This window comes from Euprymna scolopes, chromosome 5 (genome assembly GCF_053919585.1).
Source record: "Euprymna scolopes isolate OS-2025 chromosome 5, ASM5391958v1, whole genome shotgun sequence".
NCBI classification, from domain to species: Eukaryota; Metazoa; Mollusca; class Cephalopoda; order Sepiida; family Sepiolidae; genus Euprymna; species Euprymna scolopes.
In genome coordinates this window covers 83,519,950-83,658,636 of record NC_136486.1, presented here as the reverse complement: position 1 = coordinate 83,658,636, position 138,687 = coordinate 83,519,950, and the positions used below count along the sequence as shown (strand labels likewise).

General features: G+C 33.5%; 2 protein-coding genes across 2 annotated transcripts in view; both read right to left on the bottom strand.

Annotated features, from left to right (window-relative positions):
• LOC145276901 (MOB kinase activator 3B-like) overlaps positions 1-36,971 on the bottom strand; it is a 71,312-nt gene extending 34,341 nt beyond the window's left edge. Inside the window, exons 1-2 of the mRNA XM_080128347.1 lie at positions 36,749-36,971; positions 36,543-36,626 (exon numbers count right to left, since the gene is read on the bottom strand). Of these exons, the coding sequence (XP_079984473.1) occupies positions 36,543-36,626; positions 36,749-36,769 (105 nt within the window). The 5' untranslated portion in view covers positions 36,770-36,971. The remainder of the gene's footprint in view (positions 1-36,542; positions 36,627-36,748) is intronic.
• A 45,670-nt stretch (positions 36,972-82,641) lies between these two features.
• LOC145276900 (CUE domain-containing protein 2-B-like) lies at positions 82,642-135,829 on the bottom strand. The gene is made up of 9 exons (XM_080128346.1): positions 135,669-135,829; positions 128,548-128,634; positions 118,277-118,417; positions 117,778-117,857; positions 112,768-112,895; positions 98,791-98,976; positions 94,299-94,363; positions 85,333-85,393; positions 82,642-85,178 (listed from the first exon to the last, which is right to left on the bottom strand). Exons 2-9 carry the CDS (start codon positions 128,622-128,624, stop codon positions 85,029-85,031), a joined length of 888 nt encoding a protein of 295 aa, XP_079984472.1. The 5' UTR covers positions 128,625-128,634; positions 135,669-135,829; the 3' UTR covers positions 82,642-85,028.
• Positions 135,830-138,687: the final 2,858 nt, after the last annotated feature.

Here is a 138,687-nt window from a genome sequence, read left to right as displayed (position 1 = left end):
AATGATGCATCTTTGCTTCTACCACACATCTATGACAAGGGTTGTTTTCTTAAGAGTCTCACACTGTCAATATCTGCAACAGAAAGATGAAACTTTCAGGACATGAATGCATAAGTCGTCATAACAATGCAATTTGCAATCCCCCTCCAATCCATTCACGCAGAATAAAAAAAAGGTATTACTTTTGGAACATCCCCAGTATATATGGAAATTTTATCTCGACATAGATCTTACCAGATTTAACATTGAAGTAATTAAAGGAAAAATAAAAGCAATTGTAAGTTCAGTTTGTTAATTAAAAAAAAAAGTTAAAACTAAAATTATGTAAATAACTTACCGCCAGTTTAGCTTGGTATAATATTGCAGTATATTTAATAAATATCAACTTAAAGGGAAATATAGAATTGATAGAAATATGCTACAAAGGGACAGATGTATTACTAATATCCATTAGGTTAGAACTAGTAATTTAAAATTCATATTCAAATGTTAAATTACTAGTTGTAAAGTCATATTTTAAAATTGGATAGCTTTATTTCTAAAAAAAAAAAAAAAAAAAAAAATTCAATTGGCAATTTTTTTTTATTTAGTCATATGTTCAAATTTTTTTTTTATTTAGTCATATGTTCAAATTCTTTACCAGTACGAACACATTGTTAATGAAGATAATATTGTTACAATTTAATTTGCAGTGAACTCCATTGGAGAAATATGAGAAATTCCATTATAGGAAAAAGAAAAATGTAGGCAAACAGATTTTTTTGTAGTGCATTGAAATATAAAAATCTGTTAACAAGTATGAAGTAATTGTGGTAATTTATCTATAAACCTGATTTTTTTCTATTTATTTTTCTTGGTTTAAAAACTATTCAGTTAAATGGGATTTAAGCTGGTTCCAATCTTCAGAAACTTTCAGTGAAAGTTTTTGTAATTGATTTGCTCTTCAATCTTTTCTTGTCAAATCTATCATAAATTTTCAATAAATATTATTGACTTGCACAAAGAAATGGAAAAGTTTTGTAGTAGAAAACCGAGATTCTCAAATCTATTAAATAAAGGGAAAATAAATTCAGTAGAGTCTATTTTTATCATAAGTTTTTTTTTTTTTTTTTTTTCTTAAAGAATTTTGTCTGGTGTTTTTTCTTAGTGGTGTTAGTGGAGATTTGGTAGATTCTTTCAAATTCCTTCTAATATTTTACTTTAAATTATTTTATTCTTCAGTATTTTTTAATATCTGGTCATTTACACTTGTAAGTATTTAAGTACTAAAACATTTTGCGCAGTTCAATTTGTGAATTATAAAAACTTTTTAGTAGTTATAATTCTTCCAGAAACTAACTATAGGTGAATTATTACTCTGGCTTAATCACTTAATAGGTTTAAATTACTTTATCTATATGGACATAATTGGGAGGGGGATTGTTCCGAGAGTGTAAGGTAATGTATATAAAATTTATCCTATGGGTCGTAAAATATCACTGGGGTTTATACAGGTAAGACACAACTATAGTATAACTACTATGAATCTTTTCATTTGTTCTTTTTATATTTTTTGGATTCTAGAAAATATTTCCTACTCTCTCTCTGATATGTTATCAGTATTACCATCAATTATTATTCTAAATATTAACATTTATTTTTTTTTTTTAAATATAATCGTTCTTTAGTATCTTTGAAAGAATGCTTATATTTCTTCTGCATTTATCCTATTAAAGTGGAGTGCATTGAATTTTTTCCCCCAAATTTGTTGGATTACAAGTTTTTAAGGAGTTACACCATCTGTTGCAAATATATAATACAGTTAGTTCAATTTCATTTTTTATATTAGAGATCTAACTAATAAAACCTTTCCAGAATTCAGGAAAAATAAAATTGTATATAATATGAAATGAAATTTAAACAAAATATCAAATACTTAAACATGACAAAACAAAAATCTTTTGTTTTCTGTAAAAATATAAATATTTCCATAAATCAATAAATAGTAAAATTTCACAATTATGTGAAATTATAGACATTCGCAAATGAATAGTAAAGAGTTAGAAATCATGAAAAATCCATAACAAAAAGAAAAAAAGTGCAAACAAAGTAAAGAAAAAATGCATAATTCACAAATGTAATCTTCCTTTGGAGCTAATAATCATTGTAAATTTAAACATCTTATAAGTTAACCTTCAAAATTTTTGTTTGTTAAACACTGATAAAAATGCTAAAATTTGTGAATTAATGCATTTTTGAAAGTGAGGGAGCAAACAAGGGGATAGAAAAAGATATCAGATCATTCAATATGAAATTGAAAATTCATAACAAAAATAGAAAAGAAAAAATAAAATGTTTGCCTTTGCCAACAAATTATAATTAAGAATTTGAATTAAAAGCAAATAAATTCATTGAATTATTCTTTAATATAATCCTGAAATTTTTATCTCTAAGGAAACTACTTAATTTGATGTTTTTTTAATAAATAATGCAAAAATGTGTTTATAGTTAATATACAAGCGAAGAGAGATACACTCACTATTCTTAACTGATTTAACTTTAATAGGATCATTTGTGTAGGCATGATATCAGGTGATAGTATTATAAAGTTTTTGCTCAATAACTTATTTTCCCCAACCATGCACTAAGTTAATTTTGGTTTATCCATCTACTTTTTCTGTTTAGCAGTCATTTTAAAAGTTATATTTAATTAAATCAATTTCTGTTCCAAGAATTCACCTTTCAAAGGAATTGTTTTCAGTCTAGGACTTTATTTCTTTTATCAGCCTTTGTGATAATTTTCTATGTCACGAAAACAAAATTTATTTGCCATAATGAATGTTAAAATTGGATCAGCCTCATACATTTAGATATCAGGAATAATGCAAACTTTCATATATTTGGTTCTTGTTTTGTTAACTATTTAAATAATACATTCAATTTTATTCTCAAATTCATGATATTTTAGAACCTTTCTCATCAACAGAAATGTCCATAAATGCAGATTTTTTTTCATAAAACTTTCAGCTATTTGAACTTATATAACATTTAATTAAACTAATTTTTTTTTTAATTTAACAAAAAATAAACTTAAAGAAAAATGATTACGATAAATTAATTGTTAAATAATTTTTCTTACAAATAAAATGTCAGTAAAAAAAAAAAAACACATTAATAGAACATCCTTAAAAGAAAATGCATATTGCATAACTAAATTAAAGAAACAATAAATTTGAAAGCTTATATACAATAGTATGTAAACATTTAAACATCTTCAGAGAAACTTAACAAAAATTCTTATTTACAAGGGAATATCTCTCAAAGCCCTCAATTTGAGACATAAAATATCAATTCCCTTATCTTATACTGCTATAAGAAAATATAGTAGTTTTTCCCTCTGCCTTCAGATAATAACAAAATACTCAAACCCTTTATATGCTAATCTGTTCCATACTCTAACTTCAACATTCATGCATATTTTGAAAAATTATGCGTTCATTTCTTCCTTTTTATATTTTCTTCAACAGAACAGATAATGTATAGTCTAAGCAAAGATTACATATTTTATACACACTTATGAAAAACAACTGTTATGTATATATTTCTCCTGTTACATCCTCACTAAACTAGGAAATAACATTATAGCAATATTAAATTTGAACTTCTTTCAGCGAGTTATACAACTATTTTATTCAAAAATTTAAATATATTTACATCATTTGTTATGCAGAAGTTAGAAACTCAGTTTTTGTGAAACATGGATTTTTCTTTTTCAATTGTCTCAGTTCAGAAGGATTTCTCCTTTCCCGACCAAGATCAGAACAGATGACATATAGCATCAGAACAGATTCAATGTTTTTATTAATATAAATAGGTCACAATTATTTATGTTTTTTTTTTTTAACATCAACTATGTTTTACGCTCTGCCTAAATTAGGAAATAACATAAATGTCGATATAAATTAAATTTGGAGTTGAAAGTATTTCAGCATTCTATACAAATATTTTATTTAAAATATTAATCAAAATATATATATTGACAGTAATTTTCTCTTTCATTCTTTTTAGGTGTGGGGTACAAACAATTTTTCTTTTTTGCAATTTTCTATATTCAATAGCGCATGGTTATGCAGTTTACTTTTTAGTATGTTTATGCAAGAAGTTCATGTGGCAAAAAAACAATACAAAAAAACATTTGAGTTTAAGTCAGTATGGCAAAAGCTCTGCATGAATACAATTTTATCCACAAATTTCATAAAACAAATTAGTGTTACCGACAAATTATTTTGAAGTCAATACACTTGGGAATTTGTTGAATCTGTGAGCTATTTGTGTTAACACAATTTGCAAACCATTTGACAAATATCCCAAATGTATTTGCTTCAAAAAAATTATGTCGGTAATGCTAATTTGTTTTATGAAATTTGTGGATTACATTGTATTCATGCAGAGGTAGTTTTTTTTAGGCTTAGGTTGTTTAAAATAAATCATTCTTCTCAATTTCACCCAAGCAATGTTAGGACTCAGGTCCTGCTAAAAATAAAAACGAAAATAATTGCAGAGTGAGATTTTCCCCATTTCAATAACTGGAATAGACTAACAAACAAAAACTATGTACAAAAATCTCTTTCGGTATTGCTATTTATTTGTTTATGTTAAAAAAAAAAATAAATAAAAAAAGATTTTCATTTCTAATCGTTTTAAAGTTTTTATATTTAATCCTATCACTAAAATATCGGATGAGATCCCCCTCCCCACTCACACCTAAAGTCACAAATTCACCGGGTTCAAATATTTTGTAAGCTACATAAATTCTAAATTACAAATATCCAAATATGTAATAATCATCATTCATATTTTCTTACATTAAAGCTTATGTTTTAAATCAAAGCAAACAGTGAATATAAATTAGTTGTATTTTACTTTATCAGATTGGTAAAATATTACAAACACATAAAACAAAAAACTACATTAGATACATTCATACAACAGTTACTGCTTTTAATATGCTTATGTACATGCATATTAAAAGCAGTAACTGTTGATGATGAAATATGCGAACTTAATAAAAGCTGTTTTACTTACATTAAGCCATTCTTATATTACCAACAATACAGCCCAAACTTCTATATATCTTATTTATTATTCAATTACAATTTCATTTGTTAAATCGACGTCAATAAACAGTTATTCTGCTAATTATCCTTAACATTTCTTCACTTTTTTTTTATACATACTAACTTTAAGTTAATGTTATAGATGCCTTCCATTTCAAGAACTACTACTATGACTAATATTCAAAAATAATCATACTTTCACACATTAAAATAAAAACATTGAAAACTTTCTATACTAAAATTACTTTTTGTTTGTTTATGACACTAATAAAAATCATAATGATACTATGCTCCAGTAATCTATATATTAATACAATAGCGTGCGTGTTCTTTTGTGTGTCACGCTTTCTGGCAAATTTGATTGGTTGAGATTTTATTCTGGAATAGACATTTCATTTTGGAATACACATTTATGAACGCTCTGAGTTCTATTCGAATAGCATGTTCGCACAGATATATTTGCTTTTAATTTTACAAAATTTAGGGTTTATCTTACAAAAGTTGTTAAGAAATAATTGATTTTAAGTCATTACGTAATAAAATCAATACCAAATTTCTCTGCTGGCAGAAATAAAAAAATTGAGCAATTATTTATTTATTTTTTTTTTTTACATTTGTTTATTGAGAGAGAGAGAGAGAGAGAGAGAGAGAGAGAGAGAGAGAGAGAGACGCTGATATCTTTGTTAATTAAAATATTATCGGTACTACTACTAATTGTTGTAACATGTAAACAAAGCCCAGATGTATATGTTATGGCAGGTCTGTAGTTTAGGTAGAAAAATAATCTCGAACCCTAATAAAAGGAACTAATTTCTCTAATCACCGGTACGTTACCATGACAATATTATATAAGCTTTTTGCTTATTTATTTTAAAATGTTTCACAATCTTTTTTTAACGATATCTTTTTTCTCTCACTTTTTACTTATTTATTTTAAACAACATGTCTTTAATTTTAAACAGAACGTTTCACGATATCTTAAACAGTAAGCACCTTTTTTTTAAATAAATTATTAGGTGGAAGTACATAATTGTTACAAAACGCCCTCCTATTCCCATGTTAAGAATGGCTTTCAACATATTATTTCAGCATGGTAACAAAAATACATAAGTACCAAACGTTTCATAATTTTAAATGATAATTTGATAATAATAATTTTTTTTACTTGGTTTCCACCTGAACATTTTCCTTTGAAATGTCGACTTCTATGGGTTTGAAAGAGTCCACTGTGGAATTTCCACAAGTCCTGCTAGTAAAGTAGAATTGTGATTATGATAATTATCACTTATAGAAAGTTATATACTTCAAATAAAAATATTAATATGGAATTCAGGGATGGGATCAAAAAATTCTGCATTTCTTCAATTTTCCCAGGCAACACTAGGACAAAGTAGTATACTATATATTTTTCTTTATCTTGAACCATCTTATGAAGTTAAAATTCATAAACCAGAAATATATTAAAACCAAGAAATTTTTGTTCATATAGACTGCAACGTATTTGTTTTCACCATAGACAATTTCAGCAATTTTTATCTTCCTTTGCTTAAATCAAGAACATTCACCTTTGCTTATCCAGATTGCCAGCATGTAGTGTGCTGAGACACCTTTTTAAGTAAGGTTTATAATTGTTTATTTATGAGGTACGTCTCAGGTAATAGAAGCCACAGAAAGCACACCTACACAGAGGTAGGATTTACAGTATTACTCTTTTGTTCAAATCTATTGCGTACTAAAGGCAGTTTTGCAGATCTAAATTATTTTTAGTTTGTTTTTATTTCAACATCGTGCCACTCAAAATTAAAAAGGTTCTATGTGCACGTTTTGTTTTTTGTTTTTTTTTTGGTAGTTTTAAGTTTGACATGCCATCAATTTTCTCAAAGACATTTCTTTACAAACTGAGGTGGTGAGGGATGCAAAATGTGTATCTCGATTGCTAAAAGACATTATTATTATTGTTATTATTATTGATGCTCTACACATTCCAGATTTCCAGAGGGAAAGTTTACTCCAAAACATTGTTTGTTCAGATTAAATAAAGATGTTCATCTCAAGCTGAGATGGTCATAGACATTTGCAGCTGAAGCAAGTTACAGATCAGAATGCAAAATTGCAGATAGCACCTTTCTAATATGAGATGATAATTTATTAAAGCCATGCAAAAAAAGAAAAGAAAAAGAAAAACTTGTCTCTAAATTACCTAAAAGTTATAATTTGACAAAGGAATATCTATTAAAGGGCTAGCCATGTGCAATTTTCAGATTATATAAAATATAGGTATCATTGTTATACAAAGTTTGTCTTTTAGAGAATTAACAAATAAATTATTATATTTTAATTACCATAAAAAGAATTGACCATAAAATACCTTTAGAATTTATTCAAATAAAACTTTCAAAGTAAATCATTTTGATATGAAAAATAATTGTAGAATGAACGTTTTCATTATTAACTTATTTCATTCAATTTTACTATTAATAAAACCATTTATTACCAAGAAGACATAAGCTGTCATTTAAGTTACTCTTTATTTGTATCTGTAACAAAAAATGTTACAAATGCAAATTCATTATCAAAGAACTCAATTGGAATCAGTCAATTCTTAATGTGAAAAACAAATTTGCAAAGTTTGTAATGAAAATTTTGATTTTTTTTCTATTTAATTTATTAAAATCAGTTTTAGATTTATAATATTGTATCATTTAAAAATATATAAATTTATGTTAACTGCTTGTGTACAAATCATCATACAAACAGATATTCAAAATAATTAAATGTAAAGTTAGCATTTAAATATTAACTCATCCTTTGTAATTCAATTTTATTTACATATATATTAAATAGACTATTATATATTCACTCAAGATTTCTGAACAAACCAATGTTAGTAAAAGCACAAATGTTATTCTGATTTTCAAAATAAAAAAAAAATAAAAATAAAAAAAAACACTTTCTATTTTTTTTTTTTTTTAAGTATGAAAAATATATAACATTTTGAGTAATTATGCTATATATAAATCTTACCTGATGCTGAAGGTACCGGAAATAAAAAGAAAAAAAAAAGTCAGAATTAAATAATACATGAAAATGATTTGAATGTTAAATATTAGAGTTTATACTTCAATGATTTTCATTATTAACTTCTAAATAAAAATTTATAAAACTAGAATGGTGGTAAAATTAAACAGTAAAAAAAAAAAAAAATCTAAATTGTGGCTAAAATATATTTATACAAAATTAATATATTGATTCAATATTTCAAACAGATAAGATTTGTGGTAGTATCTGATAGTGAACATTTAGGATATGATAAATTTATTTTCAAAAAGCTTTCTTTTAAGGAGATATTTTATCATAAATATTGCAAGAAATAGTTTTTTTTTATTATTAAACTTTACTTAAAAAAAAAAAGAAAAAATTGCTTTCGTTAGTCTGTTTTACAACATATCAAGCCTTTTTTTAGTTAAGTAATGCTGAAACAATACATATTGTAACTGATTAATTGAATAAAAATTGCTATTTTATTTATAGTTAAAGAAAAGGTGTTCCTACGTTTCTAATGCATAAGTGAATGAATCTAATTGGCATTTAACTCAGCCGATTCCATAGAGTATCCATTTCATTATTCATGATCTTCCTCAACATAAAATAAGTGTAGTAAAACTGCATTACTCCAAAACAACTCAATAGTATTTAAAATCTATTCATCTTCATAAATAAAAAAATTACACAAACTCAACAATTGAAAGTCTTAAATCTTTAAACAAAAGAAATTGAAGTAAATGAGTAAAAAATATCTGAAGACAGTTGCTATTTTATGTATATTTTAGAATTTAATCTATGTTTACAAATCTATAAATACATTAATTCTTCTTTTTTGAAAACTTACAAAATAAATTGCTTGCTTCTTTTGTTTTATGGTTTTGTTTTTTATGCAGAATCCAGTCATTTTGTAAAGTTCTTAATATCTTCAAAGTATTTATTCCTGATGTTTGCTTTAACTAGTTTTTTATGCATGATGTAAATGTATGTGTATTGCACCATCGGGTACAGTTTCATGTCATGCTTAGGACACTCATAAACTATTTTTTTCTCTGAAAATTTATGGGATATTTCTGTGAACGATACTAAAAACTGATTTAATTGATTTTTTTAAGTATCAAATTTGGATCGACCAAATTTTAATAACTGCTTTGAAGACATTGTTGTAAGCTCAATGTTTTCTCTTTGTAAGGTTTGTTTGTTCTATTGTTTGTTTTTTTTAAAGCTAAGTAGTTATAATTGAGAAGGAAATAAGATCCTAGTATTAATAATGAATAAATAATATTGTTTGATTAGAAACCAAGGTTTAGTTGTCTTTAAATGACAATTAAATCTCCAACTTTTTATTGTTAAATTATGATTGACCAATAAGAAAACAGATAAAATAAATTTCTATTAGTCAACATTTAAGTATGTTGTGTAACAAATATCTAAAGTAGTGCAGAGAGAAACGTTACTGGTGCTTTTGATGCCTGTTATAATTGCAGTTTGAGTTTTGTAATTAAAAGCGGGCAATATGTTGACATTAATTCATAGAATTGGTGATTAGTTTACGCCATGCCAGATTGTCTATGTTGATAATTGTCTGTGTACATGTAGACTTGATAGCAAATCAAATATACCAATCCAAAATAACTAGATTTTTAAGAGAGAAATTTCAGTGAACACATCCATAAATTCAAGAAAGTTTTTTTTACATCAACTTGTGGCTGCAACAATATATATATGTTTTTTTTTTTCAATTTTCACATCAAACAAAGCACAGTGCTACTTTGAAGTAGGGGGCTACTATTGGGGGCATAAGTTGCAGGGATATTATGAAGGGAGATAAGTAGAAAGATGTCAGTTCATATTACACTTGAACTTCTGCATATCAGTATAGTTGGGAAAGCAGAATCCCAGGAGGGAGTTCCAAAGTTTAGCAGTTCTGGGGGAAGAAACTATTGGAGTAGAAGGTTTTCTTACCCCTAGAGATCTCTATTGTGAAGGGGTGGGATTTAGCTGCTTGTCGGTTTTGTTGGGAGTATTCACGTTGAGGGGATACAAGTGCTTGCAGTTCGTCAGAGCATTCACCATTAAAGTACTTGTAGAACAGGCAGAGGGATGCAACATTTCGTCAATGGGACAGAGGCTGAAGCCTAGATGACAGTTCAGGACCTATCAGGTTGGCAACTTTCTTTTGAACCCTGTCCAGAAGTGAGAGACAAGCAGTAGATGCACCAGCTCAAATGTGACAACAGTATTCCATACATGGGCAAATGGTGGCCTTATAAAGGTACAGGATACTTTCAAGTATAAGTAGTTTTCTAGCATGGTAGAGAGAGCCCACCTTCGCAGCAGCAGCCTTAGCAATGCTCTCAATATATCTATTCCAGTTCATGTTCCCTGTAAACGTTAGGCTGAGGACTTTCTTTCAGGTAATGTGTTCTTAGCCATTGCTATTGGTGGTAGAGAAGGTTTTTTTTGTAATTATTGAAGGAAACAAGCTTAGTCTTGGCAGCATTGAATGTGACCATCCATTTTTGTCCCCATTCCACTACAGATTGGAGGTCTTTCTCTAGTGTTTCTGCCATTTCCTTAGATATGTGTTCATTTGTTTTCCTGTCATGTCTGTTATAGAGTGTGGTGTCATCAGCATATATACCCATCTCACAAACAATTTTGTCAGGGAGGTCATTTATGAATATTAGGAATAACAGAGGTCAAGGATAGACCCCTGAGGCACTCCCGCATTTATATCATATTGTTTAGATGTATGACCGTCGAGGACAAACTGGGGTTTTCTCTTAAGAAAGATTTAATTACATTATGTATTCTCCCAGTGATACCATATGATCTAATTTTCCTTAGAAAAAAATTGAGGTGAATAATTACAAGTTAATGTGTTAACCCTCTAGGGCCGTCTGTGTCATATATGGCACACTCCCAATCAGGAAGATTAGAGCCCAAGGTGACAGATATGGCAGATTTCATAACTTTCAAGTTTTTAAATCAATTCACTTTTTTGGTTCAGATTCATGATCCAATAAAATCTATAATTTCAAATTTCAGAATTTTTGTTCAAGTATTAATATGTTCAGTACCTAGAGGGTTAAGTAAAAATAGTATTTTACATTCTCTCCTTTGCTTTCAACCACAGATGCAACAAGAAATATTAAAATAAATTTTAGCAGTTGTCAACAGATTTCTTTTGTTCATGCATATTTATGGTCCTTTTCATATGCTTCAGCACTTGAAGGCTGCTTTTCTAAAACATTTATTCTTGACTATTCAAAATAAATGTTTTTAGATAGGATTAAGCTATGAACATTTTATAGAGTACTTTATCTTTGAACAAACATTCCATATAGCCTTTTGAGTTGTGACATGTAGTACAGATGTGCATGAAAATAAAGCACACTGATGCAGATTTCCAGAAGTTCACATACTTAATAATTATTTTCTTTAATTTCTGGGGGTAATAAAACGAGTCCAACCATTCATTTAACATTGAGTTTGATGATTGGAATCATAGTGTTCATTAATTATTTTTCCAGGAGACACTCAGATTTTTTTGTATTATTATATTAGCATACAAAACGAGATATTGCTCCAATCTTTCAGTTTTCATGCTCTACTGTACTAAGTGCTTGAATTTCATAACCATTGTTATCTAATGTTTTCAAACTAGTTCAAATGATCCAAGACCAAACTCCAAGTTTATGTAGCATAAAAACTGTTGTACAAAACTAAAATGGAGCTGCAAGAAAGTTTGTCAGCAGATCTTTAATCAAATGGTTATATAGCACCGATGTTTCATAAAAATTCCCTCCTTTCCCTTGTGTTTTTTTTTTGACAGTGTGCACAACTGTTTTGTTATAAACTGAATTTTCTTTTTGCTAATTGCACACGTAAATAGCTTTAATTGTATAGAGCCACAATTTAAACCTCATTTGAGTCTTTCGAATGGAAAGATTTTATTCATTTTCTAAATTTCACTGGTTCTTAAATTAAAACCGACAAAACTTTATGCCTGATATAATTCATTGCTTCATGCAAAATCTTATGATGCAATATCTTTCAAAAAAATTTACCCAAGTGATTTTTAATTTTGATTAGAAAAGAATAAGCAAACTCAAAATTTTTGGTACTTCTAGAATGATCTCTTATGTTTAAATAAGTGTAAATTTTCAAAGATATTCTGATAACTGTTCATTTTAAATATTTAACAATCAATTTTATATTACATCCAAAAATCTAAAATGGAATACATAGTTGAAAAAAATACTTTTTTTTATTAAAATCAAAGATTTTAAGTTAAAAACATTATGCCAAATTTACAAAATAATTTAAAAAAAAACAAAAAAACTATTGTTCATTCGGAAAGATTATAGAAATATCGAGAAGCAAATGAGTAACAATACATGTTAAAACATTTTATGATAAAAAATGTGAATGATAAAATAGAACAAATGATAGAAATTATTCACACAGTAAATAAAGTACATGTATGTAAATTTTAAGAATAATTTAAAAATTAGAATCGTCAAAATGATGTATCATTTTCATTTAATAAATTATCTTGCTAGCTTTTAAGTGTCATCAATAACAATTGATCTAATAAATTAATATTTCATTCTGACTAGCCAACTTCCCCCCTTCTCTGTACATTAAGAGACAAAAAATAAAATTATTTCAGTTTAAATGAACATGAAACCATTTTCCAACTTCACAGTATCGGCTGCTAACTTTATTAAAAGACACATTCTTTATTTAGACTGTTGTCTTAATCAAATGCCCTTGTACTTATCGCCTAATTGTTATCGATTCACTATTCACTACATACATTTTTTTTTTACATTTATTTGAAATTTTCACATAAACTTCAGCAGAGTTATAGGTTTTGTTCATACATTTTTTCAATGTGTGAGTGTCCATTATATATTTTTTTAGTGATTAATTCACCTTCAAAATTTATTTTTAACCCAGTCCCCGTTCTGGCTGTTTTGCAAGATTTTAATATCTTAGGTTTATTTAATCTTTTCGAAGTATGCAAATTAATGATTGATAAATTTGATCCTGAATCTAACTAGAACTTTGTTTTTATTTAATATTTGCACCAGTATATATTTACATAAATTTTTACCATCTTTTTCATTTGTTCTAGTGTTTTGTATCAGATTTTTAATTTTGTCCTTTGCTCTACAACACCAACTTTTATGTCCAATTCTGTCACAAGTTAGACAAGTTTTTGTTTGCCATTTTCTATGTGGGGGTGGGTGGGTTATACAGTCCTTTCTTTTTTCATTTTCTCTGGAGAATAGGGTTTTTAACTTTTTATGTATCCTTCTTACATACATGAGGCAAGATTGTTCAATGTTCTTTGAATCGTTTTTAACACTAATCATTCATTGGCAGTCTTCTTCCAACTTTTGTAGTGTCAGGTTTGGTTCACTTTCTAATTTGATTAAAATTCTGTGTCAAATTTCAGAGTCTTCGGCAAATACCAATCCTTGTACAAATATCAGACATTTGAAATCATCAGCACTGTTCAGCTAATTTAAAATCGTTGCAATGTTTATTGACTATTGATGCAAATGTTAAATAGTATTAATCTTTCTTGGTTAAATTCAGGCATTTTCATCTCTTGTTAAAAAATGACATTTTCAGGCTGAACAATTACGTTAAGAGTTTTATGGTTTCAGAAAAAAGTCATACGTTTTTTATAGTAAAATGTAATCCACGGATTTGTTGTGTTCTATGGATACCAGTTTTTGAAGCAATAAGTGGACCTTTTTAGAGTTTATACAGGTCCTCATACCTTCTAAAATATGATGCAAAAGTCTCGTCTTCATCTAAGGCATGAATGAAATTGTCAATAGTATTCCTGACTGCGTTTTGTGAAAATGCTATGTTACTTTCTGTAACTTAGTTTTTATTTGTTAAAGTTTGTAGTAATAGGTCTGTTTTCTCTTGTTATTCTAGAAGCAGTTTTTGAAATCTGTCTTCCATTTTCTGTGGCTCAAGAAAAGCCAGATGATATATTTTTTTATCTTACATGCCATGCTGATGCTACCGTTTTGCACGTCCACAGGTATTAGGATCAAGGTTTTACATGTCTGATTCAATGTGTAAGCATCGGTTACACTAAAACGTATTAAAATAATAGAATTTTTAAATGCAACTATAAACCTAGGAACGTGTCAAAAATATGCAAGAGCTCCCGGCCTCAGCAAAAACAGCATTAAAGCTACTGGCCAGAGTTAAATTTAACTGCAAACGTGCAGTGGTGTGTGTTTAGTAGGTTGCATATTTGCAATGGATGCCGACCACAGTACTGCAATAGGAGAAATATTTGGCTAAAAGAGAAATCATCCAAGAAAGGGGTTCATGTCTTTGAAACAGATGGTCTTCTTGGATATGAGATTCCATGCCATTATTGTGAGCCACTTGAGTCTACATAAAAAAATTTTATCTGGAGGGAGATTACAGTCTGGCCAGGAATTTTTTTTATGCCAGAGATAGATAACTTATCCTTTTCAAGTGGGCTGACTATGTGGTTTATTCTAAATAACACCAGTATCTATATTACAACAGAGTGGCCAGGGAAGTTTGTTGGGTTTTTGTGGTCTCAGCTAAAAATAGGCCTTTGGGTCTTAAATTGATGGATTGTTTGGGTTTGGTTGTACTTATGTCAGGATTAAGTCAGGTTCAAAGAATCATCATAATGTCTCAAAATAAAATATTGTAACTTGTTTTAAACTGAAGTTGTTTTGTTTGAGAACTATCATTACAGTAGAGACAAAGATCACATCATTGACACTGTAACCAGTGTTGAAATCAAGCATCAAGTAAATAAAAAAATTAGAAAAAAAAATATATCGCAATGAAAAAAAAAAAAAAGAAAAGAAACAGTTTCTGTGATTTTCTTTAAAAGAGTTAATGATCTTGCTTTATTTATAAAACCATGTACAGGGTGAGGCAGAGCAACTTGCTTATTTAAATTTGATCCCCGGTAGTCGATTGTTTCATAGGTAAACAACTTCAAGGAAATGGGTGATGTAAAGAAAATGAAACCTGGCCTCCCACGAACAGCAAGGTCACCCCAATGGTCTACCCGCAAACACACATCTGCTCTTGGGTTGTCTACTCGTTCTCTGAGACGAATCCTCCATGAAGAATTGAAATTTCATCCCTACAAATTCGTTATGATGCAGGAACTTAATCCACGCGATTTTATTGCTCATGAAAATGCATTTAAGGCGCCTTTGGGCTTGCCTCACAACATACTTGTTTTCTTTGGTGATGAGGCTCACTTAAACATTCGGGATCTGTAAATAAACAAAACATGTGCTATTGGAGTCCTGAAAACCCCAGAGAACTTCATCAACATCCTCTATACACACTATGTGTAACTATTTGGTGTGCACTATCAAAAGTTGGCTTAATTGGACCATGGTTTTTTTAAGAAAACGAACAGGCAATATCAGTGACATCTGACAATTATGTCAACATGATCAACGAGTGTTTCCTGCAAACACTGAACCATTTGGGTGTGGAAAATGTGTGGTTCCAGCAGGACAGTGCCATGACACACACACATAACGCGTCAATAACTGTTTTGCGACAGAACTTTCCAGGACACCTCATCTCCTTGAGGCCAGCATGATCCACTGATTTATCACCATGTGACTATTTTTTATTAGGATATCTGAAATCAATTATTTACAACAATCGTCCTAGCACCTTGATTCACCTGAAAAACAACATTCATCGAGCTGTTGCCAACATATATGCTGGAAAGAGTTGACTGAAACTTCAGAGTCTGATTAACTCAGTGTATAGAGAAGAATGGACGTCATCGTACTGATATTGTCTTTAAAACTGGTAAAAAGTAAAATCTAAATGTTGTACTAGTTGCAGTTCAAAGAATTACATGTATATCTGCATTACTTGTGTTTTAATTGATATTACAAATAAGCAAGTTGCTCTGCCCCACTTTGTATATTTAGATAATAGCTGTCATTTCATAAAAGAAAGATTGCTTGTCCTCATTCTACTCAAATAAAGTGATTAGAGATCAAAAAGGGGGCAGTAAGATCCTAATTATTTTTCCTTCTCAAACCGAGCACAAAAAAAATATTTCAAAATCACTCAATGTAAATCAGTAATAATACTGTAAATAAATTGTATTATTTTTTTCTGTAATTTTGCCAATGTTGGATTGATTCGTACAAAAAATTCTCACACTCTAACTATATACTATCTACTCTATCAATGTAAGGCATATCTATTCAGCATAGCAAAGTGACTCCATTAAAGAAATCTGTGCAAATACATATCTATCTATCTATCTATCTTCTATATATCTATAAAAACAGAGATGTGTGTGCCACAGACGATTTCTGATTGGTTAATCCAATAATCACATCTCCTAAAAATCTATGGTTCGTAGGCTTTTAACGATACCATAAAATATTATGGCTTTATTTATTGTCCATCTTGGAAGGGTTTAATTTTTTCCTAACTTGCGATTTACAAATTACAAAGATACGAAACTAACTTACAATCTAACAATCGAACCTCCGACATCACGGCCGTCATTATGAAACTAAACTAAAAAAAAAAAACCCGCGTTCACTCGTGGTCTTTACATTTCGGGTTTGGGTACGTGTGCAGTTTTCCATTGACATTAAAAAATGGAAATATTTTTAAAAAAAATATATTGTACGTACTCGTCATGGGATAAAGTTTTCCTACAGAAAAAAATCACGTAATTTCATCAAGTAGTTATTTTTTTATAGCGAAAAAAGAAAAAAATCAACGCTACAAGCGAAATTAAACAGAAAGTTCAAGTAGGGGGATTTCCCCCTTTTTTTTTATAGCGAGGCCAAATTTCGCGAATTTGGCCATTTTTTAAAGCAGTTTGGCCTTCAAAATTTCTGTTTGGCCATTTTCTTCACCGATGAAATAAAAGAAGCAAATAAAAACAATGCAATAAAACTTTTAAAAATACGGCACACTTTTGTTGTTCTTGTTTGTTTTTTTTGGTAATTTTCCTTATTTTTTATTTTTTCAAGATAATACTATTAAATGGACACTATTATGCCAAATTAGCCCCCCCTCCAAAAAAAAAAAAAAATGCACAAAAATTCGAGATTTAAGGTTTTGACGAGATAATTTAGCGAATTGTCCGGACTATTGCGAGATAACCATCTATTAGTTTTTCCTGAAATTTTGCCACAAATTGTATTTCATTACATAGATGTGCATAGTAACAACATTTTTTTGCCGAAAATTCCCGTTGCGTCTCCAGATTTCATCGGTGAAGAAAAAGGCCAAACAGAAATTTTGAAGGCCAAACTGCTTTAAAAAATAATATTTAATATATTCAACGATTTGACCTTTGAGAACTCTACCAAACTCCTCCTACAATTTTGGGTCTAAACAGTAAACACGTGATATTTTAGATATTGATTCCTTGGACATGGATCTAACTTATTAACTTTACTTGATCCCTAAACAATAAATGTTAAAAGGTCATAATAGGGGTCAAAGTTTTAAAAAATTGACCCTTTTTTTTTTTCTCAGCATTAACCTCAAAACACCTGGGCAACGCCGGGCACCGATTGCTAGTACAGAAATAAAACTACAATATTATCAATTTATTCATGATTTAACAATTGCAAAATTTGCCACTTATTTTTAATATAGTAAAGGATTCAAGTAAAAAAGAGAATATAGATTAAAATCAGGGTTTTTTTTTAAAGTAAAATCAGGTTACAGCATTAAATAATTTTCCAAACATTTAATATTTGCATTAACTGGATAATATTTCCAATCACCAGTCATTTATTTGAATTGGAAAAGTTTTTATCAATTTAGAGATGAAGCAATGAGATATTTTTTGCTTTATGAAACAGAAAATGCAATAATCATAATAAATGAATAATTACTGTAATTTTATCTTGCATATAATATCTACCTATATAAGAGCCAAGTATGTCCAGGGATGGAGTATTGTTGCCACATCTGGGAAGGAGCTGCTAGAAAGACTTTATTCTGCCTTGACAGACTTCAAAATAGACTTAGTAGTCTAGTAAAGGCTCTTTTCTCTTCCCTGCAACCTCTTTCTCACAGAAGAGACATTACAAGTCTGTCTCTGTTTTATCATTATTTTTATGGCAAGTGCTCGTCTGAGGTCCAATCTATGCCCCCTCCTTGCCAAACATTCATGAAAACACTCCTCTAGCTGAAAACACTATCAATAATTTCCCCCACTCTTTATCTGTGCCTAAACCTAAACATAGATTCCATGAACAAAGCTGTTCTTAGAACTGCACACCTGTGGAACTCTCTTCCATTTGCCTGCTTTCTAGCTGACTACAATATGGTTGTCTTCAAGTCCAACGTAAACAAGTTCTTGATGAGCAGTTCCCCTTAAGTAATCAAATTTTCCAAATTTACACTACTAACAATTACTATGATATTGTCCCATTGACTACTATACATTCTTCAACCCTTATCCTCGAGTGGCTTCTGGGCCTCGATGGGTGGGGGGACTTCTTTGTAAAAATTTTTTTAAAAAATAAAATAATGTAAACCTACTTTTTTCTAAAATATTAGCAAGCAAATTTATTAAGTAACTACAGTTCAATTTTAATACATGCAGAAAACTACTAAAATAAAAATAAATGCAAGCAAATTTTTAAAACATTTAATTTGTAATCATTTAAAATATAATTCATCAAGTGAATTAAGACAGAATAATATTGGGTGAGAGTGATGGAAGGATTTAAGATACATGTTAACACATTCAATCATTATACTTAGTCTTGATTATGAATGTGTTATAAAAAAAGACTGATACAGCTTACTTCTATGAAAGTTGAATTCTCATAGAAATAAGTTTGATCTCTGTGTTATATGGTACAGTTTTCTAGAATCATAGAATTCATGGTTAAAGAATATCAAAATTCCATTGGATGGGAGGAAGGAAACTGGCAAGTAAAAGCATAAAAAAAAACAAGTGAATCTTTTCAACATTCTCAGGTAAGAAAATGTGGTAAATACCTGAAGAAAACCAGGAGAAAAAACTATTTAATAAAAAGATGAAACTGGCCCAAAAGAAACAAATTCTTAATGCCTTAAAGTAAAAATAAAATATAATAAAGAGTATCTAACCTGATATTAGAAGAAACTTTAATAATAGTAAAAAAATATTAACCAAACTTTAGCTTCCTGTCTGGAAATGTAAAGCTAATTGAAGTTAATAATTCAAAAATGTTAGGGAGATAGAAAAGAGAAAATACAAAATTGATCAGTTTTTACAGATGAATTAATTTAAATCATTTCCATAAAATAAATAAGTGAAGCATGCATGGTCCCCCGTGAGTGCACAGTGAACGAGGCATAAAAAAAATGACTCACCACCACCACCATTTAGCCCCAAAAGTTCCCAGGGGACATCAAATCCTGATGAAAATGAACAAACAGTGCAGTTTTAGGCCTTAACATATGTAAATTTGAGTTCTGCACCATGCAAAAAAAGAAATGACAAAATCCATCATTTACCTCCCCCCCCCACCTCATTTTAATCCCAAAGTCCCCAAGGCCTTAACATATTTAAATTTTAGTTCAGCACCATGCAAAACTGCTAAATAGACATACACAGAAAAGTTTGGATAAATATGATAAAATAGTCCCAAAAAATGGAGTGTTTTTATTAGCCCTAAAAGAACCCCTGGGGCACACCCAAGAGTTATTGCGAAGTATAGGCAAAACAAAATTATATAGAAATCGGTTAGTTACAACTTTTCAGAAAGTTTTATAAAAATCCAAGGCACGGATTTTTTTTAATAAGCACAAAAGTGTCAATTTTAGCTATTTTAACCCGAAAGGCATCCGGGGGGGGGGGGGGGGGGTCCTGGAAAATTTATTCTGTTACTTTTTTACTAATATCATGTTTAATGTTTGTGCAAAATTTCAAAAAATTCCAAGGCGTAGTTGTTGAGAAAAGTGCGAACAGACAAGGGTGAATTTACAGGTCTACCCTGCTTTTGTCAGGGGATCAAAAATGACGTTTTTGTTCTCAATGTGTGAAAACAAGATTAATAAAATTGGAGAACAAAAAAAGAAATGACTGTAAGAAAAAAGTTTAAGAAGATTAAGTAGATAAGAGAACAATTTCAATTAGTTGCTTTAATATTGGCTTTGGACTTGATGAGTCATTTTGCCAACACCAGTCATTATGACAGTTGCTAGGATACATGGCATAATGACCGGTCACACAAAGACTCAGAGTTTTTCTTAGATGACCCTTTATTTCATTACACAATAAAAAAAGAAAAGAATCATTTGAAGAATCAAACTTAATATTTTGTATTTTCACTTTTGAAGAATAGACAAAAATAAATCTTTTAGATATTTTTTGTTAGCTGTTAACAGTATTTTTTCTTACTATAACTAAAAAATATTTTTCAAATTTTTACCTTTAATAAAGTACTATTTCAATTATATATATATATATATATATATATATATATATATATATATACTAGCAAAGGTACCCGTCATTGACTGGGTTCAAAAACAGCCTACAGAAAATGGACTCTGATTTATGAAAGTATGATAGGTTATGAAAAGGAAATTTGGGTTGAATTTGGGGGTATCAAAACCAAAGCAAAATATGATGAAAGTAAAAATAAAATAGATAAACCCCATAATTTATTATACCATACCTGTTCACATTGAAACACTTATCACAATATTCTATGGATCTATATTAAAAAACCTGTACCTATTTCCATCCTATGGAGGCCAGGCGCGAACGCAGACCCCACAATTTTATTATACCATCCCTATTTAAGTTAAAACATACTTATCAAAGTATTCTTATGTACATCTATATCAAAAACACTTGTAAACGTTTTTTTTTTTTAATTTTAAATTTTTTTATTTCCATACTTTGTGGACCAGGCGTGAACGCAGACCCCACAATTTTAATGAACCACTGTTCTGCCAGATCAAACATACCCATTCTTGTGTCTCGATACATCTTCTATCATTATATGTAATCAGTTTTTTAAAATAGTCAACCATATAGGAGCTTATTTGCGACCAGACACAGACACACATTCAGCTTTATATTATATATATATGGTGGATTCTCTCATCGAAGACGATGAATGAAGGTTCAGTATGCAATCTTCAGCAGCTCCCAAGCTCTGTGACACCACATGCATCATTGCAATCCTGTAGACGTCCGGCACACTCCTCCGCAGATGGTGAACTTTTATATGCTCGTAGGTCAAAGATGCCTTCTCGAATGAACAGATAACCCTGCTTTGCTGCGTGCTCTGAAACCACAATGGCATACATATTCATTTTTAGGTGGATGTTTCTTGTGTTTTGCCTTCATATTTGCACGAAGGGTGTCCCTATGACAAAGGCGGTTATGTTCAAATTCTTTGCTCCCCAGGAAACACGTCTTCCTCCATTTTCTGCGATCTCCTGCTGCACTCTCCCAGGAACTCAGAGAAATTCCACAACGTTTTAGGTTGTCTTTTAGTTTATCTTTGTAACGAAGCAGGGGACGCCCTATTGGACGGACAGAATTTGTCAGTTGCCCATAAAATAGTTTCTTAGGAACTCTTGAGTCATCCATTCTTACAAGATGACCCAACCACCGCATTTGTATCCTGATCAAAAATGATTCAATACCAGTGATTTCACATCTCTCCAGTAATTCACTATTCGGAACACAATCCTGCCATCCAACATTGCAGATAAAACGCAGACATCTCATATGGAAGGAGTCAAGCTGATTTATATGCTTGCGATACAAGGTCCACGTTTCAGCACCATACAGAAGAGTAGGCAGAACAAAAGATTTGTAGACTGCCACCTTTACTTTTAGAGACACATCGTGGCTGTTCCAGAGTCTGTGTCGCAACCTACCAAATGCCTCACTAGCTTTATTAATTCTACATTGGATGTCTTTTTCAAATTTAGCATCATCAGACACAATAGAGCCGAGGTATGTAAAAGAAGATACTGTTTTCAAAGCTTTACCATCAACATATACCACTGGTTGTGAAGTGGACGTAGTGTTTGGTTTTGGCTGGTGAATAATTCAGTCTTTTTTATGCTAATTGTAAGACCGAAGGCCTTACATGCACCAGAAAAGCTGTTGAGGATGTTCTGCATTTTATCAAGACTATGGGTGACAAGAGCACAGTCATCAGCATAAAGGAGGTCAAGAACAGTCTGCACAGAGTCTTGGTTTTGGCCTTGAACCGTTGCTGGTTAAATAATCCTCCACTTGATCGATACTCAACACCTATGCCTCCTGAGGTGTTCCTGAAAGCTGCCTCAAGCATCACCAAAAAGAAAAGAGCAAATAGGATCGGAGCGAGGACACATCCTTGCTTAGTTCCATTTGACACTTCAAATGGTTCACTTTGTTCACAGCCAGATCATACTGTCGCCACCATTCCCCAGTGAAAGGAGACAATCACATTTAACATCTTGTCCGGAATACCAAGCCTCCTCAAAACAGTCCACAGGGCATCCCTACAGACGGTATCAAATGCCTTTGTGAGGTCAACGAATGTGACAAACAAGTCCTTATTCTGCTCCCTCGTTTTCTCCTGTAGTTGCCGAAGGCTGAAGATCATGTCCATAGTACCTCTTCCTGCCCTAAAACCACACTGGGTTTCTGGGAGCACAATTTTACAGATTGAACCATTGAGTCTGTTTAGGATTACACGAGCTAGAATCTTACCAGCAACAGACAAAAGAGAGATTCCTCTATGGTTATCACACTCACACTTATTTCCTTTGTGCTTAAACAGGTGAATAATTGATGCATCTTTGAACTGTTGTGGCACAGTACCAAGTTCCCATATTAATGAAAACAGGGCATTTAGTTTCCTGATTAACCAGTTGGCTTCCACATTTGTATATTTCTGCAAGTATGCCGTCATCACCTGGAGCCTTACCATTTGAAAGTTGCTTCACAGCCCATTCAATCTCCGACATGGATGGAGTATCAGCAAGCAAGCAAGATGGTTGGCCTCTGAGGAATACCGTCAATCATTCCTCGATCCACTGTCGATTCTTTGTTCAAAACATTTGAAAAGTGTTCAGCCCAACGCTTAGTAATTTGTTTCTTATCAGTGAGGAGAATGGCATCCGACGAAAATATTAGAGATGTCCCCCTTAAAATGGGACCAAACACCCCTTGAGGTTTTGGTAGAATGATTTAAAATCATACCTATCTGCCGCATCTTGTAAGGCCTCAGCTTTCTGCTCCCACCAGTTTTGTTTCATTTTCTGGAGCCGAGATTGTGCCAACCTTTTGGCCATTCTGAAAGCCTTGTGTTTCACTGAAGAATTTTTGTCAGTAATCCATACTTGATGGGTTTGATGCATGTTATTGAGCAGTGGGACGATAGTTGGATCATTTTCATCAAACCAATCTTGGTTTTTCCTTCGAACATATCCTAATGACTCTTTAGCAGAGTCATACACTGCAGTTTTAAACTCTCTCCAAGATGGCTCAATATCATTCCCACATACAACGGAGGACAGCTTTTCATCAGTAGCCTTTTGAAATGAGTGCATTATCTCCTTAACTTTCAACTTGCCTACATCAATTCTCTTGATGGAAGAATTACGTTGGTTTTGAATAGGGCGCTTGGTTTTCATCCTGACTGTGGAGCAGATCAATTTATGGTCTGACCAACATTCCCCGATGCTGTAAGAACGTGTAAGATTTATATCTTGTCTATCAGAATAGCGTACAATGACATAATTAATGAGATGATAATGATTAGACCGGGGATGTTTCCAACTGGCTTTCTTGCAATTAGGCAGCTGAAACACTGTATTAGTGAGCAAAAGATCGAATTCACTGCAAAGAGACAATAAGAGAACACCATTTGAGTTGACTTTACCAATTCCATGTGAACCAATGACATTTCTCCAAAATTGTGTATCACTACCCACACGAGCATTGAAGTCACCCAAGACAAACAGCTTATCCTGTATACAGACTTTGTTGATTTGTTCGGGTAAGGAGGAGTAAAACCTCTCCTTTAGCTCATCAGATGAATTAAGTGCAGGTGCATAGCAACTCAAAAATGTGGCATATTTGTCCTTTCCTACTGCAATGCGCAAGGACATAAGTCTGTCATTTATACCAACGGGCAGGGACTCAAGATTTTTGGCAATATCAGTCCTGATGGCAAAACCAACACCAGATTCACGTTTCTCAGAACTTGGTTTTCCAATCCAATATAAAGTGTATCCACCTTCAACTTCCTCTAGCTGTCCTGTATCAGCAAACCTAGTTTCAGAAAGAGCTGCAACAGAAATTCTATGATGCCTTAACACACATGCTATGACAGCGGTTTTTCGATCAGGGTTCTTTTTGTTATCCTGGAGTGTTCTTACATTCCAAGTCGCAATGAACATATTCGTTCCATGTATTTTGTTTCTATTCTTGATTTGGGTGCAAATATTGGATGCCCAGACATCTGCCCCTGATGACAGGGACATGAGCAAGTAAACAATTTTTAGGTCACCTTTTATAGACCCCTCCCCATGAAGAGGAAAGCAGTGCCATCCTATAAAGGGCTGCTTTGTTATGAAAGGAGAACACGAGTCACACAATTACTTGCGGGTGTTGTGAAAAACGGCCATCTACCTTCCACCACCTATGTACAATGTTCATGTTAGGAACTACCAGTGACATCCTTCACCTGTTCCCGTCACAATCCCATCAGGGTTTTATTAATTTATTATTAGTTTAAAAAAAAAAAAAAAGAAAAAAAAAGGAAAAAAAAAAGGAAAAAAAAAAAAGAAAGCACATATTGATGTACCAAACCTTAGGCTTAAATGAGTGAAAATTGTTCATTGAACAACCGGCACTTTGATTTGTTTTAAGTGGTCATTGCTTGTGCTGAACAAAGCACACTCTCTCCATCGGATTAACATGGTCTGTACAGGTGCACACGTGTGCCACACGTCAGATGATAAAACGATCGCAGCATTTTATTGTAAGAGTGTTCCATCTCCTAGATCAGTTGTGAGTCAACACTAAAGGGCCTGATCCACCCTGGTAAGCTTTCTGTACAGCTGGATACCATATATATATATATATATATATATATATATATATATATACATACATACACAGCTTCTAAAAGTTAAAAGATCATTATCCATAGATAGCAGAAAAGTTTCAATAATAAGCAGTAACCTGTGGTCTTGACTTCTAACCTAGGTTAAAGTAAAATCATTTCACATGATAAAAACATTTTCCACTCAATGTCCATCGGTCTCCTTAACAAGCATCTCATTTATCACAAATTAATAATTAAGGATCACCTTAAATTATGCTTTAAGTAATGTAGATTTTGAAAATTTTAAAAAACTTTAATAAAACTTCTGTATACTTTCCAATCCAAATATTCACTTTTACTTATTTTCATTCTTGTTTGATAACTTTGTTCATATTTCCTTCAAGTTTATCTATTTTAGCAACTTCTCAAAACTCAATGAATTAAATTGATTAAAAGATTCATATGAGAAAGTAAATGGTTAATTTAGTCTATTGAAAAATTTTATTTTTAAATTTCTAACCTAAATTTTTTAGAACATATATTTAGTTTATTTTCCACTTAAAAAAAATTTTATTTCATTTTTCCAAAGTGTTTAAGGTTTCAAATTGCAAAACTTATTACTTATGATCTTTTGCAATCTCTTAAGGGTTTGAAATTTCTTACAAGCACAATAAATAATAATCAATAAGTAAAATTAAATGTGGTAAATTAAGAACTTCCCAAGTTATCTTTGTTTCAATTTGATCATAAACGAGTGAAGCATGCATGGTCCCCCATTTCGCCCCAAAAGTCCCCAGGGGATGTCAAATCCTGGTGAAAATGAACAAATGGTACAGTTTTAAGCATTAACATATAGAAACAATGCAAAAAAAGAAATGACTAAGTCCATCATTTGCTCCCCCCTCATTTAGCTCCAAAAGTCCCCAAGGCCTTAACATATTTAAATTTGAGTTCAGCACTATGCAAAACTGCTAAATAGACACCCATAGAAAATTTTGGACAAATATGGTAAAATAGTCCTAAAAATGGAGTGTTTTTATTAGTTCTAAAAGAGCCCCTGGGGCACACCCAAAAGTTATCACAAAATATAAACAAACAAAATTATATAGAAATCAGTTAGTTATAACTTTTCAGAAAGTTTTATAAAAATCCAAGGCATCAATTTTTTTTAATAAGCACAAAAGTGTCAATTTTAGCGATTTTAACCTGAAAGGCACTCCTAGCAGGGCAACCAGAGTATTCCTGGAAAATCTGTTCTGTTACTTTTTTACTCATATCATATTTAATGTTTGTGCAAATTTTTAAAAAATTAAATTGTTGAGAAAAGTGCGGACAGACGAATGGACGAGGGTGAATTTACAGGTCCACTCTCCTTTTGTGGAGGGACCAAAAAACAATTCTAATCTATCTTGATGAAATATTACATTTCCTATAACTTATTCTATACAAGTTTTATCAAATGCAGATTTCTTTTTCTTTTTTCTGAGACAATTACTTTGAATCAATTAGTTCTCTGAAACTATCCCAGGATTATCAATTATCTGCCAATTTATTTTGAGCTTTTGCAGAACATCATTAGCATTAAACATTTTAAACTACTTTTAATAGAGATGATCATTCAGGATACCATTTAAGCTGCAGGTATCTTTTTTTAATTTTAATTTTTTAAATAATTTAAAGATATAAAAATGTTACTTTTGTGTTGATGATTTCTTTTATATTTAAATATATTTTTACATTTCAAAAATAAAAAGATCTAAAGATAAATTTTAACAAACTAATACATTTTTATTATCTAAACTGTATAAGGAAAAAACGAAACCAAATTATGTTTTCTCCAGTAAATGTAGTGCTTGCAGCTGCATATTTTGTATGCACTTATGATGAATGAAAATAATTACTTTGAAAATTGTTTAAACTATTGTGAAATGGTTTGAAGAGCATTTTTGTTTAACTTGTATGGGAATAATCTTTCATGGATATGTTCAAATGCTAAGAAATTGCCATCAATAGATATAAAAAATATAATGCTTCAAATTAAAAGAATTTTTAAAATTCATCATTCAAAATTAAAAACTATTTGTCTCTTTCAATATAGTTTTACATAATAATTTTACTTGTGTTTTTTAATAAACAAAAGTTAAATTTCGATTAATTTTGTATTTAACTAATATATAATAGGATATGAATAATAGTATTTTTTAAAACTCTGAAACTGCTGAAAAACTATTGTTAATAAATTAAAATAAACTTTAAGAACAATCCAATTTCTGTTTTAGACTTATTTTCAAATGAAATCTTAAAATATGTAATAATTAGCAAATATATGCTCCCTCTGGTCACATTTTTTGCTAGCCGGAGAGGATAATATGGTGAATGAACAAATACTACACTGACATCCTCTCACAGGAGGGGGTAATGACTGAGAGAATGTTTTCATGACAACCCCCCCTCCCCATACACACACAAAAAGAGGAAGTGTGAAGATAATTATTGAATGATGGTATCATGATCAAAAAAAAGAAACATAATGCATCCCACGACAAAAAAAAAAAAATAAACAGGAGGTAATACCTGGGAGGATCACCCCATAAACAGAAGAAGTAATATGTGAAGGGATCGCCCCATAAACAGAAATGATAAGACTTGTGAGCATAGAATAACAAAACAGATATTACTCTCCCTTTCCTAAAAAAAAATAAAGAAAATAAAAATAAAGAAAGATGTTACCCACCCACCCCACCTCCAAAGAAAACAGGAGGTAATTCCTGGGAGAATGGTTTTATAACAATAGAACCGATACTACACTACTCATTCATATTAAAAAGATAACACAATAACAGATTAAATCATTTTTTTAATCCAATTATAAATCTATAACCATAAGACCATTTTTTATGGTTCTTTAGCTTTTTGGCTACTATCTGCTGAGATGATTCTAGTTAAGAGTAGAATAGACCTTTTATCATTTTTGATCAAGGATGACCAACAACTCCCATTTTCCCCACACTTTTGGTCTTGTGTCTAATTTGTTCCAAATATAATTTTTTATATTTTGTGCAAATCAATACTTCAAAGTGTATCATATGTTCACAGCATCTTAATGGCATCAAATATTTTCAAAATCTGCAAAAATATTGCACATATAAGAAAGTATAATAATGAAAAATTACAACTGTATGTTGCAGAATATTAATACATTACAAGCTATTTATAAAAATAAATGTACAAACTAAGAACTAAAAGGGGTATTTATCAGTATTTGCAGTTTACTATATATATGGTATTTCAAAATCTTATATTGAATTTCACCTGTTGGAACAATTATTTAAAGATTGTAAACATGACCAAAGAAATGGCAAACAAATTAACTTTCTTAAATGAACAATCAGGAATGGAACTGAAATAAAAGATCTGAAGAGAAGTAGAGATGAGAGCTTTGTTTTTATAAAATCTGAATGTTAAATATTACAATGGAAGAATTAGTAAATTATTGAAAATTAACTATTATATTACTGCAACCTGAAATCAGACAAATAACATTTACTCTTTGTGAAAAAAAAATGAATAAAAACAGTTTAACTGTTTAGAACGATATAATTTTATATTGTATAATCGTTTTAGAATTTTATGAATGTAAAATTTTGTTATTCATTTTGTATTTTAATTATACTTTTTGTTAACCCCCAAACAAGGTATATTACCACTAAAGTATAAAGGACTACTGTGTTAGAAGCTCAGATTTATAGGAAGGGGGTGGAGAATCCAAATAGAAAGTTTGAAAGCAAAATGCTCACATTACATTTAGATTTCAGCATGTTGGTATAGTTCGGGAAACAGCAAGAGAATTCAGCCTAAGGAAAGAAGCTATTAAAGTAGAAAATTTTCCAGTATCTAGAGACTTCTTTAATGAAGGGGTGAGATTTCGCTGCTAGTTGAGTGGTACAGGTGCAGTAAGTTTATTGGGGCAAATTTCAATGAGTACTTGTAAAACAAGTATGAATGCAAAACTGTAATAGGAGATGAAATGGAGCTTGGCAAACAGGATGAAATCTATTAGGTTAGAGACACTCTTTTGCACCCTGTGAATGAGAGAGGGAGAGAGAGAAACTAATCGTTGGTGCACCAGTCCAGATATGGCAATATTCCATGCATGAGCGAATGGTGGCTTTATAGAGGTATAAGATACTGGCAGGTGTGAAGTTTTCTAGCCTAGTAGAAGGAGCCCACTTTCTTTGCAGCAGACTCAGTATCTTTCTATGTATTTATTTCAATTCATGTTACCTGTGAATGTTATGCTGAAGTGCTTAAATGTTGAAGAAGGGAACTGTAGCTATGGCAATCGGAAGTTGAAAGGGTTTCTTATAATTGTTAAAGGAAAAGAACTTAGTAGGAAACAATGTGACCATCCATTTTTTGGCTCCATTCTACTACAAACTGGAGGTAATTTTCTAAGGATTAAGCCATTGTGTTGGATATGTATGCATTAGATTTGCCTGCATGTTGACAATAAAGCATGGTGTCATCAGCAAATAAACCCATCTTAGGTGTGATTGCATCAGGGAAGTTGTTTATCAAGATCAAAAATAATGATTCAAGTATTGATCCCTAAGGCACATGATGTTGTCTGGACGTACAACCATTGAAAACAGTTTGGATTTTTCTTTTAGCTAAGAAATATCTTAATGCTAAATCTTAATATAGTAATACAAGTTGATTATTCTGAGAAAACCTTCATACTAGACCTTAAAAGTATCAAGTGCTACGTACCTAGCTTCACCTGCTTTATGCAGTGTGTAATATATATGTTGATGACCATTAGGATATTCCATAGTAGAACAAGATTGCTTAAATCCATTGTTGGTCAGAAAAAGTTTTTAATTTTCAAGGTGATGAATCATCACTAGATTGATTAACAATTTAAAGATCTTAGTGAAGAACAAAATGAAATTTATGAGATGACAACTTGCAGGTTAGTTCTTTCACCAGAATTCTTGAAAACTGGTACGACAGATGAAAAATTTCCAGCTATTAGAGAAGCAAGAATTCATAAGGCATTTGCAATAGAGTTTAGAGAAGACAGAGGCCAGCTCAGCATAGCATTTCTTTAAGATTATAGCAAATTCATATGCTGTGAGGTGTCAAAGTTTTTTATGATATCCAAAAGAAGGTGATGATCTAATCATCAAGCACGGTTTCCATCCGTAGTAGAAAATCAAGGAGGAAGTGCTTTGTAGTTTTCAGTAAGCTACTGGGCAAACAGTTCAGCCTTATCAGTTTCCATGCGTAAAAAAGAGGCAATTGTTTACTCAAATCATTATTGTTCAACATTTCGATTTCTTATAAAAAAACTTTTTTGTGTATAAATAAAAAATAATTTTTTTTTTCAAAAATAAGTCATATCTAAAAATTGTGCAACAAGTTAAAAAAAAAAAAAAGCTGTGTATCTCTCTCCCACAGCGACAAAATTAAACACAAGGTCAGTGGTAATCCACCTTCCCCCAAAATGAGCAGTTTACAAAACTACAAAAAAATAGGTATGTTTGCCATGATCAAGGCCCCATTAGGCAATGGACAATAAACTTATACCCTTTAGGACAAAGCAATACCTGGGAAAATGGCATAATACATATATAAAAGTTGTTGCCCAACTTTACTTGGTTGGTTTCTCACAAAATTCCAGAGATAAACCTTCTGTAACCAAATTATGTAGAGCTTTTGGATAAGTACATTTCATTTTGATTAAAAGAGGTACAAGGTACTTTTGACATCTATAAAATTATTTTTATGCAATGATGCTTATTTTATTTATAATTTGAAACATAGAAACTTACAAATAATATAAATATTAATAAGTGATTTGAGGCTTGGGAGCACAAGTTCACAAGGGTCCTAAGTGGGGGAGGTACAGTTTAGTAGAATTTTTACGGATACCTACTGGAAAAGAATACTTTCTGGTTCAAAATGAACACTGAATCCATCACTTTTTCTTTCTTTTTTTTTTATCGAATTTATTTCCAAGGTAAAATTAATTCGAACAGTAAAATAAAAAATAATTTCTATCTGAAATAGAAAAAAATGGCTTAGGGAATATTATTTTACCGATATTGTTATTTTAACAGAACATAAATATGTTTTGCATGAGTAGGCCTACTCATAATTCAAACTACTCTTCTCATCTTGGTTATAATTTTTTTTTTTCAGAACGTTTTAACCGATGTAACAGACCTTTAGGTATTTTTTATCTTGGGAATTTTTCTGTTAAACTTTAAAATACATCGAATCTTAAAACGAACTACTGAGCAGATTGTTCTCGTTCCGTCAGCCATGATCGGGCAAAAGTGCTAATTATGTTAATTGTAGTTATCGCTGGTGGAAAGGATTGAGCCTTCATCCTATAGAAAGTCCACCACTGCAGTGCAGTGGCACTACAGTGCAGTGCCACTGCACTGCAGTGGTGGACGAAAATGCCATATTCCAAAAATCACGTAAATTGATCAAGTTTTCTTTTTATACAGAAAATCATTTTGGTAAATTTTTACGTGCACCACTGCACCAGTGCACACTGCACTGCACTACTGCAGTGCAGTGGCACTGCACCAGCACCACCCCAACCTCCCCATGTTAAGAACGGCTTTCAGAATAAACAACCTCCCCCAACCTCAAAAGCCGTTCTTAACTTGGGGAGGGGTGTTTATTCCGAAAACCGTTCTTAATATCGGGTGTGTTTATACTACGCTGGGACAGGTCGTAAAAAATATCAAAATTTGTTTACAATTTTAAGAGTAAATTTTATTCATTACAAACTGATGTTGATCTCGATAGTTCGAATTGAGTTGTCTTCCTATTTATAAACGATGGCGGATCAAAAACTAGCAGTTCATGATACTTGATCAATTTACGTGATTTTTTTTTTTTTTTTTTTTTTGAATATGACATCTTCGTTCCGTGACAGATACGTACATAAGAAAGATTTGATTGTATTTTTTTTTTTTAAGTCGGGTGAAAATGCACTAGGCGTGGGGCCGGGGGACCACCCGAAGATTTATTTATAAATACCGTAGATTGATTTATGGTTCATGGTGGACAACTACATTATTAACCCGAGAAGTTCGGACGTTAGATCGACCAAAACGAAACGTAGTAAAAAATAAATAATAATAAAAATAGTAATCTGAATAATCCAAATGAATATTTCTCTAATGAATTCAATATTTTTAATATTTATGTATTGCATTCAATGCATTGCATTACCACTTTGTTATAAACCATAAACCACGAAGTCGTCTGTAATGGAAAACTTAAGTCCGCCTGTAGATAAATTTATTGAACAGCAAGTGTTATTTTAAAAAAAATGCTTAGACTTTCTTTTATTAGCTAATTTATATTCTCTTAAATAAAAATTGTCTTTTCGATTCACTATTACTGGAGATAAATTCGATTTAATTAAACTTTGTTTGGGTATTATTTTCTCTCTCTTTCGTGTTGATTTCCATGTCCTCAAAGAGAATAATGTACACACACACACGGAACCATTTTTTTTTCTTTCCAGATTATATTTCAAACTTTAGTTTGATTTTGTTTTTCAAATAGTAACGTCGTTAGCAATAAGTTTTCGTTTACTTAAGAAAATAATTTATACGAATTAAAAATATTCAAATAGCTTACAACAAAAAATAAATAAATAAATAAACTTGCATCCACAAAAATCGGCGGATGCTAATGATGATGATGCTCTTTGTTTGCATCGGCGAAAGCAAAAACAGTGGTTTCCTGTTGTTATTGGGGGGACATTAAAAAAAAAGAAAAACAAGACCATTGTTTAATGAATTGCTTATGACGTCTTTGGAAAAAAACGCATTTAAAAAAGAAATCAAAAGGACATAAGGTGTGTTGTTGCGGTTGTAGTCACTGTCGTTAGTTTGTGTAATTCCTGAAATTTTATCATCTAAATCACTTTCAAAATTCATCTATGAAAGACACTCCTAAGTCAATCCTATGAGGAAATGACAATATTGTTGAAGAAAATATGTTAAAGAATAAGCAAAATATCGAAAACTAAAATACACTCATTAGCATTTGATTTCGGGGTTTATTGATTGGAATCAGTCATACACATTTGAGAGAGAGACACGGTAAAATTACAGGAAATTAATTCCTGATAACATTAGACTCAAGTCTGGGTCACGGATGATTAGTAAATACATTTTCATTATTAATATAATCATGACTGGACATTATTATTGTGAAATTATCACTCATTTATTCTTTGTAAGTGAAACATTTTTACAAGAAAATGTTAATGTGAAATAAAAAAGTACTTTCGTGTTAAAAATAAATAAACGAGGAAAAATTGCTGTCATTCGAATCAAATGATTATTTTATTTTATTAATAAAATGCAATTTCAATTTTGACAATTCAATGTGCACTTGCTACTTTTGAGTTCGGTGAAAAATGTCAACTTTTTTTTTTTATTATTCATCAAATGAACCATAAATCAATCTACGGTATTTATAAATAAATCTTCGGGTGGTCCCCCACGCCCAGTGCATTTTCACCCGACTTACTAAAAAAAAAAAAAAAAAAAAAAAAATACAGACAAATCTTTCTTATGTACGTATCTGTCACGGAACGAAGATGTCATATTCAAAAAAAAAAAAAAAAAAAAAAATCACGTAAATTGATCAAGTATCATGAACTGCTAATTTTTGATCTGCCATCGTTTATAAATAGGAAGACAACTCAATTCGAACTATCGAGATCAACATCAGTTTGTAATGAATAAAATTTACTCTTAAAATTGTAAACAAATTTTGATATTTTTTACGACCTGTCCCAGAAACACACCCAACCACCCGATATTAAGAACGGTTTTCGGAATAAACACCCCTCCCCAAGTTAAGAACGGCTTTTGAGGTTGGGGGAGGTTGTTTATTCTGAAAGCCGTTCTTAACATGGGGAGGTTGGGGTGGTGCAGTGTGCAGTGGTGCTGGTGCACGTAAAAATTTACCAAAATGATTTTCTGTATAAAAAGAAAACTTGATCAATTTACGTGATTTTTGGAATATGGCATTTTCGTTCCATAACGAGTATGTACAACGATTTTTCTGCATTTTTTTTTTAATACAGTCGAATTCTAAATTAAAAAAAAAACAAAAAACTTTCGTTATTGGGAGCGAGGAGACAACTGGTTTGGGGACTAGGGTTTATTTTCACGATCCGATTCCACTTAATTTGCTCTGTCAACAATCATAAAATGGGGTGATTGTGTTTAAATTAATCGCCATTTGAACGATCCTTAAAGGAAAATGTTTTTCTATTTTTTTAAATAGTTTACTTAAGAAATTTAACTATTGCTCGTAAAAAAAAAAAAAAAAATAATAATAAAGAAAAAATATCCTTAGAAGATGCGTTTTTTAATTTAGTAAAAAAAAAATATTTTTATTTTTAAACGTCATAAGAGAAATTTGGCATTTTATCAGAAAATAAAAGAACCAAAAAATTAAATCGTGGATCGTCAATGTTGTTATTTATTTGGATGTTAATAATAATATATATATATATATATATATATATATATATATATATATATATATATATATATGAGGATTGACATATAGACGATAATGCTAACAGGATTAATGAACATTCAACAATGCAGGTTTAATAGGTGTGTCTAACTTAGAGTTTAAAGTCGGTTTAGATTATTTCCTAAAAAAAAAAAAAAAAGGAAAAACTAATTGTAATTAATTCTATTGAAAATTGTTATTGTTGTAAACTGTTGTAGTTTTAATTCAATTTGTTCACTGACAGGTCAACAAAGTATTAAGTAATGACTTATGATTCATCATCACATAAAACACTGACATTTCGAATAAAAATGTTTGGTAAAGAAATTAAAATTTCATTATTCAATATAAAAAATTACGAAAATATTGCTGAAGAAAAAAAATGAAATGTATCATCTAACTTCGAGGCAAATATTGATTTTTCTGATTTCAAATATTCAAATCAAAAGAGAAATAATTAACAAGGTAGTGTTAGTGTTCAGATAAAAAGGAGGAGTGCTGAAAAAGAAATAATGTAAGTATAAACTACAACCAGTCTACAAATCAAAAAGGGAAATTTTAATCCAACTACACTATTTTAAACATACACGATGAATTAAGTCATTCTTGAAAAAAATATATTGAAATGGAGAAAAATAGTCGAATATAGAAACAAGCAGTGTGTGTGTGTGTTCATCTTAGACTGCATCGACAGAAGAGAAAAAGGGACTCAAATTAACCCAAACAATAAACATAAAGACGACACGACACAAAAGAGAAGTGGAAAAGCACACTTCTTTTACTACAGGGAGTGACATTTTGGTTGTGACAGATGGTTGTGGAGATAAGGAGTCGTTTTAGAGAGGCGACATCCTGTGAGAAAAACGACAGACAGAAGAAATAATAATAATAATAATAATAATAATAATAACTTTCAATGAGTTCATATAAATTCGATTTATCTTATTGGAATTATTTAATACAGATTTACTTTAGTTTTCATATACCCATAGTCCCAACGACGGTTGTTATATATATATATATATATATATATATATATATATATATATATATATAAAGAAAAGTTTAGTTTCAAGTGTGAATTAATCAATAATAAGTGATAAGTATTTATCTTCCTTCCATGCGCGATATTACACTAAAATGATACATCTTTTTCTTTTAAATCAACAACTTTTTCTTTTCTTCATTTGAACTTGTTATTCAGAGTAGAAAACACGCTAAATCGAGGGGAAATCTTTGAAAATAAAGTTCCTACATATTAACAACCATGACTATTAATAGCAGATAGACTTTTATTTATCTATAATCCAGCGGATGGAGAGCAGGAGGGCATACACTCAGTTTCGTAACATGTGAAAAACGCAGAATAATGAGATTATTTTTCTTAATTTTTATATCGCAATCTAAAAGACAAAAATATAAGAAGGATATAAGTCAAATTGATCAGTTTATTATAATAACAAAAGTTGACAAAATGAATTGTCAATATTAAAAGCGAGAGAAAAAAAAACGCCAGTCAAAAAGAAAACAGTATTTCTTTCATCATCATTTATGATGAGAGTAGTAACTGCATGCATCATTCATGGCATTTCATGACGAGAGAAAATTCACTCCAACTTCGACTACTAATCATAAGAAGTGCTTTATGGGAATAAAGTCTCATTTTAGCATTTCTATAAATATTGTTTTAGAGGTTTTGACAAGGAAATAAAATGCGAAAACTAACCTTGTCTTTGGAAAAAAACTGCATGAATGCAACTCGTCCCCTCGCCATTTTGAATCTGCGCACCGACCTTTGACCCGGTACTTCCTGAAGTAGAGAAGAAAAAAAAACAATGAAGAAAGACTTTTAACATTGGCCACTTCTTCTACTCAAAGTATTTTAGAGTGGGGGTAAAAGTATTTTGGATAGGAACAGCTTAGTAAACTTACGTATTCTTTACAGTCTGCCATAGAAAACTGCTAGTTTTCCTCTCGCTTGTTTTTGGTTGTTTTATGTTAGGAGTTATCAATTTACACCATCTTGCTGGGTGAAAATCAGCGTTTACGGTGTAAACGGAGTTGAGGTTTATTTTTTTGAGTTAAATCAGCACGACTTGTCTTTTCTTGTTTTGCTTTGCGACATCATTCTCTCCTCCGTCGCCGCTTTGTAAAGGAGTTGGGTTATTAAAACACCAACGAAAATATTTTTAGTATACGTGGGTCAATTAAAATGAAATATTTAAAAAGATATCAAAAAAAAAAAAAAAAAAAACATTTTCCATTTTCTTATGTGTAATCTGAACATATAAAAAAAGTTATAGTTGTAAAACTATTAAAACGTGTATTTTTTTTTTTTTTACATTTTAAAATTTTTTTCTAAAACAATAAAACATAAAAACGGCAGTGAAAATCTTAAGTAAAAACTTTTTAAAATGAATAAATAAAGGGAAAAATTTTGTTTTTAATGAATTTTCAGAATATTTTATTTTCCTCCTAATCTTCGTAAAATTGATTTTTAACGAAACTGTCAAACTTTTTTCCTTTGTATTATTATTTTAGACGCTTAGGGTTAACTGTTTGGCTTAATTGAAGGACATGTTTTATTTGTTTTTGTTTTGTTGTTTAAAAAAATCAACAACAAAATACCAATCGCAATTACACTTTGTTTATCTTATAGAAATATTTGAGATAAGATTGTTAGACATTTCTGAATAGTACAAATTGTCTCATTGATTGTCTCATTGTTTGATCAAGAGCATTACATTTTAAAAGTAAATGTTACCCATCTTTATTGAACGTAGCATGAGAACGTTTCAACAACCAATAACTTTTTTGGTACATTTTGAAGTAGACAATATATATATATTGTCACAGTGGTGACAAATAAATATTACAAAAGGCAAGATAAATTATTATTCTACCTAAGTTTTAACTTATTTTTAAAACACAAGTAATGTTACGTTAGGACAAGTAATGTTACATTAGGACAATAAAAAGTGGCGGACATGAGACGGCCATCTTTGGAGTTTCATTAATCACTTAAAACTTGAAAATAAAAAAAATACGAATAGAAAACTACCCACTAAATGCCACGATCAGAATAGAGCACAAAGCGACTGGAGTTCTGGATCAAAGAGTTGTTACACAATCTTTCTCTGGGATCACGAGTCAGGATAGCAGGTTGGATTTCCAGTTTGTCAGATGAGAATGACAATGGTATTTTATCAATGAGATGAGTTGGCAGGTTCTGCAATTATTCCGATAATTCAAATTGATTTATTTTTTCTCATTCTTTCCATTTTTTATCATTTTCTTTTTGCTAGAGATGGTTATCAGATGCAATATATTCACGTGCTATTTTAGACACTTTATCTGAGAGATCTTTTTAAGATTCTAACCATTCCTTTAAGTGAAATTTTTTGTATTTCTTTTGCACTTGGTTCAGGGGCATATTTGACAGGTAGATTGTGAAATTCTTTTTCATGGGTTGCTTCTACAATTATTGAATGATGGAGATCTTTCCAAGATTTCAGTTTCTTTTCATGTCAAACTTTGTTATCTTCTCTGTGTGAGCTCTGTTTGTGACACTGGTTTCAACTAGGATTGCTACTTTTCCCCTTTTGTTTCACATCGTTATGTTAATAGCTCTGTTTTCTAACAAACCAGAAGCAAATGTGCTGAAAGCAATACAAATCCTTGCGGTTAAAGAGGAGAACACCATCATGTCACATGTTACTCTACACAACGTGCACCAGGATCGTGACGAAACAATCTGCTCCTTTGGTGCTCATCTCCGGGGACAAGCTAGAGTGTGCAAATTTGTCATCAATCAATTGCGATGAAGAGGTGAACTACACAGAAATCATTCTTTGAGATGTACTTATTTGTGGTCTTGAGGACATAGAAATTCATCTGGATCACCTTATTGACAAAACCCAAAACATGATGCTGGAGCAGGTTTTTCAATTCGGCAAGGCCAAAGAAGCCAGAAAACACTCAGCATCCCGACTTCATGATTCTCATGGTGCTGCAGCTGCTTACTGATGACAGAAAAGTGCAGCCACCCATAACACTAATATGACAGACAGCTCCGAAACATGCCATTACTATAGAAAAACTGAACATGGCAAAAAGTCCTTCGCAAGTGTCCAAAAAAAGGAATGTCCTGCCTACGGTCATGTATGCAAAGGATGCGATCATGAAAATCACTACAAAAGTGTGTGCAGCAACAAAAATAGAAAGAAACGGCAACCAGAAACATCGCCAAAAATCATGCACTGAACATGAACGAGTTGTTTTTGACCGCCTGTGTGCAACATTCAGCTATGTCAGACACCACAACGCATGCAAATTGACTCTGGACCACTATCTCTACAACCAGCTGTCTGACGTGTGCACTAAACAAACCTCATGATCACAACCATTTATCAACGTCACAACAAAAATCACCCGTGAAGACTATGAATAACTTGGCTTTACCCCAACCCTCATATCAGCGTAAAATGACTGTTGTTGCTATGATGGCTGATACTGGTTGTCAAAGTTGCCTAACCAGTATCAAGGTGATCCATTGATTGGAACTGAGAAAGCATGACGTCATTCCTGTCACCATGTGGATGCATGCCGCCAACAATAAAGGTATCAACATCCTTGGGGCAACAGTTCTCTGACTATTCAGAAAAGACCTTGAAGGCAACAGGGTAGAAACACGTCAGATGGTGTATGTTACTGACAGTGCAAACAAATTCTTTATTAGCAGGGAAGCTTGTGTTGCACTTGGCCTGATTACCAAGAACTTTCCCACAATTGGTGAGGTGATACACAACAGAAATGATGCTGTCAGCGCTACAGATGCTACTTGCATACTGAGAACCCCAATGATGTTGGGTGTAACTGTCCCAAATGCATACTGCCACCATCAGTTCCTTCAAGTCTACCCTACTCCGCAACTGAAGAAAATTGTGGAAAACTGGAGGAGTATTTGCACGCTCTATACAGTGTGAATACGTTCAACACATGCGAGCACCAACTCCTCACCCTCATGAAGGGCCCACCCATGAAGCTTATAGTTGACCCTGATGCTACATCCGTGGCCCGCACACACCTGTCCCCATCCCACTGCACTGGCAAGATGAGGTAAAGGCAAGTCTGCATCAAGACGTGAGACTACAAGTCATTGAACCAGTGCCAATTCGTGATCCAGTAGTGGTGTCATAGAATAGTCATCTGTGCAAAAAAGAATGGAAAACCTCATCATCCTGTCAACTTCAAACCTCTCAATGCTCATGCGGCAAGAGAGACTCACCACACCCAATCACCATTCTACCAAGCCAGGTCTGTGCCCCATGGTAAAAAAAAAGACAGTGTTTGATGCCTGGAACAGTTACCACAGTGTGCCAAACCACAACGAAGATAAACCCATCACAACTCTCATTACTCCTTGGGAGAGATATAGATATCGATATGCCCCACAGGGGTACATTGCCTATGGGGATGGCTACACACAGCATTTCAATGAGATTTTTTGCTGATGTGCCACATAAGATAAAGTACGTTGATGATACACTCCTGAAGTCAGACAATATCAAAGACAGCTTCTTCCAAGCATGCCAATGGCTTGACACTTGTAGCAGAAATGGCATTATTCTCAACCCTAAAAAATTTGTCTTTGCCCAGAATATAGTGGACTTTGTTGGGTTTGAGATCACACTCAACAGCGTTCAGCCATGCAAGAAATACCTGCACGCTATCTTGAACTTCCCAGCGCTGAAGAACATCACGAACATGCACTCATGGTTTGGTCTGATGAACCAGGTGTCTTATGCATTCAACATAGTGGACAGAATGCAACCATTTCACCAGCTCCTGAAGCTGGAAACGCCATTTGCATGGAATGCCCACCTTGACAACCTGTTCCTGGAGTCCAAGGCAATCATACTCAGTGAGATTGAGGAGAGCATCTGTATCTTTAACAAGTCTAAGCCCATTTGCCTTTCCATCGATTGGTTAAAGAATAGTCTTGGATTTTGGCTCTCCAGAAGCACTGTCAGTGTTCCAAAGCAAAACACTTCTGCTGTTATCAGGGTTGGAAGGCATTTCACACACTCAGCCAAGTCACGTTATGCTCCAATAGAAGGCAAGGTACTAGCAGTGGCTGATGTATTGGAGAAAGCCAGGTACTTTGTTCTCAGTTGTGATGACCTTACAATAGCTGTGGACAAAAAACTACTACTGAAAGTGTTTGACAACAGATCGTTTGAGGACATATCCAATACTTGGTTGTGCAACCTGAATAAAAAAAAAGACCTTGTGTTACAGGTTTCACATGATTCACATTCTGGGTGCCAAACACCATGCAGCAGATGCTATCTCTCACCACCCAACTAGTACTCTCAAACCCAAAAAGATGCTGTTGGTGGACGACACCACATCTGTCTTTGGTCATGAAGAACACATTCCACATCTGCTACCATTCTCTGACCTCAGCCACACTCTCTCCTGCACCACAGCAATGAGTGTGACACCGATGGGGAAGAGTCTCTCCAGAACTGTGCTTTATCATCCATCAACTTGATACAGTCGATCACTTGGGACAGAGTTTGGGTCGCCACTAACAGTAATGAAAACATGGTAAAGCTTGTTGAGATTACCAAATCAGGAATGCCAGAATCCCACAGTGTGTTGCTTGTGTCCTTGTGATAGTACCACCAGCTTCACGAGGACCTTTACTCGGTTGACAGTGTTGTCGTATACAAGCAGCATCAACTCTGACAATCTCCAACCAACAGCAGCCAGAGTGCCAGAGCCTGCTAGCAGAATTGTGACACCAAGGCACTCGAATCGAAAGAAAATGAAGCTTCTATGGTTGAAAGACTATGTTCAAACAGCTGGAACAGAATAATCCCCGGTCTAGAGGGCAATCTACCCAGTGAAGGCCCATGGTGTGTTTTTGTTTCTTTTTCACTATTTCTCCACCAGACAGTATGAAACTTTTTGTGTGTTCACTTACGTACATTGAGAGTCATCTACAATTAGTTCTTGTTCCATCCATCGGAGGATGTACCAATGACTTGAGGGGGGGGGAGATAGAGAAATATGTACCAGAACTTGTTATGTTATGTAGCTGTAACTATTCCATTCACTTAGTTCTACCAATCTGTGTATTTCAGATCTTCATCATTTGTGATGTCATCCTGAAATGGTATCAAAATAGTGTATACTTATCTATTTAACATACAACTCAGGCTCTTTCAATCTCCTGGTAAAAACAAGAAAAGTTTTGATGACAAAATCCCTCTTCTCGTGGAGAAGGACATTGCAAAATGCCTAGTATTTTACCATATAGATAAGAGCACTGGCTGCCAGAATCCAACGTATAATAAAAGATGTTTTCTGTGCTATCATTCTTGCAATTTCCACGATGTACACAAGGATTTGCATTCACTTATGATTTCATCAAGACATAGATATGTAGCAACGGTAGCGATTACATACAACCACAGCAGCGACAGCTTGCAGTTTACAATTTTTAATCTATGAAAGAGAAAAATTTTGAAGACCATCTTAAAAAAGAACATTTTTAAAAAAACCTTTTTGTATGTTTCTATACTTTCAGGGTTTTACATATCAAGTAAGATTGTTTTTTGTATCATTATTTTAAAAGGAACAACATATATTTTAATTTATTTCTATTGTTTGAATGATAAATTTAACTTTGTTGTTCCATTCAATAGAATTAGTCTCTAAATTAGAAACCCCTTTTTTGTATGTTCTATTCTTAAAAAATCTTTTTGCAATTGGTAATTAAGGTTAATTTGTTGCGGTTTCAAAATTACCACCTCCATTTTTTCTTCTTTCTTTCTTCCCTTACCGGCTAAACACGAGTGAAACGTTTGACCAAACACGAGTGAAACGTTCGGCCAAACACAAGTGAAATGTTCAGCCAAATACGAGTGAAACGTTCGGCCAAACACAAGTGAAACATTCGGCCAAACCCGAGTGAAACGTTCGGCCAAACACGAGTGAAACATTCGGCCAAACACGAGTGAAACGTTCGGTCAAACACGAGTGAAACGTTCGGCCAAACACGAGTGAAACGTTTGGCCAAACACGAGTGAAACATTCGGCCAAACACAAGTGAAACATTCGGCCAAACACGAGTGAAACATTCGGCCAAACACGAGTGAAACGTTTGGCCAAACACGAGTGAAACATTCGGCCAAACACGAGTGAAGCGTTCGGCCAAACACGAGTGAAACATTCGGCCAAACACGAGTGAAACGTTTGGCCAAACACGAGTGAAACGTTTGGCCAAACACGAGTGAAACATTCGGCCAAACACAAGTGAAACATTCGGCCAAACACGAGTGAAACATTCGGCCAAACACGAGTGAAACGTTTGGCCAAACACGAGTGAAACATTCGGTCAAACACGAGTGAAACGTTCGGCCAAACACGAGTGAAACGCATGCACATATATCAACAAAACACCAATGAAACAGGCGATTGATTTTTTACCCTTTAGATGAAATTAATTTAAATGGAATCAACGAACTCACAATCTACTTCTGATTGCATGAATTTCGTTCTAGAATTAATTAGAGTCGTTTGTTTATTTCATTGGGACCAACCTCACTAATATCACGCTGCCCAAATGAATGCAGCTCATTTTGGCCAAGTCAGGTGACTCGCCCGGGGAGCAATAACTGACGCTACCAGTCACGTCGACCAAATCCACCAGCGCCAAAGGATTCTAGCAGCAGTTCAAACTGCACTTGCCTCCTGAGACCCACCAGCAGCGAACTTCCCTTCCAGTCTCCAGCACTTCCAGCGCCTCCAGCTCACTCCTGCAGCTTTCCAGCCCTTGATGCCTCCAGCTTCCTTCTGCAGCTTTCCTGCACCTCGTTCCTCCGGCCTGCAACCTCACTCGCACCTGGCTCCCTACTGACCATCCGTTCCTTAACACTGATCCTCTGTTCTCAGTGTCATCCGTTCCTTAACACTAATCTTCCATTCTCAGTGTCGTCCATTCCTTAACACTGATCCCTCCATTCTCAGTGTAGTCTGTTCCTTAACACTGACCACCTCATTCTCAGTGTCCACCGTCCGTTCTGGATCGCCTTGATGTCCAGCTGATCGTTCCAGACCCAGCGAGCAACCCTAAACCATGCTACATCTAGAGTACCTCTTCCAGACCTCCAGACCTTTGCCTCCAGTGATGTGCGACCTTCCCGCAACCAGCGTCCAGGTCATTTGATTTTTCGTTTCCTTTGCAAATAAAAGGCAAACACTCATCTTTAACCAAACAACCTGTGTCTGTTATCCTTCTTTGCCTCTTTGCTGTTTACTTTTTGCCTGTGTCTACCTTGTTGGTTGTTGGGTCGATTGTCCCTGGACGACCGGCTCCGCAACAAATTTTTAATCTTTTCTTTGGGAAATAAAAGCAACTAGCTCTTTATTTCTGTTACTAAAACTTGACATAGGTGATATACTTTTCGAATCTGGTTCTCATTTGCTCCTTTTTTTTTTATATTTTGCTTCCCTTTTGTTTATTGTTACCTTGCTTTTATTCACAAGATTGCTTCCCCCCCCCATTTTTTTTTTTATATTTGTTACACCAAAAACGTATTTTGGTAATGACGACTATAAAATACATCAAAGGTTAACACACAGTTTACTTTCTTTTTTCCAGCTAGGAGACCAAAGCGAGTTGACTTATCCCACGACACTTCTTCCAATTCTTATTTTCTCTCTTAGGGGTCCAACCAAAACCAAAAGCTGTCCGGCACTGGGGTTCAACAAGAAACACCATGGACTCAACACGGTTACTATAGCCACACATATGTTGACTTACTATAACGCACACACACCCGCACACACATAAATGAATCTGACTTTGACACCAGTGTACAGTACACATTTTTCATAAATGAGCACTTTCTTTTCTTACAGACAGGACGTTCATCCTTTCTTCAGAAATGAACACTTTTCTCTTCCTGACTAACAATGCTTACAATATATTTCCTAAAAACTTGTAACAAGATTACTACTGGAGAGTCAGAGAAAGCAATAATAATACTAATTGTGGTGGTATTCATTCATAATTCATAATTTTACAATGAGAAAACCTAGGTTACAAAAGTGAGTTAATAAAATTTAGATTAAGATTAATATTTCATTCAAAATGCACTTTTGAATTTCAGCTGCTGCTTTGACAGATTCTGAGTAGGAGATGAATTGAACAAATAAAAATTTTCATTTGCTATTTGGAGAAGTGTGGCAGAGTGGACTGCCTGAGAAAAGAGCATTACAGAATTTATAGGCCACTAGTAAGAGTAGAAGATTGAAATTGTCATTTCATTTTTAAAGAAATAATTGTTTATTTTAACAATATTAAATCTGCAATATTGTGAGATGTATCATGCGTTTGGAAAGGTTATGTCAACTGTTTTAACAGATGAGTGTGTTGATGGTTAAGAGTTGACTACTATTCAACATCTGCAAAATGGTAAAGCTAAAAATATTCTGACAACAGAAATATGTGTCCTAGTCACATGAGAGGAAGATGCATCCATCTCTGAAAGAGAGGGAGGCGAGGAATAATGGATGAGTAGAACCAATGAGAAAATACCACAAATGATGTTTTTTAGCCAGATAATGCCAATGATCCTTCTTTAATTTATCAATCAAAGAAAATTATGGTAGAACAGAGAAGACCACAGAAGGGCAGAGATTGTCAAAGGATTGAGGTTGGTTGTAAATTGCTCAGTCTTTGAAAAAATTGCTTATGATTAATTCTATTAGCACAACGAGAAATAATAGAAAATGCTAGTCCAAATCCAGGGTGTTAACCTTGCACAAACAATATTGTGCTTATAACACCATCTCCTTTTGTTTTTGATAATATCTTCTTCTTTTTTTTAATTTTAAGGATATATTCTTCTGATCTTTTTACTTTTCTTTGTTGTGTTCCATGCATTCTCATCTAAAGTCGATGCTGATCTTCTGAAATACACGTGGAATCTCGACTTTTGATAAAAAAAAAAATAACATGTGAAAAAGCCAGGGCCGATCAACTAAGATGCTTCAACCATCTTTAACCTTTGTCAGGAGAGCAGAATTCATTTAACGATTTTGACACACAGAGAACCATACCAAACTTGGAGGTGGTCATCAACCACAACAAAATGAAAACAGATAACCTACAGGTGTGGGTGACCAAGTCTTATTTGTTTGTTATTAAGGTTGGTAATAGAAGCTGCAATGAAGAGGGGAGTTCATCATGTGGTACTTGTGGAAGTTGTTCACATATGAAATGGGAAAGAGAAATGTTAATGAAGAATGCATGACAACATAAATAATTTTGATAAATACTATTTGCAATCAAAAACTATGAGTACGCCCTGTGCACTCACCACTTTGGTGTACTCACTCATGGTACATAAAGAAACTAGTGTGAGATTAAGCAAGGTAATTTCAACATACACCAGTAATTAAAGGAAGCAATGAAAAATTCTTTTCGTGTCTTTAAGTTTTTATTTGCAGATAAGATGCTTTAAAAAGATAGAAAAATTCACCAAAACAAGAAAATGTCTTTAATATATTGTGGCATACTCAATGAAGATATTGCCTTTGTGACACATAATTATAGGAAGCAATGTCAAGCATAACTATTCGATGAACTTTATAAACTTTCACATATGGTTTCATGTAAAATTGGAACCAGTCTGTTCCAGGATCTCGATAACCTTTGGAATATTCTTTTCATTTTTTTGACTCTCGGGTATATATCCAACACAGTTAGACACAGTTAATCAACCGAGAACCACATCACTCTATATAAAAGTATATAAGATATCAATGGATACACACTCGAGAGTCAAAACAATGAAAAGAATATGCTGTTGTCCTAGCCCTAATTATTATTAATGCTTACTACATAGTTCTCTAATTTCTTACAGGAGTTGAAGTAATGAGTTTTCCTTTTCTGCATCATACACCAGGCATGTCAACTTTGGAGCAACATAATAATAAGAAAATTTTAACTTTTCTCCAGCAAGGGGATTGGACTCTCATTTATTCATATTTCATCATCATCATATTTCAGCATCAGAATCAGAATCATTACTAGTATGTCATTGAGATTATTCAAATTTTAGAGAAGTTCTAAGACTATAATAACCTTGTGTTCTTATTCTTTAACTGTCAGATTTAAAAAACCAAAGAATTGACACATTCATTCCTCATTGTCAACTTCAAACCAAACCTCATTCTCCTCTCTGGTTTCATCTGTTTATGCTTCTGCCATTGCCCATCATAAGCATTATTTCAATCAGTATCGTCAGGATGATTCTGTGGCTTCTAGACAATCCTACAGAAGAGCTCGTAATGCCTGCAAGAGAGCAATTTGTGAAACTAAGTCTAATTTTAAAGGATTCGTGACTTTCTCATCTCAAAAGGTTGGCTCTCATCGTTTTTGGAGAATCTATAATCGAGTTATTAATAATTGCAAGTCTGCTATTCCTCCTCTTTTTACTGGTCTCCAGATAATTTCATCTTTTAAGGATAAAGTTGATCTCTTTGCTCAATTTTTACTGACAATTCTTCTATCAATCATTCTGGTGCAGTTCGTCCAGATTTATCTTGTCTCAGAACATTTATAGAACAAATATGAAAATTATGCATCATGTGTTCATCCAATTAAGCTGAAGATATTTTTAATACACAGTGCCAGCAAAAAGAAAGTCTGTACTTGTAATTTTTTTTAAACTGCAAATTTAAGCTAAATTTAATGTAATCATTTAAACAACCTACACCTCATTTGATTCACCTTTTATTCCTTTATAATTTTACCTGTTCATATTTGAATTTTAATTGAAATATTCTAGTGTTCACGTCAATTTTTAAAAATAACTTCAAATTGAGGAGGCAAAAAGAAAGTCAGCAGCAACAAATTCGCTTAAAACAAGCTTAAATTATCGCCCCTAAATTAGTTTAAAATATCCACCAACAGGCAACAAAGCATCTCTAATCGTAATCATTGTTGTTCTAAGTTATACAATGTAACATTTAGTCCATATGCCAAGACTTTCTCTTAGTGATCGTCAGGAGCTCATTAATCTCCACCTTTTTGGTTTATCTAATCGAGAAATCGGCCGCAGATTGAAATGTGATAAGAAAATGGTACGATACCCTGTGCAAAAGCATCAAAACACAGGCAGTGTTCGTGATGCTCCTAAATCTGGTCGTACTAGGGTAACTCCTAACAGGGAAGACAGTGCTATCAAGATCAGCAGCCTAAGAAACAGATTTGAAATGACTCCTCAAATTCAACTTGATTTCAGTTATGCAACTGGCCCTGACGGCATCCCAATTATAGTGTTAAAAAAGCTTCAACCAGAACTTACTCCCATACTTACGAAACTGTTTAAGCGTTGCCTTAAGGAGAAGTGCTTTCCAACACCCTGGAAAACCTCATCAGTATGCCCTGTATTTAAGAATTCAGGTGATAAGTCATCTCCCTCTCAGTACAGACCAATAAGTCTCCTGTGTGTTATGAGAAAGGAATCCATATTAAATAGAGAAATAGTCAACCACCTCAGCAGAAATAACCTTCTTAGTGACACACAATATGGTTTCCATTCTGCAAGATCTACCGTAGATGTGCTAACGGTCATATCTCATAGGATTAGTGAATCTCTTGACAAAGGCTTCCTTTCTAGGGCAATTGCTCTTGACATATCAAAGGCCTTCGACAAGGTATGGCATAAGGGTCTACTTCACAAGATTTCCAGCTACGGTATAACTGGAAATGTTTTCTCTATTATTAAATCATTTCTCTCTGATAGGCTCATAAGAGTAGTGGTCGATGGACAAAAATCAGAGGCCTGCAGTATTAATGCTGGAGTCCCTCAAGGGTCCATTCTAGGCCCAACTCTCTTCCTGATCTACATCAATGATCTCCCTAAACACATACTTAAATCATTTGTTGACATCTATGCTGATGACACGACCATCTACGGCAACACATCAAAGGCTGTAAATGACAAAGTTCTCTCTGATTCTCTCTCCTCTGATCTCGAGCGAGTGGTTCAGTGGGGGAAGACGTGGCTAGTTACCTTTAATACATCTAAAACCAAGCTTCTATCTTTGCATCATCAACGCTCTGATCCCCATCTGGCATCAATTGAAATGGATGGCTCTTGTCTAGGAGAAGCCCCATGTTTTGACAAGCTTCTAGGCTTGACGTTTACTCCTGATCTGAAATGGAACACGTACATCAAGTCTGTTGCCAAGGTCGCTGGAAAGATGGTGGGATCCTTCTACCGTTCCAGAAGATTAACTACTGATGCAATTCTCTATCTATATAAAAGCCAAGTGTGTCCAAGGATGGAATACTGTTGCCATATCTGGGCAGGAGCTGCTAAAAACAGCCTATTCTGCCTTGACAGAGTACAAAATAGACTTCGTGGCTTAGTGGGGGATGCCCTTTTTTCTACCCTGCAACCTCTCTCCCACAGAAGAGACGTTGCGAGCCTATCTTTGTTTTATAATTATTTCCATGGCAGGTGCTCGTCTGAACTCCAATCTCTGGTCCCCCCTCGCCAATCTTTTAGGAAAACACCCGTCTAGCTGAAACCACTGTCAAAAATTTTCCCCACTCTTTATCTGTGCCTAAATCAAAACGTAGATTCCATGAACAAAGCTTCTTTCTTAGAACTGCATGCTTATGGAACTCTATTCCATCTGCCTGCTTCCCTCCTGACTACAACCTGGATGTCTTCAAGTCCAACGTAAACAAATTCCTGATTAACCGCCCCCTTAAGTAGACACTTCATTAAATCTCCACACTGACGTACTGTACTTGCAATAACCCTTATGTGGCTTCCAGGCCTTGATAAGTGGTGACCACTGTGTAAAAAAAAAATAAAAAATAAACAACAGTGCAATCTTATTAAAAAGTGATCTCTTTCTACTGTTAAGAACAGATTAAAGGAATTTAATTTGCGAGGATATGTTGCAAGATGCAAGTCAATGATTTCTGTAAAGAATAGAAAGCACTGTCTGGACTTCGTCAGATGCAATGAAGATCATGACTGCGTGAGCCTTTTCTAGTTTCACACAAAAACACGCGTTCACATTTCAAGCTATATTACTTGTCATATACATATGCGCACACAAACATACGCGCCCACATCCACACACATACATATATTCACGTTCGCGTACATACACTCACATTCACGTGTATACACACACACGCTAACACGCACAGATGGACGACGTCACTTTCCCTTTCAAAGGAAATCCACACATGCGCAAAAGACCAGCGGAAACACCTATAAAAGAAAGAGCAATAAGCGGGTTCTCCCTTTTAGGACTAGCTTTCGAGCTGTACGGTCTACGGACCGACAGCGTGCCTTTTCGGCATGCGCGTACCTCACACCACTTGCTACTATGTGGGACAAAAAGCTATCAGACTGTACGTACACTTTATACGCTTTCTATCTCCAAATAGGATTGACATTCTCACTCTATCTCACTCTATCTCCTCTTCGTTTTGGTCCATCAACACAGACATGTGCGTGACTCTCTACTGAGCTTAACCCTCTCTTTCTACAGGCCAGCTTGCCACTTCGCGTTTCTCTATCGCATTCCCCTTTCCTTCCACGCACGTAGCTGTCAAGGGCCGAATGAACACATGTACACCCAAGACTTTCATTTCTCAACAGAAAATAAACGACATGTTTATTTTATTCCAGCATTTGAGTTTTTTGTTTTCTTTCATTCAATTCGTTTCATTATTTTTTCTTGTAGCGAGTTTGGGGTATTTATATCCTAGTCTTCTACATGACTCTTCATATTGGTCAAAAGTACTTTTTAGCGATGAAAGTGAGTTCAATAGGTCAGGCAGTACGTGCGTCGGAGGAAAGACAAAGAATTTAATCCTAGGTGCTCAGTTTCAACTCTGCAAGATGGTGGAGGTTCAGTTTTTGTGTGGGACATTATTAGTACCAATGATCCAGGGTTTATAGTTCGCTTACAAGTTCGAATTAACTCGACCAAGTACATTAATATGTTGACTGAGCATTTTCTACCCTACTTTGGTTGGAATTTGGATGATAATCCCATCTTCATGCAGGATAATGCTCCCATTCACACAGCTGACAATGTCAAGAGGTTCCTGGAAGAGCATGATATTCTGTGTTTGGATTGGCCTGCACAATCTCCAGACCTCAATCCTATCGAAAATGTATGGCATTACATCAAGCAACATTTACACAATGATGAAATTTGAAATTTGGAAGAACTTTGAACAAAATTAAAGAAAAGTGGGATACCCGAAAGATTGCAGGCTGTCAAATTGCAGAAGGGCTATTCTACTAAATATTGACTAGTTCATTGTGTTTCTGTTGTATTAGTGTCTCATTACTGTCCTAAAGTTACATTTAAATAACAATTTTCCATTGTGCGGATTTTCTTTTTGCCTCCTCAATTTGAAGTTATTTTTTTAAATTGACGTGATCACTAGAATATTTCAATTAAAAGTCAAATATGAACAGCTAAAATTATAGAAGAATAAAAGGGCAATCAAATGAGGTATAGTTTGTTTACACAATTACATTAAATTTAGCTTAAATTTGCAGTTTTTGAAAAAATTACAAGTGCGGACTTTCTTTTTGCCACCTCTGTACATTTATCAAAAAAGTACTGTTCAAATGTAAATGGAATTTTCTTGTTCAAATTCTGACGTTATTTCTCTAATGAATATTAATTGAAAGAAGATTTCCTCAGGGGAGACAATTTACTCAAATGAACCCATTGTCATTAGGTATGTTTTTTTTTGTCTTTTACAGTTTTTGAATATGTTTGGAAATGAATAAAAATAGAAAATATTTTTTAACTTTTGTAATAAATTTGTAATATTATTGGTCTTGTATTAATAAGATTATTCAAACTACTATTCAAATCTAGGTTGTTATTTTCACATTTGTAACATTCTTCAGGTGTATATTTTCAAACTTGGGAATTTTATATTGAACTCATGAACTAGGATTTCAAATTGAATAAGCCACTGGGGTAGATTGTTCTAGTTCTACCAACCATGAGTAGTAGAAGTGTTAATTATTATGTTATTCTTAGTTTTATTGCATGTAGGGATTCATGAAGAAAGTAATAAAATCCCAACCGGATGTTTACATGTCGGCTGTCACAGACAAAGTGTGTAAATGCATCACTACGCATACTCGATGCACCCATCCAGTCAAAAAGAGAAAAATAATAAAAATTAATTAGCCAATGGGAATAGGGCCCAATAAAAATAAATTTAACAACCAACAGATAAAAAGAGATAAAAGCCCAGAATTTTTGCAAACGAGAGAAAAGGGAACCAAACACTGAGGAGACAACTCACAGGTGCAGTCAGGTGATGTCGTTAGCTTATGTTTGTTGTTATAAGTAATTGACAACCAAGTTGTGGTTTTATTTAATATAGAACTTTATTGACATATTTACATAAGAAGAGAGATTGAATGTACGTGTGTAGAGGTCTACGCCATGTTGTCGAATACGTATGTATTAGGCGGTTGACATCAATATTCATACGCCATGATTTACTTGTTACGCGTATGAAAGTAGTTCTATGATAACACTACATCCCCCTTACCAGAAGGAAGAAAAGTAGTACACATTGTTCAGATGTTTATTGTTTAAATCTGTTTGGCCAATGGATTTCACGACCATGTCTTGTTATATTTGGTGCGTGTTTCTTAGTGTTTATTTGGTTTGAGATGCTTGTGTTAAGGGAGTCCAGATTGAGATTGGGTTTGGTCACTGAAGTGAACATGTTTATGGGTTGCTTTTCCATCTGCTCTAATATGGACTCTGTTACGTCTTTTTGATGATCCATCTAGCAATTTGAGGATGTACGATCTAGGTTCTGTACATTTGCTGAGAATTGTTGCTGGTTTCCATTTTCCAGTTTGGTTATCCCACATATGTACGTGTTGTCCAGGGACAAGTGCTGGTAAGTCATGGGCTGTTTTGTCGTGATAGGTTTTTTGTATATCCTGTCTGTGCTTTAGTTCTTCGTGGATATGGTCACGGTTGGGAAATCTGTGATTCGTGATTTTTGTAATCAGGTTCGATTTTATGATGCGACTGTTTAGAAGTTCAGCTGGGCTTGGAAGTTTGTGGCTGATAGGCGTTGTTCTTAAACACAGCATTGCAAGGTTAACATCTCTTCTTGCTTGCTTTGCTTTGACTATTGTTCTTTTAATGGTTTGAATCTGTCGTTCAATAAAACCATTTGATTTAGGAAACCTTGGAGATGATGTGATATGATCGAATTGCCATTGTTGAGCAAATTCTTTAAATGCTTCACTGGAGTACTGTGGTCCGTTATCACTAATAACTCTGGTGGGAATACCATGTTCTGAAAATATCTGCTTCATTGTTGATATGACCATGTTGCTTGTGGCCATGCCATTCATTTTCCGTATAATTTGGAATTTACTATAATAATCGGCAATTATGAGGTATTCCTGGTCGTTGCAGTGGAACAAGTCAGTGCCAACAACTTCCCATGCTCTGCTAGGGATGTCATGTGGTTGTAAAATTTCCTTCGGTTGTGCTGGGTGGTTTCTGCAGTATCATGACCAAGGGTTTATGATCGGTGTGTACCTTGAACTTCCGTCCATATAGGTAGACATGATATCTGTGGACACCAAATACAATTGCTAGAAGTTCCCTTTTTATGCATGCATACCGTTGCTTGGCGTCTGTTAGAGACTTTGATGCATATGCAATAGGTTTTTTGTTTTGCATAAATGCTGCTCCAAGTCCTTTTAAACTCGCATCAGTTTGCAGTATTGGTACTTCATTCGTGTCGAAGTACGTTAATGTGGAGTCTTTGGTGATTATTGTTTTAAGTGTTTCAAAGCATACCTTGTGATACTCTTCCCAGAGAAAAGGTACTAACTAAACCAAAGGGGGGAGAGGCCTCTCCAGTCTTGGACGACAACCTTCCTTGGACGACAACCTTCTTAAATTGCTTAAGGAGTAGATAGGCGCTGTCTATCGCCAGTTCCATACTCCTTCTTTGCCTATTAGTCAGGTGCAGAGACACTATCACAGGTGAATCCACAAAACACTTAGTGGTAGATCTTGTTTCTTGTCTAGGGCATTGAATGCCGTTCCCCCACTCCCGACACATCCCACCCCTCATAATTGGGCACTTGGGAGTGCTTGAGTACCACGCATGCCTGTGCAATTAGATTGGGGTGATCTTCTTCTGATGGGCTGAGGGTACCGGATTGACAGTTCCTGGCTGCTGTTTCCGACTGGTAGTACAGGATCCTAACTCTTTGGTAGCACTTAGAGCGGCTGCTCCATCAACAGTTGTATAATATTGGGTTGTTTGTAGTGCCATGTCACACATGGAAAGGGACCCTGCACTCATCCCCGATGGGCTTTCCCGAGGCCACAGTCCTAGTTGAAGAAAGGTCAGCTAATGGTCTGATTGTGTTGCATGTCTGATATTCTGCATAACCTCTTGTTCAGCTCCCCCTCACCTAACTGAAACTCTTTAAAAACATGATGACATTACAATAAAAAAATAAGCTTAAACCAGGCCTAGGGACAAACAAATTCAACTTGCCTCCTCCCTTGAGGTTTGCATTCACTAACATCCGTGGGCTTAGAACTAATTTAGCTGATGTTGAAGCATTTCTCCTAACAAATACCCCGGATATCTTAACACTAAGCGAGACTAACCTACACTCCTCCATCCCCTCTAACTACTTTAACATGCCTGGCTATCTCTCACTCTGCCGTAAGGACTCTAACAGACATATGCACGGACTTGGAGTCTACATTCGTAACACCCTCCCCCTGACTAGAGAAACAAACCTAGAAACGGACGATCAAGCCTTTATGTGCTTTAGACTAAACATACAACACAACATTAGCTACTTTTATTTTCTGTACCGCTCTCCCTCGACCCAGGACTGCACCATAATAAACAAAGTCTCTGACAGTATAGAGACAGCACTCTCCCTCGACACTAGCGCACAAGTACATGTATTTGGTGACTTTAATGTTCACCACAAAAACTGGCTTGGATTCTCTACTCACACAGATGCAGCGGGCAGCACAACACATAGTTTTGCTATATCTCACTCCCTATCACAAATGGTTACGTTTCCAACCCGTTTCCCTGGCCAGCAAGAACAACAAGCATCACTTCTAGATCTGTTTCTGACTACAGTTCCCGAGGATTGTACAACAAATGCTGACAGCCCACTCGGGAACGCTGACCATGCAGTGATAATGGTAGAAATCACCGTAAATTCTAGACCCAAAACTGGAGAGGCAGTGCTCAAAACAACGAGATATTATAAAAAGGCTGACTGGGAAGCCATCAGAGATCTTATCAGAGATGCCCCATGGAGAAATATTTTTTCTCTTCCTGTTGAACAGTGCGCAAATGAGACCACTGAATGGTTCAAAACAGCAATGGAAGCACATGTTCCCATGCGGAAATTTTATAGCAAGCTCCACTCTCCCCAATGGTTTACTTCTACTTGCGTAACTGCCATTGCTCAAAGGCAGCATGCATACCACAGATTTAACCGACATAAGTCCAGTTCAAACAAACAGAAGTACATAGAAGCTAGAAATAACGTTAAGAAAGAAATAGCGACAGCCAAGAGAGAATTTACTGAAACCACTAAAAAACGCATTGAAGCACAAAAATTAGGAAATCGTGACTTCTGGAATATCTACAATGGTGTAGTAAATAATGGGCAATCAATAATTCCCCCGCTAACCAACAATCATGAGGTTGTTTGCTCAGCAACCGACAAAGCTAATATGCTTGCCAGCCGGTTTGCCTCGAACTCCACACTGGACCCTTCCAACCACACCCTGCCTGACTTTCCTTTGCGGACAGACGCCACGCTAGACGATCTAAAAATCACCCCTGCTCAGGTACATGCTATCATAAAAAATCTTGACACATCAAAAGCATGTGGACCTGATCTCATCCCAGCTGTGCTATTAAAAAAGTGCTCAGCCGAAGTAGCTCCAGTTCTCTCCAAACTCTATAACAAATGCCTTAATGAATCATGCTTTCCGGGCTGTTGGAAAATTGCTTCTGTGGTACCAATATTCAAGAATTCTGGCGAAAGAACTGACCCATCAAATTATCGCCCCATTAGCCTCCTCCCACTTTTCGCCAAAATATTTGAGACCATAATTAACCATGCTCTAGTCCGGCACCTTACAGATGCTAAACTTCTGACTGACAAACAATATGGATTTAGACAAGCCCGTTCCACAGCAGACATCCTCACTGTAATCTCTGAACGTATATACCATTCACTGGACAAAGCAGGGAAGGGCAGAGCGGTAGCTCTAGATATATCTAAGGCTTTTGACAGGGTATGGCACAAGGGTCTCCTCAGGAAAATTAAATCATACGGTATCACTAGTAGAATACTTAGCATAATTAAATCCTTCTTAGATAAGAGAAAAATCCAGGTTGTCCTCGACGGTCGAACATCTAAACAGTGTGATATAAATGCGGGAGTGCCTCAGGGGTCTATTCTTGGACCTCTATTGTTCCTAATATTTATTAATGACCTCCCCGACAAAACTGCCTCTGAGATGGGTATATATGCTGATGACACTACACTCTATAACAGGCATGACAGGAAAACAAATGAACACATATCTAAAGAAATGGCAAAAACACTAGAGGATGACCTCCAATCTGTAGTGGAATGGGGACATAAATGGATGGTCACATTCAATGCTGCCAAGACTAAACTGGTTTCCTTCAATAACTACAAGAAACTTTCTCTGCCACCAATAGCAATGGCCAATGACTCCCTGTCTGAGAGTACATCTTTCAAACTGCTTGGCCTAACGTTCACAGAAAACATGAGCTGGAACAATTATATTGAAAACATTGCCAGGGCCGCTGCAAAAAAGGTAGGCTCTCTCTACCGTGCTAGAAAACTACTGACACCTGAAAGTATCCTGTATCTCTATAAGGCCACCATTCGCCCATGTATGGAGTATTGTTGTCACATCTGGGCTGGTGCGTCTACTACTAGTCTCTCGCTCCTAGACAAGGTTAAAAAAAGAGTCGCCAATCTGATAGGCCCTGAACTGGCATCTAAGCTTCAGCCTCTGTCCCATCGACGAAACCTTGCATGCCTCTGCTTGTTCTACAAGTATTTTAATGGTGAATGCTCTGACGAACTGCAGACACTTGTGCCCCCACGACGCAGACACCCTCGACAAACCCGACAGGCAGCTAAATCCCACCCTCACACAGTAGAGATCCCTAGATGTAAAAGATCTTTCTTCTCCAGTAGTTTCTTCCCCAGAACCGCTAGACTCTGGAATTCCATTCCAGGATCCTGCTTCCCTAACTGTACTGACATGCAGAAGTTCAAGTGCAACGTGAACCGACATCTTGCTGCCCAAATCCCTACATAGTGCCCCAGTAGTTGCTGACCCTGATAGTAGCCCCCTACACCAAAGTGGCAATGTGCCTTGTTTGGGGTGAAAATGTAATAAAAAAAAAATTAAAAAAAGGTACGTCTTTCTTCAACAAGCCTCTTAATGTATGTGTCTAGTCAGCCAAATTTGGGATGAATGGTGATAAATATGTGACAAGGCCTAAGAATTCTTGTAGTTCTTTTTTGCATGTTGGATATGGCATGTCTTGTAAGTCTTTAAGTTTTTCACTATATATCATTCCAAAGAAAGATATATTTTTTTATTTTATTTTGCATTTTGCTAAATTAAACACAAGACCATTTTTTGCAGCTACTTGCATGAGCCTGTACAAGATCTTATCATGCTTTTTGTCCATTTTACTATAGACAACAATGTCGTCTGTAATTCCAATTGCTCCGTCAACTTGTTCGAGTATCTGGTCCATTTTCATTTGAACAATGTCCTGGGATACACTTAACCCAAATGATAATCTCTGGAAACAGTATCTGCCAAAAGGGGATTGGAATGTTGTTAGCAGCTGAGATTCCTGATCCAAATATATGGACCAATAACCAGCTTTGGTATCAAGTTTAGAGAACAGCTTGGCACCTGCAAAGTGGTGTGTTAGCTCTGCCACTGTAAGGGTTGCATGGTGTGGTCTTTTTAGCGCAATGTTAAGACGTCTTGGGTCTAGACAGATTCTCAGGCTTCCATCTTTCTTGTGTGAATAAGCTAGGCTGGAAACCCAGTCTGTTGGCTCTGTGACTTTTCTAATGATCTTGTTGCTGACCATTTTGTCTAGTTCCTGTTTTATGTTGTCCTTTAGGGCAATTGGGGTTTTTCTTGGTGGGTCAATGTGAGGTTGTACGTTTTTGCTCGTTGTTAACTTGACATGTCCAGGCATAGAGCCTATTTTGTCGAATTGATCTGGATAGATCTGTACCAAGTCTTCGATTTTGTTGATTGGTTTGACTATATTTTGTTCTTTCACCATGCAGTGAAGAGTGACCATTTTCAGTATTTTCAGTGATGGTAGTCCTAGAATTGCTGGTCCATTTATATCTACTATATAGAAGGTGCTTTTGTGCCAATCAGAGGTTTGGTAGTTGCATGGTATACTAATATTGCCATAGCACTTTATCGGTGTTCCATTGTAGGCTATTAGTTTTTTGTCCTTACTTTGTTTTTTCAGTTTTGGGAAGCCATCAGTGATAATTTCTCAGGAAACATTCTACGGAATGTAGAAATTGGTAATGTATTACCTTGGGCTCCAGTATCGACTTTAATTCGTAGTCTGTGAGTCCCATTTCGATTAGGTAATTTTATACTTATATAAGCGAAGGCTTCATCTCTTTGTGTTTGAGAGGGTGTGTTGATGGTGGAAAAAGTTAAATTTTCGAATTGTTCATTTAGTTCCTGGCTGTTGTTCCTGGATAATATATCAGTTTGGATGAAGTGTTTTTTCTTGGTCTGGTTCATGTTTAATGGTTTTTGTTTTCCACGGTCTCTGTTTTGCGACCTTGACCTTGATCTTCTGTTATATAAAACATACTGTTGCCCAGTGGTTATATTTTCCACACGTTTTGCATTTGGAACCAAATGCTGGGCATGCTTCACGTCGACGTTCGTGACTTTTTCCGCAATTAAGGCAGTTGTTTGTCTTTCTATTTTGTTTATATTTTGTAATTGCTTGTATGTCAGTATTGGTGCTATTGTCCTCCTCGTTATTGGTGTTTAACATCTCTCTAAGCTGTTTAATATGTGCGTTCGTTGCTTCGTACGTTTTACCAATTCGGATGGTTTCATCCAGTGTTAGCGTATTATCTTTTCGTAGTAGTTCTTTCTGGAATTCGACAATTGGGGTACTTGCAATAATTAGTTCTATAATTCGCTGTTCTTGTTCAGTGTCGGTTAGTGATCATTTTAACGTAAGTTGACGATATCTATTGACGAAGTCGTCTAATGTCACATTTTGTTTTTGTTTATAAGACATTAGTTTTAGTCTATTAATCCTAAAGTTTTCTTTAGGTTCTAAATGCTCCAAGAATTTATTAAAAATGGTGTCAGGAGAACGTTTTTCCTCATCTGTTAATTTCCAAGTGTTAAATCTTTTGAGACCTTCGTTGCCGGTCTTTAGCAGTATGTAATTCACTTGTTGGTCTGTTTTTATTTTGTTTATAGTAAAATATAGTTCTAGCCTCTGTTTAAAAAGTTTAAATGTTTCCGCTGGATTTGGCATTTCCCAGTCCATAAACAGAATAATGTCATTATTGGTAGACATTATTATTAACGGCTATGTATTTTTTCGATAAACAGAAAATTCAATATGTCTGCCGGTGTGCGAAAATCCACACGTGTTTACGGGGACATATACGATAACAACAGTTGACAAAAATTCAAAATGTCTGCTATTGTGCAAAACTTCACACGTGTTTATAGCATATACGAGAATGACAGCAAAATTTTATAAAATGCACAGTTGGGTAAATTAATGAAAATTGGTTTACATGCCTTGTTTTGTCTTTTGTAAACGTATTTTTCCTCTCATGTCTGTTGCTGAAGTTTTCTCTTTTGTGAAACAAATGTTTTTCCTTTCTGGTCTGTTGCCGAATTTTTTTTTTTTTGTTTTTTCTGGTGTCGGTTGCGACTAGTCAATCCAACTGAGCGAGTTCTTTTTTTTTTTTTTTTAACTGTTATAAATGTTCAGTATTCATTTCGCTGCCACCATGTCGTTGGTTTATGTTTGTTGTTATAAGTAATTGACAACCAAGTTGTGGTTTTATTTAGTATAGAACTTTATTGACGTATTTACATAAGAAGAGAGATTGAATGTACGTGGGTAGAGGTCTACGCCATGTTGTCGAATACGTATGTATTAGGCGGTTGACATCAATATTCATACGCCATGATTTACTTGTTACGCGTATGAAAGTAGTTCTATGGTAACACTACAGGTGAGAAGTCAGCTGCTTTCACTGTTGAAGCCAACAAGCACTCCTCTTTCTGATCGCTACTCGATCAACAAAAAGAAACAAGGAATAAGTATTTATCCATTTATTTATTGCAGACTATTATTCTCATGTTCTGGTTGTTGTTTTACGATGTTTCCACTAACTGTGTCTCTGTCAGGTGGTAAACCATGATGGGATAGGATTACTGAATCTCCTAACTGTATCCTCAGCAATTACTGCCTTCCATAGTTGTGGTCGTTACACCACGTTTTGGCCAACTAAGCCTCTGACCAGCTTTGGGTAGGATTTAAACCGCTATCTTCAGACCATGCTCACCTGGAACCATAGAGATTCAACGTCTCTCTCCACTTCTCCACGGGTCCTGAAGGGCGATCAAGGTTGGATTTTTTGGGTCTTATAAATCCATGTTTATTTGTTATGTGATCTTCCATTGTCAGGTCCGTACCAAATAGCATATATTATTTAATTAATTGGAATACTTTTTGAGATGAGTAATTTGTATTATTTATCCATTTATTTATTTGTGGACTATTATCATAATCTTCTAGTTGTTGTTTCACAATGTTTTGGCCAACTATTCCTCTGGCTTTCGTCATAGGATAGGAATGCTAAATCTCCTAACTGTATCTTCAGCAATTACTGCCTTCCATAGTCGTTGTCTTTTCACCTGTGGTACAGTGGATAGAGACATTGAATCTTTATGGTTCCAGGTGAGCATTGTCTGAAGATAGCGGTTTCAATCCTACCCAAAGCCGGCCAGAGGCTTAGTTAGATAAAACGTGGTGAGACGACAGCAATTATGGAAGGCAGTAAATGCTGAGGATAAAGTTAGGAGATTCAGCACTCCTATCCCGTCGCGATTAATCACCTGACGAAGGTCAGAGGAATAGTAGGCCAAAACGTCGTGAAACAGCAACTAGAAAATGAGGATAATAGTCCACAAATTAATAAATGGATAAATAATATCAATTACTCATCTAAAAAAAAATTCCAATAAAATAAGGAATAAATATCTTTTACGAACATTCTCCCTCTTTTTCTCTGTTTATTCTAACACTTTTGAAAGCTGATGCCACGTCAAAATGAACTTTTTGAACATGTACATTCAATCTGTTGTTGATGATAAAGTTATTCAAACTTTAAATGATCATAGTTTGTCTAGTGTTAAATGGAGTTTCTATTTCATTCTTTTTTTTTTTTTTTTAAAGCTATCAGTAATAATTGAATTTTCAGCCTTCAGAAGACTACTATTTAGAATTTATTGCTAATCAACACCTTTAACCATTGCACCAATCTGGCTTATAAAGTGAATTTTTTGTCTAGCAGAAAAGTTGTAACATTAAACTTCATCCAAAATTGTTATCTGACACCATTTGATGTTTGATTTAAAATTCTGTAATCGAGTAAAAACATGCAAATATTTTTCAAAAACTATTTCTTCCTTTTTGCTTTGAGTAAAGTGTCTGGTTTCATTGTATTTTTCTGTTCATTTGCCAAATAATTTTGCTAGCATGGCTTATTTTTGAAAAGGAAGGCATGAAATATGAAGAGTCTACACTTTCCATATATCCAGGATTTATAATGCGAATGATATCTTCCCACGTATTAGGGTGAAGGAAATATCTAAGAAGATGAAAAAGAAAAATGACATTTTATTTATTTGTTTTATAGCATATACACCTCTTTGGGTTATTTAATGCCAAAAACAGTAGATTTATAGAATGACTTATCCAAAGGTTTGAAAATAGATGCAGAATTCATACGATTTTTTTTTTTTTGTCAGCTGTGAAATGTTTTCAGCCTTTAATACAAAATTATTTAAAGTTGAAAAAAAAATAGTTCAGTACTGTGGCATCAGTTATATTTTGTGAAACAAATAAACCTAACTGATTAGCTTATTGATCAAAGAAATCAATTTGTATAGAGATACATTTAGGTAAGGTATTGCTAACTACTTGAGACGCTCTGAACAAGGAATGCTGACAGGGCTGCGCGGACAATTTTTATTAGGCCAGAGTAACTCTTCTTTTGGGGAACTGGTATATTCTCCACACCTTGCAGCCTTGTGCCTCATCATACTTATGTGGAAAGTATGTAAATGTCGAGTCTGGGCGAGGAGAAAGGTTTAAGAGTTCATAATATGTAGAATTAATGCCCTGTTTGTAGAAAATGGAGAAACGTTCATATTGTTGTTGTTAGGAAGTAAGCCTATGCAGTGAGTAGTACTGGGAGTAATTCTATATACAACAAGTCAGTCCACAGGCAACAGATCGCTATCTTGGATACTGAAATCTTCTCATTGATGTCAGTCGTCTATAGTTAACAGCAAGTTTGGTTTGCATCCCAAGAGAGAAGTTTTGTGATTAAACTCAGTAATATGGTTGAGTTAGGTAGTTGTGTCTTCTTACAGTTAAAGAAGGCGAACCATCTTGGTGCACTCCTTAAATAATTTTCATGAACTAGTTCTCTGTTTACATAAGAGATTGCTTATGATTGGTTAAACTAAAATCATAATTATATGTTTTCTCCAAACAGCACCAAGCTTACAAGTCAAACAGATATTTTAAGCATTGTAAATGGTGACTGTTTCTGCTTATTGCAGTAGTCATTATAACTGCAACAGATTCATACTTTCCCTGTTAACCGCTGAATGTCAAATTATCTATCAATTATGAAATTATGTCTCTGAAATAATTTGTAGTGAAAAAGATTTAGATTGTAATCATAAGTTTGATTCAAATATATTTACTACAAGTATTTATTTACGAAAATCAATTTTTTTAATGGAAATTGCTTCAGACGAAGTGTGAAGCCACTTGATATAAAGAGTTAACAAAAATGAAAAACGATTATCACAAAGACAGGAGAATCTTAAAAAGAAAAGGGACACACATACAATTAATACACAGCTGCTGAATCCTAACAGGATTAAATGAAATAAGCCATTTCATATCCCAATGCATAACTGAACTGCATATTTCAACTGATCTACAGGAAATACAACACCAGAGTAGAGAATCGTATCATCAGCATGGATGTTAATTTTCAGAACAATATCCTTCAGAAGATGATTTATATAGAGAAAAAACGATGTTGAGCACTGTGGAATACCGGTATTGATAGGAAGAGGGAATGAAGAAACACCACCCAGAGTTACTTGCAAGCTTTGATCAGAGAGAAAAAAACTTAATGTCAAAAACCTTACTACCAATATCATAAGAGATGAGGAGACTAACAAGAGACTAGGTAGTTGGGTCAGATCCATCACCAGTATTTTTAAAGACAACAGAGGGCTTCTTCCAACAAGAAGGAAAACAGGATTGAGACAAACAGAAATTAAATGATTTTGAGAGGATAGAAAAAAGTTCAAGAGCACAATGTTTGAGAATGACAACAGGAATTGAATCAAGACCAGAAGGCTTAGACTGGTCAAGACAGAAAAATCCTAGCAACCATATAGGCATGATAATTACAAAATCAAGAGACTGAATTATTTTTAAAGGAAAATCAAGAAGAACAGCACCAGAATCGTCAAGAGAAGAATTAAAAAAAATAATAAAATAAATAAAATAAAATGAAATAAAATAAATAAATAAAAAACAAAAAACAGTAAAGACATTAGCTTTATCCTTAGAAGATGAAATAACCTGAAAAACATTTCAAAGAGTAAAAATAGCAAACTTGCTACTATTAATAATAGATGAGATGATAAAGTCTAGACTCCTTTGAGAATAGCTGGATTTAGCCTCAGAGATTGCTTTCTTGCAGTCATTGCTAGCTCTTCATCAGAGTGTCTAGAAGCCTAAATCCAAATGTAGATTCCATGAACAGAGCTTCTTTCTCAGAAGTGCACGACTGTGGAACTCTCTTCCGTTTGCCTGTTTCCCACCTGACTACAACTTGGATGTCTTCAAGTCCAACATAAACAAATTCCTGACAAACCGCCCTCTTAAGTAAGACACCCTATCAAATCTCCAATACTAATGATTACTACAATACTATCTCATTGATTACTGTACATGCAATGACCCTTATCCCTGAGTGGCCTCTGGGCCTTGATACGTGGTGACCTCCATGTAAAAAAAAAAAAAAAAAGGTTCATAACGGAATTTTGGGGTTATCACCAAAATCCGCTTCTTAAGGTACCAAATTAAAGGAAAAAAAAAAGGGGAAAATGAAACAAGCAAAGAGAAATGAGCAAAAGAAATACAGATCCGAAATGAATTTAAAATGATCCGAATTTATTTAAAGAAAATAGTTATGGTTGCTTATATTTTCCTAAGCTCAGGTTTTAAAAACCTGTAAGTAACATGGAATAAAAATAAAACAAATACAAAACACAATTCTTACTTGACAGAAAGGCTGAAATAAAAGGCACATTTTTTTTCTTTAGTCTTTAAATTCAGTCTTTTAAAAGTTCTTTTCGCTTTTTTTCCTGGAAAGAAAAACATGCAGGTTGCAAGGTTGTTTCAAAGTTCTTTTCTTTTTCTCTCTTCTTCTCTGTCTCTATTTTTTTTAAACAAACAAAACCTTCAAAAGGTTTAAAAATAAAGCTCTCTGAAAAAGGGGTTTCTTATTCTTTCTTTCCCTCTCTCTGAAAGGGTTTATATCTCTTTCTTTTCTTCCGAAAAAGTGTGGTCTTGCTATTTCTTCCTCCGTTAGAAGGGGGACAAAGAAATAATCACTGTTGATGAGCCTCTCGTCAACAGCTTGTAATAATTATAGTGAAAGGCTCTGTCACTTCTTCTTACGTCGGTCTCCTTTCTCTGAAAGGGGTTAACATCTTCAATAAATGGTGTTTTTTTAAACACCAGTTTCAACCTCTCAATAAAGGCCTTCCACCCTTAAGGACAGTTGAGTTTTTTTTTGTTTTTTTTACAAGATGGTCACCACTTATCAAGGCCCGGAAGCCACCCAGGGATAAGGGTTATTGTAAGTACAGTGTGTTAGTGTGGATATTTAAAGTGTCTACTTAAGGGGGCGGTTCATCAGGAATTTGTTTACGTTGGACTTGAAGACATCCAAGTTGTAGTCAGGAGGGAAGCAGGCAGATGGAACAGAGTTTCACAGGCATGCAGTTCTAAGAAAAAAGCTTTGTTCATGGAATCTATGTTTTGATTTAGGCATAGATAAAGAGTGGGGAAAGTTTTTGACAGTGGATTTAGCTAGACGGGTGTTTTTTGTAAAAGATTGACGAGGGGGGACCAGAGATTGGAGTTCAGACGAGCACCTGCCATGGAAATAACAATAAAACAAGGAAAGGCTCGCAATGTCTCTTCTGTGGGAGAGAGGTTGCAAGGTAGAGAAAAGGGCATCCCCCACTAAGCCACAAAGTCTATTTTGTACTCTATCAAGGCAGGGTAGGCTGTTTTTAGCAGCTCCTGCCCAGATATGGCAACAGTATTCCATCCTTGGGCGTACTTGGCTTTTATATAGATAGAGAATTGCATCAGTAGTGAGATATCTTCTGGAGCGGTAGAAGGATCCCACCATCTTTCCAGCGACCTTGGCAACAGACTTGATGTACGTGTTCCTTTCAGATCAGGAGTGAAGGTCAATCCCAGAAGCTTGTCAAAACATGGGGCTTCTCCTAGACGAGAGCCATCCATTTCAATTGATGTCAGATGGGGATCAGAGCATTGATGATGTAAAGATAGGAGTTTGGGTTTAGATGCATTAAAGGTAACCAGCCACGTCTTCCCCCACTGAACCACTTGTTCGAGATCAGAGGAGAGAGAATCAGAGAGAGTTTTGTCATTTACGGCCTTTGATGTGTTGCTGTAGATGGTCGTGTCGTCAGCATAGATGTCAATGAATGATTTAAGTATGTGTTTAGGGAGATCATTGATGTATATTAGGAAGAGAGTTGGGCCCAAGATTGACCCTTGAGGGACTCCAGCATTAATACTGCAGGCCTCTGATTTTTATCCATCAACCACTACTCTTATGAGCCTATCAGAGAGAAATGATTTAATCATAGAGAGAATATTTCCAGTTTTACCGTAGCTGGAGATCTTGTGAAGTAGACCTTTATGCCATACTTTGTCGAAGGCCTTTGATATGTCAAGAGCAATTGCGTTGGAAAGGAAGCCTTTGTCAAAAGATTCACTAATCCGATGAGATATAACCATTAGCACATCTGCGGTAGATCTTGCAGAACAGAAACCATATTGCTTGTCACTAAGAAGGTTATTTCTGCTGAGGTGGTTGACTATTTCTCTATTTAATATGGATTCCAGCAACTTACTCATGACACACAGGAGACTTATTGGTCTGTACTGAGAGGGAGATGACTTATCACCTGAATTCTTAAATACAGGGCAAACTGATGGGGTTTTCCAAGGTGTTGGAAAGCACTTCTCCTTAAGGCAACGCTTAAACAGTTCCATAAGTATGGGAGTAAGTTCTGGTTGAAGCTTTTTTAACACTATAATTGGGATGCCGTCAGGGCCAGTAGCTTTACTGGAATCAAGGTTCTTGATTAGCTTGGTGACCTCATGCACAGATATTTGTATCTTACCTAGCGTGTTTTGTGTTATAGGAGGAAATATGGGGAGTTGATGGCCTTCGTCGCATAGGGTAGAATTAGCTGCAAACTTCTTGGAAAATAGTTTGGCCTTGTCTGAAGCTGAGGAGATGACCTCTGGTCCGTTGATAATGGTTGGGATAGAACGCACACTTCTGTTCAGGATCCTATTTGTTATTTGCCAAAACTTGTGGGAACCAAGCCGCTGATCAGCTACTTTGGATTTAACAGACTGGGCATTTAGCTCTCTTGCATTTTTTGAATGTTTTACGTCGCTCACTGGGCCCGACGGAATTCCAAAAAACAGGACTTCACTGTCCGATGTCTTTTTTAGAATTGATTTGAAAATGGTGGAAGAAAGTTTTCTGGAATTGTCTTCACAGCCCAACTAATCAGCTTTAAGCAATGCTGATGGCTACCAAGAAAAAAGAAAAGGCATTAACAGAGAGAGAGAGAGATGTACGCACATATTCACCAGCTGAAAGGTCCTTCAGTTCAACGACTGCTAAACGCGGTCAAGATGAGGACGGGGGAGGGGTTAAGTGAATTTTACAAGTTGGTTAAAATGCTGACACCCCACTACTTGCCTTCTGCACTGTTGATGGCGACGTCCATAAAAAAAAATAAAATAAAATTTCGACACTCAGAACCATCCTGATGAAACTGATTGAAGTAATGATTACAATGGGCAATGACAGAAGCACAAACAGAAGAAAACCAGGAAGGAGAATGCGGTTTGGTTTGAAACTTATGATGAGGAATGAAAGTGTCAATTCCAACAAGAAACCAGTCAGTAACTTCCTTAGCAACATCATTTGAAGACATACCAAAGATTAGGTCCCATGGAACGTCACATAGGAAGCTGTGAAACCAGCTAATCAAGGCTCCTGTACTTAAACATTTTTTAATGGAAGAGATGATCATTAGAATATTTCACACAAAAATTAACCTCAAAATTGTTATATTGTTGAGTGGACTACAATACACAGATGTAAGATATAGAATCAATCTATTCTGTAAAGTAAATTACTGAAGTGCATATCAGGAAGTAACAATTGGTAAGCAAGTTTACAAGGAAAGCACAAAGTGTTTGCCTTCCAAATCTTAATGGTGACTCAACTCCAACTGGAAGAAGGGTTTTTATGAACTGATGGAGATTTAGTTACATTAAATATATCATACATTATATCCATATCCATCTCTTTCAGTTATCTCTGGTGTAAATCTATTTTTAATTTGGTTGACGTGCCTTCTGACCTTCCAATCTCGATGTTTAATTTTATACACCATCCTTCCTGTCCTATTTTCAATTATGCCTCCTAGTCAGGTTGCCTTACCTAAGTGATAATTACAAAAGTAAATTTTATCACCTTATCTTATTTGTCAGCATTTTTTAAGATGTCATTATTCTCCTTGATATTCTCTTTTAATGGGATTGACTTGTTGAACATCAAACGTATCTTTCTCATGAACATTAATTCATTAGCATTCAGGTTGGGTGTAATTCTATAGATTGTCAGGAATTTTTAAAGTTCTTTGCTTTCAATTTCAATCCTCTTTGCATTCTGTATTGCTCTTTTAAACATATCTATCTTTCCTACAATCTGTTTTACCTAGGATGATCTGATGCAGTTCTTAAAAGGTCCATTGCAAATACTTTGTAGAAATTTTCAAATTCTTTAGAAGAGAATTATTTTCTGCCATTGTCTAAAATGATTGTTTCTAGCATCCTGAATCTTGCAAATATGTCTTGTAAACTTTGTCATCAAAGTTTTGTATTTTACTACTTCAGGCGATTTTGTGAAACTGTTTACCATCACGAAATAGTGCATTTCTCTTATTGGCCCAGCATAATCAATGTGTAACAGAGACCATGGTTTAAATTTCATAGTGTTTTTGCTACTAAAGCACAATTATTGCATGCACTTTCTATTTCCATGTCTATACCTGGCCAGTATATGTAACTTCTCATAACTCTTTTAGGACTTTTTTTTTTTGTATAGTGCAGGAGCTATGATGACCTTATCTCCATACATTAATATTCTGCTGCATATCTTAAATATATTGTGTACTTTACTTTTTTTCATATATTAGATCCCTTTTTAGTGTGGGTAATAAATTTGTTGCATTTAGCTTTGAATCTAATCTCTTCCAGTGTGACTGATAATTCTTTTATCATATTGTATAATACATATTTGATATCCATTTCAGACATTAACGATGCAATGGCCATTTCTTTTAATAGTTCTTTGGCTTTGAGCATTAGTTTAGATAAGCCGTCCGCATGTTTTGAAACTAAATAATCCATTTTAAACGAGTAGTTCAACAATATGGTTAACCATCTTTGTAATTTATTTGCAGAATGTTTTTAGAATTCACTTTTTGACACCGAATATTATCAGCAATTTTTTTTTTTTCTTTTAATTAATATGTCATCGAGGCATACTGTAGCAAACTCAAAATCTGATAGCATCATATCCATGACTTGTTGAAAGATTGTTGGTATAACAATTGAATAGCCTGTACATAATCTAATTTTGTTATTTTTTTTCTTAATGTTTACTGTTGGTGCAGTCCATGGATTATAGTCAATCTTTTTTTTTTATGATTATTATACCTTATCTTTCTAGTCTTTCAAGTTTGTTGTCAATAATCTATATTGATGTATATGGAACTTGTCTTTTTGGACACAAAAATTGGGCTAGCATTTTCTTTCAATTCAAACTGTGCTTTAATTTTCGTACATAAATCAAAGCCTTCAAAATAATTTCTGTGTATATACATTTTAGTACTTATGATTTCTCAGAGTTTGTACTGTTTGTGTTAATTTTGTTGCAAACTAAATTTAAAAGCATGTTAATGTACTGATTAAATTTTGTGCATTTTTCATAGCGTATGTTTTTCAAATTCTTTCCTATTCCATTAAAGCAAACATTTTAAAAAGTTGCCCCCATGAATTTTAATTCTTTTCCTTTAACCTCCATTTGCTATTTTTTTTTTTTTTTTTTTTTGTATTAATTAAGATTAGACATTTAAATTTTTTCCGAGTATTGGCATTAATAATTGTTAAATTGCTTCTGGTAACAATGTGTAATCTTATTTGCATATGTCCAGATATTTTCTTTAACTATCAGTTGTTGCTTTTTTATTAGTGCATTGAACCACTTTTCTTTTTTTTTTTTTTTTCGCTTTACACCTGCAATGTGAAGACTTAGTCCCTTTTTTTTCATAGGCAAAACATAATCTGTGCTGGAACAGCCAATCTTTTTTTAATGTAATTCTTCACACCTATAATAAAATTTTATTTGAAATGAAAATTATTTTTCTTGACTTCCCTTTTCTTTTTAGTCACATAAATATAATAAAATGTCTTATGTTTCAATTTTACTTATATCTGCTCTTAAATGTAAAATTTGTTTCCACACCTTTGTTAAATTTTGTAACATAATTTTTTAGTTCTGTTCAAGTTTAGCTTACAATCTTATTCAGATTTTTTGTCCAACAGTTAGTCCTTGAATAAAGATTAAGCATTCAATAAACATATCTGGAGATATTTTGTTTAACTGAAAATTCTTGCAGTATTTGTTTACTATATTAGCAAAAATAATATACCCTGTTTTCCGAATATTTCAGTCAATATTTGTATCCTAGAATAATATTGCATTTGGTTAACTTGGCAGAATGCTATTTGCATATTTTTTGTGTTCTGCTGCCTCAAATTTCCCTAATAGAAGTCAAACCTTATTTTCATTGAACCAGCTTTTACAATCTTTTATAAAATTTCTTTGTACTTTTGAAAATAAGCTTTGAAAGTTACTTCTTCCAGTTTGTAAATAAATTTTCCTATTGAATTTCTTATTCAGACTGGAGGGAATATGTTCAAATTGCCTGCAGTACTTTCTATTTTAATCATCCACTCCAATAATTTTTCGAATCACTCTTGGTCGTCTTGTTATTGAATTTCCTATTATTAAAAAATTTTCAACATACAGCTTCTGAGATCTTACATATTTCTTTTCAATGCCACTGAAATGAGTTTTACTCTTTGACATTTTGTAGTCGAATCTGTTCTCACTTTATTGTCGATTCTAATTTGTTGGGAATCTGTAGTACAATTTAGATCACATCACTTCTCATTTGGTCTGCAGAAGGTTTAGAACGAATTACTCCTCAGAAAATCTATTGGAAATCTGTAATGAGTTAAAATCGTAAGATACAGAATCGATTTATTCCATAAAATACTGAAATGCGTATTGAGTAGCATCAACTGGTAAATAAGTTGACAAGTGAACAACAAGGTGTTCACCTTCTAATGCTCAACATCAACAGTCAGTTTTGCTCTCATTAAATACATGTGAACCACTGTCATATGTATTAGCCACATCCTAATAAAAATCAACAACAGCTTGATTATAAGAACTCAATGGAAGAAAAGAGAAAATAGAACATAAGTCAGTAAGAGAAGTGAAAAAAAATGATCAAATAAGGATGATTAATGACGGTCATTACCAGAAAAGCATGTAAGGAAGGTGACAATTTGAGACAAGTCATGAGACAGAGAAAGGTTAAGAGAGATTTTACTAACAATCTGTGTGTGATTCGAGTGGAGGAGCCAGTCAGAATGAAAAGCATTGTAATCATCAAAAACAAAGATAGAATTTGATGAATGTTGCAGTGTGTCAGGACAATAGAACCCCAATCAAGGAGAGTTAACACCTTTTCTGTTTCAGGCGAAATTACTTCATCCATTTTACATATGTTATGTGAGTTCTCACATGGAGATGCGAGAACAGGATGAGATAGATGCTGACAGACATCACCAAGGAAATGACTTTGAATTAGCATAAATGAAGATGAGATATATATTACTTCAGTTTGTGATAGCTGTAACACACAAACTCAGTAATTTGTATCATTCTATAAAACTTTCAACAGTATTATTCATATATTTTGTAGAGAACTTTAGTTTTCCATGTGAGAACGTAGCAAACGTTTAATCTCAACCATAGGTGGTTTAACTTGTTCATTCCTTTCTTTTAAATTTATTAAATTCCATTAAAATTTAATTTTGTATAAAAAGAATGTTTCAATTTTATTATTTCTGTGAAAAAGCTTTTTGTGTATAATAATATTTAAAAAAAAAAGTTTATTCTTGTAAATATGTAAACTAAAACCGTTTATTTATTCCCAAATAATTTTGGATTTTTCATCAACAAGTTTTATAGCACTTACAAAACTCGGTTTTTATGTAGAATTTGGCTTAATTTTAAAAAAATATTTGTCATTGAATGAAGATGTCATATTCCAAAAATTACGTAAATTGATCAACTAGCTTTTTTTTTAAACTAAAAAAATTAAAATTCACAATTTAAAACGAAACAAAAAGTTTTAATTATTTTGAATAAACAAAATTTTGGTAGTCGAATTGAGTTGTCTTCTTTTGGATTTTAACAAATTAAAAAAAACATAGCAGATTCCGGCTTGCTTTTCATAAAATGTTATTTTCTTATTTAAAAAAAAAATAACTTGATCAATTTACATGATTTTTGAAATATGAAAATTTTGTTCCATCATGGGTATGTACACCCTAAAGATTTGTCTGCACTTTTGCTTTTTTTTTATGAAGTTGAATTCTAAGAACCCAAAATTTATTAATTAATCAGTTTTTGGTATTTCTGCAGAATACAGCTTATGCTGAAACGTAATGAAACAATAGACATGTATGTAGCAGCTGTGACATCTCACATGTGCAAATGATGAAGCTGTGGCACATGAGGTGACGTCACAGTGGAAGAAGAGGAAGGAAAGAAAACAGATATCTTTAAACCATGTAGCTGCAACAATAATCAGGAAGCCCTTGCCAGATAGTCGTGTAACCCTATGGCGGCATGAGAGAATAGACGTGTCAAGACGACAGAGTTTTGTTAATCAAATGGCAGACAAAAGGAACTGTAAAAAACAAGATGTGGTCATCGTTTGAAATGTATCGTTCATAAATGTCTTTTGTTAAAACTGGATAAAAGATGAGTCAAATTTGTTTCCTTTGTAACTGTCTTTACATACATGTTGGGTCCAAGTAAAAATGTAACCACCACGTTACAGAAATAATAATATTATTATTTAGAAACTCATTTTTAACTAAATTAGCCAATAGATTTTTCTATAAGCTGGACTTAAAAAGATATATTTCTCCACTAGTAACTTTGCACTTAGATTATTTCTTTGCATTTAGATCATTTTCCTTATAAAAATTATTTATTGTTCGATTTTAATTTATTTATTTATTTGTTTATTTCCTAAATTCATAATTCAGTTTTTGCAGTATTTGAGTGTCTCTTACTTCAAATATACATAATTTTACATCCATAATTCTTGTTTTTGCTTTTTAATTCATATTGAATAAAGCTCAGTTTCAGTATAAATTGAATTGTATTCTTTTATGTTCTTTGTTTTGATTGAAATTTTTTTAAGTAAATAATAAACAAATTTTAGTTTTTTTAAATCCATGAGACAACAAAATGTTATTTACAGAATGTTGTTTTTGTTAAACAACACACAGCTTTTCCCTTTCGAATTAATTTTCATTTTTCTTTTCTTTTTTTCTTTTTAACTAGCAAGGCTACCCGGCGTTGCCCAGGTATTGGGCATTTTTTATTGAGTAATGTTTACAACACAATAACAAAAGACAAAGTAATTATTTCTTCCAGGACACACTGCGCTTAAACACACCTGCTCTATCTAGGATATTGAGCACTTTGATAATCTCAAGTTGTCCCACACTTCCTACAATAATCTGATGAAGAATGACGCCATAACTGGAAGTAACCTGCACTCCTGCCCCCTACTCAAATAAAAAGGTGGAGATGAAGTCTGGGAGGATTGTCTAATGAAAACAGTCGCCTATCCATGTGATGATAATCTTAAGTCGTCCCGCACTTAACACCATAATTTTAAGAGGAATAACGTCAATACCGGAAGTAACACCTCAGCCTTTCACCCTCCTACTCGAAAAAAAAGAGGAGATAATGTTTGGGATGATTGTCTTATTTAAACACTCGCCAATCCATGTGATGATAATCTGGAGTTGTTCCCCACACACCACCATAATTTGAAGAGAAAATATGTTATTATCGGAAGTTACACTCCCCTCTGCCTATGATTCTCTCCTTATTTGAATAAAAAGGAGAAGATAATGTTTTATCAAAACTGTCGACAATGCATGCAATAATAATCTCATGTCATCCTCATCACCATAATTTAAAGAGAAATGATATCTGAATGACTCTGCAGTTTTTCCTGATTACTACATAAATACAAAGGCTTTACTATTAGTAAACAACTTGAATGAACGAATTGAAGCTGAGCATGTGCACAAATACAAACACATCAGCTAGTTTGAATGAACAATTTGCACGTCAATTTGCTGATGTCTGTAAGCGTTATTCATGCATTTAAACAAAGAATTTACTTGCTATAAATCATCCTTGGTGCATGAATATTATTTCCTGAGAATTCAAGTGTTATGTGACCAGTAGTTAAAAAGTATACCTGTTAGATATTTACACACACATACATATGTCTACTGTTTTATTTATATAGAAAAAGAAGATTAATATTGAATAAGTTCAGTTATAATATAAATTGTGTTTCTTATTTTTCTCTTTTCCAATGTAAGTTTTTAAATGTTTTGTAAAAAACTCTCATTCATTATCAATAGTCTAACCATTTGACAGATTTTGCTTGCTAGGATCTCAGGCATGACAGCAATTTTTCAGTGATCAGGCCTACTATTTACGAAGATCATGGCTGCATACATATTTATCTTAGGGCAATTATAGTTATGATATACCATCACCCCCATTTATAACAAACCAGTGATGAGGAATTGGACTTAAAATTAGTCCTCGCGCAAAAGCGCAGGACACAAAATGTTTTAAATAACAAAGTCTTTCACTAGCGAGGACTACTATTGAGCATAACCAGTTATACACGCCTTTTGAAATTTTCATCTCTATTTTTTTCGTTATCTACTGAATATTTTTGATGAAACCTATATGAAATATGTTCTTTATTAAATTGTAAAGATTTTCCATTCTGAAAGAAGTTTTAAAAAAATTAATCTAAAAAAGTTATTTTAAAGTTTTTGTTAAAAAAATTCAGATTTTCTTATTATTCAGACATGTATGACAAAGAGAGAGTTGCAAAAAAGAGTTGTGGAGTGAGAAGAATTACAAACTGAAACAGAGAGAATATTCAGACCTGTAATAATACAAAGAGGGGGTTGCAAAAATGAATTGTGGTGTGAGGAGAAATACAATCTGAAATAGAGAGTAGGAGAGTTTTTATAAATACATACAAAATCACATTCATCTTTTTTTAAATCCAAATTAATAAATTGAATAAAATATAATCTTAAAAAGATAGGATACAAGTTAGAAAAGCATTTCATCCAAGGCATGAAAATTGTTAAACAAAATGTTTTTACTATAGGCTTTAAAAATAAAGATACAAGATTCAATTTGAAATTTATTTATCTTCAAAGTGCACTTAAGGTATTAAATTTGCATACCTTACTTTGTAAAATTTATAAAAGTACACTTTGAAGATAAATAAATTTCAAATTGAATCTTGTATCTTTATTTTTAAAGCCTATAGTAAAAACATTTTGTTTAACAATTTTCATGCCTTGGATGAAATGCTTTTCTAACTTGTAATAATAATAATGCCACTTAAATTCCAGTGAAGACCAATAGCAGCTGCCAACTGAAATCAATGGCAAGCAGCTGTTGCGATAATGCAAATTTATTTGTAAATACTACCGACAGAGGTGGAGATTACTGAAAATCTGAGGAGAATTGCTGTCACTCAGCTTCCAGGGAACACCACAGGCTGTTTTCAAGGAGAGACCCTTGATAACTTTTTTTTATTTATTTTACTTCAGTAAGTATTAAGAGATCAAGGGGCTCCCTCCTGGAGCTAACACTTGATTCTGTTATGATTTAAATTTATATCCGAGGGCTCTTTTAAGAATAGATGTTGTTCCCTTTATGGCTGCTATTTGTATTTCGTTACAGCTTGGTCTTCCAGGGATTGCTTCTAAGTATTTAGGAAGATTCTTTTTTATTAACCCAGTTGCTCCTATCACAACCGGTATAATGTTTATTTCTTTCAGAGACCATGTCGTTTTTAAATCATTTTTTAGGTCCTGATATTTTGTTATTTTTTCCCGTTCAGCTTTGTTAAGGCCAAAATCATTTGGGACTGTAACATCGATAATGAGCGCAGTTCTTTCAGGCTTGTTCTATATTACAATATCTGGCTTGATGGCCTTGTCTTTTATGTATCTCCCCGCCTGTATGTCTTTGTCATAGAACACGGTCACGTGAAACTCCTTGTGAACCAATAATAATAATAAATGAAAAAAAAATAAAATAAAAATGTTTATTTCTACAGAAGTTCTTAAACCAATTTTTTCACAACAGTAAAAATTTGAATTGATGAGACTATGAATGCTATGCTCACAAGTATAATGGGAGCCACAGCATTTCTTGACATCATCTCAAGCAAATCCCAAGATGAACTTCTACAACAGCTAATCTCCACATTTAAATGTATCCAACAATATGGTTTTCATGTACATTCAGAAAAATGACATGCATATCAAACATACATAAAATATGGATTTATTTTTGATAAAACAGGCAGACATATGAACCCTGAGAACATTTCAGTCTCTCACATTTTCCCTGACAGCAGTCAGATGCTCATGCATCTAGGTTGCAAAAATGAACTATGGCCAAATCAAGAATTTGGCAATAATATATGCCATATAGAAATTCTGGCAAATGATTTATGGATGCCATTTCACATTAGTCACAAATCATAAACCTCTAGAACACATTTTTGGATCCAAGAACGGTATTCTCATGTATACCGTCAATCAATTCTAATTATGGGCTACTACTATTAGATTATGATTTCTCAATAAAGTACCTTTCAACCAATTCAATTGGACATGCAGATACCTTAATGAGACCAAAAACTACTGGAAGATTCAGTTGTTGCAGTATATCCTTGGAACCAGAAATCTATTCCATACTCACAGCAACAATAAGGGAACTACCAGTTACTTCACATATGATTAAAGAAGCCACAGCTTCTGACCTTCTACTACAGAAAGTCATCAGCTATCACATTACCAAGTGGCCAACACTATCCCTGAATAAACAGAAATATTCCATCTCTGAGGTTAATGGTGCAATTCTTTTTGCTAAGCAGGTTATTATTCCTTCATCCTTACAAAACAGGATCCTCAAACAATTTCATTTTGGAAAGTAAGGAGTGGTGGTCACACCTATTGGCCAAATATGGATAAGTAACTAGAAGACCTTGCACATGTTTGCACCAAATTCCAACTAGCAGCTAAATCACCTTGCAAATCTGCACTTTCTTCATGGCCTGTTCCAGATTCCCCTTGGTCATGTTTTCACATAGATTTTGCAGGACCCACTCATTATTGTAGATGCTTACAGCAAATGGCCCCAGATCTTTCCAACTGCATACATTACTTTCGAAGAAAACAATTTCCAAACTTAAAAAAATTTTAGCAGATTTGGCATTCCTGAGACCTTGGACCAATGGCTTTACATTTTGTTCAGCAAAATTTTCCGTGTTTTGTCAACAAAATTGTATCAACCACATTCGTATACTACCATTCCATCCACAGTCAAATGGTTAGGTTGAACATCTGAATATTTTCAAAAGAGTCCTTTTAAAACTCGGAGGAGAAGAAACAATGTCATAAATACTGAAAATATTTTTAGGCCAATTTTCTGTTAACAACAGGAATGGTGCCCGAATCTTGGGAAAATTTCATCCAACAACAAATGCACCACCATTTCTGCCTTCTTATTAGGGATCGCAAAAGCCTCTGGCCAACCACTATACATACCGATGAACGTTACTATGTGTTGGTTACCCGAAAGCGTCTTTGGGTTGGGCCTGAAAATATCCAATGCCAGTTTTTGAAAAGGAAAAGGAGGCAAATCGCATTCCTGAATTCAAGGTTGTTGCTTCCTCAGATTTCTGGTTTGGCACAGAATACATTTACCTATGTATCATTCACCTCCTTAAATAAAGACAGCCAGAAATATTTTTGCTTAATGGCATGAAATGTCTTTTCCACACCTATGTGACCATTATTGTCATGCTACTGCACGAGCACTCTTTTTCTAAGATGTGGCAGTACATATAACCTAATCAATGGTTCATCATCGGGTTGCAACAAGTAATACACTATCTCGTCCATCACTATGAACTTTTTGTTCCATTTTGGACGATTTACTATTCTTCGTCTGCATGTTTAAATATAAAATTTCCTTATCTGCCTCTTGTTAAATTGAAGCACAATAATGCAGGACGTTTGTGCAATACTAATTATTATATAACACAAACTCTTTTGGCTCAAAACAATTTGAGTTTATTGCACTTATCTAGTAATTTCTACAATCTATTTCTACCAGGGGATCATCATTGTCTCAGCTCGAATCTACAGTACATGACAAGAAATTCGCACAAACATTGTCCTTTCCCTTCAGGTACTGTATGGTGCAGTTATAGCCAGCCATACTCAAAGGCCAAATCAGTATTTTTCTATTCTGTATAAGTGAGTTTCATGAATATTCTAGGGGTCTGTGATCAGTATAGATGGTGAACTTCACACTATGCAAGTACTGATTCAACTTATTAAGGACATAGTGTATCGCGTATATTACTAAATTTATGGGCTAAGAAGTAAATTAGTTTTCCCACCTCTTTACCCTCCCTCTGATCATAGACCATTTCCACAAACTTGCCCCAATCACATGATCAGAAACATCTATGTACAGTTCGTAGTCCTTCTCAGGATCGTGATAAGCCAATACAATCATATCTGCAAGCTTCGTTTTTAGGCTATCAAAGGCTGACACATGTCCCATAGATCACTTGCATATTACTCATCTTGGCGATCTCAAAACAATTTTTTTATAAATCGCTGGTAATATGACGTCATAACGATGAAAGCTCTAACTTGCCTCACAGTAGTTGGAGTTGAAACCGATTTTATTGATTTGACGTTGTCTAGGTCTGGTTGTATACCCTGTTCACTTACTCTGAATCACAGATACTGAACTTTTTTCCTAAAAAAAAACTCACACTTTGTGGCTTTCAATCTGATATTGTGCTTATGTAAACTGAATATGTGATCTAAGTGGTTTTCCATTGTATTTGAGAATAACATGTCATCCAAATATGGTAATACATAATCTTCCTGTTCCTGTAGAACTATGGAATTAAATTCCTGGAAGACTCTGGGGGGCATTCATGAGTCCAAACAGCATCACATGTTAAAGTGAAATAAACCCTGGTGGCAAGTGAACACAGTTTTCTCTTTATCATCCTTATTTGATTTAACTTGCCAGTACCCTGACTTTAGATCTAATTTTGAGAAGCATTTTGCCGACCCGATTGAGGCTAATATATCATCAATGATCAGTAATGCTTAGGCATACTTCTTCATAACTTTATTTAAAGCCCTTAAATCTACGCAAAATCTTTTACTACTGTCCTTTTTTACTAACACTACCGAGAAACTCAAAAGGCTATTCAATCTCTCGATTAGACCTGCCCGCATCATTTCAACAATAGTCTACCAAGTTTCTTTGCTTTAGCAGTGTTTGATACTGGCATCTCTGTATGGGCTCATGCGTTCCAGTATCAATATGCATCTTCACAATATCGGTTTGGCCAAAGCCCTTATCTTCAATAACGAATAAATCTCTATACTGCTTCAGCAACCTATCAACCTCCAACTTGAATTCTTCAGGTACTTTTATTTGTTTCAAACTATTCTCAGAGCTCTCATTCTTTTGTTCATCCGGCATGGTAATCTTGGTAATGTTACCAGCCGCACTACACCTAGCTATTTGGCAATCCCTTCCCAAGGTGACTGTTTGGTTGGTATTGTTCATTATAAGCAGTGGAAACTTACAACCTTTACCACTGCATTAGCTACTGATATCCCGTTAAGATTGTTAACAAATTCACTGCTTATTTGCTCTATCTCATATTCTAATCTTTGACCATTTCTAAAACCCATGTCATGCATGTATGCAGATGCTGGCTTTTAAGATAATTTTCTGTGCTAACTTAACTATTGATGAAATACTGGCATCATCTTCCAAAGCTATATATTCTTCACCCTATTTTTCTTAAGCCAGTCATGGGCTAGTATCAAACTTCTGTCGAGATTCTCTGCAACAAAGAAGTTCTGGTGGTTACTATCTTTCTATCTCTACTCTTAATCGAGCGAGCCCTTCTACAATTAATGGGGATCCATTAGCTGTTCTTAAACTAATGTTTTTATCACATAGTTCAAGTCCCTGTCTAAGTGCTTTAAAAACACTCTTTATTACTGACACTTCTGCTCCTATATCCACCAGAGCTCTATAATTCTTTCCCACAATTCTAATCAAAATGGAATTTGATGCACCATGTTGCATTGGTATGCTCTTGTTCCGTCCATCAGGTATCCCTGGATACGCTTCTGACAGAATTTCTGTATGTGGCCCACCTCACCACAACAGTAACACCTAATTACCTGCCTAGCTCTAGTTTTAAATACTGGTCCCCTACAATCTACTTGGTTCCCTTTTTATGTCTATCTCTATATTTTGAGGGACTGGCTGGACCCATAATCTTACTGGAATTCATGTGACAAATCTCCACGGGTTCATTTTCATACTCCTGGCTTGCATCAAGCCTGGTCTTCCATTTAACTTCTGCTAGGGCTTTCTGATAACCCACTTGAAGATCCTGTGGCTCGTGTCTCATTACAGCCATCTTCACATCCCTATCCCTCAGACCCTCTATAAAGAATCCCAGTACCTGTTTTCTAATTAGTTCACTTCCTGGGTCTATCCCATTATAAGCACCTTCTGTTAGTCTAACTATCCTTTGCACATAATCCTGTATCGCTTCTAAGCTACCCTGTTTCACATTTGCTAATTAAACTATGTGTTTGTTAAGGTTTGTGACAATTCCATACTAGTCTTCTAAGGACCTCTTCAATTTCGCCCATGTTAAACTTTCATTGCTTAACAGGAGTCTATTTATGAATTGCCCAACCAGGCCTCTTGTGGTTAGGAGAGCTATCTGACATTTTCCTCATCCACTGCTCCGGTCATTCTAAAGTACCACTCTACATCATCCACCGTTCCCTGTATTTTCCAACAACACTATTTTCCTTACAAGGGATTCCCCTCTTATCGATCGTGTAACTTACCTCACTACCTTTTTCAATTCTGAGGTCAGAGCCTGGAAAAATTTGAAAATAGTTGCTGCTTTATTATGACAATTGTATGCTACTGACAAAAGTAGATAATACAACTCAAAATCAAATTTTGTAACAAAATATGAAAGAGAAAAAAATAAGCATTAAAGAAAAAAATTTTGAGCTGTTTTTTTTTTTGTTATATATATATATATTTTTTTTTTTTTTTTTTCTTTCGGATAGAAACACGAGGGTAGAAAAAAAATTCGAATGTCACCTACCTTGTCTTGTTTTGGTTTTTCACGACTGAAAGGACCCTTCTTATTCACGCTTCTCTTCCTCCAAGCTCCTTCATTCTTTGTTAGAATAACTGGTCATATACGAGCACTAAATTAACATACTTGATGAGTGAGCACTAGTAGTTTCTCGTCAGCAAAGAAAAACAAATTCGCAACACAAATTCGTTTGTTAAAATGTATAAAATTATTTTATTTCTTGCTTCAGGTGCGCACTTCAAAGTGGTAGATGGAGGAGGAAGCAGGAGGGGGTAGATTAAGCAGCAGCTCGTGCTATTGTCACTTTTTGACTGATTGACTCTTGTGCTTTGCCTGCTCATATAAATTGACCTGTTCTCTAGCAGGTGTTTCAATCCAGACAGCTTGGAGGGTCAATTATTTAACCTATTCACCTCCAGCGACATCAGTTTTGACAGCTTCATCCCATCACGTTTTAGCTACAGACCGTCATGCGTGTGTGTACATACAGTTTCAACACGCGACAAAAGGACATTTATTTAACTATGATTTAGTACTGTTAACCGGCCCAGTTGGAATAATGGTAAGAGTGTTTGCTAATGGGACGAGAGACTGGGGTTCAATCCTACTTAAAAAATAGTATTGACGTCTCCTTGTTAAAAATAAGGGTTACATCAAGGGCAAATGGAGTAATCCTGACAATAGAATGGCATCCTAACTCTAACACCTTGATGTAGTAGCTAATGAAAAAAGGAGCCTAACATCACCCTTGACTATAGTCGGTACTTACTTTAACCTAGCTTGTTATTGGTTTTTGATTTGATATTTTAATATAACAAATAGTTCTCTTCTGCAATATTTGTTTTATTTCCTGCATAAATATTTAGTCTTCAAATGTTCCTGTCTTTAGAGGAACTGATCTAATTTTAAATAAAAAGGAACATTGATTTCTTCTTTCTTTTCATTCCTTTACAGTCATATTTCAAAGATAAATAAGTATTATCAAAATGTTAATGTATCTATATGAAGAAATGAGAAAGATTTTATTTCCTGTTTAAAACAAAGTTATGAATGAAATGTTTATAATTTTAAATTAATGTTTCAAATATTTTAACTCGTGATAGAAACTGAAGGGAATATTAACATCCACTCTTTTTACAACCACCGTCCAGTCCTCCAATAAAAAAATTATAGAAATAGAACAAAACGTGTCATTTTAATATTCAAAGGGATTACAATGAAATATTTTATAGAAAAAAACAAAACAAGAATAACAATTTCTATAAATTGAGTTTATTCATTTGGATTGTGTTGATAAAAGGTGAAAGGTGAATCCAATAGGTTATTCAATAACAAAAACAACCATTTTACAAATGGATCAAGAAAATTTTATACAGAATACGCTTAAAAATTGGGATAACAAAAGGTTGAACCAGAATCATCTCCCTTTGTATGAGTTACATTCAAACAAAACTGAATGTTGGTATTAAAAAATACTCTTTCATTCATTCTGCACATATTGTATTAAGATAATAAAAAAAAATGCAAAGATGAACATATTTGAAAATCCAATCTAAATGGAACATGTTTATTGTTTTCATACTTGAGAGTAGGTTTAAGAAAAAAATGTTCTAAAAGCATTCAAGTGTTTAGATTATATGTTTATTTATTAAAGAATATAGTTAATATTGATACTCAACTAGTTTGTCTATAATTCATGTTTTTCTTTTAGACAAAATGTATAAAATGGTGAATTCTAGATTAAACCAGTGTTTATATTTATGTTTCGTATTTATTTATTTTTTATTCCAACAAATGTAACACGATTAGGATTTGTAATCATTTGTTATTCGGAACGTGTTAGATTGCTTTTACAGCTTGATATAGTGCTACTAGTTAAGAGTATAAGCCTTTTATTATATACGTTATAAAAGGAAATTTTACTATTTTTTAAATAATAATATTAACAGAAAATAAATTACAGAATTAATAATATTGGAGAATGTAAAAGAAGGAGAGTGTGTGTTGTTTACCTTTCATTATGTAAGGAGATGGTGACATCCTCAGGAGTAAAGGGACTTCTTTTCCAGTTTGCTTATTCTTTTAAATCAGGATTTTGGCAGCATTAAACGTGTCAGTCAGCGGCTTGTGTCTAGACATCACCCTCTACTTAACTCTAACCACAATTCATTGAGATTAGCTTTTGAAGAACCAATAACCTAGTGAATGTTTTTTGTACTGTCTTTAGTTTTATTGAGGACAATTTTCTTTGTAGCATGAACAACAAAAACCCTTCAAATTAAAGATAATGGACTGAGTGACTATTACCATCACCATCATCGTCATCAGTCGAGGCATGGTTGAGGCATAAGGACAAATTGGTGACTGGCTCCTATTCAACAAATTGAATAAATTTATATTAAAAGTAAAAATGGTTTAATTTGTATAAGTTTTACATTATGATAATTATGTAAATTAATTTCAGACTCATTCCTATGGAGACATTATAGAAAATATTTCATTGTTATCCAATTCTTTGGCTATTTTTTGTTCTCATGCTCTTTGACGAGCTGGATTTTTCTGACTTACCTCACAAACCAACTGAATACTTAACTTTACCCTTGTAGAGAAGGCTAAGTAAAAAGAAACTTAAGAAATCTTAAATAAATCATAATGGAGCACGTAGGAAAAAACATCATAAAACAGGTTGATCCATTTCCCTGAATTTGATCAACAAAGAGGTTATGTTAAAATGAATTTGAAACATACACATCATTCATTAGTAGAGCTTGCTAGTCTCATTGACATTCGACACCATATGTATATATAAACCTTATACTTGAAAGTTAAAAAATAGTTAAAAAAAAAAAAAAAACATTGGAAATAATTCCAAAATTTTTTTATATATAGATTAAGATAATACAAAACTGTTGATTTAATATTATTTTTAACAAATTTTAACCCATATTTTTAAAATGTAGATAGCTGAAAAAGGTTTACGCTTTATTCAAATAAAATAATTGCTTTTCACGATTAAAAAAAGTTAAATTACAGTAAAATTTTCATTTGAACCTGCTTATAAAAACGATATTTTTGTAATTTTAGTGAATATTTTCCTATTAAAGTGTGAAGCTTTTTCCTCTTTAAAACTAAAAAATAAAACATATTTTAATATTCTATTTTACTTAATCATTACCATTGAACATTTTTTACTGAAAAAATTAGCTTTAAATATTTATGATATGACTGACATTATTTCACGTCTTATGATTTCACTTACTAAATTGATCCATTATATAAGAGGATTAAAGTACGAATTTGGAAAATTTATAAAGAAAAACAAACATTTACAAATCAAATTTACCCAGTAAAATGTCCAACTCTTTCCATTTTTTAAATAAGTTTAAGATAACATAATTATTAACATTATAGATAACATGGTTAAGTATTAATAACTTAAAGAAAATGAAAAATGACAAAGCATATAATCCATAATTCACTTACTAAAAGAGGTGGGTGGGGACAGAAGATCATGTGAAAGTTTTAAGTGCCAGAGCTAAAGAAAATCTTGGAAGTTAAAATATGTAATTGAAGCCAGAAAAAAAAATAACTTGTTTGAAAAATGAAAGAAGTCCTTGAAAACTAAGTTCCAAAAACCTCAATGGAACCTGTACTTTTTGGAAGGTTTTAAGTTTATGAAAGTTTTCTTTAAAGAATCCTCATCGTCATCTTTGTTGAACAGAGTAAAACGTTCTCCTTTGGTGCTGACCACTTTGTTATCTAAATAACGCACAAGTTTTTTCGGTACCTGGAGGAAAATAAAATTTTTTACAAGGTATCACCAATGAAATATAAAAATTGATTATAATTTTGTTAAAATAATTAAAAGAAAAAAGAAGAGAACAAATTTTGAACTTAACACATTTAAATTATTATGCTAATTAAAATGTTATATAACTTACACTTTTTGGTGCTGCTGGTCGGTAACTCTTTTTATCTTCTTCTTCATCAATGTACGCATATCTTGAAAAACAAGAAAATGATATGCATGTATTAAAAATGAAATGTGGATACAGAAAACTTGAGAATATTTTCTGTTCTTAATAATTCTGAATATTTTTAGAGTTGCAATATATTTTTGTTTAAATCATTACTAAATTGAAAGGATAAAAGTTTTCAAAATAAAAAAGTTTATTTGGTTTTACTGAAAAAGACAGTTCTTTTAGATGGTGGAATTAGTAGTTGGACCAAAAGATAATGGAACAAAAGTATAATATACAGTGTTTGAAGAAGGTAATATAAAGATTTCTTATTTTACTACATTAGACTTGAATCTGGAAGCTTTAAGAAATGTAGCTAACCTTTGTTATCATTATGCATAGGTCCATTCTCATCTGGCGAAGACTACAATCTACTAGTAAAAAAACATTTTCAGTGGTATGACATGACACTTCATATGTATAGCATGAATAAAACCATTTGAATATATAAGAATTTGAAGCATAAAAACTTACTGAAATGACTGGATACAGCAATAAATAACACAAAAGGAGTTGATATGCTGCAAACCAACATAACCAAACATATAGGGTGAACACACAAACTTTTTTTATTACTTCTAAAAAAGAAAAAAACTGAACCCATAAACTTTTTTTTACTTCTACAAAAACTGAACCCACAAACTTTTTTTTATTACTCCTACAAAAACAAACTAAACCATAAACCTTTTTTATTACTTCTACAAAAAAAAAAAAAAAAAAACTGACCCCATAAACTTTTATTATTTCTACAAAAAAAACTGAACTCACAAACTTTTTTATTACTTCTACCAAAAAAAAACTTGAACTCACAAACGTTTTTTATTACTTCTACAAAAGAAAACTGAACCCATAAACTTTTTTTTATTAATTCTACAAAAAAAAAAAAAACTAAACCCATAAACTTTTTTATAACTTCTAAAAAACAAACGGAAGACATAAATTTTTTTTATTACTTCTACAAAACAATGGAACAAACAAACTTTTTTTTAATTACTTCTACAAAAAAGAACTGTACCCATAAACCTTTTTTACTACTTCTACAAGAACAAACTAAACCCATAAACTTTTTATTACTTTTACAAAAAACAAACTGAACCCATAAACTTTTTCTATTACTTCTACAAAAAAACTGAACTCACAAACTTTTTTTTATTACTTCTACAAAAATAACTGAAGCCACAAACTTTTTTATTACTTCTACAAAAAAAAACTGAACCCATATAATTTTTTTTATTACTTCTATAAAAAAAAACTGAACTCACAAACTTTTTTATTACTTCTACGAACTGAACTCACAGACTTTTTATTACTTCTACAAATACAAACTGAATTCACAAACGTTTTTTATTACTTCTACAAAATAAAACTGAACCCATAACCTTTTTTATTACTTCTGCAAAAAAGAAGAAACTGAACCCATAAACTTTTTTATTACTTCTAAAAAACAAATGGAACCTACAAACATTTTTTTATTACTTCTACAAAAAACTGAAGCCACAAACTTTTTTTTATTACTTACACACAAACTGAAGCCACAAACTTTTTTTTATTACTTCTACAAAAAATAACTGAAGCAGCAAACTTTTTTTATTAAAAAAAAAGAAACTGAAACCATAGACTTTTTTTATTACTTCTGCAAAGAAAAAACTGAACCCATAAACATTTTTTATTACTTCTAAATAAAAGAAAACTGAACCCACAAACTTTTTTATTACTTCTACAAAAAAAATGGAACCCACAAACTTTTTTTTATTACTTCAACAAAAAAAACTGAACCCATAAACTTTATTTAATTACTTCTACAAAAAAAAAAAAAATGAACACATAAACTGTTTTATTACTTCTACAAAAAACAAATTGAACCCAAAAACTTTTTTATTACTTCTACAAAAAAAACTGTACTCACAAACTTTTTTATTGCTTCTACAAAAACAAACTAAACCCACAAACTTTTTTATTACTTATACAAAAAAACTGCACCTATTAAACTTTTTTATTGCTCCTACAAAAAAACTGAACACACAAACTTTTTTTTATTACTTCTACAAAAAAACTGAACCTATTAAACTTTTTTTATTACTTCTACAAAAATAACTGAAGCCACAAACTTTTTTATTACTTCTACAAAAAAAAAACTGTAACATGTTTTTGACTCCTAAGTGGGGTATGAGACGAATGAATTCGCCAATCATTTTTATAACCACCGGCTGTGCTAAACAACCAATGAAAACGTTTCAAAATTATTATAAAAATTGTCGAATTTTGGATTCAATCAGTTCGCCGTTAACTATGCCACGGACCACATTTGATTCTTGGCCGCCATCTTGGTTACTGATCTGAACTACGCCACCATCTTTGTTCAACACAATATCTCAGAACTTAAACTGAAATCATAAACATTTTTTATTACTTCTGCAAAAAAAAAAAAAAAAAACTGAACCCATAAACATTTTTATTACTTCTACAAAAAAGAAAACTAAACCCATAAACATTTTTATTACTTCTACAAAAAAGAAAACTGAACCCACAAACTTTTTTTATTACTTCTACATAAAAACTGAACCTATCAAACTTTTTTTTATTACTTCTACAAAAAAAAACTGAACCCCAAAACTTTTTTTATTACTTCTACAAAAAAAAAAACTGAACCCATAAACTTTTTTTATTACTTCTACAAAAAAAACTGAACCCAAAAACTTTTTTTTTATTACTTCTACAAAAAACTGGACCCATATACTTTTTTATTACTTCTACCAAAAAACTGGACCCATATACTTTATTACTTCTACAAAAAAAAAAACTGGGACCTATCAAACTTTTTTTTTATTACTTTTACCAAAATAAAAAAACTGAACCCATAGACTATTTTTTTATTACTTCTACAAAAAAAAACTGAACCCATAAACTTTTTTTATTACTTCTACAAAAAACAAACTGAACCCACAAACTTTTTTTATTACTTCTACAAAAAAAACTGAACCCAAAAACTTTTTTTTATTACTTCTACAAAAAACAAACTGAACCCACAAACTTTTTTTATTACTGCTACAAAAAAAAAAAGAAAAAACTGAACCCATAAATTTTTATTACTTCTAAAAAGAAAAAAAAAAAAAAATAAATAAAACTGAACACACAAACTTTTTTTATTACTTCTACAAAAAAAAAAAACTGAACCCATAAATTTTTATTACTTCTAAAAAGAAAAAAAAAACTGAACCCATAAACTTTTTTTATTACTTCTACAAAAAAAAAACCTGAACCCATAAACAAAAAACCTGAACCCATAAACTTTTTTTTATTACTTCTACAAAAAACAAACTGAACCCACAAACTTTTTTTATTACTGCTACAAAAAAAAAACCTGAACCCATAAACAAAAAACCTGAACCCATAAACTTTTTTTTTATTACTGCTACAAAAAACAAACTGAACCCACAAACTTTTTTTATTACTGCTACAAAAAAAAAAAAACTGAACCCATAAACTTTTTTTATTACTTCTACAAAAAACAAACTGAACCCACAAACTTTTTTTTATTACTGCTTCAAAAAAAAAAAAAAAACTGAACCCATAAATTATTTTTCATCATTTCTACAAAAATAAAGCAAAATAATTCTAATTTTGTACACTCAGACTTCTATATGATTATACCTAAAAGTTTCAATCTAGAATGCTTTGCATTCATTTCTAGGGGTTTCCTTGATTTTTCTGCAATTGCAGCCTTGAGCACATCAATTGTTTGAGGATTGTTATGGCCCACATAGCCTCACAGATAAAAATCTGGAAGTGGGGGAATTTTGTTGAATAAGGTGCCCAATTGACGTCACACTTACTGCTGATCAGCCTTTCCTGAAATCGCTCTCTCAGCCAGTTCAGAGTGTGATTTAATGTCTGTGTGTGTGTGTGTGTGTGAGGGGCCCATCTTGCCGGAACCACTGGTCATCTTGATCAGTCCCTTTGTGACGTCAGAGTGATGCTCAGAACTTTCTCAACACTTATTTACCATTTGAGCCCTCTCATTTCCATCTCTAAATCAATACAAACCGATTATGCCATGTTTGGAAATGGTTACCCATACTGTGCACTTTACTGAGTGTAACGGTCTCTGTAAGACTTCTTCCGGAGGTGCTTTACCCCAGTAAACATTATTTTTGCTATTGACATGTCCTGACAGCAGAAAGTGCTCTTCATCAGAGAACCAAACATAATCCAAAAAGTCTACATTGTCTTTGATTGTATCACAAAGCCATTCAAACATCACATTTTGTCATGTTAGCCTCTGTGAGATTTTACCTTATTTGGATCTGATAAGGATATAAATGAAAATCTGATCTGAAAACACGCCTCTTACCCTCCGACCAGAATGAGTGTCGAGAATACCTTTAGAATTAAAATTTTGCTCAGTACCATGCTCTCTAAGCTTCTTAGCATTCAAAAATTCTGCTTTTTGATGAAGCATTTCTACTTTTTCTTAAAATTTACTTGCCCGACCGTGTATGATTTGTTGGTAAAATAGACTTCCATAAAAAATGTATTTTCCTTGGTAGACCAAGACATGTTAATGAAGACTATGGTTCCAATTTTTCATCCGCAGAATCTACTTCATAACATGAAAAAAAAGCCTAGAATTAAATTTATGAATTTGAGTCAAAATATACGGGTTTGAATTTTTTTTTGGGGGGGGGGGGGTGTAGTAAACAAGATAAAATTTTACACTAGAGTAATTTTTTCACTAAAAGCTACTTTAGCATTGTTTTTGGCCAATTATTGGAACTTGCTTTCAAAATTCATCAATTTTTATACAAGAGTAGATCAAGAGTTGGCAAAATTTTCACGATATTAATTTATTTTGCAAGAAAAAACAAAATAAAAAACATATAAACATGAACTTATTTTGCAACATATAAGGTGGAACGATAAATTTGTTGTTCCAAAGAAAACAACACTACAGCTTTATTTAAAAAATTTTATTACAAAAATCAATTCAGATAACTTGATTATGTTGTAGAGCTGACATCTATTCCGCCTAAATCACTGCCTTGATACAGGTCTGGAACTGGGAGCATACCTTTTCCATAAGCCCTAACAAATACTCAGCAGATGACATGATCAGGCTGGCTTTGGTGTCGAGGGAGGTCATGTTGGTGATGTTCTCAATGTATAACCAAACCAAGTAGTCCAGCGGGTTCTGGTCAGGAGAGAAGGAGGACCAGTGAGAGATGGGTACAAAGTTGTAGCACTCCTGAAACCAAGCCTGGGTCTCTTTAGACTTGTGGGCCAGCGCAGAGTCCTGTTGCCACACCCAGAGTCTGCTAGCGGCCACCTGATTGCACCAGAGGATCATCACACTCTTCAGCACATCCAGGCATGTTTTGGTGTTGACTTTCAAGCCGACTTTGAAAATGTGAGGTGGCATGATGTGGTCCTCACTTAAAGCCACACCAAAGACTATAACTGAAGCCGAAAACTTTGTTTTCATACTCTGGGCACATTCCCTGTTATTCATGGCAATCCAGCGATGCATTTTGAAGCTGCCAGCAATGGTCCTGTTGTCAAAATTTAGATCGGTAGAGAGCATGAGTTGTAAAGCGGCACATCTCCGATCTTGCTAGTTGAACATTGTGTCACTTTCAGACATGATAGAAGGCTCCTATCACTCTTAGGATTTGTACACAACTGGCCAACTAGAAGATGGTTTGCAACAAAAAAAAAAAAAAGAAAAGAAAATTGGTTTTCATCAAACGGAAATGGAATCATGTCATCTTTTCTAGGGTGACAATTTTATCGTTCCACACTGTAGTTACACTTTTCAAGTTGATATTTCCAGGTTCAAAGACTGTCCTTATAAAATTCTGGAAGACATTTCCCAAGCCAAGTAGTGGCATGTGATTTGCTTCTAGATTATTAAAATGGGTTTCTTTAAGTTTAGGAAAAAGGAAAAGTCTGATAGAGCTAAATTGGGATTATATGGTGATTGAGGAAGCATTACTCATCAAAGAACATCCTGCACAACCTTTGAATAATGCACTGGTGAATGTCATGATGAAACAGAACCCCATCATGAAATTTCCCTTTATTTTAATCAAAGCATTCTTTAACTTCTTTCAAACATCAGCATGATAAACTGCTACTATTTTTTGATTCAAGGTAATTTATTATTATTACACTCTCAGAATCACAGAAAACCATGGCCATCACTTTTTGAACAGACTTTTAAGATTTGAACTTGATCGGTCCTGAAGATCGATGTGGAAGTCATTACTTTGACTGTTTTTCTTGAGTCAGAATCACACTGGTAAATTCAAGTTTGATCTCCAGTGATAATTTTCAACACAAATTGCCCTTCATCTTTTTCAAATTTATTCATTAATGTTAAGGAGAGATCATTTTGAAGATTCTGTTGACCAGGCTGCAACATGTAGAAGACTAATCGTGCTGAAAGATTGCTTAGTCCCAAATTGAGAGACATAACTATCTGACTGACACTTATTGGCTGATCTTCTTCAATTAAATTTGAACAATCTCAATGTTTTTGTCATTTTTTGAAGTTCCTGGTCTTCTTGAGCAAGGGTCATCACCAAAGTCATTTCTTCCTTTTGTGAATTGCTAAATCTGTTTCTAGACTGTAGTCTTTTCTAGCACACAAATTTCATAAACTTTTCCCAAACTTCAATGATCTGTGTTCCATTCGAGTTTTACCAAAAATTTGATCATATCTCAAAATATCTGTTTTCCATGGTCAAAAAAGCAGCTTTTAGAGGATCTTTACAATACAAAGGCTTGCATGAAACTGATTGTAGGGAAACATCCAGTGAAGTATTTTGCCATATTTACCTTGTTCAAAGTTGATAATTTTATTGTCATTAAAAAATTTGGAACTTTTTATCCACTCTTGTACATAGTCCTTCTGGCTATTTTTCTTAACACAAAAAACAAAACAAAAAACAAAAAAAAAACAAAGGAATTTTTAATCGCATTCAGGTTTACTACCACTGCCACCAATGTTGTACACTGGGAAGACGTATACTTTTGTAGCACTTGTATTTTAATTTTTATTGTATGTTATTCTATACTTTTATCTATAAATATAAAAGCGAATTTGTATGTATGTGTGTTTGTGTGTTCGCTTTTTCTGTATGTCTACAAAAGGCTTTTTTCAGAGAAGCGGTCGGTTGCCTAACAACTTTTTAAAACTTTTTATATTACATGTAAATCGTAATATCTCAGAGCTCGCCTGTCTACTTAATTTGCTCGACTTCGGGAAGATAAATATTCAACAGTTTTTGCTCGCCGCATGTGGGTTTTTCCGAAATAAAAGCGACACTAATTCTTGCATTATTTTTCCGGTCTCAATCGCCGGAAATGTCAAAAAGCAATCAGCTTTGAAGTGGAAATATTATTTCCTTATATCAGAAGACAATTGCTATTCAATTTCGACAAGTGGAACTGTTTCTCCCTACCCCCAATGTCTTGGGAAAAATTTTTTTTAAAAAAGCATTCCCGCACTAAATGAAATGCTACCCCGCAGTCAAAAGTTGACCTCATTAAGTCATTAAAACATGCACCTGCTACTTGAAGTAATTAAATAAATTCAAACGTCTTTCCGTTAGCATCTCGCGGTGGCCCAATGGTTAACATCGCACTCTTTTTTTTTTCACACTTTAATTTCCAACTTTGCCTCAAGGGTTCGGGTTCGATCTTCATACTTACCTACCAAAACATTTTTTTTTATTTTAACCCCCCACCCCTCGAGTTTTGATTTACCCCAAACCACACACACCTCCAAACATCCGGGCAATGCCGAGTACCCCTCGCTAGTCCTAAATAAAGAACACTCCCTCTACCTACATTTTTTTCTCTCTCTCAAATGAATTCTGAATGGCTAATACAAATATCTTTTACATTCTGACTTACTGGAATAAAAGATTCACATTTATCAAACACTTTTTACTTTTATTCATTCTAAACAAATTTGATTATCTCCAAATACAAACACTCTTGATACCACCGCTTTTGTATATATTTCACTTAATATACTGTATTATAGCAATCTTGAAGGATTATGTTTCTTAATATTATTTACCTTCTGTATGATTCAATAACTAATCCTTAATTTTCATTCTGTTCTTCCACACTCATATGGTTAAAAAAAAACATGGCATACAGTACAAGACGGTAATAGTAGCGTTAACTGGTTCAGTGCTTGTTATAGCAACATAACTACCCAATTTATTGCCACTACACACCATATTCATCAGTCATTTTGACGCAAATACAAGTCCTTCTTCGCTAAGCTCATAAATTTATAATACAGTTCATAATAATAGCAGCTCTTACATTGTCAACTAAGTTTATCAACAATTTGATTTACATTTTATAATTTACATTCACGGGTTTCCTTTTTTTATTATTATCATATTCTAGCCAAACAGAACACTTAGCTGTTTCTTTAAGATATTTATTCCACTGTAATGCATTTTAATTTCTTATAAAGCAAATAAGCCATTTCAATAAATGACTTCTTTAAATACAAATCCTCTCTTTAAAAACTTAGTTTACTGATTAAAGTACATCTACTAGAATGCATTTTGATTTATTTATGAAAAATCCTACCTTTAAGACACTCATTACACATCTGCTATATCATTTCTCTCCAGACCACATAGATCTTCAACCTGCAGATTTCCATATCATCACACTGTAAACATATACCTAGTTGACAACAGTAACATGTCTACTAGTTAGTCATGACAGAAGTTTCCTGCACTTCCACCATCTACTTTTACTTTTGTTATCATACCAATACCTTCATACCATTAATTTTTTTCTTTTACATGAGAAATATGAGGCACATTAATTAAAAGCAAATAAAAACAAAAAAAACTTACTTCTGCAACATTTGATCCCGAACTTTCTTGTCATCTTGAACAGGAGCTTGAAAATGTAAAAGTCTCTGAAAGTAGAAAAAAACATTAATTCATTAAATAATACAATTGAAAAGCTAACTTTTATATTCTCAGTTTTATGATTTTAGTGATATATATCTTTCGTTAGAGTCACCGAATTAGAGGATGAACTACAGAAGATCAAATTTGATGTTATAGGAGTGTGTGAAACCAGACGTAAGGGTGAAGGATGTCTCATCCTTAATAACAGCGGACACTACTTATACTATAAGGGTGGGTACACCTCTTACAATGGGGTCAGTTTTGTGGTCAACAAGAATATTGCAAGAAACATAACAAACTTCAGACAGAGTGGCACAGCTCACTATCAGGATCAACAAGGAATAGTACGTCATCCAGGTTTGCCTTTCAACAACAAGCCATACTGATGAAGAGGTTGCGATGATCTATGAAGATGTCGATAAACTTCTTTTTACCAGCAAAGTCAGTCACACCATCCTTATGGGGGAATTTCAATGCCAAGGTTGGAATAGGAAATACATCTGAATCAAGTACTGGTCCATATGGTTATGGAATAAGGAACAGCAGAGGTGACACCCTTGTTAACTTTGCAGAACACCACCAGTTAAAGATCATGAACATGCTCTTTAAGAAAAACAAAAAACAGACGTTGGACTTGGATATCCCTTAATCGCACGACAAAGAATGAAATTGACTTCTTCCTTACCAACAGGCCACACACTGTGATTGATGTTTCTGCTATAAACAGATTAAACACAGGGAGTGACCACCAAATGATCAGAATGTCTCTTACCATAGACATCAAGCTAGAGAGGACAAAGCTCATCAAGCGGCACAAGAAACCAAACACCCACGATCTAGCAAACAAGTCATCACAGTTTCAGCTGCTACTATCCAACAGATTTGAGGTGCTAGCAACATCAGAAGATCCAAACACTGACTACAACAAAGTGATATCAGAGATCAGTCAGGCCGCACTAGAAACAGCTGGTCAATACAAACCACAGAAACCAGACAAACTGTCTACAATTACAAAACAGCTGAGAGAGAAACAACAACAGATGAGAAGAGGAGGTACAAATGCACATGGAGTAGCTTGAGATATGCAAGACACTGAGACGCAGAATGGCGAAAGAAATTTCAAACTTCAATGAACAACAAATACTATAAGTCATTGAAGTAAACAAAGGCATTAAGACCATGAAAAAAGGGCAGCGTCTCGGCAGAAACAACATCACCTATCAAAAAAGAAGAAGTTGGCACTCTCATCCATGACCTAGACAGAATTGTTTCAAGGTGCGAGGAGTTCTATGCCACCAGACAACCAGGACATCCTCCAACCCTTCATGCACTGAACAAATCTGAGGAACACCTTCCTCCTATCGGAAGTGAGAGCAGCTATTATGTCAAGCAAGGTTGCAGGAGAGGATGGTGTTACTGCAGAAGTACTACAGAGCAGTGGTGAACCCATTGTTGAGATGTTTACAAGACTGCTTAATGGAAAAGTTCCAGATAAATGAAAAACTGCATCAGTGGTCATCATTCATAAGAAAGGAAATACTGCAGATATTAAGAACTATCAGCCAATCAGCCTTCTGCCAGTGACATATAAGGTATTCTCACAAGTCTTGCTAAGACGTATGCTAGGGACACTGGACAGTCATCAACTGCGAGAACAAGCAGGTTTCAGAGCAGGTTAATCCACCATCGACCATATCTCGGCTGTCAGTCAACTGCAAGAGAAAGCCAATGAGTACAAGATCCTATTGTGCTTTGCCTTTGTGGATTACGAAAAAGCTTTCGACTCTATAGAGTTTGATCCACTGTTCAATGCCCTTGAGAAACAAGGACTCAACATACATCACCTTGCTGAAAGACCTGTACAGTGGGGCTACCTCTACTTTAAAGCTACATCATGACAGCAACAAGATCAAGCTGGAGAGGGGAGCAAGACAAGGTGACAACATCTCGCCAAAACTCTTTACAGCCTGTGTCCAGGATGCGATGATCAGACGGATTAAGTGGGAGGGTAGGAGAGTCAACATTGATGGCGAACACCTGTCACATCTCATCTTCGCTGATGATATAGTACTGATGGCACACGCTCCTCAGGAACTAAAAGACATTCTTAACTACATCCACTCTGAGAGCAAGCCGGTTGGCCTCAACATGCATTTTGGAAAGGCTAAGGTGATGTTAAACCAGCACGCTACCAAGTCACCAATAATTGTTGATGGAAAGACCATTGAAGAAGTTGAAAGCTATAACTACTTGGGAAAGAAAATTACGAAAGATGGAGATCTCCTTCCTGAGATAAAGGCAATATGATATTCTCCACTTTCCCAAAAGCTGTACATCCCAATGCTACCCTTGTAGCCGAAAAATAAATATGTCAATCAAAGGGAAGATCTTCAATGAATATGTACTACCTGTGATGATCTACAATAGTGAAACATGGGCCCTGACAACTCGCCAAAGTGAAATCTTGGTAGTAGCACAAAGGAAGATGGAAAGGATAATGTTAGACATCACTCTATAAGACAGAAAGATAAACATCTGGATCCACCAATAAACGAGTTATTGACATCAATACTGCCATCAAAACATCCAAACACAGATGGGCAGGACATGTAGCCAGACAACATGACAACAGATTGTCTATCAGGACAACGGAATGGACACCTTGTGAACAAGAGACCAAAGGGAAGACCAAAAACGAGATGGAGAGATGACCTGATACAGCACATGGGTCCCACATGGCAACGAATAGCTCGGGACAGAGATAGATGGCTAAAGTCCAGGGAGAGGTTCCTCATTGAGTGATAAAACCCTTGTTGATATCTTTCCCATGCAAAAAAGTCGCTATTACCTAGTTGTTATAACACAACACACATGTATTGAAAAAAATAAATAAAATAAAAACAATACAAGATGGAATGATAAAATTGTCGCTCTAGAAAAGACATGATTTTGTTTCCATTTAGTGAAAACCAGTTTTCTTTTTTTGTTGCAGACAATATACTCGTTGGCCAGTTGTGTACAAATCCCAACAGCGATAGAAGCCTTCTATCATGTCTGCAAGTAACACAATGTTCAATCAGTGAGATCAGAGATGCACTGCTGTACAACTCATACTCTCTACAGATTCAAATTATGACAACAGGGCCATTGCCAGTACCCTCAAAATGCATCGCTGGATTGCTATGAATATCAGGGAGTGATGAAAACAAAATTTCTGGTCACGTTTATGGTCTTTGGTGTGGTTTCAAGTAAAGGGCACATCATGCCACCTCACATCTTTGAAGTCAGCTTGAAAGTCAACAATAAAGTGTACCTGGATGTGCTGAAGAGTGTGGTGATCCCTTGGTGCAATCAGGTGGCCACTGGCAAACCCTAGGTCTGGCAGCAGAAATTGGCGCTGGCCCACAAGTCCAAAGAGACCCAGTACTTTGTACCCTTCTCTAACTGGCCCTCCTCCTTCCTCGATCTTGATTACTTCGTTTGGTTATATGTCAAGAACATCACCAACATGAGCTCTCATAACACCAAAGCCAGCCTAATCGCCTCTACCAGCTGAGCTCCCATCAGTGCCTGTGGATCAGTGCATGCTCCTAATTCCAGGCTCGTATTGAGGCTGAAGGCGGCTTCATTGAATAGATATCAGCTCTACTACATAATCAAGTTACCGGAATTGATTTTTTCAATAAAAGTTTTAAAATAAAGGTGTAGTGTTGTTTTTTTTTAGGGTGACACTTTTATCATTCCATCCCGTATTATTTGTTATTATTGAATAAATTTGTGTTAATTTTTATTTTCATAAAAGTTTTCAGATTTCAGGTCTTGCTCACAACTTGTTCATTACACATGAAGTTTTGTTTCTTTTAATGGTGCCATATCAATTAGTCTAGAACTTAGAAATATCTATTATTTCAGTTTATTTATAATTAAGGATGCAATCACAAAATTATTCAGAGTTCAAGCTATTTTAATTGTAATTTGACAGAGTTCATAGAACGAAGGACTGATTTCAGGATAGAACAATGTATACGTCCAACGATATTCTGTTCAAATAACTATGATGGCAGGAAGTCTGATTTCTCTATAGAGGCAGAATTTGTCTTGTTATTTCACTAACAATGCTACAACAAAATAAGGAAAGTCAATTTTATGCTTAAAGTGTTACACAATTATAATAAGAATATCCATGGCAAAATGAAAGTCACTAAAAGGAAAGGAAACTTCAACTTCTGCATAATCTGTTTTGTTAAAAGCATTCTATGTAAATAACAAATATGGATGATTAGAAGTAGTAGAAGACATTATAAATATGTCAAGACAAAATATCTTCACATATAGTTTTGCCATCACTGATATATATATATATATATATATATATAGCTCACAGACATGCAAGTATTCATCAATTTCTTTAAAAATAAACTTTGAATGAAACCTTTTCAGCACTTGGTACAATACTCTCACCACATTCCTGACGGTCCAAAATCAGCTGAGTTGCTTCGTCCATGTCTCCACTAGCCAAACTTAGACAATGAAATGCCTCAAGTTGACATGAAGCTGGGAACATCTCCAAAAGTTTCCGGACTTTTTCATCCAATATAGGATCCTCTTCAGTTGGAGACTTATGAAGAATGAAAATCAAGATTTTATTTATATAGAAAGAAGAAAAATGAAAAAATGTTTTGCAAAGAATAAGCTTGACTTGTTACAAGACAAATTTTAAGAAAAAAGAAAAATATATAATGAAAAGATGAAATCAAATATTGTGAAAAAAAAAATAAAAAAATAAGGTAGTCATTTTATGTATGGAACTATCATAGCATTTGAGTTGAAAATATGTAAAATATTTAGATTATGTAAAATTATTTTGAAAATAATAATGAACACTAATTGATAAAATGTTACTGATGAGATAAAAAAAAAAAGGATTATTTGTATAGGCTTAAGAGAAAAAAGAAATTGTTCTTTGTAAAAATAACAACAACAAAAAAAACAGTGAATTAGGAGGAAGAGGGGTTTAGATGCAAAAGATATTAGTTAAAAAAAACAAAACAAAACAAAAAAAATCAAATCATGAATATTGTTGTCACAAATGGTTGAAATAAATCAAGTGAAATTGTTTTGCAATTATATTAGAAATAAAATCTCTTTAATAGAATATTTTTATTTCAAAGGTTATGATTAATAAGGCTAAACAATCCACAATTGGTTATTTTTCAGAATTCCCCTTATATTAAAAAAACATTAAAAAAAATCTGTATGAGGTACATACCACTGATGAAATGAAAATATATTCCCAAAATCACATAAATTCATCAAGTAGTTTTACTTTTAAATAAGAAAATAAAATTTTGTGAGTATTGGAGGAGTGATTATTTTGTCCATCATTTTGAAAAAACTCAAAGAGCAACAGAGATAACTCAACAATAATTCAAACTTTGCAGGATTCATGATGTAATTCATATGAATTCCCATTAATCATTAAAAAATTATTTTCTTTATAAAATAAAACTACCTTACCCAATTTCTGTGATTTTTAGAATATAATATTTTTGCTTCATCACATGTATGTACATCATACAGATTTTTCTTTATTTTTTAATATAGAGGGACAACAAAAACCAATTAATCTTTCATTAAACTGAGAGAGGGAGAGAGAACATAACAGTTTATTATAATGTATCAACAAAATTAAAAAAAAAAAAAAAACTTTACTTCAAAACATTTTGTGTAAAAACTATACATTATTTTCAATAGCTATCATCCAATCCTATTGTATTTGTTTCAGATATAATAAATGGTAAATAGAAATATCGAGATTCAGATATTACTGATATGTGGTGTGGTGGTGAAGATTATCAGGACGTAGATAATGGTCAGAGGAAACTAGCATCTTCAGAAATAGGCTTCACAGCTAGAATGAACCTGTGAGAATCTCACTGAATAAAACCGGAAGGCAAATGGTACTTGACTTGATTAGTTGCTGTGATTTTGAGGACAAATTTCTGTGATAAGTTACACACTAGCTATTTTTTTTTTTTATTAAGCTGTGTTTTTATAAATATTTTGTTTTGGTTTCTCAGTTTGCTTGACATCCAATTTTAATCAAAATTTATTGATAGTTCTTTCTACTCTAAACTAACTTCAGCATTATTTAAAAGCCACTGAAGCTATTTGCAGAATTCAGGAAGAATACTATACATCCCAAACATGGTTATTTGTAACACTGCAATACAGAGAATAAGAGCATCAACACATTCATTAGTCAAGATCATTGAGAAATAGTATATTACAAAGATATTACAAATAAAATGTGTAAAGTTTTTTTCTAGTTGATCCCTATTAACTTTCAAATATGTAAGTACAACACTGGGTGAATATTTACAAAACTATAAAAAATCTATTTTAAAACAGAAATAAAACCTACTGAGATATGATAAAAAAAAAAAGTTTACTTACAAAACCTAAACAATATGAAATAATTTTATCATGGTGGGCGACTTGTAAAATTGTTTTTTGTAGAGTATATACCTCCCTTTCAATTAGGTAATCTCTAAACAAAGTCATTAATAGCAGGTATATTCACACTGTAAAAGTGGGTCAAAATTTTAAATTATATCTTAGTTTTTCCCAGAGTTATATTTACACTATTAATCCTTTGGATTCAATCTATTTGAAGAAGATTGCCTATAATGCATCCTACATATCCACCTCTCTGATCAAATCCCAAACCACAAGATACAACACCGCCAACATTTTAGAGACTCTTCTGAAAAAGAGAGATGGCTGCTTTGGATATATTCTTTGACACCCTGAAGAGGAATTTGTCTGTAAGTTGGTGACCCTAATCACATCTACTGGCTTAAGAAAGCATAAAGGTGGTCAATTGAAGACAAGGATTCAAACAATGAAGACATGGAGATGATAGCTGGTTTAATGTTTTTTGGTATTCTTCAGTGGAATTAGAAATGGCTGAAGTATGCTAAAGAGTTAATTGCCAATTGGCATAGGTGGATTATCCTGCTGTGGCTCAACTCAGCTCAAGTGAATAATGTTATAAGTTGTGGTAGTGGATGTTCACTATAATTTTAACTTCAAAAAACAAAAATACATTTGATACAATGTTATTTACACCAATTTTGAGGGAAAATAAATATTATCAATAAGGTTATTTATATTTAGTTCATTTTTTTCACATCAAATAAATTATGACAAAGATATTTACCAAATAACAGAACATTTTGTTTTATGAAATGAAAATTCAATCAATTTGATGCAGTGAAAAACAAATTATAAAATGGCAAGTAAGAAAAGCTGCTTGGAGAAAACTGAAGCATAAAAATATCCATCTGCTAAATATTCCAGTTAGTTTTCTATAGGATCAATTGCGGTGGATCAATTGTAGAAGATATGAAATGATACAAGCACTTTGAGATGAGGAATACTCATTATTATTCTACATTTTCAATCTCATCTTGGTTGTTATTATGTTTTAACCTTTTCAGGTGCCTTACGTCAAATTGGAAACACTCATGAAATTCTAAAGCAAACTCTTTATTGGAGTCGTGGGCATTCCATTTATCAGGCCTTGTAATATTCTTTAGTTTATTTGCTGTCTTTGCTCAAGATTGAACTCAGAAACCAAAGATAACTTGAAGACTTCAACCAACATCTCTGTATGTTCCGAGAATAATTTGCTTAACCAGGAAGATGTTCAGATAGACCATATGAGCTCAATAAAAAAAGAAAACGAGTAACTTGCCTTCTGGAATATACTAATATCACACAGAGAGTATAAGATTAAGACATCCATATAGCATCCAGTACCAAACATGGAATTACATGTTTTCTATAACATTTAGCACACATAAAAAGTAATACCAGCAAAAAATGACCAAACTTCTATATAACTAGCTTGGGTGCCCGGCGTTGCTTGGTTGTTTGTAGGTGCGTGTTGAGCAAAAAAAAAAAAAAAAAAGTTGTAGTAGGCAAGCTCGAACCCATGACGCGAAGGTGAAAAAGAAAGTGGAGGTGTGTGTAAAGAAACTGGAGGTGTGTGTAAAGGTGTAGGTTGAGCAATTGGTAGTAGGCAGGCAGGCAGGCTCAAACCTGTATCGCGAATGAGAAAAAGAAAGTGAAAAGAAAAAAATGTGATGCATTAGCTGTTGCAGTCATCACCAAACCGGAAGAGACGTAGGTTTAAATTAAGGCTAGACAATCCAAAAGAGGCGATGACTTTTGAAAATATCAGCAAAAAAAAGTGACCCTCCCTGTAGAAAAGTGCCTAATCAAGAGTGAAGGAATTAATGTTTTTGGCCAATTTTTTTTATATTTGTTGTCCGAAGGGTTAAGCTTCAAAATGATACCGATCCTGTGAAAATCCATTGCCTCTGTTGAAAGTTTTTGAGACATACATACATTCATATATATATATATTTAAACAGACAGGTGAGATTTGGGTGCCCAGCATTGTCCGGGTGTTTGGAAGTGTGTGTTGAGCAAAAGAAAAATAAATGTGGTAGCAGGCAGGCAGGCTCGAACCTTTACCATGAAGGAGGAAAAGAATATTTGTCGTCTGAAGGGTCGAGCTTCAAAACGATACCGATCTCGTAAAAAATGAAAAATAAAGAATAAGCGAACGTAATAACCCTGTTTAAATATCATAAAAAAAAAAAACGATGTTAAAACTTCTTAAAAAATCGAAAAAAAAAACAACAAAAAAAAAAACCAGCGAACGTGATGAAAAAAAAAAGAAAAAACGAACGAACGATGTTAAAACTTCTTTAAAAAAATCGAAAAAAAAAAAAAAAAAAAAAAACACAGCGAACATGATGGGGAAAAAAATCCAACGTGTAAGCGAACAATGTAAAAATTTCTTTAAAAAATTGGAAAAAAAAAAAAAAACAGCAAACGTGATGGGGGAAAAAAACATATAAGCAAACAATGTTAAAACTTCTTTAAGAAATCGTAAAAACAAAAAAATCGCAAACGTGATGAAAAAAAAAAACAATGTGTAAGCGAACGATGTTAGAACTTCTTAAAAAAATCGGAAAAACAAAAAAAAAATGGTGAACGTGATGGGGGAAAAACCCGTTTCAATATTAAAACTTTAAAAATAAAAAATAAAAAATCTTACATCACCGTTCGAACTTGCAACCTTAAGATAATGAAGCCACTCCTTAATCCACTGAGCATCAGCGAAATTGGGTTTTTTTTTTTTTAATATTTAAACTAATTCAAGAAAGAACTTTTTTTGCGCATGTGTATATGGCTATCTTGGCATGAAGGAACGATTTTTTCTTACCCCTCCCTGTAGAAAAGTGTCTCATTGAGGGTGAAGGAATTAATGTTTTTAGCCAATTTTTCCATATTTGTCGGCTGAAGGTTTGAGTATCAAAATGATACCTATCTGGTGAAAATCCGTCACTTCTGTTGAAAGTTTTTGTGAGACGTGCAAACACATTTTGCCTTATATATATATAGACTAGCAGGAGTACCCGACGTTACCCGAGTGTTTGTAGGTGTGTGTGTGTGTGTGTGTGCGTGTTGGGGGGGGGAGTAAAGCAGAACAAAAAGGAAACTTAACCTTGTTTAAATATAAATAAAACAAAAAAACAGCGATTTTAAAAATGGAAAAAAATAACTTTTATAGGTGTGAAAGAAAAAGGGGGGGGGCGCGTTGGTGGCAGGTAGGCTTGAACCCGGAGCCTTGAGGCCAATAGGCTGACGCAAAACACATGTGCTACGGCGATAGAAGCAATGTAACACATTACATATAGCGATTAAAAAGTGAAGGAGTTCAAATTGAGGTCAAACGTCATGCTATTCCAGTTTTTAAGTGCGTATTTAATGAGGTGAAATCCTTTTACTGCAGGATAGTTCTTTTGAGTGCGTTTACCAAACTTTGTCTGGTTTTGTTTCCCTAACGTGTTGGAGAAAACCAGCTTCCCCGTAATGAAAGCAATTGTCTGATATGACGGTGAAAACCGACATTGACCAAACGTCCATCGCTTTATCAGGTAACTGCTAATACAATCCAGTTTCACTTTTTTATACTGAAAAGCAAAACAAAGACACGGCGATCGAAAAAAAAATCTCGAAAATAGCGCGTAAAAGTCGGGCAAATTAAAGATAGACGCGACCCCCCCCCGTTCTTAACTCATATCTATTATGATTTAGACAGTATATAAATAGTTTTAAGAAGGAGTCACCTGACTGAGCCCCCCCCCCTCTCCGAAAAAAGCCTTTTGCGGACATATACAAAAAGTGCACACACATACACTAACACACGCACAGTTTGCCTTTTATATATATATAGATAACTACCATGGTAACACACTTTCCAACCCAGATAATAAAAGCAGAAAAAATGAAAACATCTCTCGTCTTATATAGGAGACCTTTTCAAAATATTTTTGAAAATATATTGTTTTTACAATATCAGAACAGTGTTCAAAAGTAGTTCAACCTATTGTCCAAGTGAAACCATCCGTAGAGAAGAAAGTGGTCCCAAATTGTTTATAGTCTAACTTGTATTGATGTGGAAACATTTACAAGGGTGAAACCTGTCACCACTTCAAAACAAAAGTGGAAGAATATCACAAAGCAGTTACTTGAGTAAAGACAGAAAAATTTAGGTATGTAGCCTATCATGTATGGAATAAAACGGTGACCATCACCCACAGTGAGATTCAGAATGTTGGGTAAAGTGAGCAGTTTATCTTACTGTTCTGAGTTCAATCCTGAACAAAGGATTGCTTCAAACAAGTTAACTGAACAAATGTCACATACAATATATGCCTAGGGCTCCAATAAAAAGTTAGAAGTAAAATTACATGATAATTCCAAGTTTGACATAAGGCACTTGAAAATTAGTCAGAAGCAAAACAATCAAAAGAATGTGATAACAACAAAGATGAGGAAATCAGTTGGACAATAGAAATAATGAATCATGTCAAATGAATTGTAAAACAAAAAAAGAGGCTTAAAATGATAAAGTGAAACATTTTGTAAATCATGTTTTTGATTAGGAGGAGATGAAAAGTGAAAAAGGATAATGAATGGAAGATGGATTATAAAACAAAATCAGATATCATCATCATTACAAGATGAATACTTATCAATTATATAGTTTTGCTATTTCTCTTTCATCTGTCGTATCAGAGTTGTCTTTATTATTTTGTCCAATTTCAATTTATTTAGTAATATCCTTGCCTTTATGGATTTAACTATATTTTATTAAAAACGTTTTTTGTAATATTTTAAATTTTTATAAGTTATTTTTAGTCTATTCTAAGTTGAAATATATTGATTAAAAAGATATTAAAAAAAAATATTAACTCTGTAATATTTAGTTTGAAAATGAAAAAACTAAAATTTATATTTTGAAAATCAAGATAAATATTAAATAACATTCCTTTTTAAGTAGAGAGTAACAGATAATAATTGGAAGACATTTTTTACTATTATTTGAATATAAAAAGAACAACTTTCCAAATGTTTTTCCTTTTTATAAAATGGGTTAATATGTTGTAAAACCATTACAGCATATTAACCCATTTTTAGTCATTTAATGTCAAAACAATACTTAGTCAATGATTACTACATAACATAGTAACAGAAGTTACTATTTTATTCATTGTTCTAGGGAAATTGTGGCTTAATACCTTTCTCAACCGTATTAGTCAATAAATGAATACAATAGATTTAATATAAACTGAATTTGGCTTAGTTGATTCCATAATCACTAACTCTCTATAAAAATGGATTTTATATACTCAATTTTCATAAAAATATAACATAATATCCCAATTTTAAGGTAAATTTAAACATTTATTCTTGTAGACAATTTACACTATAGAGAGAAATAAAAATCTATGACCTAATTAAAATAAATAAATAAAATTAAAGAATTTGTCATTCAGATAATTTTAAAATAAAGGATGAAGACAAGTTTGAAAAACATGCATGCAAATAATTCAGGTGGAGAAGTCATTATTTACATGTTTGAGCCTGTATTCTTCATTTTGGTTTTTACTATTTTCGCATTTTGGCTGCTATATTCTCTGACCTTCTTCACATGTTGTAATGAGTATTTTGTTGTAATGAGTATTTTGAGCTTTAACTATCCATTAACTAAATCCACTCTGGTAGATTTCTTTCATCTTGTATGCCTTTCATAGATTGAGTATCAGTTAAGCTTTGTAAAATTTGATTATGACAAAAAGCACCCGAAGAAGACTTTAAAGTACAATGGTTGAAATGTTGTGAAAATGCTAACCACAACCAAGATGAGGAAAACAGTCTGAAACATCAAAATAACGATACCTAATATCAGAAATAGCATCAAATATTGATAAAGTCATAATTGTAATATTTTCATGTAGAATTAAACCATTACAGAATATTAAGAACACAAGTGGGCTTTGGTTTATTTATGAAGCAAAATACATGTAAAGTGAATTGTTTTTTCTGAATTGCTTTTTGCTCATTTAACAAAAAAGAAACAACATAAAGCAAATCCGTATGAATTGTTACAGGCAATTTCTTTAGCATCTTTATCTTATTATTGGCATTAGTATACCTCCATCCTCCCAAATTGTTTCAGATGTTTACAGGAAGGAATATATGATAGTTGCCAACATCCACAAATAAAAGTAGTGCTATGAAACTGTCTGCAAACATCCTCAGGTTGTCACCATGGCCACCTCCCCTAAAGAACAAAGATTACTTCAGCTGATTACAATTTTAAATGGTTACAAGAGAAAACAGCCTATAACAGTACATGATATCATATTTTATTATTATTATTATTAAATAATACAACCAATTCTTACTTTAACATAATATGAAACATGAATATGAAATTCATACAGAAACTAGTTTGTCAAGAAAGATGGAAGAATTTGCTTTCACCAAGTGTTGCACTAAGGCCAGAATATTGTATACATTCAGCTTGTATGCTGTATTCTGCTATTTTTGTTTTACTACAGCTTTTTGCTCATAATCATACCCTCCCTTCACCAAGAATAAAGGTGTCTCTTCTGATATCTGTCATTATGGAAGTGAAATTAGACAATTTTTTTTTTTGAGATAATAATTCTTAACTTCTCCAGTAATCTGAAGAAATTAATTTTAAAATTGTACTTTTCCAATTTTTCAATGTCATTTTGGTATCATTTGAAATAATTGAATCAAAATATAAAATCAATAAATTATTTTTGCCATATAATGGAACCCTATGGTGGCACACTGACAGTTTTAGCTGGTATATTAGAGATAGATTTGAGTAATCGGCCCCATTGTTTAAATTTTGAAGTTATTTGAGTTCAAAAATCTGTCGCGAACACAACTGCAAATTGTTTTGAAAACGGGCCACATTTTTTTTTCAACTAGTTATCAACCAGTAAGATTTGTATTTTTTCTGACTTAAGCATAAAATTCTTACAACTGCATTAATACTAAATATAAAAATGTGTTGATTGTGCACTATTGAGTAATTTCTACCAAACACACACACACATATATATATATATATATATAAAGATGGTCTATGCAAAGTTGACATAGGTCAGTTCTGAAGATTACGAAAAGTCATAAAGATCATTTCTCAGAGGTGAATATCCAATCAAAAATCATTATATTCAGTTTAACAATTGTTGTAATTAATGGTATGTATTAGATGAGAAATGTAACCAATTTTTTTTATAGGCAAGCTGTCCTTTGTGACACTAACTTAGTGAAGTAATGAAGGATCAGCTATCAAGTTATTGCATGCAAACATTAAAATGTGCTTCGCCTGCCCTTTTAAGTCCTTTAAAAATTTGTTTTTCCATTAAAAAAGTAAAATTATTCACAGATTCTGTCCTTTGCCAGCCACTGCAGAGTCCAAACACTGGTGGGAATATACAAAGGGAGAATTCCAATCGCATTGATCGAGATGGAAATACACAACCAATGTATTCACATCAAATACAGTTTTGAATCAATGTTAGTTTCTGAATGAATACCCAAAAGCTAATATTTAATAACACGAAGCAGTGATAAGTTTTTCATTTCTTTAGTTTGATCCTTACCTACGGCCTTCTAGCCTTTAAAAGTTTCAGATGGATGGGTGTTTGATTCAAATCAGTATTTTGCTATGGTGTGTTGTGATCAGCCACTTGGTTTAATCAGGCTTCTCTAACCTCCTGTAAGGGTCCAAGTGGAATGTTGCAAATTATGTAATCAATTAAGCAACTAGAACATTGTCTGCTCAGCTACCAGGATTCCTTCTTTAGACATCACAAGACCGACAGGTGACCCCCTTGAAGTTTTATCCCTCTGAAGAAGTGCAGTTGCCATATCCTACAGTCCTAGCTGAATATATATACATATTAGACATTAGTTAGAATAGTTTAAAAGAGAAAATAATTTATTTAACCTCTATCGTAAAATTATCAGGCACGGAATTCAACTTTTAGCAAAAAAAATAAAGTAAAATGGAGATGTGCACATCTTGGGAACGAAGGAAGTGAAGAATATTTTGGAGGAGTGTAAGGAATAGGGATTACAGCCTTTAGATTGGTTAGACCTCATTAAGGTTAGCCTGACTCACATCTACTAATCTAACTTTATTTTGTTCTGTACCACACTTTAAGTCTCACTGGAGTTATCCAATAAAAAAGGTTTCATAAAATAAGTTTAGAGTAGAGCGAACTTAGTAGTGTCTGTATTTGCGTAGAACACTATACTTCAGCAATGATAACATTTAAAAGTCATAATAACTAGTTGAAAAGTAACAATGTGTGCACTATGAGCTATGGATGAAAGATGGATTCCATAAATTACTTTCAAATAGAGATAAGAAGTATGCAAAAAGAAATTTTGGATAAAACGTTTGAAACTTATTCTCAGGCAAGATTGAATTATTCATTGTTATTGAGGAAAACATTTTTTTTTTATTAATTTGTAATCAGCTGTTTGTTTTATATCTATCTATACCTGTTATGAATATCAGAACTAAATCAGTTCATTCTATATTTATCTCATCTTTACATTAAAATTTGCATTATTTTAAAACTCCATTTTAAATATTTCCATGCTATTATGAATGAATTTTAACTTTTTAAAGAATATTTTTAATGGATTTCTTTTTTATGCTATTACAAATAAATTTGAACTTTTTAATGTTTTTTAATGGATTTCTTTTTTATGCTATTACAAATAAATTTGAACTTTTTAATATTTTTTTATTAGATTTGTTTGATTTTCCATTTTATTCTGATGATATCACATCAGTATTTTTTTAATAATTTAAAATTAGATCCAATGATTTGTGAATTAAAATAAGTAAAAGAAAAAACTAAAACTTGAAAAATGAATTTTGAACATGGATGATTTTTTTAAACAAAAAGTATAGCATACTTACTAAGAAAACAAAAGGTTAACACATACATGCATATCTAAAAAAAAAGAATATAAACAAAAGAAAAAAGCATAAATCATCTTAGTTTACAAGAAAAAAAGAAATTCTAAAGAAATTTTAAATAAACAAAACATTTGACATGCATTAAAGAAATCTACCAAATTTTGGGACAGTAATATATAAACGCTTTAACTATTTGCTCATTTTATTTACATATAAATTGCTTAATATAGCAAAAAAAAAAAAAAACTGAACAAAAATTTTAGTGCCAATCTACAATGAAAAGTGCTTTTTTAATATGCCAATTTTTAAAGTGACTCATAAGAAGCTTAATTCCCAGTGCATTTTGATAACAAAAGTTTTTTATTTATTTTAAATTCTATGTATTACCCATATGCATGTGTCACTATCTAGCGTTTCTATGTAAATGTTTCTTATTTGGGTGTCTGAAATATTAAATCTAGTGAGCATTTTGTGCTGCCATAGTTTCAAACAAACATGTAAAAATGGTGACACAGAATAGGTTCATGTACTAAGTAGAAGTCCGAGGTAAAAGTAAAAACACAAAACAACTGAAATTCCAAGTTTATGAAGGAGTAAAATATAAGATGCTTTTTTTCATGGTGTAAATTATAAAAAACCACCTATATCTAATATATAAATTTATCTGGCCGGATATTTAGGGTTTGCCAGAAGTAGCAATTAACCTGATATATCAGTATTTGATATATATATATAAATGTGTATTTATGTAATATTCTTTTACTTTTTCTAAGATAAAATTTTAAAATTACGAATGCTTTATAGCATTATTTTACATCGTTGTATTTAAAATATTCCAAGAACTCACTATATACAGTCGATTTTATCAACATCATATTTTTGCTGGCTGAGCCAAGTTTGCTTTCTCAAGATTTTGGAGATTTCCTTAGTTGTATTTTTGATCACCATAGTTAAAATTTTATATCAAAATAATATAAACTTTGGGCAATATGGGCTTTCATAGGTTGATTAGCCAACATGGTCGACTGATGGTTTTCACAGTGCTTTTAAGGTCTCCTTAGTATTATTTTAATCAACTTTTTAATACTAATTTATATACATTCAATTCAGAGATGGCAAAATTAATAACTCATTCACCATAAAATAATTGCAAATTACATAGTTTTCATTCATTATTTGTTTAAAATATATTTTGAAGATAGCATTGGATTAAATTTTAATTAACTAAGATTAAAATAATAAAAAGTAAAAGCGCTCAACACTTCATTCAAATAAAAATAGTAATATAAAGTTGAGAGGTGAGAGCAGAAGTTTTTTAATTTGCTCCCCATATCCATTTAGTTTTCTATAAAACTGATGATCAGAATTTTTCAAAATTTCTTCTGTATCTTTCCTGCATTAGTATTTGCAACTAGTTTTATATTATGAATTAGATTTTAACTGAATTTAATTATCACCATCTCTTCTGGTATCCTGAATGCTTATGGCAAAATTGTATTCCTATTTTCATAAAAAATAAATATTTGACACATACTTTTTAAAATTTATTATGCCATCTTATCCAAATCATTTGAGGTTTTAATAATTTTTTTAAAAATTTGCAAATAAATTTGCACATGACATACCAAAACTTCTTTAATATTTCATCAGATAGACCCCCTTAACATGTCAAAAACAATAGTAACCGCATCATTTCCAAATTGTAACAATATTACAAATCAGAGTACCATTATATCCTTCCTAATCAATCATCTTCACAAAATGCTTTTCTATTTTACGAATAAAAATTTCAGCAGAAATTGATAAGTTGGTAAAAAATTAATCTATAGAGAAATATCTACAATTGGTTAATAAGTATAACAAGAATATTGAGAAATTTCAATACTGTTTTCTCCAAAGACAGCTTAATGATAGAAAATGATCCATTTTAGTATTAGATTTAAAAAAAAGAATTGTTTGTATTATAAATATAGAACATTTTTCAAATAATTGTTAGTAAAAAGACAATTTTAAAATGCAAAAATTAATGAAATTTTTTGAGCAATTAATATACTTTTCAGTTTCAAGAATTCAGTAATAAGAAAACAATGAAGTTCATCCCGACTTATATTTAAATATTTTTTCTTCCAAAAAAAGATTAATACTTATTGTAACAGTTCATAAAACAAGGGGAGCAACTTATGATACTACTTATTGCACATGTAAAAACTTTAAAAAGATGGAATTACATTTCAGAATTCAACACAATCTTATATAACAAAGTTATTTTGTGAGATTTTAAAAGTTGAACATAACAGCATTTAAGCTAACATATCAAACTTTGATTCTAAATAGCAAATTTTCAGTTTCTATTGTTGTACTATGTTATTGACTATGTTATATTTCACTATAGTTTATCAAATAAATTATGTAGTAAAACTGGTAAAATAGAAATGTTTTTCAATCATGACTGAATAAAAATCAGTAAAGGAAATAACTCATACTTTAATTGGAGAATATAAAAAGATTTGTCTTTCTTACAACTAAGTATAAGTTTAAAAAATATACAAAAAAATAAAAATTAAAAACTAAAATGACTTCAGTATACCCTGGCCAATGCTGGGTAGTACAGCCAATAAAAACCAAATTCATGACACTTTATTATTTCAATATTTTGTTGGATTTATTTTAGGGCAACATATTTTTTAATGTTAAAACAATACCTATTATCAAATATTTGAGGTAAAACTTAACTCATACATGGGTGAGTGGAGGACCAATTCTTTTTTTTTTTTTCATGATATCGGAGTATAAAAGAATACAATAGATCTGACGGTTTGACAATTCCATGATCTGCATCCATAAGAACATCATCATTCACACTTCCAATAGAAAATTGGATTATGGATGTAATATAGACATCACAGATTCACCTAAAGAAATATTGATTAAAACTTGCAAATGTAAGAGTGTAAATTATCTTTCAAAAGAACTGCAGATCATCCAAAGTGTATAGAGACTTACAGAAGAACTTGTGGATAGTGTAGATTCATCGATTTTGCTGGAAGCTGGTTTTTGATTTTGCTTAGAATCTTGGACGGGATTTGTTATTGAAATAGATGTACTGGGAGAATATGATATACAATCACCAACTGAAATGGAGAATTTTGGTAAATTTTCATATTTTACTTCAGAAAAGAAAAATGATAAAGCATCATGTTAAATGTTTGGTACTTGTACAGTTTAGTCAAGACATGAAAAAATGAAAATATCGAAAAAAAAAAAAAAAAAAAAAAAGGTTATATTGTACATATCCATTTTAGACTGAAGATCTAAAAAAAAAATTTCAGTAGTTTTTTTTTTTTACATAATGGATACGTACAATATAACTTTTTCTTCGATATTTTCATTTTTTAATGTCTTGATTAAACTGTACAAGTACCGAATAATGTTTAAACAATGAAGCATTGTACAAATTAAGATTTAATATTAGAAAATATAATTCTTATACTTTAAATAATGAAAATCCTTTATAATCAAACCACAAAAAATAAAAATCTAATTGTCCAATTTTTGGCATGGATATTTGGTCTTAAATAGAATCTCAGTACATTTTAATAATTATTACATAATTTTTCTTTTTAATATATGAGAGTGTTACAGATTTCAACCATGGTAGCTTCTTAAATAGAAGTACCCTCTTAAAGTTCAACCCTTCCTTATTATAAGAACAATAGCAAAATAGATGTGTCACCAGAGTCTGTGCTCTAGTGAAAATCCAAGTAGAGTTGGCACCAGAATCTCTTGTACTCTTGTTGTCTCATCCTTTGTATGTGGCAAGCAAAGGTATGTCTGGCGTGGAACTGCAAAATAATGGAGTGAAAGTAGCCATGTTGATTCTGCACCATTTCCTTGTGTGTTCTGGGTCAAATCTTCTGACTTTGCAATTACTACTCTTGGTGTCAAGGGTAAACATATGTAATCCTGCAAGTTAACAAATAGCTGTGATCCATCAGAAGGATTTCATGCAAACCAGAGAATTCCGAGGTATGATCTTCCTCAAGTCTATGCAGAAGTTCATCTAACCTAAGAAACAACAGCAGCATAATAAAAAACAATATTGTGACATTTAGGTGTTTCATAAACTTATTTTTTGCAGTTTTTGTTCAATTTTTATTTCATTTCTTAAGTACACTTTAGCTTATAAATTTTTCTGTTAATGGAGGTGTTGTTTTTTATAGTTTCATTCTAAAATGTGCAGATGGATGACTAAGCGGTAAATAAATGTGATTAAATATTTTTTATTTATCTTTTTTATATAGTAATACATATAGCTTAGCATTGGAAAAGGCACATTTTGCTACTTAATCTGACAGTCATAGTTTTTAAATCAGTAATTAATAGATTTCTCATACGTCAATCAATATAAAACTTATATGACTATATTCAGAATTAAATTTTCTTTAAAATGGTATTTTAATATTTTTTGTGATTTGTATATTCCAAGAAATTGCAATTTAATTCCGCCTATTAACAATGAAACACTCTGCCATGGTGTGTCTGCGAGTGGTACATGACTTTTCAGACTCACGCATTTTAGGTCTGTTCATATAAATACTCAACACAGAAGTTCTACTAGTCGCTGACATTTCATATTTTTAAAACAATAAGAGAAAATAATTGTCTTTATCACGGAATTTGAACAAAACACGTGTGATTTTCCAGTCAAAAGTTAGAACATCTTGAAGTTGAGGTTTTCTAGTAGAAAAATAGATCAAGATAGAAACTTTGTCCAAATGGTATGCAATAGATATATTTATTTCCTTTGTTATAAAGTTTAAAACAAATTGGTGAAGAACCTTTTGCATGCACATCAATAGAAATGATAGATAGCAAGCACCGATATTTGATTTTTTTTTTTTTTAAAGTGCCGTCCATTACGAGCGATGTGCAATGGCGTCATGTAAATTCATAACAAAACGTTTGTTTACAAAGTACCTGCAGCAGTGAGGTACACATTTATTATTTTTTTTAATTACTTAGAAAGCATCAGTTTTATGAAAAAAAAAAAAATTTTTTGGTAATGTTCTATTTTAGCGTCAGAAAAAGTTTTTTTTTTAATTTTCAATCCAAACAAAATATTAAATAGAAGAAAGTTTAGTGCTTATGCACTTATGTTACTGTGCTATTTAAAAAAATAGTATTTTCAGGTTAAATTCAAGTTTTATGATATCTTTTTTTATTATTAAATTGTTAAGTGAAAATACAGAATAATTACAAAGTACTCTCCCCTTCCTGTCTTAAGAGTGGATTTCTAAATAATAACATTATTGCAGCATGGTAACATAAGTGCATAAGTACCAAAAGTTTATTTGTATAAAACTAAATGAAAAACACGATTAAACAGGATTGGATGTTTAATGCAACAACTAAGACATCAAAAAAGGTTATCATTTTTATACATTATATTATATTCTGTTACTGTTAATTAATAAATACTGAAAATTTTTATTAAAATTAGTTGATTTTCTGAATAAATAAATTTTTAAGTGAAGTAGGGAGGGGGTCTGTAACTCTAAAACAGAGTCCCCCAAACTTCTAAAACGCTTTATTTAGAAACTCATTCTTAGCATGGGGATAAGATGTTTTGTAATTATTTTGTACTTTCACCTAACAATTTAATAAAATATTATAATTATATTGTACTAACATTATTTAGAACATGAGGAGGGTGTGTGTGACTATTTTGTACTTTCACCTAACAATGTAATAAAAAAGTATATGTTAAAACTTGAATTTAACTTACCTATGATAATATTTATTGGGTTTGTTTACAATCCACAGAGGTATGAAAAAGTGGTCACAAAACAAATATGACAAATAAAAGTTACTAAAGGCAAGATAAGTTACTCTTCTACCTACTTCGATAAATTTTTGGCGTAGTAAATGTTTATTCTGTTCAAAAAAACATGTAGTGTCAAGTGTTACATGAAAAGAAAAAATGGCCAAGGTGTCTTTTAAAATTTTTGGAAGTCTTGACAATAACTCAAAAATAAAAAAATTATACAAAATAGTGGTAGAAACCCACCCGATAATTGTCACAGCAACTCAAAGCCTTTAAAATGAAACTTAATTACGCTAATTAGTTTAATGTACTTGAAAACATAATTTTAATCAGTGTAAAATTTCTTTTAATTTGATATACTACAAGCCATATTTTGTTAATAATTTCTTTGAATTGTGTCATGGTGGCCATCTTGGATCTTCTGGTTGCCATCTTGGATTTTTCACAGTGTAATGATGACAAATGAGAATGTCCAACAATAATATTTCGCATGATGATTAAGCCTAACCTCCCATGTTTTTAGCTGCTTTTTATGTTTTCACTTAATGCTGTTAAAATGAAACTTAATTATGCTAATTAGTATGCAAATTAGTTTAATGTACGTACAAAATTCTAATCTGTACCAAATTTCCTTTAATTTGATATGCTACAAACCATATTTTATTAATAATTTCTTTGAATTGTGTCATGGTGACCATCTTGAATTTTTCATGATGTGATAATATACAAATGATAATGTCCATCAGAATAATATTTCATATGATAAAGTCTTACTTAATATTTTTCTTAGCTGGTCTATAATGTTTCTACTTAAAGCCGTTAAAATGAAACTAAAATATGCTAATTAGTATGCTAATTGGTTTATAAGTTACCAAGTGATATGGTTGTAAATACAGCCATCTACATTATACATTATGGTGTTATGATAATAGGTTCAAAATTTCATCATAATATCTTAAAAAGATCAGAATTTACAGCTTTTTAAAGATGAGATAGTCTGTAAATTGTACAAATTTCCTACCATTTTCAGTCACAAGCTTATATGCATTTGAATAGGACTAACTTGAGACAAAATGTCCAGTGAATCATGCATTTTTTGATACTTTGAATGGTCATAACTCCAGTTCTAATGGACCAATTTAAAAAAAACTAAAGATAATATTTCTTTGTCTTTTATACTTTTTCAATAATACTCGATTTGAGTTTATTCAATGTAAAGAAAAAATGTTGCATTGCTATTTTATGAATTAACTTTTTTTCATAAAAAATAGAGTTTTATATGATGAACTAAAAAAAAAATAAAATGGAACCAGCAAATAAAATTCAGACTTTATTTTTCACTGAAAAAATGTTAAAAAAAAACAAAACTTCCTAATACTATCTAGGTTTCACTTACTAATTTATTTCAAAAGAAATCTAATTTTAAAAAGATTTTTAAAGTATTTATGTTCACAAATTTCAAGTTTTAGTGTTTAGCATGTGTCCATCGTGAGACAAACTGTAATTTTTACAGAAACGCAGAAGCAAACCTTTCTTGACTTGGACTCCCTTTCACTTCAACAATAGCAAAATCTAAAGAAAATATTAATTTTTCTTATTGTTCACAGATGATACATTTTTCAATAATGGGCATTAAAAACAGAAAAAAATAAGTCGGCTTTGAGTATTTTTGTAATTGAAAAATAATTGAATCAGTTTAAAATTTAAACACAATGTTTTTTGCTTCACAAGAAAATGCAATATGGTCATTAAAAAAGAAAAAAAACCTTTTGGGATTTGCCGTTTTTAATTGTAAGCACACAAGATCAAGACAAGATTAAAAATGGCAGCCCCAAAGGAATGAGATATGCATATGCAACAGATTGTAAAATTTTATATATGTTCCAAAATTTTTGTGATCAGTTTTTTGTTTTAAATCTTAAATCCAGACAATCAATAGATAAAATCTGAAAACCTGGGAGACTTTCATTTTTAGTTTTTGAAATACACTAACATTCTAAAAGCTTATGATATTTAGATAGCCATGCCAAAAATTGGTCTATTTTATAATAGAAAGAGACCTTTTATGATTGAACAGAATCAAAAGATTGACTTAATAAATCTAAAAAAAAAATCAAACTTTAGAATAAAAAATTTAATAAAATTATGTGTACTTATAAAGATACAATAATGTAGATGAAGTGACTTACAAATTATATCTTTTGAATTGCTTCTTTTTTTATCAGAAATGTCATGTGATAATTGGAACATCCATTTGATAACTTCTGGGCTGAAAAACAAGAAGTTTTATTTAAAAGAATATGTTTTGCCGGTGAAATAACTTCTCTGACTTTAAACAGTAAAAATAAAAATAGCAAAAGTATTAAGAAAAAGAAGTAAAAAAATAAAAAAATGCAAATTAATTTTTTGCTTATTTTAATAACAAAATGACTTAATTGACAAGTTTCCCAAATAGTTAAATTCAAAAAGAGATAAAACAAAAATAAAATTGGAAAAATATATATTTTATTTTACTTGTTAATGAATGAATATTTACGAACACAGATCTAAAAATGGTTGACCAGATGAATGAAGGGAGAAAACCCTACCCATCTAACCTCATCTTGTGATTGATAAAACTGCGGTGGTTATCACTATATAAGATTCTTCATGCATTGTGTCATCTTCTATAACAGTATTAATGCTTACCCCTTTATTTTATCAAATCCAGGAATGTATGCCTCCATCATTTCCAGAAACTGTTCCAGTTCAGCTTCATCAGTAAAACCATCAGCATCAAGATCCTCAATAATACCAATGATATAATTAAGGACAATTTCATCAATCATTCTGTAAAAAAATGTTTATTTTTGATTAATTCATTATTTCTAGCATTTTAACAAAATAATGAAAAGCAGTTAAAAATATATACAATTTCATTAGGAATGTAAAAAAAAAAATCACACAATTTCTGCCAGATCAATATCAAAGTTATCTTGTCAGATTTTACCTTAATAGCATTGAAGCTAACAAATAAAACTTTGCTTCTGACTAACCAATTTTTCATTTGCCATTGTTATATTGATAATATAACATTTTGCTTCAAGTTATTTTGAAAATTATGTAGACTATTAGACTACTACTAACATGATATATTTCTAAAAATATAAATAAAAAATATAAAATATAAATAAATAAAATATTAATTATATATATATATATATATATATATATATATATATATATATAAAAGGTAAATGCGCGCGCATTTTTTGTATGTCTTGAAAAGGTTTTTTCCGCCGACGGTCCCAGGGGGGGGGGATTACTATCGCTTAGAACTGTTTATATAGCCCCTAGATTATAATATGTACGATTTGCGAACACGCGTTGCGTTTAGATTTATTTATGTCGATTTTTACAAAATTATTGCTATTTCAGCCCGTCTTGCGTTCGTTCAGTTTTTTTGTATAAAATCGAATCTAATTCAAAGCTAAGGCACTCTTCCCGGCAATCGCACTGGGGAACGTCCAGAAGCAATCAGCTTTGATCAATGTGGGGCTAAACTCCTTATATCAGACAATTGCTATTCAATTTGGACAATGGGGAGCTGGTTTCCCCACCCCAACATCTTGGGTAAACAAACCCAAAAGCTGCCCCGCACTAAAAGTTCTACTTCTAAGGAGCGGAGTTAACTTTTATTGCGAGCATGTGTCAATTCTGTTTTTAATACTTAAATAAATAAATTCAAACGTGCTTCAGTTACTCTTTGTTGGCCGAGCAGGTAACGTGAGGTTTTTTTGCACACTTTTGTGAGTTCGAATCGTGGTGTAAGATGTCTTTTCTTTTTGATTTTTAAAGGCTTAATATTGAAAAAGGGTTATTTAAGCTATTTTTCACGTTCTATGTTTTTTTTGTTTTTATTTTTTCAGATTTTTTTAAAGAAGTTTTAACGTTTGTTTTTCTGGGGTTTTTTCTATCACATTCGGGTTTTCTTTTTTTGTTTTTCCGATTTTAAGAAATTTTAGCATCGTTCGTTTGCCTTATGTTAGTTTTTTGGGGTTTTTTTTTGTGGATCTTTTTAAGTTTTAACTTTTTTTTTAATAATATTTAAACAGGGTGATTACTTCGCTTATTCTTTTGTTTTGATTTAACCCCCCCCTCCCCACCCAAGCACACACCCCTTTAAACACTCGGGCAACGCCGGGTACCCCCGCTAGTATAAATATAAATAAAAATCCACTTATTTTTAATTGAAGAATATAATAGGAATTGTCTAATGTTATTTTTTCTGTTTAAGAATGTGTAAACAAATAAAAATTAAAATGACTTCATTGTGTCTTGGGAAATGTTGGGCAAGTACACCTATATATATCTATAAAAGTAAGAATACGTGTATATGAAGGCACTTCTCAACCTATATACTCAACAAATTTTTGATCCACAGCCTTGCAATTTGGTATATAAGATAATCAGACATGTCGGGAACTTGTTAATTGGTTTTCATCCTGAAAAAAGGGCTACTAAGATGTCAAAAATTGAAAAATAGTATGTGGTGGGGGGTGATCAGAGTTTTATGTTTTCAACTGTTTCATGAATATGCATGGGTGCCCGTAAAGACAGCTTCTCTATGTTAAGAAGAAGGTTTGAAAATAATTTCTAATGGTCGTGTGAAGTGGTCTAATGGTTACTCACTGTTTTTAGGTCTTGGTTTCGATCTCAGCTTGCATATTTTTTTGTTTTACTTACAAGAAATGAACTGTTTAGAAAAAAAACATGCACATGTCTCAGTTTCTTTCCATTTTTTTTTAACTTCATTTTTTTTGTATTTCTGTTTATAATAAAAAAAGAATTCTACATTAATTAAAATATAATATTTATGTATATTTTATGACCAGGCAATGCCAGGCAGCCTGCTAGTTAACTATAAAAGTATATTCGTTAAGTAAACAAACCCAACTTTTACCAAGTGAATGGTTTCCGTAATGTAAATACACTTCTTTGTTGTCCATCATACTCAAAAATGACAGTCCTTATTCTCTCACCAAGGAGTCGTACAGCTGTAAAGTCTGTCATAAGCAGAATGGTTACTGGTCTCAAGGTAGAACTAAAGATCAATTTAAATGACACTGATGATTGATGATTTCCATAAGAGAAAGAATCCAGAGAATGGCAAAACAACCAGTGCTCTTTCACAGCTGTAGAGGGAAGCTTTGAAAGTAGAATTAATCAAAAGACTACCTATCTTGTGCTGCCAAGCGTGTTGATATTTTATGTTATAGATGGCTGTTAAACTTGACAATTGGGTTCACCCGCTTTTGTGTATCAGGTGACTGGATGAGTGCTACTGGTGAAACATAACACATTGATACCTAGTTACAAATATATTGCGCACATGTAAGTCATAAATAAGATTCATTATAGACAAGAGGTCAGCAAAGATCAAGCAGGTGACTTTTTGGGGAAATGGGCTCTACCATGAGAATGATAAACTATGGAGAAATTGTCAAATGATTTCATGAGAGCGTAACAGCTGCAATCGGAATGGGAGCTTTGGACGAACAAGATGGATGTTAAAATGCCCAAAATAGATTTTTTTTTTTTTTTTTTTACACAGGAATCACCACATTATCAAGGCCAAGAGGCCACTCAAGGATAAGGGTTAAAGAGTGTACAGTAGAAATTGGACAATATAGTAATCATTAGTAATGAAAATTCGGTAAATTTGATAACTTATATGGAACGGCTCATCAAGAACTTATTTACGTTAGACTTGAACACAACCATATTGTAGTCAGCCGAAAAGCAGGAAAACGGAAGACAATTCCACAGGCGTGCAGTTCTAAGAAAGAAGCTTTGTTCATGGAATCTACGTTTAGGTTTAGGCACAGATAAAGAGTGGGGGGAATTATTGATAGTGTTTTCAGCTAGACGAGTGTTTCTTGTGAAAGTTTGGCGAGGGGGGACCATAGACTTAAGCTCAGTCGAACACTTTCCATGAAAGTAACGATACATTAGAGACAAACTCGCAACATCTCTTCTGTGAGATAGAGGTTACAGGGAAGAGAAAAGGATATCTCCTACGAGGCTACGAAGTCTATTTTGAACTCTATCAAGGCAGGACAAGTCCTTTCTAGCAGCTCCTGTCCAGATGTGGCAACAGTATTCCATCCTTGGACGTACTTGGCTCTTATATAAATAGAGAATTGCATCAGCAGTGAGATATCTACTGGATCGATAGAAATATCCCACCATTTTTCCAGCGGCCTTGGCAATAGATTTGATGTACGTGTTCCATTTTGAAAATAATTAATGCCATTAGCTGACACATGCATAAGTATCAGATATAATAAAGTTCAACAATATTTCATGTTTTTTATGAAAGAAAATTCTGACAAATTGAGTAAAATTAAATGATTGTTACACTTTTGTAGTTGCACAGATGTTACAATGTTCAACATGAATTTATTTTCTTTGTTTCAGATGACTTAATTCGCTGATAATTTATTTGGATAACAATAATTCTTTGAATGTTAATGCTAATACACAAAATTATTAGAATGATAAGTAAAATAATAGTTAATATTTTGTTAGTAGTGAGGTATTTGTCTAATGTCCAGTTGCAATCAACAATGAAAGCAATATAGTTTATTTTTCATATATATATACATATGCATACACACACACTTTTTATTACTATTTCATGTGTATACTCTTATAATATAAAAATAATATAACATGGATCATATTTTTCAGTATTTATTCCAACAGTGTTTAATACGGAAATAGAACTTAGTAATAGTTTTAAAATTTCTTAAGGCAAGTAAGATACACAGAAACTTTTGTTTCATTTCAGGATGAAATCATCCAGTTAATTAGCCTGATGACTTTTTCTGAGAGTGAAACAAACGTCTATGTGTAGTTTACTTGCCATAAGTATATTTTCATACAACTGTACATAAGAAATTATAATATAAATAATTTTCAGGTGGATTCTTCTATGAATCAAATTTCAATTGCAAGTGACAAGCTCAATATTTAGCAATTAAATAGAGTTTATAATTGTATTTCAAGATTTTTATCATCTTACAATTTACTCTCAAAACAACCCAGATTTATTATTGTTTCTAGAGAAATGTATAAATAATCCTGGTAGTTTACCATAAAATGTTTTTCTTCTCCAGAATCATTAGTTTAAAGTAAACAGAAAAAAAGTGAGGAAACAATCGAATTAAATCTATGTTCGATAGTCAATAAAAAAATAAATAAAATATTTATAAATGTGAAGAATGTTCAAAGGATAAAAAAAATGTAATTTATAAAAAACAAAAATGTAAAGAAAAAATCTCCCGAAGCATATCACTATAGAGAAACCAACTTTCATCCCGGTGCCAATTTCAAAAATGGATGTAGAGATGAAAGTTTATTTCTCCAGTGATATGTGTCTCTGGACAGTTCTAGTTTAAAAATGCAAGTTAAAAAAGAAAAGTTGAAAGTTGGTGCTCTAGCAGATTTGTTATGATTCTCCAAGAAAGCGATGACATTCTATTTCTAACCAATATCACTTATATCTGCATGATTGTAATATAAAATAATAACAGATACTTAATTTACCTCCTTTCAAGGTCAAGTGTAGGTTTGATGAAAAGTGTTTCTGTGGAATGAACTGGATTTGAACTTGGCACACCCAGATTTTCAGTCAGTACCATTAACCACAAAGCCATCGTCACCAACAGTGTTACAAGGATATATATTTTACTAGATTTCTTCCCGGGGATAATGAGAAGAACTCCCTTTATAACATAATTAAAACAACAAATAAAGGTCAATCAGAAAAAAAAAATTTTTTTAACACATTCAAATGAAAACCAGATGTTTACATTGATACAAATCTAAGTATGTAGAATGTTAAAAATATAGGGAGAAAAGAATTTTTTGAGTTATATGCACTTCCATACATACATGTAGCCTCCCATACTTGTTGCTAGTTAAAATGTTCACCTTCTCATCTATGATCAGTGCTATCTCTCCTCATGGTATCTTTGAAAAACTATACATTATAAGTCAACTTGGTTCTTGTGAACAAAATTGGGCACAAGGAAACTTTGGAAGCAACCAAATGGTGAGAAAGGGGTGCCAATCAGATTTCTCCAGCCAACAATATGCAGTACGATGGATACCCACCATGCAGCACTCCTACAATCCCCTTACTATAAAAGTGAGTTTTTGCTAGCATAATGTGAGAAATATATTTACGTTTTCAAACTTAACTTCTGCAGTTAAATGGGCTGGTAAACAGCAAAACAAAATAAAATAAATACAATAAGCAAAAGTTCAGCTAGAATTCGTCACTGTCAACTTTCTCTCTCAACTTTCAGCACGTGTTCTGCCAACCACCTCTGCCAACAGGCATTTTACTAGAAAACTGATCCTATTCCATTTGCATACGTGTGCAGTGGAAGATGAGATGTTGTGAGATTCCACGGGACTACACGTTATAAATCCATGGCTGCCATCTTTAATTTCCCTCTCTCTCAGATCCCATCCGAAGGTAAGTTGTATAACCGCACAATACACACACACACGGGCGCTTTCTTCTTTGTTATTACATTCAACTCTACACTCCTCCCTGGTCTCCAGACCAAACATGTGGCATGGTGATTGTTTGTTGCGGGCACTCCTACGAAGGGGGATTAGCTGGACTACTTCATCTTCATTAGAGCTCTCAGAAGAGGCATCGGAACCATTGGCATCAGCATTAGGGCGTACAGTCATACCATCAGGCTGGACTTCATCTTCATCGGAGCTCTCAGAAGGGTGCTGGAACTATCAACGTCAGCGTTGGGGTTCACAGTTGTACCATCACGGGGAATAGGTCGAATCCACAGGTCATTGTTAGATGATTCACCATTACTGCTACTCGCCAACTGGTTCGTATTTAGGGCAGGCCGGATATCCTTCACATGGTATGGGGTACCATCGACTAGCACGGCTTGCTCACTAATGATGCCAGTGATTTGCCCTCTTTGAAAGCTGTTGGTACATCGATTATTGAGAGGCTGCACCCAAACAGTGTCCCCTAACTCATATGGCCCTCGGGTTTCTTGCCGATCAGGCAGACAGGCGTCAATGTCCTTGATGTGCACTCAATAGCAATGGATCGCATTGGTGGGTGCACTTGCAGCAGTCATGCCATCCTTTGGTGTTGCATTATATCTACAGACCGCCACTGCGATTGTGCATTGTTTTCTTGCTGCGATCCTCTTCACGCTTCGATGGCACCACTCTACTATGCCGTTGCCACTCGGTACATATGCACATCTGTGTCTAAGCTGGATCTCCCACTTGTCTACGAAACGTCTGAATTCCCCACTGCAGAAGGTGTGTCATTGTCTGTGAGGATCTCTTCAGGTGGCCCCCTTTCATAAAATATGGGCTCCAATTCAAGGATGACACTGGAGGAATCCTGTCTTATTAACAGGCACCAGATTGCGAACCTTGTCGGTCCACAATCGATCAGGGTGAGGAAGTGCTGGCTGCCATAGTGGGTTATGTCCATACCCAGTCAGCTCCAAGTCGTGTCTACTCCCAGCTGACCTTTCCGCCATCCGGGGTCGATTGACTGGCATGTTTGGCATTCCTTGACTACCACTTTCACTACACTTTTGGACACTGACGGATTGGACAACTGCACAAAATAACATGCCTGTCTCACTCAGGGGTGACCACTGAGGTGGTGTATCTTCCTGATTTCATCCACCACCTCAATAGAGGCGGAACATAATGGTACTGGCTCGGCTTTCTTCTTCATGGTGTCATACCGTCTCTGTGCTCTGTGACACCCGAGTGAGGCTATCAGCAAGATTGCAATCTGAAGTGACCAGTACCGCATCCACAGACATACTCTATTACCAGCATTTTTACGGTCTCGAACCTCCGTCTGATCAGCATCTCGCTGGCTGCCTTAGTGTGCACCCTGGTCTTGCCTGTCAGTGTATCTGATATCCAGTGGTACATGCATAGCGAATCTGTGTGTATGCGTAATTTCCTAACTTTCCACTGGAGTGCCAGGTTGATACCTTTTATCACCGCAACAAGCTCTGCCAGGTTGATATGAGCAACATCATTTGCCGGTCACAACCAGCCCCATTCTTCTCCAACAGCACACCAATCGCCAGAGAGCTCGCATCCACCCACACATTCAGTTTGTCTCCCTGCACACACCAGTCTCCTTTGGCGGGGTCATCCTGCTTTACTCTTGCAATGCTCTCCTTCACCATGCAAACCAACAGATCGTCGGTTGTTTCATCATCCCAGCCTTTGGTGACTGCGCTTGCCCTCCTTTTTATGATGCCTGTTGCCATACGAGTCAATCCACACACTGGTAAGTGCCCCACAAGTTTTTCACACAGGGAGAATACTGCTCACCTCGTGAATTAACCCTTATCCCCGAGTAGTTCCTGGGCCTTAATAAGTGGTGACCTCCATGTAAAAAAAAAAAAAAAGAAGACATCGGGCACTTCAGGAACTACAGTTCCACGCCTCCATTTCAAAGTCCCTCACTCCTGTCGAACGTTCAGGCCCAAGACACGGACGCCATTCTCCAAACGTTCTGGGTCCTTGCATGTCAAACCAAACTCAGCCAGTTTAGACCTTACACATGATGATAACACAATGTCTTTGTTCACATATATGTCATCAAGGTACGTCAATGTCCCATTTTTTATTGTTTCTTCCTGTGATAACACAGCGTTAATGATGGTCTTCATTATTTGGGGTGCCACGTTTAGCCCGAAGCCTAGTCTGGTAAGGCAGTACCTCCTGCCAGCAAACACCACCGTCTGAAATGGCCACATTGTTTCACTGATTCGGACCTGCAGGTATGCTTTTCTTACATCCAGCAGGGACACATTGGAACCCTGCTGGCACCACTCTCGTAGCTTGCTGGCATAAACGTCAGCATCTGTCATGAACGCATCAACATGCGCATTCAGTTCACGGTAGTTCATCACTGGCCTCACCTTTGCTTTGTTGTGCTGAGTGACCGCCATCAGCGGAATCAGGCCTCTGGGAGGTCCAAGTTTCTCATAGGGGTAGGGAATTAACCAGCCATCCTTGATCCAATCAAAAAGTTCCTCTTCGTATGCAGGTCTCATTTGGTTGGGCACATGGTACTTTGTTACCTCATTTCGCAGTTTGGCTGGTTCCTGGTTTTCCGACCACATCCACGCGGCTGTCCAAGCCTTCTGCTGTTGGTCAAATTCGACAATAAAGTTTGGCTGATCAATCTTCAAAGCAGAGCACACTGGAATCTTCTTAAACTGTACCGCCCCCGTCTGCATTATGTGAGCACCACCTACGGCTCTGCTGGCATCATAGCCTAGAAGCAGGTCAAAGCTCAGCAGTTTCTCGAGTACTACCAGCACTTCGACGTTAGCCGAATTTCCAGTTCTAGTGTGAATGTTCACAGCACCCACCCCGCAACATGTCCGCATTGCTCCACTGAGAGTGGTTACTTTAGTAGTCTTCTTCTTCCAAGTGCAGCAGAGGTCCGCACTTACTATGGTGCGACAGGAGCCCGAGTCGAGGAGTGCTGAGTACAATGTCTCATTGATATAGACCTGAATGGTCGGAAGCGCCTCGTCTAATTTCTGTTTAGGGAAGAGGTCGACGTTGACACCCCGTTTCCTGAACAATCCCGAGCCATATGACCAGTCTCATTACATTGGTAGCAGCGAACAGCTGTCAGTCGCTGCCAGCAGTTCCTCGCAATGTGGCCTTGGCCATTGCACCTATAACACTATGCAGGCCGGGCCCCTGGGATGGTCTATCATCACTTGATGCGGGTTGTGCAGCAGCGACTACTGGTTCTCTCATCTCATAAGTATTCTTCATCATGTTCCTGGCCCGGTCTACCAGTTCATTAAGGGACAATGAAACTATGCTTGAGCTAGCCCGCAGGAGTTGCTTTGCTCCAGTTAGGAGCCCTGCCAAAAATTTGCATGCCAAGGCCTACTCAGGCAGCCCACCAAACAAGACCATCAACTTCGTCAGCTCGGCCAAATAAATGTTGACAGTTTCGTCAAGATGTAAGATTCTTGCCTCAAATTGCTCCCAAGCAGTGGTGGGGTCAATAGCGAATGCCTTGTATATTGCTGCCTTGATCCTTTATAATCCTGTTTTTCCTCAGGACTAAGCTGTTGCTATACTGCGAAAGCTCCGCTGAACAGACGTAGAGGAACCACGTGTTCAATGCTCTTCACACTAAACAACAGGCAATGCAGTTCCACCTTCTCCACCCAGTCAAGTACTGGGGTCGAGCTGTTGAATTCTGGTATTAATTTAAGGTCGAACTTGTCCCCCATTATGCTGAATTAGCTTGCAGTTAAATGTGTTGGTAAACAGCAAAACAAAATAAAATAAATACAATAAGCAAAAGTTCAGCTAGAATTCGTCACTGTCAACTTTCTCTCTCAACTTTCAGCACGTGTTCTGTCAACCACCTCTGCTGACAGGCATTTTATTAGAAAACTGACTCCATTCAATTTGCATACGTGTGCAGTGAAAGATGAGATCTCGTGAGATTCCACAAGACTACACGTTATAAATCCATGGCTGCCATCTTTAATTTCCCTCTCTCTCAGATCCCATCCGAAAGTAAGTTGTATGACCGCACGATACACGCAGGCGCTTTCTTCTTTGATTATTACTTTCAACTCTACAACCTCACAATTATTGTCATATACATCATATTTTTGATCATTGTACTCTCCAACTCTTATATGTGAAGATGTAAAACCACAAGGATCATGATCCAAAACAATATCCCAGAGAAAAAAAAAATGTTATAAAATAGTATAAAAACACAGTTCTTAAATTGAAAATTAAAATTCAATAACCATTAGTTGATAGAAAAATAAAACATGAATATTACAAGCGAAATGAGGACAGAGTGGAAAAAATGCATTCAAATAAAAACTTACAAATCCATTGTTTCTATGGAATGTAATTTAAGTACATCAAGAAGAGATGATTGAACAAGATCTTTTTTAGATTCCATTTTCCAATTTCTGTTGAAGATAAAAAATATGTACAATATAAGTAAATTATTTTTCATATAATTTCTGTTATAAAACATCCTACAACATAAATATAAAATTCAGAAAAGGTTTTAAAAAATAAAAGTTTTTTTTAAATCTACTTGAATTTTTTTAAAATGATGTAAATTCATATTTGAAAACTGATGTTCTATAAAGCTGGTATTGTTCAATGTAGAAAACTGTTGTTCAAGCCATTCATAGTGTAATTACATTTCATGCTCATTCTCCTCATAACGATGTAATCCATAGTTCATGCATTTGCACTACTTTTTATTTCTTGGATTGATATCTACCACTAAAAAACACTCGTCTAGCTGTAAACACTATCAATAATTTCCCCCACTCTTTATCTGTGCCTAAACCTAAACGTAGATTCGATGAACAAAGCTTCTTTCTTAGAACTGCACGCCTGTGGAATTGTCTTCCGTTTTCCTGCTTTCCGGCTGACTACAATATGGTTGTGTTCAAGTCTAAAGTAAATAAGTTCTTGATGAGCCGTTCCATATAAGTTATCAAATTTACCAAATTTTCATTACTAATGATTACTATATTGACCAATTTCTACTGTACACTCTTTAACCCTTATCCTTGAGTGGCCTCTGGGCCTTGATAATGTGGTGATGCCTTTGTAAAAAAAAAAAAAAAAAAAAAAAAATTGTTGGAATTTTTCTCTGTAAATAGATATTCAATGCAATGAATAAAAAAATAATTTTTAATTTGGTGAAATTTGGTGAGTTGAAAAGATTGGATCAGCGTAATGTTCTGTGCCTCAAACTAAACATGACTTTTTTTTTTTAAGTTGTGGTGTGAAACTGTTCTCCTCGGTTGAAAGTAATAACATTTTGAGTTTATATATCTTCTTTCCACAGCAGAAGATTAACAACATTATGAACAAAACTATTTTATTATGAAAATGTAATAACAGAAAAAGTAGGAACCCCTATTTCAACACTTATCTATATATATAAAAGGGAAAATTTGTGTGTGTGTTTGTATGTCTCGCAAAACCTTTCAACAGAGGCGACGGATTTTCGCCAGATCAGTCTCATCTTGAAGCCCAAACCTTGGGATGACAAATATCGAAAAATTGGCTAAAAACATTAATTCCTTCACCTTCAACTGCAGGTAGCAAAAAAAATCATTCCTTCATTTTCCTTTTCTACTACTACTACGACGATGACATCATGTTTGACCAAGAAAACGTTGACGTTAGTTTAACCACCTGTTGTTTTTTTTAAACGTTTAATTTCATCAATTCTCACTTCTCTGTCTCTTTGGCATCGGGGTAACGTGTCACTCTTTTTTCCACCTTAACCTTAAGGCTTCGGGTTCGAGCCCACCTCCCTACCAAAACATTTTTATTTTCTTTTACACCTCCCAACACCCAGGCAACGTTTTTTTTTTTTATTTAAACAGGGTTATTACTTCGCTTATTCTTTAGTTTATCCCCCCCCTCTTACACACACCTCCAAACAAACGGTCATCGTTCGCTGTTTTTTTTTTTTTTTTTTTTTTTTTTTTTATATTTTTAACAAGTTTAACATCGTTTTTTTTATAATATTTACACAGGGTTATTACTTCGCTTATTTACCTCCCCCCCCTTACACAAACACCCAGGCAACGCCAGGCACCCTCGCTAGTCTATAATATAAATCTCACCTGCTTATTTAAATGTATGTTTGTATGTCTGCCTAAAACTTTCGACAGAAGCGACAGATTTTCACGAGATTGGTATCGTTTTGAAACTCGATCCTTCGTACAACAAATATAAAAAAATTAGCTAAAAACATTCATTCTTTCACCCACAACTGGGCACTTTCTACAGGGAGGGGTCGCTTTTTTCGCTATTTTCGAAAGTCATCCCCTCTTTTCAATTGACTAGCCTTAATTTAAACCTACATCACTTCTGGTTTGGCAATGGGTGCAACAGCAAAGATATTAGGGGTTTTTTTTTTCGCATTCTTTTCCTCCTTCGCGCTACGTTCGAGCCTGCCTGCCTACTACCACTTTTATTTATTTTTTTTTTTTGCTCAACACACACCTCCAAATACCTGGGCAATGGCAAGCACCCAGGCTAGTTTTATATAACACGATGAATTTATAGCAAACATTGATCATTATGAACAATCCCCCAAAAATTGGAAAAATACTAGGAGAAATTAGGATTAAAGGAAGGATTGACACACCATAAATACAAAACTGATGAAAACTGAAATAATTTTTAAAAAATGCTTAAATGTGGAAATTAACCCACAAAACCAGACAACAAAACATGCACTGATAAGTGAAATAAAATACTTCTTAAGTAAATCTAAAAAAATAGAAACATTAAATGAAACCATGAGAATCGAAACTACCCGAATAGATAAGAACAATCACAATCTGACCCTTCTCGTCCCACCCAAAATAAAAGTAGCATCAGCATTGATTGGTATCACAGTAAATGGTCATAACAGACTGTGGAAAAACAGAGTACTAGAACCCTGAGAAAGATTATCGACACTCAGGTTCTAGAGAAAATTAATGATAGATAGCTACTGAAAGAAAGGGACAGTGTTGAAAATCTGTGAGCAATTTTGTTATTTAAACTCCATGGAACATCACTTGTTGTTGCCAGTGAGCAATCACTGATAATTCTTAAGAACTAATGATTAAATAATAATGTGATAATGCAAAACGTGATAAACCAATGAAAACATGTGGCAGTGATGGTAGGAGGAAAACGAAGTGGGTTAAAAGCATGCAGTACAACGATTCTTGTAAAATCATGTGGCGTCGTCACTGGTTTTGAATATTGTGAAGAAGCAGACAGACATTTAATATAAATTGGATATAAATATTAAGTTTTAACTAAATAAGAAAATGAATAATATATATGGACATGAATGCATATAAAGATAGAAATAGTGAAACATTAGGGCCATCCAATAGCAAATGCTACCTAAAACAAATAGGCTTTTATAAATGAAAAATGGAGAAAAACTCCTAGAAAACAGTAAAAATCTACAGAAACAGAGACAACATCAGTCAAAAATGTGCATTTATGCAAACATGTGTTTTTATTAATGACTAAACATAACTCATATTCTTATTTCTTGTATAAAAATGTTTTCTTCTAAAATTATTTTTCTTAATTTTTCATTTACAAAACAAAACTGTTTATGTTGCTACCTAGTGACCCTTTTATTCTTTCAAGTTCAACTTTATTTCTATTTTTGTGCATACATGCCCATGTAGCCGTCATTTTATCCCTTCACTAAAACATGTTTTGTACCCAATTCATAGTAAATGTTGGTGTGGTTCTTGGTCAAAACTACAACAAACAACCGTCATCCAAAATGGCGTCTACAAAAGCCAGGGATCACACCACAATCATAAAAAATAAACTGAAGTGCAAGAGAAAGAGGAATTGAAAGAAGCAGCAAGAATAAATGTTTTTGTGAATGAATGTTTTTGTGAATGAAGCTAAAGCAAAATGCAACGTTGTGGTAAGAATGCAAAAATTAGTTGCTCTCCTTCGAAATGTTTCTTGCTAGGAACAAAGAAATGCAAACTAAGTTTAGAGAAGAAAAGCCCAGACAATTTCAAATCTTGAATAAAGGCATGTTGTACCTGGAACTACAGAGGAAACAAAGTTTATTAGGAAAGGAAATAAAATTTATTATGCAGAGTTTATGGTCATTGTAATAACGATTAAACGATAAGGTTTGTTTTACAATACACATTGGTATGAAAAGTTTGTCAAAAAAACCCCCCAAATATATAAGAAATAAATATCATCAAAGGCAAGATAAATTACTCTTCCACCTACCTGAATATAGTTTTAATGTTTTTACGTAAATTAAAATGTTTATTTGGTCAAAAAAAAAAAAAAAAAAAGTGTCGGGCGTTATGTGAGAACAAGAAAAATGGCTGTGAATTGACACTTAAATATTTGAAGTTTTAATAATGACTTATACTCAAAACGATCGAATGGAAAGTATAGGCGAGGCAAATGAGAGGAATCACTTCCTACAGGGTAGTGGTGTGGTGTGTGGTGTGGTGTGAGAGTTGTTTAATTTTCGATTTTTGAGAGATTATCGCGGCTCCAAATGGCTATAAAAAAAAAAAACTTCTTTTTTTCCGTTCTAACTCGGACTTAGCACTATTTTTGTTTCAAAGTAAAACTCTTAAGTTAAAACACACACGCACAACTTTCGGGGAAGTAAGAGTAATTTACCTTACCTTTGGTAATATTTATTTGTATATTTATTTATTTCACGTCTGCTTGTTTTATTGGCTATTATAAAAAAAATGTCCAATAAGCTAAATAAATGATGAAATAAGTATTACTTGAATGCATTCATTATATCTCAATTTCACATTTGGTAAAATAAAAATTAAATATAAAAAATTATCGCACAACGATTACAAAAATTGAAAGCGTTTAGTTTTTTCTCGCAATAATCTCATTTTAAACAGACTTATAATTTTTATCAACATTATTTTTAGTATCCCGCTCAAGTTCAAAATTAAATGGAAAATATCTGAAACCGTCTATTTTCTTAAAATGGCTTAAAACTGTAGAAACATTCAACATTATCATCGATAACTGATCAATGACTGATCACGAATGAAAGATAGCACTTTTTTATTTTCTTTATCGATCAATAGCGAAAATGATCGATGACTAGAGAATAACGACAAATATTATCATTGGGGGGGGGCAATAAAGATACAGAAATTTGCTTATTTTATTTAACTTTTTTATATTTTTGATGCGAAAAAATAACATTTACTGCTTGATACTAAATGGCAAGGTTACATTAATAACAGAATTTATTTATTAATGAAGTATCTAATTTATTTCAAATAAATTAATGACATTTTAAAGCTATTTACATCTAAAATGTGTGCATTTCAGATGTAATATCATACGAAATAAGGAAAAGAAAGAACATAAAATATTAAGGTATTTATGCACTTTTCTTACCGTGCTGAATACTGTTATTATTTAGATAGCCACTCTTAACACGGGGAGGGGAGGGTGTTTTCTAACTATTCTCTACTTTCACTTAAAAAAAAAAAAAAAAAAAAAAGATATCGTAAAACTTTAATTTAACTTTAAAATACTATTTTAAAAAATAGCGCGGAAATAAAAGTGCACAAGAAGCACCAAGATTAACAGGAATATTCACAACGAATTAATGAAATTAAAACTAGAATAATTTGGTACTTCCGCAGTTTACAAATCGTGAAATATTTTTAGTTAGGATTTTCTAGTATCTTTCGTTTATTAACTAGTTAAGTACAGAATAGTTAATAAAAGCCGCCTCCTCTCATGTTAAGAATGCGCTTCTAAATAACATTATTTTAGTCCGGTTCGTATACTGCAAAAGTATCAATAATTTAAAAAGAATATGATCGTTAACCTGCAACCTTTATTCGTCGTGGTGCTAGTGCAGAGAGTGATCCATCCGCGCTATTTTTTTTAAATCGTATTTCCAAGTTTAATTAAAGTTTTATGATATGTTTTTTTTTTATTCTTTTTATTCAATTGTAAGGTTGAAGTATACAATAGGCACAAAACAGCCTCCCCTCCCCATGTTAAGAATGTTTTTTTTAAATAATAACGTTATTATTTACGTCCGGATCGGCGGACACTCTCTGCGCTAGTACCATTAAGGTAAATATTCCACTTAACCAAATATAAGAGTTAATGACTCTTATATTTGGTTAAGTGGAATATTTAGAGTCATGAATGTTGTTTAACGAAATTCAACGAATTTGTAAATTATTCATTTTCCATTGCAGTAAAATTAACAGTATTTCCCAAGGGGCATTTTACGTTTGTGTTTGCAAAGAAATATTGAAAACCGAAAATTTAAATAAAACGTTAGCGTATTTAATTAAATTTACATAAAACGTTAGCGTAGATATGCAGTGCAAGTGCATCCAAGATGCACTGCATTAGTTTTATTAATTCAATAATTGTGATAAAAAAATTGATGCTAATGCACTTACTGATCCGCGTTATTTTTAAATCGTATTTCCAAGTTTAATTAGTTTTATTATGTTTTTTTTATTTTATTCAATTGTCAGGTTAAAGTACAGAATAGGTACAAAACACCTTGCCCTCCCCATGTTAAGAATGGCTTTTTAAATAATAACGTTCTTATTTCAGCACGAATTAATAAGTACACAGAGTACCAAAAAATTAGCTTGAAGTTAGGAAAAAATTGAAACATTTAAATATTTACTTGGAGTAAAGACCGTGAACTTCAGAAATTTATTTATTTTTTTGAACGAATAAAATTTTACCGCAATTTCTGTTTGTATATTTATAATATTTTTTTTTTTAAGCTACCAAACCGATAATTTCCTCGATTTCCGATTTGTTTCCGTAAATCGCAATCGGAAACATTTGGGTCTGTATGAGTGCACATTTTTTTTTTTGTTTTGTTTTAAATTGAATATGTAATGATGCATGAAAAAACATATTTTTACTCTGCTTCTTGTAAATTAGTTTTATTTGCGATCGAATTTTTTAAGTAAACAAACATTCTAGAACATTTCTTAATGGAGAAAAAAATCTAAGGTAAAAAAAAAAATCAATGTTTAAGTGTAGCAAATGTGGGATTTTCAATTCTGAAATCTCTGATTAAAAAGTTTTTTTTGTTTTTTTTTATGAGGGTTATTAATATTATCTATTTTTCAAAAGCATTTTCGAATAAACCACCAGTTGTATACGACATTTTTTAAAGAATTGGCAGATTGTATTATTTGGCTATGAAATAGTTAAAGAAAATGGAATAAAAATCAAATGAAAACAGTTTTAATATGATCTTATAAAAAACAACAAGTTTCGGTTTAACAAATAAAAAAAAAAAAAGATCAAGCTTTAAAATAGAGGCAGCTGAACTAAAAGTGGGAGGTCAGTTATTATAAACATTAAACAAGCATTTTTTGGCATTGCATTTCTTTTAGTCATGGCAATTAGAAAAAAATCAATGCAAATACTTCACCTATTTGTAGTGCTTCTAAGGGAATACAAAACTTGATCTTGTAATATATTCTTAAATTAAATATAAGAGCTTAGCAATAAAAATTCGAATTTAAACAATGAATACTGTTCATAGGTGTTAATGTTGGGGAATTGAAAACATCCGCATGCGCACAACTGAGTATTCATAAAGGGAGGTAATTTTTCAAAGTAAATACTTTTGATTATCTCCCGTTTTCTCAATGCCTGGAATCAACCTCTTTTAATTACAGATGTCTTAATGCATTTTTCAAAATTAAAACAGTAAAAACATTTTTTTATTATTCGTTATTATTAGGTGTTGAAACTCAGTCTGTTGAAATGAGGATAAAAAGTGTTGAAACTCAGTCTGTTGAAATGAGTATAAAAAGTGTTGAAACTCAGTCTGTTGAAATGAGTATAATATTATGGGATGAAAGTTTTCATATTATGGGCTGCAGATTATAAACAAAATTTTAATGTCATACCTAAATTATTTATTATCTTATTCTATCCTAACAACATTTTAACCATATTTTCTTCCTCCTTTAAATCTAATTGATAGATTCTAATTTAATTTTTTACACCCCATGTGAATTCGTTTCGCAACTACGGCAGTTGATTAACACACACGTCGAACTTCTAATCACACTGATGCAGTTGATACACACTGTCGTCGATCTTCTGAACATACTCCTTTTATTGTCCAAGCGTTCGTCACCAGCCAATCGGCGGCCAGGAAAACAGTCACGTGAGGCCTGACGTCATCGCTCAATAATCTTACAAAAACCACAGCCGCCATTTTTATCCTGTGATCCTCTCAGCAGGTAAGACAGCACACGCAGACACGTGGTCGCTTTTTTCCTTCATTCTGTTCGACTTTACCCCCCCCCCCCCGCCTGGTGTCAAGATCACACATGTGGCATTGCGGCCACGGTCGTTTGTTACGGGCACTCCTACGGAGGGGGATTAGCTGGACTTCTTCATCTTCATCAGAACTACTTGGGTCAGTGTCCACAGTCCTACTATCCGGCTGCGCTCCATCTTCATCCGAGCTCTCAGAAGAGGTAACAGACCTGTTGTCATTAACGTTGCCAGCAGTCCTTCCATCAAGCTGGGCTCCATCGTCATTGGGGCACTCAGAAGTGGCGCTGGAACTATCGCCATCTGTGCTGAGGTTCTCAGCCATGTCATCACGGCAATGGGGCATAGGTCAGATCCACATTTCATCATTGGATGATTCATCACTTTCGCTGTTCGCCATTTGGTTTGTATCAAGGGCGGGCCGGACATCCCTCACATGCCGTGGAGTACCATCAACCATCACAGTCTGCTCACTAATTATGCTGGTGATCCGTCCTCTTCTGAAACTGGTCGTACATCGGTTATTGGGAGGCCTTACCCAGACGGTTTCCCCTAACTTGTACCGTCCTTGCGTCCTCTTCTGATTAGGCAGGCAGGTATCAATGCCCTTAACATGCACTCGATAGCAATGTATCACATTAGCAGGTGCACTTTCAGCAGTCGCGTCATCCTTTGGTGTTGTATTGTACCTATATACTGCCTCTGCAATCGTACATTGCTTCCTCGCTGCTATCCTCTTCACACTTCGGTGACACCGCTCCGCTATACCATTGCCACTCGGTACATACGTGCACCTAAGCCGGATCCCCCACTCGTCTACGAAACGCCTGAATTCTCCGCTGCAAAAGGCTGTGTCGTTGTCAGTGAGAATCTCTTCAGGTGGCCACCGCTCGTAAAATATGAACTCTAATTAACGAATGACACTAGCCGAGTCCTGTCTTGTTAATAGTCGCCAGATTGCAAACCTCGTTGGTCCGCAATCAATCAGTGTGAGGAAGTGCTGACCACCATAATGGGTTATGTCCTTGCCCAGTCGACTCCAATTCTCGTCGACTTCCAGCCGACCTTTCTGCCATTTGGTGGGAGCAGGGTCGATTGACTGGCATATTTGGCATTCCTTGACCACTGCTTCTACTTTGCTTTTGGACACTGACAGGTTGGTTAAGTGTACGAAATAATATGTCCGTCTCACTCCGGGGTGTCCACTGTCATGGTGTACCTTCTTGATTTTATCCGTCTCCTCAACAGAGGCAGCACATAAAGACCCTAGTTCGGCTTCTTTCTTCATTGTGTCGAACCATCTCTGAGGCACACAGGTAAGTCTATCAGCAAGATTGCAGGTTGAAGTGACAAGCACGGCATTCACCGATAGGTCGTACTCTTCCACCAACTTCCTTATTGTCTTCGTCTGATTAGCATTTCGGTAGCCGCCTTGGTGCGCACTCTCGTTTTGCCTGTTAGTGTGTCAACTATCCAGTGGTATATGCACAGCGAATCTGTGCTTATGCATAATTCTTTGACTTTCCACTGGAGTGCCAAGTTTATTCCTTTTATTACCGCATCCAACTCTGCCAGGTTGATGTGAGCAGCATCATCCATTGGTCGCAACCAGCAGGCGTCCTCAATCACAGACCCATTCATCTCCAATAGCGCCCCAATCGTGAGCGAGGGAGCTCGCATCCACCCACACATTTAGCCTGTCTCCCTGGACGCACCAATCTCCTTTAGCGGGGTCCTCCTGCTTGACTCTTGTGATGGTCTCCTTCACCATGCGCAGCAACAGATTGTCCACCGTTTCGTCATCCCAGCGTTTGGTAACTGCACTCGCCCTCCTCTTCATGATGGCTGTCGCGGCCCGAGTCCATCCACCTACTGGTAAGTGTCCCACCAGTTTTCCACACAGGGAAAACATAGCACGCCTCGTGAGGACATGGGGCACTTCAGGAACTGCAGTTCCGCGCCCCCACTTCAAAGTCCCTCGCTCCTGTTGAACGCTCAACCCGAAGACACGAGCTCCATCCTCCAAGCGTTCTGGATCCTCACACATCAGTCCAAGTTCGGCTAGCTTGGCCCTCACACGTGATGACGGCACAATGTCTTCATTCATGTATATGTCGTCAAGGTATGCTGATGTCCTCTCTTTTACGGTCTTATCCTGT

Bases quoted from the DNA above. Each gene is read 5' to 3' on its own strand.
- LOC145276900 (XM_080128346.1), bottom strand. From the start codon at position 128,624: ATGGAATCTAAAAAAGATCTTGTTCAATCATCTCTTCTTGATGTACTT. The intron at 118,418-128,547 runs GTAAGTTTTTAT...ATTTTTTTACAG, and splicing joins TCCATAGAAACAATGGATTT to AATGATTGATGAAATTGTCC. The intron at 112,896-117,777 runs GTAAGTCACTTC...TCTCCATTTCAG, and splicing joins CAATTCAAAAGATATAATTT to TTGGTGATTGTATATCATAT.